This window comes from Galleria mellonella, unplaced genomic scaffold, assembly GCF_026898425.1.
Source record: "Galleria mellonella isolate WM207_F2 unplaced genomic scaffold, CSIRO_AGI_GalMel_v1 utg184, whole genome shotgun sequence".
Lineage (NCBI taxonomy): Eukaryota > Metazoa > Arthropoda > Insecta > Lepidoptera > Pyralidae > Galleria > Galleria mellonella.
In genome coordinates this window covers 11,028,325-11,163,274 of record NW_026442025.1, presented here as the reverse complement: position 1 = coordinate 11,163,274, position 134,950 = coordinate 11,028,325, and the positions used below count along the sequence as shown (strand labels likewise).

The 134,950-nt window shown below is 35.5% G+C and overlaps 6 protein-coding genes and 1 long non-coding RNA gene across 9 annotated transcripts; 4 read left to right on the top strand and 3 right to left on the bottom strand.

The window, feature by feature from the left end:
* Positions 1-11,020: 11,020 nt before the first annotated feature.
* LOC113515799 (centrosomal protein of 97 kDa) lies at positions 11,021-37,913 on the bottom strand. Its single transcript, XM_052893763.1, has 14 exons — positions 37,779-37,913; positions 37,555-37,712; positions 36,487-36,631; positions 35,867-35,982; positions 27,503-27,702; positions 24,343-24,426; positions 21,249-21,405; positions 20,276-20,354; positions 19,567-19,779; positions 18,493-19,051; positions 18,050-18,171; positions 17,512-17,717; positions 16,422-16,531; positions 11,021-15,108 (listed from the first exon to the last, which is right to left on the bottom strand). The coding sequence occupies exons 1-14, from the start codon at positions 37,780-37,782 to the stop codon at positions 14,994-14,996; spliced, it is 2,268 nt and encodes a 755-aa protein (XP_052749723.1). The 5' UTR covers positions 37,783-37,913; the 3' UTR covers positions 11,021-14,993.
* A 427-nt stretch (positions 37,914-38,340) lies between these two features.
* LOC113515800 (GPI mannosyltransferase 3) lies at positions 38,341-56,260 on the top strand. Of its 2 annotated transcripts, none has more exons than XM_052893711.1 (10): positions 38,341-38,392; positions 38,751-39,022; positions 39,330-39,552; positions 41,414-41,561; positions 41,909-42,037; positions 42,650-42,802; positions 43,616-43,717; positions 44,617-44,796; positions 45,693-45,924; positions 51,773-56,260. In XM_052893711.1, exons 2-10 carry the CDS (start codon positions 38,759-38,761, stop codon positions 51,857-51,859), a joined length of 1,518 nt encoding a protein of 505 aa, XP_052749671.1. In that variant the 5' UTR covers positions 38,341-38,392; positions 38,751-38,758; the 3' UTR covers positions 51,860-56,260. The 2 variants fall into 2 exon arrangements, with proteins under 2 accessions (XP_052749671.1, XP_052749672.1); XM_052893712.1 differs by having other exon boundaries at positions 38,370-38,499.
* A 3,105-nt stretch (positions 56,261-59,365) lies between these two features.
* LOC113509455 (hemicentin-1-like) lies at positions 59,366-109,240 on the top strand. 2 transcript variants are annotated; one of them, XM_052893709.1, is made up of 46 exons: positions 59,366-59,687; positions 61,443-61,672; positions 62,592-62,714; positions 63,657-63,746; positions 65,322-65,462; positions 66,288-66,453; positions 67,203-67,387; positions 68,694-68,766; positions 69,167-69,195; positions 69,567-69,682; positions 70,115-70,236; positions 70,827-70,970; positions 72,152-72,262; positions 73,261-73,530; positions 74,466-74,638; positions 75,636-75,804; positions 76,733-76,981; positions 78,229-78,301; positions 78,952-79,166; positions 80,079-80,244; positions 81,385-81,509; positions 81,840-82,017; positions 82,459-82,553; positions 82,650-82,803; positions 83,409-83,530; positions 84,032-84,175; positions 85,237-85,371; positions 86,763-86,890; positions 88,549-88,782; positions 90,271-90,424; positions 91,667-91,784; positions 92,498-92,708; positions 93,854-94,073; positions 95,643-95,856; positions 96,950-97,041; positions 98,716-98,894; positions 100,110-100,337; positions 101,238-101,397; positions 101,937-102,053; positions 102,894-102,988; positions 103,495-103,623; positions 104,418-104,510; positions 105,582-105,675; positions 105,936-106,049; positions 106,756-106,884; positions 108,224-109,240. In XM_052893709.1, the coding sequence occupies exons 1-46, from the start codon at positions 59,420-59,422 to the stop codon at positions 108,355-108,357; spliced, it is 6,909 nt and encodes a 2,302-aa protein (XP_052749669.1). In that variant the 5' UTR covers positions 59,366-59,419; the 3' UTR covers positions 108,358-109,240. The 2 variants fall into 2 exon arrangements, with proteins under 2 accessions (XP_052749669.1, XP_052749670.1); XM_052893710.1 differs by lacking the exons at positions 59,366-59,687; positions 61,443-61,672; positions 62,592-62,714; positions 63,657-63,746 and adding an exon at positions 64,184-64,219.
* A 27-nt stretch (positions 109,241-109,267) lies between these two features.
* Positions 109,268-114,806, top strand: LOC128200392 (uncharacterized). The gene is made up of 2 exons (XR_008252715.1): positions 109,268-109,406; positions 114,701-114,806. It is a non-coding gene; the product is annotated as an uncharacterized LOC128200392 (long non-coding RNA).
* Positions 112,772-114,639, bottom strand: LOC128200391 (uncharacterized). The gene has a single exon (XM_052893713.1). It carries the CDS (start codon positions 114,103-114,105, stop codon positions 113,005-113,007), a length of 1,101 nt encoding a protein of 366 aa, XP_052749673.1. The 5' UTR covers positions 114,106-114,639; the 3' UTR covers positions 112,772-113,004.
* On the bottom strand, positions 114,732-118,819 carry LOC113509560 (uncharacterized). Its single transcript, XM_026892901.3, has 6 exons — positions 118,696-118,819; positions 118,333-118,544; positions 118,172-118,224; positions 117,217-117,315; positions 116,978-117,078; positions 114,732-116,062 (listed from the first exon to the last, which is right to left on the bottom strand). The coding sequence occupies exons 1-6, from the start codon at positions 118,752-118,754 to the stop codon at positions 115,963-115,965; spliced, it is 624 nt and encodes a 207-aa protein (XP_026748702.1). The 5' UTR covers positions 118,755-118,819; the 3' UTR covers positions 114,732-115,962.
* Positions 118,820-119,114: 295 nt separating this feature from the next.
* On the top strand, positions 119,115-132,154 carry LOC113509466 (uncharacterized). The gene is made up of 5 exons (XM_031909060.2): positions 119,115-120,746; positions 120,882-121,085; positions 122,228-122,496; positions 123,572-123,724; positions 129,600-132,154. The coding sequence occupies exons 1-5, from the start codon at positions 119,243-119,245 to the stop codon at positions 131,841-131,843; spliced, it is 4,374 nt and encodes a 1,457-aa protein (XP_031764920.1). The 5' UTR covers positions 119,115-119,242; the 3' UTR covers positions 131,844-132,154.
* The last annotated feature ends 2,796 nt before the right edge of the window (positions 132,155-134,950 follow it).

Below are 134,950 nucleotides of genomic sequence, written 5' to 3'. Positions count from 1 at the left end.
TTCGTCACTATCAAAGTCCATTTTTAGTGGATAAAAATCATTAATTTGTGATGTTTATTTTTGTAATCGGAAGAGCTTATTTTCGTAGTGATCTCTAATTATGTCCAAATTTTTTTTTCCGTTCTCATAAAAGACCACAGATAAAAGTACCACAAAATCGTCACTGCATTTATAGTGGTGATCATACCTTACAGGGAAAGACAAATTGATGAAAAAAAATAAGGATTTTCTAATTATTTTTTTTTTTAGATATCATAGACTTTTTTTGTAATACCAGCAGATAGTAGAACGTTCTATATCAGAAATACTGTCAGATACCAGTAGTATCTGCGCCGTTTGTGACGGCCTTAACACCGTTTATGATATTATTCCTTTTGGCCATTATCATTAGTGGAATAAAAAAATATACATATAGTATATTTGTAGGTACTAGGCATATTTAACACTAAACCTACCGACATTTCATATATACCTAATCCTACCATGAGCTCATGTGGGGGGGGGAAGGGATTGTTAGTAATGGGGTCAAATAACCCCATTACTGGGTCTAATGAACCCATTGCTAGCAATATACTATCAGGTCGACCTCCACGTGGTTCCCCTTGGAAAGCATTGTGAACAATTCTTGTTGAATTCGTCACAATGAGCTAACTGACCTGCTTCATCCTCACCTATCATCCTTCACTGGTGCCCCGCCGGTGTATACCGATAGCGCGGGCGGGGTTGCCATTCCATTATCACCCATTAAAAAAAATAGCCCCATTACTAGCAATATACCTTGTCAAGTCGACCTCCACGTGATTCCCCCTGGAAACCATCGTGGCTTATTCTAGTTGAATTTGTCAGGATGGACTAACTGACCTGTTTCATCTTCATCTATTATCCTTCACTGGTGCCCTGCTGGTGTATACCGATAGCGCGGGTGGGGTTACTATTCCATTATCACCCATAAAAAAATCCTACCATGAGCGGTCAATGACCGCTTTAAAATAAAGTATGTATCTTAATACAGAAAGAGATTTTAGCCAATTGGATAGTGAACAAGTAAATAATATTAAGTTGTAAATATTGAAAAATGAGTTGTATGTATGTATATTATAGGAAAAGTCAATAAGTTACATGGTGTTACAGTAACGTTATACATGAAAATTTTTAAACTAAATTTCAATAACGGTCATTTAACTGCGCTTGGTAAGTTTAGTGTTAAATAAAGCGACATCTATTATATGCAATTAGTATACTGTTTAGTCACATTGTTTATACATATATACCAAGAGCGTTTATTACATTGTCATATTTATAGGATCATAACATCATATAATATTGCTCATGTATACACCAGAGGGAGACTTTGTACAAAAGTCGTTTGCTTGGGTACCTCTGTCCCATTCGTGTTTCTACTGTGAAGCAGTTGTGTTTGCATGGCTGTGTTTCGGTTTGAAGGGTGGGATACGGCGTGAATTTACTGGGTACGGAGGAATAACACCTGAGTTCTCAGGAATGCCAACGCATGGGGGGTATCATGAGTGAAACAGTATACTCTGTTATGTCCATGGTACTGCTCATGTCTATAGGCGACGGTTACCACTTTGCATCAGGTGGACCGTCAGCTTGTTTGCCATTCTAAGTTGTATAAAAAAAAATTTACATGTCTGTATCATGGTGGTGTAATTTTAACAGTGAATTTACAGAGTACATAGGAATAACATCCGAGTCTTCATTAATGACGACGCATGAGGGGTATCATGGGCGAAACAGTATACTCTGTTATGTCCATGGTACTGCTCATGTCTATAGGCGACGGCTACAATTTTCCATGAGGTTGGCCGTCAGCTTATTTGCCATTTCTAAGTTGCAATAAAAAACTTATGACTCATTGACACATGATTCATCATTGACTTTTTTAATGGGATAAGCGATATGATTCTATATACATATGATGGTGTAATTACGCCCTAATGTAATCCATGTTGTAAAGCTGCTGTTAGTAGGTAATTAATAGAACAATAACCATCCTATTTAGTTACTAGTTTTAGGTATGTACTACGTAAAGAAATTAGCTTAATTCTTATATTAAATTAATTGCGTTGGATACATTGTTGATCAGGAATTATACTAGTTAACGATATTAAGTTAATGTATCTTGTAATTCTAAAAGGGTTATACTACATTATAAAATATATAGGATTGTGTTTAAATTAATCAGTTTTTTTTATGTGCTTTTAGCAATATCTTATTATACTTTAAGAATAAATCAATGAGATAATTTATTGTCTCCAAAAATGATCCTACATATTGGATAGTGTAATATATCTCTAATATTATTAGGCGGTATCCCCATACTATGGTATACACTCCTAAAATAATGAAACTAATTTGGAGGATGGTTACACAGGATTAAGTATAATTTGTCAAGAGATAAATCAATCGTTATCAGCATTCATTGGGAACTAGATCGACTGCGCAGGTCATAAATTGTTCGTGAATATTAGTCTAAATTTTGGATATTTGATTTTTGTATATAATTTTGTAACTTAGCTTCTTTGATCTCTTCTCGATTGTTACTGTTATTTTTATAAAAAAAAAAAATATGAGCCAATCATTGTTTTTATTATTTGAAAAAAGTGTTTTTTATTTCACGGGCAATGTACTAGGTATTTTCAGATTCAATGGAATCTAGTAATAATTCCGGGCTTTATAGTCCGGGAATAAGTGTTCAAATGTATAATAAATAATTATTATTAATTAAATTATTAAGTGACGTCATTTATAATACCGAAACGATTTAATAATTCTAAATTAAAATATATGCCAAATCCGAAAATTTTACATTGTTCAATTACTTTTATCAATTGATTTTGTACGGAATGTAATGAAAATGTAGTTATCATTCGAAACTCATTAGCAGTATTCATGATTTAAAATCGAACTTTCCCCAAAGAATACAGTTTCACATATAAAAAAAATTTTTTGAAACACATGACTACGCGTTTTATAAAGCTCAAAATAAGGACACGTTTTTGAAAATAATAATTTGGTGTTCTTTAAGGGAAGTTCTTCAGTTTCATGAATATTATCACTGAATTTCGGCTTAATGTACCCATAACTTTATAAAATGTAACTGTAATGTAATAGTAGGTATCTGTATGTTTAAATAATAGCTTTAACGGGTTCAAAGATAGGAATTAATATGTAGTCATTGTTATATATGCATAAACGACCCAGGTAATAAATTTTGATATTAACGCACGGCGCCGCATTTGGGCTCTGTTGGCACCTAGGTTACATCTGTGGTGACCCCCATTTTACTTATCAAATAGATTATTTTTTTTATTACAAAATTTAAACTTAGAATTTTATTTTTTTTTTATTATTAAATTTTTAATCACATTACCAGGTACTTATCATCATCATCTTCCTACCCTTAACTTAGTTGTTATTTGAGGTTGGCGTAATATGGTAGGTACCAGGTACCCATACAGTATTTAAAATTCAATTGAATTGATGGAATGAAAATAGAATTTTTCATGTATTTAATATTGTCTTTTTTTCATTTTACAATAGAATGAACTGAAATCTGAATGATGAAATGAAGTGAAATCCATAGATATGGCAACAATGTTGCCAGTAATTAAATTTCAGCACACATTAGTAGAAAATTAAGGTTCCACTTTTCCAGTTACCTAATTTTCTAACCAATTCTGTTCATTTGTGGTGGGGTCTCTTAGGCTATAGCCTATGTTTATGATAACTGCATATACTATAAATATATTTTTTATAATCTTACCTTTAATTATAAACCATTATAAGAATATTTAGTAGCTAACAAGGGGAAATTAATTATAAGTATTTTTGAATAGTTATTTTTTATAATTCATACGCCCATTGGGAATGCAGTTTTGAGCTGAGAACAAGCAAGAAACTCTACTATTGCTTTTGAATATGTAAAACCTTTAATATGTACAGATTTGTATTTAGTAACTATATAAAATGTTACATTTTTTTTTTCACAAGCTTACTATTACTCTGGGTCGTTTGTGATAACTTTAATACGTCGAACCATAAATACAGTCGTGTCAATATTACGTTTATTATAGTACTTATTTAGTACAAATGCATTGTCACATTAAATCATGGAACTGACTGATTTTAGTGTTTTATACGTGAATATATAAAAATAATATACGTCAATTTTGATAACATAGTTTTTTCTTTGTAATCCCCTAATCCCCCCCTTTCCCCTTCCTTGCAAAGTATAAACAAATCCATTAATAGAATCATTATCGCTATCGAGTCCCTGTGGTAGAATGAGATAAGGTAGGGCATTGAGTGGCGATGCCCTACCTTAAAAGGTTGAATGCTCTGCCTTAAAACGAAAAGCCCCAAGAAAATTAGTTGTTTTTCCGAAGTCACTAAATTATAACTTCTACCTACCAAAAAGTTTTTTTAGCCCTACTTTAAACTTGGGTCTAGCTACGGGCCTGAGATAGCGACGTGCGCTTTGTTAATGATTACGTCAATAGATTCATTTGTACATTGGCTTCGAGTACCTAAGAATTTAGCTTCTTACGGCTACATTCCGGATCCATTTTTATCGGGATAAAAACATATCCCTTAATTTGGAGAAAATACACATTTGCAAATTCAAATCACCTTTATTCAAATAGAACTTATTTTTTTAATCTACTGCAAGGTTCAGAAAGTTATTATCTGTTGAGAAGAACCCGTAAGAATCTTAACAGTTACTCTTTTAAATCTCTGTTAACATATATGTATGTATATATATATATATATATATATATATATATATATATATATCACATATATTTATTTAAGTAAAAGAGTAACAAACAAACATCCATCCTTACAAACTTTCGCCTTTTTAATATTAATATGATTTTTCTCAGTTATAACCAGAATTTTCATAAGACTGCATAAATAAAGACATAAATTACAATCTATATGGTTAGTAACCAGAAAGTAGAACCATAGACTGCAAATAGGAAATAAAACAACAATTATTTTAAAATTCGTTTTATAAAACATAATAAATACAGGCTATAACATAATATACAACAAATAAGGTGGGTACGCGATGAAATTTGTGTCGAGGACGGCAAGTGTCTTTAAAACGTCATGATGACTGTACCGTAGCACGCTTTCAAACAATAGGTAGTCTCATAACGTACAAAATAAAGTAACTTTCGAATTTAGAGAGAGAGAGAAAGAATATGCTGAATTACTATTTAGTTTATTTTTGAGCATTTAAAATGGTAACCCTACTTGAGCTATCAATATTTCTGCTGGAGTAGTGAAGGGGTAAAGATCTCTCGCTGCTTTCTGGAAACTATGAGGTTATTTCCTTGTAAATTTGTCATAATGGATTAATTAACCTGCCTTCATTCTCACTTATCATTCTTCACTGGTACCCCGGCATGCTTATACTGGTAGCTTAAGTCTGGTAGAGACAATAAAATTTTACTTCTAATAAAATATTGGAGAGAGCTACAATACAGTCACCATTGAATTATTTATTATAATATAATATTACACATCTAGCTGTACTTTACACTCAATCTTCTTGCTTTTTCACACAGAAGTTAAAAAAAAAAAAAAAATAATGCCCGTGCTAAAATTGATAAATTTTACACATAACAATTTCTAAATAGCATAATTCTAAAAATTGAGGTCTGTAGACGGTCAAGCGGCCTATGCGTTACTGTGGGATATCATGAGATGGAAACATTGATAGATGTGATAATAAAGGTAACAATTATGTATTGATTATGAACAGTAGTCTGTTAATACGTTAATTATTTAATGTTACATCACGGATTAAGAAAAAAGAATTCCATTAAATAGGTTTTGTGAACAATGTTGCCCGCTTCAACACTCAATTGATTTAGGGCTCTTACAAGAAAATACTTCAACGAGTAGATCCCTATAGTGAGTTAAGTATTTACTGAGGTCAATTGTGAGAAACCGTTTCACATTTGATAGTTTCACGAAAGTACTATTTTACGGATCATTATAAACTAACTCCCTTATTCATAAAAATGACAAATTTCTTAGAAATCTATTAAAGCTCTTGAACTGTTTTGTCTCTTTCTTTTACACAAAATTCTTAATTTTTTTTACAACACAGGGGCAAACGAGCATGCGGCTCACCTGATGGTAAATGACTACCGCCGCCCATGGTCACCCACAACACCAGCGGTATTGCAGGTGTGCTGCCGGCCTTTTAAAAAGGAATATACTCTTTTCTTGAAGATTATGTTGTCGTATCGGTTCGGAAATACTGCTGCTGAAAGTTGATTCCAAAGAATGGTTGTGCGTGGAAGAAAGTGGCTTGACAAACACACGGTGGACGACCGCCACTTGTCCAGATAATTGAGGAGGTACGACAAACGGCGTCTTTTTTGCGGTGAACGTCGAAAACAGTGTAATAGTTAAAGTAGATTTATATAAGGTTTTAGTTTTTATGAATAAGAGGGTAAGTTTATAATAATTTTGTCAAATCTATTAGAAATCTAGTCTATATTAATCCTTTAAATAAAAACTTCGCTGTGATTTCGAATTGAATTATTTTAATTTTAGACGATTTCAATTTTAAAGAATGACGTTTCAGAATTGACTTCAATAGCTATTAATGCCACTAACTAGATTGGCATGATAGTGCTTACTGTGGATGTTAGTAAGTGAACCCCTGAAAACTTTATGGTGTGAATTCTTTTTTCCCCTTCGTAATTCACATTAGATAATCATATATTGAAAATAATTATAAAATTTGAAATATGTATATGAATGATAATAAATAATGTAACTGCCATATAAAATTAAACACGTAAAGACTACTTTAACCCATAAATACCTGAAGTTTCAAATTTGATACTGAGGTTATAAATCGCATTGGGCGCCTACAATCGATTTTATTTTAATATTTGGCTGTTTACATGTTACCAAATGTTTTTTTCAAAATAAATATATAAAAAAATCGTTTTGATTTTTTTTACTATTTTCCCCCATTAGTAAACACAGTAAAGTATTTTTTTAATTTGATTTAAAAAATCAGGCTTTTAAGGGTTAAAGCCACTACCATAATATTAGAAAATAATAAAATAAAATACTGAAAGGGTATACTGCTTTAAATCCAGTGACTGGCGCTGGCATAGTCACCTAGGTGTACTGAAATATTAACAAAAACTAGAATAAAAAAAAAAATACAGTGATTGGTAAAGTAATTGAAGAAATCAAATTAGGATTTTACGAATATTTTATGAATTCAAATTTCGTCAAGGAAAATTATTGTCATATCTCGGACTACGTTCCTTAGGGAACTTAGTATTCAATAAATAATATAACAGGATTTCGGATTAATATGGGTATACCCTTTCAGAATATTAATTCTTGGGAGTAGTAAGAGAACAGTTGGAAATAAATGTATTTCGTAAACTGCTCTTAACGGACACAAAGTTTTACTAAACTGTATTTTAATTTAATATAAACACTGACAACAAAAAAAAAAACAATTTTAGCAATTGTCTCTTACGTTTACATTGTTAGCACAATTTAAAAACGACCTTAATAAATAGTAGATGAAGTAAAAAATATAATAAACTCACATCAATATTGAGGTCTTAGATTATTAAAAATTAAAGCGAATTATATTTGTGACAATAGTAAAGGAAAGCTAAATTTGAATTGACTGACGATAGATAATTAAAATGACTAGTACATAGCTGTTATTATATTAGATTCCCTTTACAACCATTAGTGTTAAAATTATAATTTTACGAACACGAACCTTTGATGGTAGAGATAAAGCGTTCAAAATATCTGACAATAAAATTGATGTACATTGGACTTTAAACTAGATATATAACCTTAAGATGGAGTATCGTGTATGAAAAACAGATCAAAATTTAGTAAGCTAAACATCATTTTGACTGGCTGTAATCATTTGAAGAAATCGATAAAGATAAGCATTATTATGCTCCATTTACCATGTTCTTTCAAACAAACCTATTCGTAAGAATTTCATAATGTTATTTTATCGATCTTATTATACAAATCTTGCCTAAATATAGAGTAATAACTGTACATTCTAATAGTCCTATTCACGCACACGTGAATAAAAATTGGTTTATTTCTGGCAACCCAGGTAGCAAAATAACGTCTTCGATTCAAATAAGACGTCAGTTTTAAATCATTTTAGGGTCGGTGACTGAAAACCGACGCCAATATGATAAATAATTGCTTAAATAATTGCGAAAGTGTTTTTATTAAGACACTCCATCTACTGGTATGTAGTCTAAGTTTAAACTCTTTACGCCCAGATTCCCAACACCCTGGCTTATTATATCAAGGAATAAATTGTAAATAATATAAAAATGTATTATAATAACTATAGAAGCGTAATCAGAGATTCGTGTACACATCCAACATACATAACTATAATAAAAAATTGTGATAAAAAGCAATTCGTAAAACTTGCAAATCCTTACACTAAGATAAAACTTAAAATAATTTATATTAAATTTTAAAAAAGAAATGTACTTAAATATTAAACAATATTTTCTTGGTCAATATCTTTTTATTACACTCGTGAGATCTGATTATTTTGAATTGTTGGTTTATTTAAGAAATTAAAACATTAACTTCGAACAATGCGGGACGATTTGCACAGTACTCAGACAGTAAAAATTAAAAAAAAATTTTAACAGCATTACAAAGAAAAACAATTGACTAATAAATGAGAATAGACTATAATTGGATAAATGTTTTGTATGCATTAATTTTGAGAACTTTGCATATTATTTAAAATATTGAAAATAGACAATTTCGTAGTCTAAATTAACAATCAGACGCCTTTAAAATTATCCATGTTTTTTTTTTAAATACATTCCGAATCATGCTTCTTAATACTTTTGGTTCCTGTGTCGATATATTATTTTTACAATGAAAATAGTGAAACACTTTTTTGGTATTAATTTTAGAATTACTCTAAATACTTTGTAGATTCATGTAGGTACTTAACACTAATTGAATGCGTTGTTTTTTTAATCAAAGTTACATTTAACAATTAATTCCCTTTCTACAAGGAATGTAGGGTTGCCACACTGAAAACATTTATAAATGGTAATTAATTATTTATTCTCAACAATATATAAATACCGAATCTTACTTACTAACGCCCTTAAACTAAGTAAAATTCGAATTTGAACCGTAGAACTTTCAAAGATTTAATTTCATCAAATCTTTGAACAATAAGTTTCTGAGTGGCAACCCTAATGATAGCAACATTTAACATGTATGTCACATAAATATTATCTATGGTAGACAAACATACAATAATATGGGTAGATAATAAAATGGCAGTGAGTTTTGTGAAACTATATCAGACATAATCTATTAGAAAGATAAACCGTACCATAAATTATTATATTTATTTTTCACCTGATTTTTGCCATAAGAAGACAGACTAATAGTTTTTGTCTAAGATTATGAAAATCAAATGACTATTCCAAGAGAAGCTTGTGAGGTGACATTGAAACTTTTATAGTATGAACAAAAATGTTATTCATTCCATTTTATGATTTTTGAGTAGTGAGTAGAGTAGGTACACTCAAATTATTTGAGTGTAAATTAAAAAACAATAACTTACTTGGTTTACCTTCCTACTAGATTTTGTACTTTATAAGGCATAAGGCAAAAATATAAGAATTGGAATGTTTCTCACATTTCTCGTTTGTCATTTATTAGTATTTATGTTCAATAAGGCCCAGATTATATTAATGTATGAACACGGTCTTTGTACACTAAAGGAATGAAACATTTTAAAATGACAGATCTGAGTACGATATAAAACGAAATTGAACATTTAAGTATTGAGATTAAAAATACTGGCGTGAATAAGTCGAATACAGTTCTAGTTTTTCGAGTCTACGAGTCAGAAAATCTCGTTTTTTGAAGTCGACAAAAACAATTATAAGGGAATTAAAATTGTGTGAAAATAGGAAAATTATATTAAAAAATAACTTTTATTTTTATATCTCCAACCGTATGTAACTTAAAATGGTTAAAATTAGTCCTCTTTTCATTATTTCAGTTGGCTATTGTATTATTATCACCCATTATATATATATAAAAAATCTAAACCAAAATTCTACAAATTTCTAACATTTTACAGCGAACCCGGTGCATTTCAGCATTCAATATACATATCGTCTACCACTAGGCGAGCCGTACGTTTGTCCCCGTCGCAATGGGATATAAAAATGCAAGTTTGTTGCTGACATTTCAAAGAAATCGTTCTTGAAAACTATTTGAGGTTTTTGGTATGATGCAATTATTGACTCTTTGGTAATTTTAGTGCCACTTGATCTTTACAAGGTTTATATTTTTTTTTATTCTTAATAGTATAACTAACATGAAGAAATTTTTAAATCCACTGAATCCTATAGTGCTACGGCATCAAAAATCGTGAAGACATTCGTGTGACAAATATATAATAACATGTAACAATATAGCTATATATTTTAGTTATAATATCTATATATACTGGTACAATAACGAATACGTTAAAAGCCTGTTATTCCAAGAATAATAATACATACTTTTAACATATACCTAAATAGATATCCGACCGATACGGGCGATATCGAAATGAGTGATGACCTTTTTCCGCCATCAATATCTAGACGAACCCAGTATATAGATATCGTATCGGTATCCATATTATCCAATACTTAGTAGCAAAACTTCTTCCGAGCCAACACCATATGTACACGGCTATAATCGTGTATTAAGTGAAAAAGATTAACGAGTGATCTGTAATAAACGTTGGTGCCGACTTGCACTACAAAATGCTGCAAAAAATGTGAGGTGACCACTCATATAGTAATTTCTGACATAACAGAGTGTCATTTAGTCAGTCTCAAGTGTATATCTAGAATCAAACCTCGAACGGTCTAATGCTTGGTTTACATTAATGACTTGCCTTATACTCCAAGCATTTACAAAATCCTTGGCCAATACTTCAAATATAACTGTAATTGTTTACAAAAGTCATTTATTTCTATTTCACATATAGCATGTGTAATATCATAAGACATGCAAAATCATACGTCACTGCTGTTACATTGCTTTATATACTTTAGCTACAAATAGCTATAAATGAAATCACAGATTGTCGCTACTTCCACTTTTATTTGTAAGTCATAGGTTGTACTCAGTAGTGCAATGAAATCATAGTAGACGGCCGATTGGACCGTAAATAACGAGTGAATACAGTTTAGCACACTGTCTTAATTAGACTGCTCTTTTAAAATTAAAAAAATCTTATTCCACTTTCAAAAGCAACTAGTAGTGAGTTCGATATTTTTTTTTTAATGGATGATAATGGAATGGTAACCCCACCCGCGCTATCGGTATACACCGGCGGGGCACCAGCGAAGGATGATAGGTGAGGATGAAGTAGGTCAATTAGCCCATCGTGACGAATTCAACAAGAATTATTCATGATGGTTTCCAAGGGGAACCAAGTGGAGGTCGACCTAATAAGGCACATTGCTAGCAATGGGATTGTCAAACTCCATTGCTAACAATCCCTTTCCCCCCTGAGTTCGATATTAGGTCATTACATGTGTGAATATCACTCATAACATTTGTCACATGTTACATCACAGTGATAATTAAAAATACATTTTCTTTAAATTATAAATTCTCTAAAGAAAACACTACGTGTCATGTCGTATAGGGAGGTCAAAGATATAGTCTGGAAAAGAGGTGGCTGGAAGGGAATGTACGTATTAGTTGCCTCAATAAGAGGAAACTCTTAAATAAAAAAAAAAAGAATTAAATGAAGCAATAATTTCCATGCCTGCTTTGCAACATAGAAAAATATGTTATCATTTATTGTAACTCGCGTTAAAAAAATATGAGTGAGTGAATACGATGATTGTTTTTCAGACATTATTTAACATAGATGGTGACATCGAATTGTTGGATGTGCGGGAGTTAACTGATAGCGTAGCGAAAGTGGCTTTTAACTTCTTTCTATGGGGGAAAAGGGATTGTTAATAATGGGATCTAAAAGCCCCATAGCTAGTAATATACCATCGTGGTTAATTCTTGTCGAATTCTTCACGATGGGCCAACTGACCTGCCTTCATTATTACCTATCATCTATCACTGGTGCCCTACCAGTGTATACCGATAGCGCAGACGGGGTTACCATTTCATTTTCACCCATAAAAAAAAATCTATTTAAGTGACCAAGTTTTCGTAATGATGTGTCCACACACCGGGGGGTCCACCATGAAATGAAATTTCGAATTTTCGGACTCAATTGTGTGTTTTTGTTCATACCGAAATCGACCCAGTAAATGTGAGCTTAACATTTCGTTTGTCATAAATCCTATCATAAAAGTCCAAAGGAACGATACTTTAGCATTTTTAATATTTTTAAACGGTATGTATCATGTAATTTTAACATTAAATTTGTGTTTCGTTCGGACCCGAAATTTCGGAAAACATTTCATGGTAGGCCTTCAGGATGCCTTCACGATGTGTGAAGCCGTAGCATATCCTGTACAGCCTCCAAATTTCCATATTCCAATAAGGATTATAAACAATAAATAACTTATCATCTAATGTCATGTACTTATGTTTAATGTGAGGGCAAATAAATATGCCAAGCTCAGGCAAACACGCTCGCTTTGATCATATTATACTGCTCTAAGGGCATATTACATTATCAAATATATAGGATCATACATATTACGTCGTACATTAACGTCGTACTAGTTGAAAATTACTTTCAAATGCTTAAGATTTGAAACCATTTTTCGCCACGGAGGGACTATGAAATTTAAAAATTATGTAGATTAACCGTTTCCCGCGGTGTTGCCCGCTTCTATGTATTTCCTGTAAATAATTCCCATTGGAACTCTCCATGAATCCGGTCTTATATTGTATTATATACTTAAATGATAATTACGTACCTAATACATTTATAAAGTTTCAGCCAATTTAACTAACCGGTTATTTTATAGTATTTTATATGTGACTATTTAGATTGATATAACTTATTTATGAACTGATTTTTTTATACAACTTAGAATGGCAAACAAGCTGACGGCCCACCTGATGGAAAGTGATAACCGTCGCCTATAGACATGAGCAGTACCATGGACATAACACAGTATATTGTTTCGCCCATGATACCCCTCATGCGTTGCCATTCCTGAGGACTCAGGTGTTATTCCTCTGTACCCAGTAAATTCACGCCATATCCCACCCTTCAAACCGAAACACAGCTATGCAAACACAGCTGCTTCACGGTTGAAACACGAATGGGACAGAAGTACCCAAGCAATCGACTTTTGTACAAAGTCTCCCTCTTTGAAACAAAATAAACTCTAAATGTTAAGTGGACCAATATGAACAATCGATTATCCAATATGTAATATTGAAAAGAAGACCCCGCTCGTAATGAATGTAGTTATCCGACTAGTATGGGCGATACCGCAATGGGTGGCTATCAATGTATAGAAAAACTCAATTAATTATTAATAAAATTAATTAAACTATAGATATCGGATATTACACATCACTACATTTTAACAATATCGAAGCCAGTACTAGCTTACTTAATTGACGAAATTGGTAAAATCGTTGGAAAGATAAAAATAGACTAGATATGATCCTATATATTTAATAGTGCAATTATGGTGTCCCAATTACATAAACATTCATTGCCACCCTTTTATAAAATAGTCTACTATATTTCGAAAAGCCAAGCTCAATCAATGTTTTTAATTTAAAATATAGTATATTTACACACAATGAATTATTTTATACAATTTCAAAACGTCTTGCAGACGTCATTTTTCTAAGGGGCATATTACAATATCATATATAGGATCATATGTATATGTTGAAGTGACAAATAATGCTAAAAACTAAGTGATGATTCCTAAAGTTGCACAGCACACTGTAACTTTTTATGCTGTTATTAAAAGTGCATCAATATTAAACATAGATATAGACAATGATCCTATATATTTGATAGTCTATTACGCCCCTAACACAAATATTTTACCGTATCTTTGTAATAAATAATTATAGAATTGAATTTTGTATAAACAGACCTAATATAATGGTAGGAGTGTTTTCAAACGCGGCTCGACAATACTTAAAACGTCCCAACATTTTAATCTAATATGCTGTTATTAAATATTAAAAATAAACAATGGTACAATTCAGTCGCCTTTAGGGGCATATTACACTATCAAATATATAGGCTCATATGTATGTACATACATCGCGTATTATCAGAATAATACTTGTAGATATTATAAAACATTATTTTTGCTACAATAAACCTTTTCCATGTCGCAAACAATATTTTGTGATTTTTTTTGGTAGAATAATCGTAAAACAGTGAATAAAAACAAAAAGTGATCTTACTAGTTCATTCCTAATTCATACAAATCATATAATTTAGCAATTACTGGCGAACCCCTCTTAAGGGGAGGCTATGTTCAGCAGTGGACAGTTAACAGCTGATACAAAAAAATATTATTGTTCGTTATTCGTCATTGAACTTAAAAAGTAAAATTGTGTTTTTGATTTCCACGCATTGTTTGAGAAAAGTACTATACAAGCCTTGGCCACAATTAGGCATTGATGGACTCACGTATATGTACCTCGGCTATGCCTCGGCCCACATTTGCACGTTCGTCCATTTATGCCTCAGTTGCTGGCCGCCGCAGTAATGTACTATTATTTATTCTAAAAATGTTTCATTATCTTTTTATACTTAATCAATCTATATATGATCCTATACAGTTGATAGTGTAATATGGCCTTAAACTTTTAACATGTTACAAAATAATACCCGATGACTAAACAAATTCTATCACTTACCTGACCAAGCCGATTCAAGCTTTGAACCTTAATAACAATACAACAGGGTGGAGTGTCCATTATCAGTCGGTGAGGATGCTTTGGTGTCGTTCGAGTTCTTCTATGCTGTCTGCCTTCTCCTCTATCACGGATTCGGTACGCTCTATGTCTAGAGCGTCCATCTCGTTTGGTTTTTCGCTGTGAACACAATATTACAGGTTTTTTGTGTGTAAATTATTAATTACATTATAAAATAGCTATATATTTAAATATATTTGTTTTGTATAATTGGTACCGGTGATGTGGTTGTGTCAATGTGTGATAAATGTAATTTAAAAAATAGATATAATGGTCAGTCGGCACTTCTCGGCTGTATTTACATGTTTGTATACTTTTCTTCTTTATATAGTAATCTCTAGATAACGTTGTTGGTAGTAAATTTCAACATATTCAATGTAAACTTATTATATAATAATTATATATTGTATTACTGTATGTTAATATTAATAAATTAAAAAAAAAAAAACATAGACTAATACACATAATGGAATGATAATAAATTTAAGAATTTATTTAACAAAAAGAAAACAGCGACTTGCGACAGCATGAATATGCTGTGTGGCAGTCACATTCATTTGTGTAAATAATTTAAATATAGTCGCATGTGGGTTCGATTCCTGGACAATTCAAACGTTTGTATCAATGTGTACATATGTTTTTTTTTGTTTTACATTTATTTATTTAAACTTTAATGCACATTCTATGTACCAGTAAACCGTTGGACAAACCGAGAAATTGTTGAGAATAGATTATTGAGAAATGTTTGTTTGTTTGTAACACTTTACTGTACAGTAAAGTCTTAAATACTAGGGATACAGAGTTCTTAAGAAAATAATGAGTGCAATGGCTTATCCCATAAAAGGAATTTATTTTTTATTTATTCTTTATTGCACAATAAAACTTTGTACAAATGGCGAGCTTAATGCCATATGGTATTCTCTACCCGCTAACCATTGGGTAAAAACAGAAAGCGTATGAAGGGCAGATGTGGAATTCTATATGTATTTACAAAAATAAAATTTATCTCAGCTAATTAGTAACTTGTACTGTGACAAGTTTTGTTTAGTCTGAGAGTAGATGACGTCACGTAATATATTCAAAGGTATTTATTTAAAGCACCTTAGATGCCATTGTGTCATGGGGTTCGTCAGATTACTCAGCAACTTAAGTGGTAGGGGGGGAAAGGTATTGTTAGCAATGCAGTTTGACAGCCCCATTGCTAGCATAATTCCCTACCAGGTTGACCTCCTCGCGGTTCCCCCTGGAAACTATCATGATTAATTCCTGTGTGATGAATGATGAGTGTTAGCCTATCATGATGAATTCATCATGATGGGCTAACTGGCCTGTTTTCATTCTCATCTATCACTCTTCACTGGTGCCCCGCTAGCGTATCCTGTTAGCGCAGGAGGGGTTACCATACCATTTTCATCTATAAAAAAAAAACTTACGTGGTAGCAGCGGGCGCGGGCGGGGCTGGCGGGGCGGATGCTGCGGGCGGGGCGTTGGGTCCCGACAGCTGTAGCGATTGTGGCCGCCGCAGCCATCCGCATCGCTCCTCCTAACGCATATATGAATTCATTCAATTGTTACCCAAAAAGAAACCGCCTTCAATTATTTCCTTTCACATAAAAAAAAAAATCCAAATCAATTAACAACTGATGAAATTATAAGGTACCAATCACAAAAAATAAAACTGAATTGTTTTATTTTTAATTGGTTAATAAATGCAAAATAAAAATGCTGACTGTTCACTGTTGCCTATGTAGTAAACGTAACGTTTGATTCAGTGAAATAAAGAGAACGTTTCGCCAAGGAAAAAAATAAAAAAAAGACCGCTGTCCAACTTCCGTTATTCGCATCCCCGCCGTGCATGCAGGCACTGCAATTCACCTACTTTTTTTTATGATGAACAGTGGTAACCGTCGCCTACAGACATGAACAGTATCATGGACACAACATAGAATACCGTCTTACCCATAATACTCTTCATGCGTTGCCATTTTTGAAGGCTAAGGTGTTCTGCCGTGTGGTCCCGGCATAGAATGGGCCACCTTTACCTATTCCGTGAATGTCGTGTGACTGGGAATTTAACGGTCGAGGGTTGGGCAGTAGTGTCCCGGGCGCGGTGACGGCGTGCAGCAGGCGGCGCATGCAGGCGTGCAGGTCGGCCACCTGCGCCTGCAGTCAGCAGCTGATATGATGATGATGGCTCACCTGCGGCGTGACGACGGCGCAGATGTCGGTCTGCGTGGCGGCGGTGTTGGCGGCGGCGGCGGCGGCGGGCGCGGTGACGGCGTGCAGTAGGCGGCGCATGCAGGCGTGCAGGTCGGCCACCTGCGCCTGCAGTCAGCAGCTGATATGATGATGATGGCTCACCTGCGGCGTGACGACGGCGCAGATGTCGGTCTGCGTGGCGGCGGTGTTGGCGGCGGCGGCGGCGGCGGGCGCGGTGACGGCGTGCAGTAGGCGGCGCATGCAGGCGTGCAGGTCGGCCACCTGCGCCTGCAGTCAGCAGCTGATATGATGATGATGGCTCACCTGCGGCGTGACGACGGCGCAGATGTCGGTCTGCGTGGCGGCGGTGTTGGCGGCGGCGGCGGCGGCGGGCGCGGTGACGGCGTGCAGTAGGCGGCGCATGCAGGCGTGCAGGTCGGCCACCTGCGCCTGCAGCCGCGCGCACGCCTCGCTCACGTGCCGCAGCGTCTCCGCTCTCTCCACGCTCTCCGCGCACGGCTGCCGGCTCTCTGGAACACCATAAACAATGGTAAAGGGGAGTGTTGGAGAATAAAGGGAAAGATATAGTACATTACTGCAGCGGCCAGCGACTGAGGCATTGATGGACGAACGTGCAAATGTGGGCCGAGGCCTAGCCGAGGCACACATACGTGAGTCCATCAATGCCTAGTTGTGGCCAAGGCTTGTATAGTACTTTTTCCAAACAATGCGAGGAAATCAAAAACAATTTTACACATTATCTTTTACTAAAAGAAAAAACATTACTTAGTGGAATGACACGTTAACACATCCCATAACATAATATTAGTTGTGGAGACATCTTTATAATTTCATAACATACCAGCAGTTTGGAGAGTAGAGACCTTCTTCCAAAGAGCATTGATCGCCTGCATTTGCAATTGTTGGATCTTACGTTCACTCTCTAACGCCGCTTTTGTTGCCTCCATATCGCACGTCAGCCTCCTAGAAATATTTAAAAGGAGGTAACCGTCAATAGTATACATAATTCTAGATTATTGATTGAATAGCTAGCAAGTACATTTTTGAATTTATTTAATAGACCTGACCAAAAAGCAATGTTATTTCAGTTTCGTAAGCATACATTAGATTTTAATGTAAAAACTATTAGTTTAACTTACATGTAATTAGATGGAGGAAGCTCGACTAGTTCAGTCTCAAGCTCGCGTCACAGCCGCTCATGATTAAGAATCACGAAATGATCCCAAAACTAGTCGAGCGTTCTCAATCTAATTACACATAAGAAAAGCAATGTGTTAAACTCACTGTATATGTTGTCTCGCTCTAGCTGCCTGAATAGCGTGCAAGATCCTCAAGGTGTCTTTGTTCAAATTCCTGCTTCGGTAGCCCCTCCACATTTTCTGTATTGTAACAGCTGCCATCGACTCCGCTGTCATCTTCTGCCGCCGCTGATTCGAGGCTAACTTTATTATTTCCAGTTTTTCAGGATCTATCTGATCATCTTTTACGCCGTTCATTTTACCCTCGTCATGTTTAACGCTCGACAAACTGCCCTTCCGTTGTTCCATTTTGGACTTGAGTTTTGGTGATGAAGCAGCACTTTTCGTTAACTTAGGGGAACCTCTTAAATTCTTGTTCATACTCGACCTCTGTGGTTTCTCTTCTTGTATACTGCTGTTGCTCGACTGTGATGAAGTATTGGAGATGCTATTTACTGAATTGTTGGTCGGTTTTGGTATGGTTCGCTGTATATCGTAGATTGGATCTTGGTAGTCGGGGCTCATCAGTGATTCGGGAACTGGTACCATTTTAGAAGCTGCTTCGAGAGAATGGTTCGCCACTTTAACAGCTGCCGGGGGTTGTTCTAAAACAATAAGACATTACAATATAAGAGCGTGAATAACATACGATAGATCTATCGTATCCATTCTATTTTACTAATATTATAACAGTAATATATATAATTTCCTAAGGTTATATCTTTGTGAATTCTTAACATCGTTCACCATCGATAGAGAATTTACCTCACACGATTGAACCTAAACGGTCGCGTGCAGTACAGTTACTGAAGATTTCTCTCCCGTGAACGCTCAGGCTATGGAATAAGCTCCCTGCCGAGGTTTTTCCTAGAGACTACAGTATTGGGTTCTTCAAAAAAGGTATATTAGGGTTTCTTCAGGGTCAGCATAACGCAAGTAACTCTCTTAGTGTTGCAGGCGTCCATAGGCTACTGTGACCATCAGACGGGCTGTATGCTTGTTTGCCACTTTTGTGGTATAATAAAAAAAAAAACAGTCTTAGTAGCTAAAAGCCTTCGAAATTCAATATCAAAAATAAAATTAGGTAATATATTAAAATAAATCTATTATTTACACTGACCTTGCGTCTTCTCTTTCTCCTTCTCTCTGTCCCGTGCGTCCTTCTTGTCCATGGCGTACATGAGTCCGGGCGAGTCGAAGCTCTGGCTCATGGCTGCGGGGATGTCTGAGGCCGCAGCTGGCTGGTGCGAGGGAGAATTCCTGGAGAGCGCCGCGTGGTAACTCGACGTCAACCGATCCGGCGACCGGCCCATGTGCCGGGACGCTATCCGAGCTACACCAGACAATATTTTTAAGCCACTTCCAAAAGAACTTTTTTAAATAAATGATTTTTATGCGTCTATGTTACAGACAGAATTAATTTTAAGCTAACATTATGAGGCCTAATCCGTGTAGTCTCGGCACAGAATAGGTCACCCTTTCCTTTCCCGTAGGTGTCGTAAGAGGCGACTAAGGGAGGGCTAGGTATGGGCAGCAGCGTACCTCTTAAAACATCTGCAAAGTCTAGCGGTTGCTAATCCTCCTGCCAAGTGTGGCAACTACTGGTAAAACCCCCCAAGCGGAAGCATATGTTCAGAAATGGACAGTTTAAGGCTGATATGACGATGATTATGAGGCCTTGCAGTCGACTGAAAATGCGCGACGGAGTTTCAATATGGTTGCTACGTTCGACGATGGAAGATCCGTTGAATACGGCGCTAACCTGTTAGCTTCCCTCCCAGTGCAGTTCTACTACCTATTCCTTATGAAACAAATACAAATGTACTTACATTGCATTCTCGGTGATTGCAGTTTAGGTTTCAGAGGACTGTGATTTTGGTCTTTCAACTGTTGTTGATGATGTTGTGCCTGTTACAATTTTAAAATTAATTGTATGAAATTAATTCTCAAATGTTGTTTTTCAGTGTTTTTGAGTTATTTGGAAGTTCAAGAAATTATAATTATATTATACATATACAAATTATACATTATAGTAACTTAAATATTGTTTAAAAAAAAAACCGACTTCGATTGTGCTAAAACCAGTTACTTTTATTTCAAAACTGAACAAATAAAATGATTTTGATAAAATGTCTATAGGACCAATCTGTGAGCGTGTCCTTTCAGATAAAAAAAAAAAAAGAATTTTCTGAATCTTAAAAAAATATATATACAACCGAACTGAGTACCTCCTTTTTGAAGTAGGAAAAACAAAATATAGTTTTCTACATTGAAAATTATATAAAATTTACAAACATTTTTAAATTACTATTTGCTTTATAACATTATTATCATCATATGATGATTTGGCTATGGATGGCTCAGGACCATTTCGTGTGGCAGTCTATGGGGGAGGCCTATGTTCAGCCGTGGACAGATAATGGCTGAGATGATGATGACGATGATGACGCCAACAGCCACACTATATAGGATATTCTTTATTCTTTATTGTACACAAAATATAATGTTAAGCACAATTCATTTTAAACATAATGTACAAAGGCGAGCTTATCTCTAATAAGAGATTTCTTCCAGCAAACCTTTTCACGTAAATTGGATGTTATTTTAAAAAATAAAAATAGGCAGTCACACGGTCTGCGTACATTGTATAAACATATTGTTATTATATTGTTCCAGAAGTAGGTAAATACAGGAATAACAAACAATATCCTGGTGGTTTACCATTTATTTAAAACGACAGGATGGGAAACATTCTTAGTGCTAGATCATTTTGTGAATAAAGAATACCAATTTTAATCGTACCTTGCTGAGAATAAGGCGCAGTTTCCTTTGATCCTCAGTCTCCAACGCATCGGCAGTCAGCGGGCATGTAGACGCAAGGTACTCGCATAGTTCCTGATGCTGGCCGGCGTGGAAGTGCCGCCCCTTGCCTTGACTGTACAACCATTCTGCTTTTAAGCTGTAACATAATTTTATTTAATATTAATAAAAGTTATGGGCGATATCGAAATGGGTGATGACCTGTTTTCTCGCCATCAATGTACAAAGTAACCCAATATATAGATATCGGATCGGTATCCATATTACTCACGTCTAGGCACAACGCACAACATCCAGACCTGAGCCAATTCAGTAAAGTTTCTTTCTTAAATTCAGGCCGGGAATCGAACTCAAGACCTTATTTGCGCAAAGCAACGTGTCTCACCACTGAGCCAGGGAGTGTGTGAACATAGTCATAAAACCGAATATTTTTTTAACTAAACAATTTCATTGTAGATATTTAATTATAGATTTCTTTTTATATTAAATCGATAATTTACACACGCGTTTTGTATAAAATGTCCTAAATTTGGAGTTAAATTTCATTCATGCTTTTGAAGATTTTTTTTTAACTTTTACTAATTATGTGAAACATTTTATTTTCCATATCCATGGAAATTTAGGCAAATCTTAATGCTTTCATGGAAAATTTTAAGCTTTTAAGGTCAAGAAGGCAATGTATGCGTTGATATGTCAGTCGATGAGTTTTTTTTTGATGGGTGAAAATGATATGGTAATCCCGCCTGCGCTAATGGGATACACTGCAGGGGCACCAGTAAGAGGTGATAGATGAGAATGAAAACAGGCCAGTTAGCCCATCATGATGAATTCATCAGGAATTAACCATGATAGTTTCCAGGGAGAACCGCGAGGAGATCGACCTGGTTAGGTATATTGCTAGCAATGGGATTCTCAGTCTCCATTACTAACAATTCTTTTCCCTCCAGTCGATCAGTTATACTATACCACACTCAATGCTAAGGTTAGGATTCCCCATAAGGGAGAGTGCGGGAATAGGGTATCTATAGTTACCACGCATGGCAGGCAGATTGGCAACCGCAGTTAGGCTTTAGTTATGTTTTAAGAGGGACGCTGCTGCCCATCCCTTGACCATTAAGTTCTCTTATTCATCTCTTCTCTTATACGACACCCACGGGAAAGGAAGCGATCGGTTAAGATATTGCTAAATGTACAGTTTCCATGTAGTGATTCTTTCAGAAAATGTATTCAGAACGAAAGTGTGAAAGTTTGCTTTTGCATATTCATGTTTCGCATACATTGCATACGCATAGCATGGTGATACTGCTTATATAATTGCATATTGACAGTATAAATTATGAAAATATCTTCTTTAGTAACAGAAGTCATAAAAAAATGGACATGGAACATGCCTTAGATGGCCTGATGACTGAAGTTTGGATCTATATGGAAGGAGACTGTACAAAAGTCGTTTGCTTGGGCAAACCTCATTCGTACTTCTACCGTGAAGCATTTGTGTTTGCATGGCTGTGTTTCGGTTTGAAGGGTGGGATATGGCAGTGAATTTACAGGGTACAGAGGATTAACACCCGAGTCCTCAGGAATGGCAACGCACGGGGGGTATCATGGGCGAAACAGTATACTCTGTTATGTCCATAGTACTGCTCATGTCTATAGGTGATGGTTACCACTTTCCATGAGGTGGGCTGTCAGAGTAACTCTGTCAGTTGTAAACCTACAGATTGGCCCCATAGAAATTCTATTAAAATCAGTTCAGTAATTTATACTATAAGACCAATTTGTATATATACTTTCAAATAAAAAAAGAAGGAATTTTCCAAATTATAGGTAACTGACGGGTACTTCTTTTTTTTTATACAGACAGTCCACCTGCTGGAGGGGGGAAGGGATTGTTAGTAATGGGGACTAAGCATCCCATTGCTAGCAATATACCCAACCAGGTCGACCTACTCGCGGTTCCCCCTGGAAACTATCACGATTAATTCCTGATGAATTCATCATGATGGGCTTACTGGCCTGTTTTCATCCTCATCGATCACCCTTCACTGGTACCCCGCCAGCGTATCCCATTAGCGCAGGCGGGGATACCACTCCATTTTCATCCAATAAAAAAAAAGTCCACCTGCTGGAAAGTGGTAACAAACATGAAAAAATAAAGTTGATTCTAAATAGTAACCGTCGTTTATAGACATGAACGCGGTACAAATATTTGTAACGTTTAACGATTCGTAAACATGTGAATACGCTCGTAGGAGTTAATGGCCGCTTGAAAGATTAAAAACGATTTATATTAATTTACGACCCAGATAAATTGATTTGGATATGTATAAATGGGTGAGCGCCTGGGGACGTCGAGGTCCAATGGGGACACAGGCGCCACGCATCAGTAATGGGTCGCATCTAATTCGACATTGCTACTCTTGATTGAACAATTTTGGCGTATAGATATGTCTTATGCACTCTAAGGCACCTTAACGTTGTCAGATTTTCAGAAATATCCGTTTTAAAAGCAGTAATTGTTATATTTATTTATTTAACTCTTTATTGCACCATAAACAAAAATATACAATGGCAAGTGAATAATTCAATTGAAATACAGTAACATAAATACAGATTGAAATACACATAAAGGTACAAAAGGCGGTCTTATCGCTAGGGAAATCTTTTACAGACAACCTTAAAGGTCAATTAAGCATTTATCCTTGTTAATGCACTCGGCACCTCAGAGTCCATAATATTTTTACCAGAGGAAGATTTTGTACAAAAAGTCGTTTGCTTGAGCACCTCTGTCTCATTCGTGTTTCTACCGTGAAGCAGTTGTGTTTGCATGGCTGTTTCGGTTTGAAGGGTGGGATATGGCAGTGAATTTACAGGCTACAGAGGAATAACACCCGAGTCCTCAGGAATAGTAACGCATGGATGGTATCATGGGCGAAACAGTATACTCTGTTATGTCCATGGTACTGCTCATGTCTATAGGCGTCGGTTACCACTTTCCATCAGATGGGCCGTCAGCTTGTTTGCCATTCTAAGTTGTATAAAAGAAATTAAATAGATATATAATTTAATCACTTACCTCTCTATAGCGCTGACCACGAATCCGTCTATAGATTTGACGCTCAAAATCCAATTGAGAACGAATGGTCGGTAGTCAAAGCCTCTGGAGTTCATGTTAAGACATTATATATGAAAAATTATTTAATCAACTCTCAGACTTTCAGAAATGTCCGTTTCTAAAGCAGCTGATTTTACATTTTTATTATTATTATTATTTCAGTAGTTAACTGTTTACTACCGAACATAATTTTTCCCTATAAGGGGAGTTTAGCCAGTAGTTGCCACGCTTGGGAGGCCGGATGGCAACCACAGTTAGATTTTTAGAGACGTTTTAAGAGGGATGCTGCTGCCCATTCCTCACTCATGTTACATACAGAGGATCAATTAAGCATAATTGCTTCCTAACCTGGGCTAAAGGTGTGGCGTCGCGAGATCCTAACACCAGTGCTCTTAAAAAGAAGTATAACTCTGCCTCTAGGTCTTTCAAAAGAGTTATAGCCACAGCGAAGTCAGAGCATATTAGTAGAATTGGCAAGAGACTGGATAGTTTGCCCTCTGGGACTCGAGCTTTCTGGTCTCTTGCCAAAGCTGCACAAGGGAATTTCTGTAATTCATCTTTTCCACCTTTGCGCAGGGAGGATGACTCGTTGGCCCAGAACGCTAAAGAAAAGGCCGATCTTCTTGGATCCATCTTTGCGTCAAACTCGACATTGGATGACGGGGAGAAACCACCACCGACCATCACGTGTTGTAGGAGCTCTATGCCTGACATTAAATTCACGCATAGCTCAGTGCGTAGAGCACTTTTCTCCCTCGAAATCCATAAGTCGACTGGGCCTGATGGTATTCCTCCAATTGTGCTTAGGACGTGCGCACCAGAGTTGGCTCCGGTTCTTACGCGTCTTTTTCGGCTTAGCTACTCATCGGGCATAGTCCCAAAGTTTTGGAAGACTGCTCTGGTGCATCCGATCCCTAAAAAGGGAGATCGCTCAGATCCAGCTAACTATAGGCCCATAGCTATCACTTCCTTATTCTCGAAGGTTATGGAATCCATCATTAACCGTCAACTGCTCCGGTACCTAGAAGAGCACCGGCTGATCTGTGATCGCCAGTATGGCTTTCGACAGGGACGTTCGGCCGGTGATCTTTTAGCTTACTTAACACACCGATGGGCAGTGGCAATCGAGAGTAAGGGAGAGGCCTTAGCAGTTAGTCTGGATATTGCGAAGGCCTTTGATCGGGTGTGGCATAGAGCGCTGCTTTCAAAGCTACCTTCATTTGGGTTGCCTGCGAGACTGTGCATTTGGGTCGCCAGTTTTCTCAAGGAACGTAGCATTAAGGTCGTAGTCGACGGTGCATGCTCTGATTTAAAACCTTTGAATGCTGGTGTCCCGCAAGGCTGTGTACTATCTCCGACTCTGTTTCTTCTGCATATCAATGATATGTTACAGATAAGTAATATTCATTGCTATGCGGATGACAGTACAGGAGATACATTATATACCGGTCATGCAAAGATCTCGCGGGCACATACCGATGAGTGCCGGAATAGACTTGTGTCTGAAATCGAAACTTCACTCCATCAAGTTTCGATCTGGGGTGAACAAAATCTTGTCCAATTTAACCCCAAAAAGACACAAGTCTGCGCGTTTACCGCAAAAAAGACGCCGTTTGTCGTATCTCCTCACTTTCAGGGCACTTCCCTTGATAAAAAGTCGAGTCTAGGAATTCTGGGCGTTGATATATCTTGCGACGTCCAGTTTTGCGGTCATCTGGAGGAGAAGGCTAAGATAGCTTCCAAAAAGTTAGGAGTGCTCAATAGGGTGAGACGATATTTCATGCCAGAACACCGCCTGAAATTATATAAAGCCCAAGTCAGGCCGCATATGGAATACTGTTCTCACCTGTGGGCAGGAGCGCCACAGTACCAACTCCTTCCGTTAGACCGCATTCAAAGTCGGGCGGCTCGAATTATCGATAGTCAACGCCTTACTATCCGACTTGACCCATTGAAACTGCGCAGAGATGTTGCGTCTCTGTGCATCTTCTACCGAATTTATCATGGGGAGTGTTCTGAGGAATTGTTCGGATTGATACCTGCTGCTGATTTTCACCACCGTACAACCCGCCACAAACTAAAGTTTCATCCCAATCATCTGGACGAGTGGCGGTCTTCCACCGTGCGTTTTTCAAGGCACTTTCTTCCACGCACAACCATTCTTTGGAATCAACTTCCAGCAGCAGTATTTCCGAACCGATACGACAACATAACCTTCAAGAAAAGAGTATATTCCTTTTTAAAAGGCCGGCAGCACACCTGCAATGCCGCTGGTGTTGTGGGTGATCATGGGCGGCGGTAGTCACTTACCATCAGGTGAGCCGAATGCTCGTTTGCCCCCTGTGTTGTAAAAAAATAATAATAATAATTTGTCTTGTAATAGTTCGGACAAGAAAAGGGGGGACAAAACAGTTACTGATTAAATATTAATTTTATTGAATTGATTGTTATGTTACCAGAATTTATTATTATATATACACAATTTAAAGATATCAGACGTTACCAATCTTTGTAACATGAACATCTTAAGTACCCAGATTTGCAGATCGAAACACAACTAGATCAGTTCCTTGTAAGTTTCAACAAATGAGACATATATTGTTAAAAATTCTCAGTTTGCTTTTTTAAACTTAATTCCACTGTCAAATATATTGAAATGGTTACTTTTATACTTTGTTAAATAACAAATTGTACTAATGTATGTAGATAGACTCAATATCAACATGAGGATAGGAAGGGATTGTTAGTAATGCAGATTACCAGTCCCACTGTTAGCAATATACCTTATCAGGTCAACCTAAACACGGTCCTCTCTGGAAACTATTGTATCTTGCTAAATCCCTAGTGTATTCATAACGATGGGCTAACTGACCTGCCATTTCATCTCACCTATCATCCTTTACTAGTGCCCCATCTGCGCTAACGGCGTACTCCATTCCATTGTCAAATATTAAAAAAATATATTAGCATGACATAAACTGATTCAAGCTACACAGCATGTTTTATTTCGTAATATTTTTAAGACATACCCAAAAACAAAATCTTCTCAAACTTAAGCTCTCAAAAACGGTAATAAAGAATTTTGTATTAAAACAAATGATTTCTGTTTTCAAAAGGATACAACTTGTCCTTGCCCGCCATTGATATGCAAGGGTTGCCCTGTATAGTGAAGCTGTCTAACTTGGTTAGGTGCACAAGGTGACAGATCTCATTCAGGTCCTGGATGTTGTTATGACCGAGCGCCAGGTGCTCCAAGTTGGGGGGCAGGTAGCGGTCGCACTGACGTAAGTCCATTATGCGGTTCCTTTCTAAATTTAGATGCTGCGGAAAATATTGATTAACTGTAACTTTATTATCATAACAAAGTTATTTTTAAGAAAGTGATTTACTAATTGATCGTAATTATAACTAACTAACACAATGTTGAAATAGATTTTCAAGAGCTATTCCTTAAAGTCGATTGCTTGGGCACCTCTGTCCCATTCGTGTTTCTACCGTGAAGCAGTTGTGTTTGCATGGCTGTGTTTTGGTTTGAAGGGTGGAATATGGCGTGAATTTACAGGGTACAGAGGAATAACATCTGAGTCCTCAGGAATGGCAACGCGTCGTCAGCTTATTTGCCATTCTAAGTTGTATAAAAAAAAACCCAAAAAAACTCACAGTTTATACAGATTGGAATTGATAACTTCAGATATTAGTCGTCTCTAATATCCATATTTAATTATTAATTTATTTATAATTTTTGAGAATTACAGATATAATAACTTAACATGACATGACAACAATAAGCTAATTAAAAGCTACCATATATAGTTAATGAAAATTACTTACAATCTAGATAATTATTAAATGCACAAATTACTTACAATCTAGATAATTATTAAATATACAGACACAGGCTAAATGTTGTTAAAACCATGGAATGAATAATTTGTAATAGTTTTTTTATATAACAGCTGCTACTATTAAATATACATACATCATTGAAAATAGTAGAAGCTCGTATTATGAAACAATTGCTTCATAATATAATTTTATATGTAAAATATAGTATTATATTTTACATATAAAATTATATATATTGTTTAATTTATCTGCAATATTTTTACTTCGCGGCACCACACTTTCACAATTCTACAACACACACACACACACACACACACATATAAATATATATTGTCCCTGTAAATTAGTCATTACGGGGATATATGGAAACGCCTGCCCTCTGGTGTGAGTGCCGTGCAACAACGCCTGTGTGTCAACTTTTACGCGGGAACAACCATCGACCTCCACGGCAGTGATTAAAAATATTAATAATCTTCGGTTATTTGGGGTGAGTTTAGGTTATTATTTGTTATTATTATTGTTTTTATATGCATACACATAAATCGAGGAAAAAATAGACACCGATAACACGAATTACGGGAGCCCTGAACCAGCACCTAAGTGTGAGATGAAGTAGGTGATGAAAGTCAATATTCCACCGAAATTCCTCTATATAACATTTGATCGCTTCGAGACGGATTTATAACCCGTTATCGTTGTCTATTTTAAATCATTTATACAAAGAAAACACTTAAAATCGCGGATACACGTAGGTCATATGCTTCCACCTACGTTGTAAAAATTATTAAAGTAGTAATCGGAAACTTATACACTGTACACATATTTTGCGGTAATATTTATGTTTCAGTGTTAGGTATTTATATATATGATTTTGATTGACCCCCCATATAATTACACTTTCATATTCACATTCAATTTACATAAAAAAAAAAAACTTCATTTCACCGTACACACTAGGTATTTTGTTTTTCTTTTCTAAATCTTGCAGCTAGATTATCATCCTCTGATTGTTTTTGTGGAATAATTGTTTTTAAATAATAAAGTAAATATACGGTCTTATTTATTAGCGGTAATAATAAATGATAAAGTTTGCACCTGGTTTAGTAGCGGATAGTGTTTAGTAATTTCACACTATTTTTCATTCATATATTGGGGAAACTTTGCGGGCGGCGGATTGCGATTTGGAGGTCGGTGTTTCAAATCTGGATGCGATTCTTTCTTTTTGCGTTTTTATTTTTGTCACTTTTATATTTAAGGGGATTTTTTCTAATTACTTGGATACTTTTTCGACATAAAAGTATAATTAATTTTTTTTTGCGGTTTTAGATACTTTTGTATTTGTTGATTTTAAGGTTGTTCTATTATTAATAAGTGTTATTTCTTTCTTGCGGTCTTGTAATATAACATATTTATTTAAGGCTTATATCGGTAAATAAGCATTGTTAATTTTATTAGTTTTACAATATTTTATTTTAAATAAGCGGATACAATAAAAGGAGAATAATCCTTTTATGTGGTTATTAGTTTGGTAAATCACATAGTTTCCATTTGTTTAGTTATTTATTTTGTATATACTTGTAGATTTATAAGATAGGAAATCTATAAGTACCTATATATTTTTGTTATTTTAAATTATTGTAGGATAAATCTAATTGTTTGAATATTCAAGTCGTTATACTTTTTGAAGTTATTTTCTGTTTGTTATTGTTTATATTTTACGATTAACTTATAATTAAAATAAATATTTTCTTAAAAATGGCTGCGGTTAAAAGAATACAAATGAAGTACGATATGGTAGTTCAGAATATCGATCTTATATACGATCTTGTGCGGACAGACCAACTAACAGTAGAACAAAAGAATGAGTTTCGAGTTAGATATACCGATTTAGACACTCATTACCAAGAATTTGTTTCTATGCATTTTGAAATGCAACTTAAGGCGGATGACTCGGATTTAGATAAACTTAAAGCCGTATACGAAACTTATAACAAAAGGTATTACTTTATTAAGAGACGTCATCTCGAGTTGTTTAGTGAAACAAAACATGATTGCGGTAGTGATAATCAAAATACTGATTCCACTGCTAAGTTTAAGGCAATTCTTCCTCGGTTGACACTCCCTACGTTTTCTGGAAAGTTAGAGGAGTTTAATTCCTTTATAGAACTTTTCCATTCATTAGTCGGTCAAGATTTAACTTTATCGAATACGGAAAAATTATATTATTTGTCAGGTTCATTAGTAGGGGAGCCCAAAACGTTAATTCAACACCTATCTGTTACTGGTGATAATTATTCGATCGCAATTGACTTGCTTAAAGCGCGGTATAGTAACAAGCGGTTACTGGCGGATAAGTTGTTGCACAATTTATTGAGTGCGCCACCAGTAAATTCTAGGAATTTAAGTGGTCTTAAATTATTTGTAAATACTTTATTAGAAAATACAAAGGCGTTAGAAAAGATGAATTTTCCAGTAGATTCGTGGTCATATATTTTATATTATATTAATTTTCAAAAATTGGATAACAACTTAAAAAAAGATTTTGAAAACAAGATTGAGGAAAAGGAACTACCTACTTTTTCGGATTTATTAAAATTTTTGGAATGTGAAATACGAAAGTTGGAGTCCAGTGCGGTTCCTGACTCCAACACTTCTATGCGGCGTAGAATGCCAGCTCCAGCAGCGGTACGAGCTGCCCATGCGGTAATACAAAATCATTCTACCACATCTTGTAAATATTGCGGGACAGCGGGTCACTTCATTGTCAAGTGCGAGAAATTTTTGGGTTTAACGCCTACTATTAGAAAGCGTCACGTGATATCGAATAATTTATGCTTTCGATGTCTTAATAGTCACAATATTGCACAATGTCAATATAATAGAAATTGTTACAAATGCAACTCGCCAAAGCATCATTCATTATTACATTTTGACCTCCCTGCGGGGGCGCGGGAGCGGCAACAGCGATCACCATCCAATCACATCATGAGTAATACGAATGCTCCGGACCATGTACCTCAGGTGACGGTCCCTGCGGCCACGGTTCAATCGACGAGTACAAGTGTTAATAACGTGTTTGGAGGAATGTCATCGCAAGCAATACCCTGTGGGACCTACCAACATACAGTTTTGCTAGCAACTGCTATGGTTCGGGTATTAGATTCACACGGATATTATCTAGAGGCACGTGCTCTGCTTGATGGCGGCAGTCAGAGTACGTTTATTTCTGAAAATTGTGCTAATAAGTTAGGATTAAAGCGGTTTAAATCTAACGTAGTAACAGTCACGGGGCTAAGCGATATTCCTGTAAGCGGTTGTAAAGAGGTTGTTAACTTGACTATTATACCCAAGTATGCGGATTTACCTGTTCTCTTTACAACGGCTACAGTTTTGAATAAAATCACTCGTAATTTGCCAGGATTCTCCTTATCACCTCGATTAGAGGATAATTATAGAGGATTAGTTCTTGCGGATGAACAATTTTTTATAAGTCGAGAAATTGATATTTTGATTGGCGCGGATCTTATTGGGGACATTTATTTAGGCGGCGGTACTATCAAGGTACACGACCACTTACCTCGTGCGATGAATACGGTGTTCGGGCATGTGTTGACTGGTCCTGTCACATTTATGGCTACAGATCCATGTCCTCGGGCTACTCATTCTTCTCATACATTTTATTCTAACATTTCTACGGATGATATTTTGAAACGATTTTGGGAAATTGAAGACCTTCCTCACGCGGTTAAAAACCCTATGGACATGGAGTGCGAGTCTATTTTTGTAAGCACTCATCAGCGGGATAAGGGCGGTAGGTATGTTGTACATTTGCCTTTTTTATCCAACAAACCTTTGCTTGGAGATTCAGTCCCATTAGCTAAGAAGCGGTTCTTGGCAATGGAAAAACGGCTTCAGCGTAATGACTCGTTGCGTAAAAAATATGTAGATTTCATGAGAGACTATGCGGAAAAGGGACATATGTCACTCTGCGTCGGTAAACCAGAAGACTATGTTTCCGGTTGTTTTTATATTATATGCCACCACGGAATTTTTAAAGTAGGTTCGGAAAATATAAGGGTCGTATTTGATGCTAGTGGTAGCACTAGTAACGGAGTTAGTCTTAATGATTGTTTGCATGCGGGGCCCAAGCTTCAGCGCGACATAATGGAGATTATTTGTAGATTTAGATTACATAAATATGTATTTACAACGGACATCCGAATGATGTTCCGTCAAATTTTGATTAACCCAAAAGATCGGCCATATCAACTCATCTTCTGGAGAGAGTCCCCAGATATGCCTCTTCAACTTTATCAATTGAATACCGTCACTTACGGGATGAAGTCGAGTCCCTATCTCGCGATACGGACCTTAAGACAGTTGGCTGAGGACGAAGAATCACGGTTTCCGGCGGCGGCGCGTCTTCTTCGTACTTCCGTGTACATGGATGACATTTTGGGTGGTGCGGATACGCTAGAAGAAGCACAAAATCTTAAGCGGGATCTGACCGGTTTATTAAAATTGGGCGGATTTGATCTCAGTAAATGGACCTCTAACACCGCGGAGTTATTGAGAGACATATCTGAGGAAGATTTAGAAAAACCTCGTATCTTTGTAGATAATGCGGACGGGCCTAGCTTCATTAAAATATTAGGCATCCAATGGGATCCCAGTAATGATAGTTTTTCTTATCATACCAAGCTAAATGATAATGTAATATGTACAAAGCGTTTCATCTTGTCGACGGTAGCTCGAACTTTTGACCCATTGGGCTGGATTTCTCCAATCATTTTACAAGGTAAGATTCTGATGCAACGGCTTTGGCTATTAAAGTTGTCATGGGATGACAAACCACCTGCGGATATTGTTGCGGATTGGCAAGGCATTTTAAAGGATTTGCCTGTAATTGAAAGTTTTAATCTGAAGCGGTTTGCCCTAGGAGATTCTAAGATTTGCTCTATTCATGGATTTGCTGATGCGTCTGAACTCGGCTATGGCGCAGCTGTTTATTTGAGAGCGGTCAATAACTGTGGTGAGGTTACTGTAACTTTAATGATGGCCAAGTCAAGAGTTTCACCAGTAAAGTCCAAACTTACCATTCCCAAACTAGAGCTTTGTGGCGCGACATTATTGGTACGGCTTACCAAATATGTCGTGGACTCTATTCAGAATGAGGTGGATATTGAAGATATTGTTTGTTGGTCAGACAGCACTATCGTACTTTCATGGCTGCGGATCTCACCTCATCTTTTGCAGACCTTTGAAGGAAATAGAGTGTCACAGATTGTCAATAGCGGTGTAGATATAAAGTGGCGGCACTTACCATCGGAAATGAACCCTGCAGACGTTGCAAGTCGTGGTTGTCGCGCGTCGGAATTGCTCGAACACACATTGTGGTGGGGTCCGTCTTGGCTTAAAGGTCAGGCTGATACCTGGCCTCAGAATATAATGAAAAAGGCAGAAGGCGATTTGCCTGGTCTTCGCAAGACGATGGTAAAAGTTCATATGGTACAGACGGAAGCGAATCCCATCTTTACGCGGTTTAGTTCATTAACTGTACTGCTAGCGGTAGTGGCTTATTGTTTTCGGTTTATTAATAATTCTAAAAATCCAAATCATAAAGTTACCGGTGTTTTGACAGCAAAGGAAAGGCAATTTGCCTTACTGCGGTTAATAAAATTGGTTCAAACTACAGCGTTTGCTAATGATTTGGATTGTATTAATCGAAAGAGTCTTTGTTCTTTAGGGTTGCGGCGGCTTATGCCTTTCGTTAGTGAGGATGGTCTATTACGTGTAGGAGGAAGATTGAATTATTCCGATTTGTCTTTTAATAGGAAACATCCTCTTCTTCTGCCAAAAGATCATCCATTAACGGTTTTAATAATTGATCATTATCACAAAATGCATTGCCATATAGGTTCAACGGCATTGCAGGCTATTTTACAAAGTCAATTTTGGATTATTTCGGCACGTCAAGTTATACGTAGCCGAATTTTTAAATGTATTTCATGCTTTCGGACAAGGGCTAAACCCGCGGAACCCTTGATGTCTTCGTTACCTACCGATAGAGTGATTGCTACGGGAGTTTTTCATACTGTGCAAACGGATTTTGCCGGACCCTTTATTATAAAGCATTCACGTTTGCGAAATGCAAAAACTTTGAAGGCGTATCTGTGCGTTTTCATTTGTTCAGCTACTAAGTGCATTCATCTTGAATGTGTTACGGACTTATCTACTTATAGTTTTCTGGCAGCTTTGACCAGGTTTACATCTCGACGAGGTCTCCCGAGTGTAATTCGGTCGGATAATGGCACCAATTATGTAGGCACAAACCGACATTTGGATGAAGTACAGCGGTATTTAGCTTCTCGGGAAGTACAAGCGGAGCTTAGTGGTACTGCTGCTAAACAAAATATTAATTGGCGTTTTAATGCGCCAGCAGCGCCACATTTTGGAGGTCTTTTTGAAGCTACGGTAAAGGCAGCCAAAACGTTATTACGGAGGGTCATCGGTGACCAGGTATTAACTTTTGAGGAGCTAGTAACGGTATTTACTAGAGTAGAAGCGGTTCTTAATTGCCGGCCCTTGTGTCCTTTGACACAAGATCCTCAAGATTTTGAAGTCTTAACACCGGCACATTTTTTAATCGGTCGATCTTTGTTATCAGTGCCCGAATATAATTTTGAGGATATTCCTAACTCGCGGTTAAATCGGTATAATCTTATTCAGGCACTGTCACAGCGTTTCTGGAGAAAGTGGAGTGAGCGGTACCTCCATACTCTTCAAATGCGGAATAAATGGATGTCTCCTACAGACCCTCCCAAGGTGGATGATTTAGTTCTAATTAAAGATGAAAATTTACCACCATTAAAGTGGAGATTAGGCAGGATTTTAGAGTTGTTGCCTGGTAAAGACAGTGTAGTACGAGTTGTGAAACTTAAGACTGCAACTGGCACTATAACGCGTCCAGTTGTCAAGATTTGCAGACTTCCCTCTAATTAGTTGCAACCTTGTTATTTATTATGTATTAGTTTAGCTTTTTTAATTTATTAGTATTATTTTTGTTGCGGTTTCATAAGTGGGTTCTGTATAAGTGCGGTCTATACAGTTTCCAATATTTATTTATTTTAAGCGGTTTTGTTTGATAAAGGCATTCAGCCTTTCTCGGGCGGGGGGATGTTTAATTTATCTGCAATATTTTTACTTCGCGGCACCACACTTTCACAATTCTACAACACACACACACACACATATAAATATATATTGTCCCTGTAAATTAGTCATTACGGGGATATATGGAAACGCCTGCCCTCTGGTGTGAGTGCCGTGCAACAACGCCTGTGTGTCAACTTTTACGCGGGAACAACCATCGACCTCCACGGCAGTGATTAAAAATATTAATAATCTTCGGTTATTTGGGGTGAGTTTAGGTTATTATTTGTTATTATTATTGTTTTTATATGCATACACATAAATCGAGGAAAAAATAGACACCGATAACACGAATTACGGGAGCCCTGAACCAGCACCTAAGTGTGAGATGAAGTAGGTGATGAAAGTCAATATTCCACCGAAATTCCTCTATATAACATATATAATGTTATTATATTCTACTCTGTTATACTATTTCTAATCTTACCTTTAAATTTTTTAAATAGGAAATGTCTGCTATAAATGATATTTGATTGTTGGACAAATCTAGATGCTCCAAATGCATGTTGTGATTCAAGTGTTCAATTGATTTAATGTTATTACCTGTAAACAAAGATATATTTGGATATAATCGAATTATACTCTTCTATTACTAATGACAATTATTATAATTATACAGATATGAGATCTCATGAGTTTGTCTCACACACATGAGTGGAATATGTTAATTGACTGGGAATAATAATCCTCATATATACATATTTCTGTCTCCCATAATAAATAGCCATCCTTCACCAATATTATGTGTATACCAAATTTCATTAAAACTGTTTAAACTACTAAGTTACTGATTACTATCATTTTATTCATTTACCACTTGTCAAAGTGTTGGGGTGAATGACATTATTCAAAGAATATTTTATATTTTTATTTATATTTGAGATTAGTTTATTTATTTATTCTTTATTGACTATATTACAAAAAAAAAAAGTCTGGTACAAAATAATTATTTACATTCTATATACTTTCTATATCTTTCCTTTTTGCACTCTCAATTTTAAAGGATTGTCTTCAAGTAAATCATCAATAACAATAACGGATACTTACCAGCCAGTTTTAATACTTTAAGGTATATCAAATCTTTCAAACCCTCAATTTGGAGGATACCATTGTTGGTCAACGCCAGAATGCGGAGGTTTGTTAATCTGGATACACCGTGCATCCGAAGCAAAAAGTTATTGCATATGGACAACTGTAACAGAAAATAAAACAATTTTCAGACTATTGTATTCTACAAGGATATGACAGAGTATAAAATGATTATTGGTTGGATTATTTTGTCATTATCATATCAATTTTTAAATATCCACTGCTGAACATAAGCATCTTCCTTAGGGAGGTTTTACTAGTAGTTGCCATGTTTGATAGGTGAATTCACAACTACAGTTAGGCTTTGGTGTTTTATGAGTCCCTTTGTCACTTCTTACAACACCCACGGGAATGGAAGGGGTGGCCTATTCTATGCCAGGATCATACAGCAACTATATTATACTCATGTTTGTAATGTTATGATTGAATAATATTAAATTTGGAAATTCCTACACAAACTAAGTACAAAAATTATTATGCTTTGGGATGGACAATAAAGTGCAAATATGGTACTCATTTATTAAAAAGATAATAAAATATGTATTGTGCCTCCTGTACTAACACTACTATAATAAAGTACTGTGCCAATCAGATACATACACTGTTCTTGCCTATTTCTGATATAGAGCAGTTTACTGAGTGCATTGAGTATAAACTGACAAAAGTTTCACTATTTGTATTTTATAATAACTATATGTGCTTTTGTTATATATATTTGTGAAAAAAAATTATACGAACATTGATATGGCTAAAAAGGTAATATTTAGGCAACTGCTCCTCACCTGCTTTTATTTAGCTGACTCCTAAATAAGAGCAGATGAGTTTCCAATTTTCGAACTATTTAATATATAAAGGATATTTTTTTTATAATGGGTACCTTTAGGGGCGATTTAATTTTTTGTGTAATAAACAGAATAGATAGACCACGTCTATTTAAGCTTACTAGCTCTTTTTAACAATCATATTTCGGCAGTATTAGTTAAATGATGTTTTACAAATCTTTACATTTGGAAAATTTGTACGTACACTTTCGATGCGATTATAAGTGTCAATATTATCCAGTCGCTGGAGCTCATTCTGATCAAGAATCAGATTAATAATTGTCTTGGAATCTTCAGCGGGCGCTTTCTCTATTTTCTTTAGCCCACGCCTCGAGAGATCCAGTGTGGTATTACTTGCTTCATCTGAAGACAAATCATATATTAGAGGAATACATTATGTGATATATATTATTAAAAAATATTACCTACCCATTTTAAAGTTATTACAGCATTTCTTATTTATTTAGCGAATCTAGAAATATGATGTAGTTTTCTAAATCAACATTGAACATTCGTAATTTCGTAAATGAACGTTCAGAACTTACGCGGCACAATGGACACGATTTATCAATGAATATTACTATTATTATAAAAAGATGTTAAAAATTTGTATATATACATTATAATTTTATTGTAAGTAACATGAATATTAATAAAATTTTGTCAATATTGTGTTAATAAAAATTGCACTTTAATAAATTAATTTAACTGACATATATTTTCCGTAGTTCAGAACGGAACTACTTAATTTTTTTTTTTACAGTTGACAGACTAGTGTTGCCTATTCATTTAAAGATGCTATTGCCGGTAAATTTGTAAACTTTATCGATTTATTATATTATATTCCAATTCTCTTTATTATATAGTTACTTAAAATCATTAAATTAAAGAGTTTAGTAAAAATTATTCCTAAAAACATTAATGAACACAATCAATATAATATACCAAACATAAAATAATAGTCAAAGTTATGAATATAATAAATCGGCAACGATAACCGACAACACTACTTCGCGGTGGCGGCGGGTTTTGTAGTGTTTGAGGTTAGACAATTTATTATGAAAATATTGATATTTTGTTTATAGACGAAAGAATTTGTAGTCATAATAATATTATTTTAATTCCTATAATAATATTGAATCACAGTGTAGTAAGTAAATGGATCCATTCATTCATATTTAGCGTTAATTAGAAGGACGCTTTAGTTGACATTTTTTTCGTCAAACTTTATATCGCTTCAGAAACTCTTCTACTCTTTAAAATCTTATAAGAAAATATTGTTTAATGTTAAGAAGATAATAAATAAAATTTCAAGTCATATACTGTTTGATTACATACAAATTATGAGCACGTTATAGGTATCTATTTATAGCCTAGATACAAGTAACCTCTTTCATTTAGGCGGGAGAATGGCATTGGCAAAGGCGCTGAGACCACGCGAAGTGGTCTTGGTGATACTGTTTGTGAGGATCCTGTCGGTATTCCTGGTGCAAACGTGGTATGTACCAGATGAGTACTGGCAAACCTTGGAGGTAGCCCATAAACATGCGTTTGGATATGGAGCCCTAACTTGGGAATGGCAGAGAGGTATAAGAAACTATTTATATCCAAGTGTAGTAGCTGCTCTATACACATTACTGAAGTTGACTGGATTGGATCATCCCCAAGCTGTGGTATGTTTATTTATATTGATAACAAACTTTGAGATATTTTTTTAATTTACTCCTGAAGTTCATCATATTATTTATTAATATATTTATGAGTATTAGAAATTAACAGTCAATATGAATTTATTATCTTTTATAATACTTAATGTTATTTCTGTATAATTGCTAATCATAATTTAAATACTTAATATATTTTAATAAATTAAATGTCATTACATCTTTATAATGACATTTATTTATTATTATTTTATAATTAATTACATTAGTATTTATTATTATTTGAATTTGACAATATTTATTATTATTATTCTAGATTATCCTGCCTAGAATTCTTCAAGCCATTATCAGTACAGCTGCTGATTACAGCTTTTATAAATGGACTGGGCGCAAATGGGGACTCTTTCTTATCTTAACATCATGGTTCTGGTTCTACACTTCTGGAAGGACACTACTTCAGACCCTGGAGACTGCCTTTGTGGCTGTAGGCCTCTCTCTATTCCCATTTAAAGCGGGCAAAATGGGATATTATGAAAAAGGTATATAAGAATATAAGAATTTTTTTATATTATGAAATTTCATTTATAGGCAGTTATTTAAGGAGAATTGTGAAAAATGAGATATTTTAAAAAAAGGAATTCATATTACTTGTCATCCCTATATAATGGAAGTGTGAATATAATTCTGATCCAATATAGCATTTGTGATGACAAATGTCTGTATATAAAATTATTCCTGATATTTTTTTTTTTAATGGATGATAATGGAATGGTAACCCCACCCTCACTATTGGTATACACTGGAGGGGCACCAGTGAAGGATGATAGGTGAGGATGAAGCAGGTCAGTTAGCCCATTGTGACGAATTCAACAAGAATTGTTCGGTGGTTTCCAGGGGGAACCACGTGGAGGTTGACCTGATTGGGTATTTCTAGCAATGGGGCTGTCAAATTCCATTACTAACAATCCCTTTCCCCCTTATTCCTGATGATTGACTTCATGAAGTGGAATAAATTATACCTTTGTGTGGATTATTCTTAATAAATTCTTCACTCATTGATAGCATAAGAATATCTTAATGGATAATAATGGAATAGTGACTCCGTCTGCGCTATTGATATACACTTGTACACTGGCAGGGTACCAGTGAAAGATGATAGGTGAGGACCAAGCTGGTCAGTCGGCCCATCATGACAAATTTAAGAATAAATTAATCACAATGGTTTCCAGGGGGAACTGCATGGAGGTCGACCTAATTGGGTATATTGCTAGCAATTGGTTTGCTTGTTTAATTTTTTAAGAGATGTAGATTTTTGTATTAAATAAATAATTATAGCAGAGTTAAATTGTTGTAACATTTTGTATGGAGAAGAACATAGATTATTTTTGGATAACTAATACGAGGTTTGTCCGGAAAGTACGTATAAAAGTTTTTTAAAAATTTTATTTTACAATTATTCAGGTAAATCAATTTTATCCCCTTCAAAGTACTCCCCCTGTGACATAATGCACTTGTGCCAACGCCGTTTCCACTGTGAGAAGGCTCCTTGAAAGTCCTCTGGTTGTAGGTTTCTCAGCTGCCCCGTCGTAGCTTTTTTTATCTCATTTATGTCCCCCAAATGCCGCCCCCGAAGTACCAATTTGGTTTTTGGGAACAAGAAGAAGTCACACGGGGCCAAATCCGGCGAATAGGGGGGGTGTTCGGTCACCGTAATGGAATTTTTACTCAAAAACTCACGGAACGATCTTGGCGCAAATTTTTTTCATTTGAAGTTCGTTTCTTAGAATTTCGTGGACCACGGTTTTGCCCAAATTAAGCTCTTCAGCCACCTGTCTGACCGTTAAACGACGGTCCCCATTAACACAAGTTCGAATTCTTTCCACGTTTTCGTCGGAATGTGAAGTGGAAGGACGTCCTGAACGTGGGTCATCTTGAACGCTTTCTCGGCCCTCTCTGAATCTTTTTAGCCACTTGTGGACGGTTGGTTCCTTCACAGCATCATCCCCATAAACTGTTCTGAGATCGGCAAAAATTTCACGGCCATTCTTGCCGAGTTTCGAGAGAAACTTGATTACGACGCGCTGCTCTTCAACGGAAGCGGGCTCCATGCCGACGGGGTTTCGTTAAGAGGTAACTTCACAGATGGCGTGACAAGCCAGTTCGCACCGCACGGCGGTCAGACCAGAACTGAAGCATTGTTAGGGACATAAGGAAGGGGTCCTGCGCTTACCTGGCCTCCCCACTCCTCTTTCTCGCATTCCAGAACACTTTTATACGAACTTTCCGGACAGACCTCGTACTTATATAATTATTCTGAATAAATTTAGTGATTTTGCAAATAGGAGACTTTTGGAGGCAGTAAATAAATGTATAAAGTAATGAAAGTGTCTTGTTGAACAGAGAATAACAAGTGGGTGTGGTTTGCGTGCATATCGGTATTTGTACGGCCGACTTCGGCACCACTGTGGTTCGTCTTAGGCATCTACAACGTGGTGACCACCAACCAGGGTCGTCTCAAGCTACTCCTGCGCACCTATCTGCCTATTGCGTAAGATTTTTTTTACAATAAAATTTAAATGTATAAAAAGAACCATCTAAATTGGTTTACAATTGACAAAAAAAGTTTTTTTCAATTGTACATTTTAGAGACCCCATTCGTCTCAAATATCTTGGAATTTGAGAGAAATCTTTGGGACTCTAGTCTCACTACCTAAAACTTCATGGTATTCCATCTCATAATAATGCCAGTATTTTTACTTTTACATTCAAACATGATGTATACTATTTTGTCATGATCGTATCAATTGCTTCAGAAGCATTCTTACATTATTATATTTAAATATGTAATTCAATAAATAATTCATTTAAATAAATAAGTTATATTTTCTTCAACAGTTTAATAAGTGGCGGAGCCCTAGTAGCACTGGACTCCTACTTCTATGGTAGACTCGTTGTGACGCCATGGGAATTCTTCAGATTCAACGTATTGTATGACGTGGCTTCCTTCTATGGACAACATCCTTGGTAATTATTATAATACATTGTATGACAAGTTGATGATCCAAAAATATCCAGACTAACTCACAATCTCTACGATTGTGAGTTAGTCTGGATATTTTTGGATGTTTAGATATTTTTGTTACATCATTTTTAAACAATTGTGTTAAAAATGTATATATGTCAAGTATGGTATTTTCCTTTCAAACACATGATACGAAAATAACAAAACCCTAATTAAGTGATTTAAAAATATAACAAGAAAGCTTACAATGAAAATAAAAATTATAATACAGAAAAAATAATAAAATTAATAACTATACAGTAATTTTTGTGTCGATTTTTGAGTAAAATTTTGAAGAAGGCTTGAATTTACTGCATCTAATATTGATATATATATATATATATATATATATATATATATATATATATATATATATATATAATAAAATAGTAACTATTGAGTTTCTTGCGGGCTCTTCTCAGCACATAACAACTTACCAAACTTTGCAGTAGATTGGACACAAAAAAAGACCATTTAAATGTGCTTGATAACAAGTATATTTGAATAAAGATGATTCGAATTTGAATTAGTATTATTGCATATATTAAAGTTCAAATGTATTTTTCGTATTGCAGGCACTGGTACATCACACAAGGGCTACCAGCCGTGCTGGGAGTGAACGTGCTGCCAGTTCTCGCCTCGATGTACGCGATACTCCGCCGCCCTAAAGAACACAAGATTGGTCTACTATTGTTGGTTGCGGCCACTTTGTATGTGGCGCTTTATAGGTGGGTTTGTTTTTGCAAATTTATTTATTCCTTATTGACCATATTAAAAAAAATGTCTAGTAAAAAAGGCGGACTTAATACTATATATAGCATTCTCTCCCAGTAAACGTTTGGCAAAACCGAAATGTAATTATGCAGTGAAAAAATTGAAAATTGATTTAGATAAATAATTACATGTACATATCGATATTGACTTACAAATCACAACACATACAATGGAGAACTACTGCACATTATGATTATAAAAATATACATACATAAATATTCTTTTTATTTACTTTTTTTATATTTAATACTTGCAAGTATATGTCGCTTTGCTGTGTTTTTGGTCACAAAAAATGGGTCAATAAGTAACCTCATCAACAATAAACTTTACTAATAGTAACCTTATCAGCAATAAGAACTGTTAAAATCGATTTTATTATTTCAGCCGTTAACTGTCCACTGCTGGACATAAGCCTTTCCCATAAGGGGAGTCTTGCCAGTAGATGCCACGCTTGGCAGGCGGGTTAGCAACCGCAGTTAGGTTTTTAGAGATGTTTCAAGAGAGACGCTCCTGCCCATCCCTCGTCCTCCCTTAATTGCCTCTTACGTCACCCACGGGAAAGGTAGGGGCGGCCCATTCTATGCCGGGGCACACACAAAATTGATTTAGACATGCTGAAATAATACATAACATACACAAAATAAAGTACAGGCAAATTGGGTACTTCTTCCTTTTAGATCAAATAAAAATCAGTTTTCATTTTGTAGGTACTTTATATTCACACATAGCAATATAGTTATTAACTTTAGAATGATATTTCTTTTCAGTTTCATATCACACAAAGAGTTTCGGTTCATGCTACCCCTACTGCCGATTCTGTTGTACCTGGCACAAGATGTTATTGCCCCATGGAGCCGGAAAGCGAAAAAGTAAGTTAAACGCAATTCCTTTGTCTAAGAAGTCTGTATTGTCATTGTCGAAAAGGTAAATGTGTATCTGTAAAAAGAAGTGTCTGTTTTAATTGTTTACTCTGTGAACTATTACAAAAATGAAGGAATGTCTGTATTGAGATTGCTGTGCTGTTCCTTGTATATATATTTTGAAACAATGAATATTCATTTAATTAATAGTGTTGATAAAAAGTCTATAAAGCATATGTTACTATACTATACATTTATATAACAGCATATTTGTAAACCATATGGGCACATTTATTTTTAATCTTCGTTCAAACATAGACTTCTCCTTAACCCTTAAAAGCCTGATTTTTTGAATGAAATTAAAAAATATATAAGTGTACTCTTTACTGTGTTTACTAATAGGGAAAAATAGTAAAAAAATCAAAACGATATTTTTATATATTTATTTTGAAAAAAACATTTGGTAACATATAAACAGCCAAATATTAAAATAAAATCGATTGTAGGCGCCCAATGCGATTTATAACCCCGGTATCAAATTTGAAACTTCAGGTATTTAAGGGTTAATGGGGGGTTTTGCTAACAGTTGCCACGTTTGGCAGTCGGACAGGCAACCGCAGTTAGATTTTGGTGATGTTTAAAGAGGGACGTTGCTACTCATTCTTCCATTCTCTTAGTCAACTCTTATAAATCCCACGAGTAACAGGTGGCTTATTCTGTGCCGGGACCTTATGGGGAAGGTCTATGTTCAGCAGTGGACCGTTAATGGCTCATATAATAATATAGCTACATTGTCAGCTTGTAACATAGCCTATATTTTCGAAATTTCTGTCTAACCCGTGCAGAGCCGGGGCGGCTTGCTAGTTTATAATATATAACTTATAGTAACCTAAAATTATATTTGACAGATGGCAACTATACATAGTGGCGGGTGTAATCCTGGTAGGCAACGCTGTGCCCGCGCTCTACTTCGGCTACGTACACCAGGCCGCCACAGTGAAAGTGGTGCCGCTCCTGCGGGACGCTGTTCCTCACAACAGATCCTCCATCGCCTTCCTGATGCCTTGCCACTCGACGCCGCTCTACAGGTCGTTACATCAATTAATGAATTCCATATTGTTCAACCCTCCTGGTAGGGGGAGAAGGATTGTTAATAATGGAGACTAAGTGCCCCATTGCTAGAAATATATCCAACCAGGTCGACCTCCATGTGGTCCCCCCCTGAAAACCATCGTGCTGAATTCCAAGTGTGATTCTTAATCACGATAAGCTAGTATTAATATAGCCCTCATTGGTGCTGTAACCAATACTGTTAGCGTAGGTCGGGTTACCATTTCATCATCACCCATTGAAACAAAAAACCTTCTGGTAAAAGTACATGTCTATTAGTGATGTAACTAAAGTGCAAGATGTATGGGATTAAAGTAATTTATAGTTTTTTTTGATGGGTGAAAGTGGTATTTACCATTCTCCCAGTCGCCAATGTGATTGTGATCGATTTACATTAAATTTTAGTCTTGACATTTAATAAAAAATATTATTAAATCTAACGTTATATACACAAAAATTTATAATTGATTCGAAAATTATGATGTACCCCTACTGTTTATAATAATTTATATGCTTTTAAATATTTGTACGTTGTAAACAGCAGAATATAATGGGATTTTATTTACTACTGTCATCTTGTTTCTACCATATTGTAACAAATAAATAAATAATTATTATTATAAAAACAAATAATGCTATATGCTAACACTAACTTTAGCTTTATTTAATTAACACTGTTTTATTTATTATACTGGAACGCTAATGCCTCTGCCTTGAGGAGGTGGGCATTGACAGTCACGATACAGTGATTTTAACTAACGTAGCTGTTATCGTACACTACACTACACAACTTTTATAATGTGTAACAAAGTTTTTGTGGTTCCAATAAATAAATGTCATTATTATTATGTAATAATTGTTTACGATTGTACAGCCACCTCCACATAAACGTGACGACCCGCTACCTGAACTGCGACCCGCCGATCGACAAAGTGGGCGAGACGCACGAATCGGAGGCGTTCTTCAACAACCCGCTGCGGTGGTGGCGCGCCGAGTACTCGACGCGGGCCACGCCCACGCTGCTGGTGATGTTCGACCGGCTGCGCGGCCGGCTCGACGCGCCGCTGGCTGCCTACACGCTGCTGCATCAGCTCCCGCACACGCAGGTCACTTGCTCTATTCATTCGTCATCATCAACTTCCTACCCTTATCCTAATTATTATTTGGAGTCGGCGTAATATGTTTTCATCCATATTACAAAAAGATTTGGCTTATAGTTTTACGACCGGCCACCTGTCTGACGACAACCCTCTTTGGGAAGTTTACTTATTCATACGACGCCATTTTTTTTTATTATATTATTTTCAGGAAGAGATTGCTTAGCGATAAGGCCGCCTTTTATATCACTTCTCATTTAACTGTATTTACTATTTTATAAATGGTGCTATAAAGTGTAAAATAAATAAATTAATACATCAGCCCTTAACTGTCCGCTGGAAATAGGCCTCCCTCATACGCTTTTATATATATATATGGTACTGCTCATGTCAATAGGCGACGGTTACCACTTTTCATCAGTTAGGCCGTCAGCTTGTTTGCCATTCTAAGTTGTATAAAAAAGATGCTTAGTTCCACACATATAGTTGTTTTTGACTTATAACAGTGTTATTTAGTCAGTTTAAACTGTAAATCTAGAATCAGATCCAGAATGATGTAATGCTGGGTTTATTATTTTGAGTCATAAACTTGCCTTATAATCATCTATCTAAAAATGCTTGGTAAATACTAGAAGTCATACGATCATTAGGGGTATCATAAGCCTTAAACTGTATTCAGTAATGTCAACTTAATAGCCGTGGATTGTTTATTGTATTGTATAAATTCTAACTAAATTCATTCGAGATTAGAAGGATAACATCAGCAAATAAAACTATCTTATATTCGTATATGGGGTCAGCTAAGCTGTTGCACGTCAACCCATTGAGATCTTTTGTGCTTCCCCCTGCCTTATACCATCATTTCATAGATCCTTTGTGTTACCTTGACGATATCCCGCGGTTTAAGATATCTGTAGTCCCCTGGTTCTGGATAAGCCGTTCCCAGTAGACTCATACGCATACTTGCCAACGAATCGCAGTTGCATATCAAGTGTTCAAAAAATAAAACTATACTTACAGTTTACCAACACGTTATATGTATTTTAAATTCATCAACAAATTTAAGTCGTTATCGATAACAAAACTTTACTCCGCTATGAAGCGTACAATATGACTGACTGGCGCCATTATATCATCTGCCACTTTTTAAAATATCTTTATTTTTTTTATACAACTTAGAATGGCAAACAAGCTGACGGCCCAGCTGATGGAAAGCGGTAACCGTCGCCTATAGACATTAGCAGTACCATGGACATAACAGAGAATACTGTTTATAGTACACTTCTTAATTAAAGAAACTAAATTTAACAATGTAACCAGGTGAAGAGTTATTATTAAATGTACAATAATATATTATTTATTATGAATGTTGACAGTAATATTTACGGCTATTAGTGACGGTCACTGAAAAAGAAATAGTTCTTAATTAGAATATAGTTCTTCTATTGTTTTGCAGTTGTCTAAAATTTGTATCGAATATACGTTGATACGGAAGTAATTTTTTATTGTATTATTTCGTAAAATCACAGGTTATGGGCTAGTTTTTGCGTTTCTGCGCGTAAAATAAATAAAATTGGTAAGAAATAAAATATATATTAAAAAAAGTAAAAGTAAAAAAAGAAAAATTTCGATCTGAAAATGGCCGTTGAAACAGCAGAAGAAATCCACCGAGTCACTATTTTAGATGATGTAACATCATTTCAGTTATGGAAATTCGAATTTAGGATTCTGCTGGAAGCGAAAGGATTGATACAATATATAGACAACGTAAATATAAAACTAGAAAGCGAACAATCGAATAAAGATGCTTTGACTAAGCACATCATCCTTCAAACAGTATCAAAAAAATATAAAACACAACTATTTGATTGTACGACTGCTTATGAAATGTATAAAGTACTAAGCGATTTATTCGAAGGATCGGAAGAACGAAAAAAGATGAGTTTGTTACAAGATTTCTATAATTATAAATTTGAAAATGATATGACAATGGATGAAAATTTCTCAAGATTTGAAAATTTGGTTCATAGATTAAAACAACTAAAAATGCCCTTTGATGATGCGTTAGTAGAATCCAAAATATTAAACATATTTTCGAATATTGACTCATACCAACCGTTTGTAACTGCGTGGGAAAGTACTCCTAAAGAAGAAAGAACATTAAAAAATTTAAGATTGAGATTAGTAAAAGAAGAAGAAAGGAAGAAGGAGAGTGTGCAATCAGTGGCCTTAGTTGCTGGAAATAAAGGTAGAATGCTGAAAAAAGAAGGTAATAATAGACAGACAATAACCTCGCATTCTTCTAATAGGTGTTTTAAATGTAATAAGTTCGGTCATATAGCAAAATTTTGTAGAAATTCTTTATACTGTAAAATTTGTAAGAAAACTAACCACAAAGAGATTGTTTTTTTAAAAAAAATAAGTACGATAATAATGTTGCTTTTTTATCCTCTAGCCGTAATACAATTAAAATGTCAGAAAGTTTTGTTCTCGACTCTGGTTGTACTGTACATATGGTCAATGACAAAACTTTACTTTCTAATATCAAACCTAAGACTATTGATGTTGGTATAGCTAAGAAAGATGTTAGTATGAAGTCACAATATGTAGGTGATTTTATTGGAACTAAATGTGATGTAACAAATGTATTATGTGTGCCGGATCTTTCGCGTAATTTATTATCTGTTCCAGAGATTGTTAGGAATGGTGGTTCCGTTCTATTTAATAAACATGGTGTAGAGATTCGCAGCAATGGTAAAGTAATAACTGGTAAGAAAGAAGACTCAGGTTTATTTGTAGTTAAATTAGAAAAAGAAGTAAAAATGGAAGAACAAGTATATTTATTAAAGGAAAATGATAATTCTGCAGAAAATTGGCATAGAAAATTAGGACATCCAGGTGAGAATATTTTAAAAATTTTACCTAATGTAGCGGATGGTGTAAAAATAGAAAATGAGGAAGGTATGAAGGCAAGTTGTGAAGTATGTATAAAAGCTAAACAAACTAGATTGCCTTTCAATACCGTAAGAACTAGAGCCAGCAGAAAACTAGAAATATTACATACAGATGTTTGTGGTCCTTTTGAGATGGAAACGTGGAATGGTAATAGATATTTCTTAACTGTTTTGGATGACTATATCCATTACACTAAGGTTTTTCTACTAAAATTTAAAAGCGAGGTTCCTACTTGTTTAAAGAATTTTATTGCAGAAGCAGAACGTGAAACCAACTTGAAAGTTGTGACAGTTCGTTGTGACAATGGTGGCGAGTACACTTCAAATAATTTTAGAATGTATTGTAAGGAAAAAGGAATAAAACTAGATTACTCAATACCATATTATCCTCAATTAAACGGTAAAGCCGAACGTTTAAATAGAACCTTAAATGAAAAAATCCGTTCATTGCTGTTTATGGCTGAAATGGAAAAAGAAATGTGGGGTGAAGCTCTTTATTGTAGCGTATACTTACTCAATAGACTACCAAGTGAGTCTATAAATAATAAAACTCCTTTCGAACTATGGAATGGAAAGATACCAAATCTTTCGTATATTCGTGAATTTGGGTGTGATGCCTTCGCTAAAAAATTGCCATCAAGTAAAAAATTGGAAACCAGAGCAATAAAATATAGGATGATCGGATATACAAATAACGGATACAGACTTTGGGACGAAGTTATTAGAAAAGTTATAGTTGCGAGAGATATCACATTCGTAAAAAGAAATAGTAAAAATATAAACACCGAAATAATTACAAAACCAGAAACTATTAATGTAAAAGTCTATTCAAATAACCAAGATAATCAAATTAAAGAAGTAATACCACAAGAAGAAAAAGAGGCAGAGAAAAGAATTTCAGAAGAAACGGGACAAAAAGAGGCTGAAGAAATAATAATAACATCAAAAAGAACTAAAAAATTACCAGAAAAATACAAGGATTATGTTTTGCTTACTTACGAAGAAGCGTTGAAAAGTTCTGAAAAAGAACAATGGGAAAAGGCTATAGAAAGTGAACTGAATTCTTTACAAGAAAATAATGTTTGGAAAATAGTAGATAAAACAGAGACGATAGGACATAAAATACTTTCTAATAAATGGGTGTTCAGAATTAAAGAAAACGGAAAACATAAAGCCAGACTAGTAGTTAGAGGAAATGAACAACAAGAGGTAGATTATGATGATATATTTAGTCCAGTTGCATCTCAAAATGCTATTAAAACTTTGTTTGCTATAGCCGCAGCCAAGAACTACAAATTAATGACGTTCGATGTAAAAACAGCGTTTCTTAATGGAAATTTAAGGGAAGACGAGCAAGTTTTCATGAAAATTCCTAAGGGAGTACAATATGATTCAAAAAATAAAGTTTGTAAGTTATTGAAGTCATTATACGGACTTAGACAGTCTCCTAAAAGATGGTATGAAAAGTTCAATGAAAAAATAAAAGAATTAGGATTTGACCAATTAAAAAATGAGCCATGTATATATAAAAACCAAGATGCGTCAATTTTATTAGCTATTTATGTTGATGATGGAGTAGTAATTGGTAAAACAGAAGAATTAACGCAATTGCTACGTAAATTGAATGAGAAATTTGAGATTACGTCTTATAATGAACCCTCTTTGTATTTAGGTATGGAGTTAAAAGTAAATGAAGTAGGTTGGCATTTGACTCAAACTGAATATACAAAAACACTTTTAAAAAAGTTTAATATGGATAAATGTAAACCAGTTCCCACACCCGTAGGAGAGGGTAAAATAGAGTCAGATGGAGAAATAGAGTACTATGGAGAAGAAAAATCAAATTATCCTTATAGAGAAGCCGTAGGAAGTCTCTTGTATTTATCGACCAGAACTCGGCCAGATATAGCATTTGCTGTTAGTAAAGCTAGTAGGTGTATGGAGAATCCTGAAAAGAAGGATATAATTGCCATAAAAAGAATTTTTAGATATCTTTCTGGTACTTTAGAAGAAGGTTTGTGCTACAAATTCGGTTCAGATCTAAAACTTACCGCTTTCTGTGATTCAGATTATGCGAGCGATCTTAAAACAAGGCGTAGTACAACGGGCTATGTTTTAATGATGTCAGGTGGTCCTATTTCATGGTGCTCTAGACGACAGCCAATTGTATCGTTATCTTCTACAGAAGCAGAATTTATATCTGCAGCTGAATGTTGTAAGGAGGCTATGTTTATAAAATCTCTTCTTAAAGATCTGAATATTGATATAAAACTTTCATTTCATATTGACAATCAGAGCGCTATTGCATTAATTAAAAATGGTGTGTTTAATAAGAGGTCCAAGCACATAGACGTTCGTTATCATTATATACACGAGTTGTATCAACATAATGAATTTAGCATTACCTATTGTCCAACAGAAATACAAATTGCAGATATATTTACAAAAGCATTGAATAAAATAAAATTTAACAAACATAAAAGTTTATTGATCTCAAGTATTTGCTAAGTTTGTTATTTAATATTGTTTTTGTCATTATAGTAATGTAACTTCTTAAATATATTAATTATACTTGTATTAAGTTGTGCTAATTCGTAAAAAGTTAAACTGTCATGTGAAAAGTGTGACATTTATTGTAATAGTAAAATGTATGTTTATCTGTTATAATTTTCACGTAAACGTAAAAATTAGGAGAGGGTGAAAAAGAAATAGTTCTTAATTAGAATATAGTTCTTCTATTGTTTTGCAGTTGTCTAAAATTTGTATCGAATATACGTTGATACGGAAGTAATTTTTTATTGTATTATTTCGTAAAATCACAGTCACCATAAACTATTAACTGGAGAGTCAACTTGTTTGTCATTTTATGTAGTATAAATTTTTTTTGTATGTTTTGTTCACAGTTCCCAGAAGGAGAGGTGGGTGAAAATGTACTCGTGTACCGGAAAGTGGAGTCTCAACCAAAGCTGCGCGCCGACGAGGTGGTCTAACGAACAAACGAGCATAGAACTGTTAGTAAAATCTGTGCCCTTAGTATCTAGAGTTGCATATTGACAATATAAGCAATAAGACGAAACTCAATAGGGTTCGATACGTAAAACGGACTTTTAGTCTTGTCTCTTTCTCACTTATACGATTTCACCCGTGGATCGAAAGAGAACGACCCGAATATTCGCGTTACGCGTTCACAATCGACTTATTTAAAGTATAAATCATATTCGGTGGCATCAGATGTTCCGCGTGTGGTAGAGTGAGAGGTAAGTACTATAAGCTGTTTTTTATCTCATTCTTTATCCCAGTACAATATTTGCTAATATATCCAGATACAAAAGACTCCAAATTTAAATTGCACAATAAAAATAGAGAAATAATTAATATTTTCTATTAAAATGTGTTTATTAAATTTTTCTCGTCATGATTAGTGATTGACTATCGAGTAATGGATATATCATATTACAATTTATTGATAGTATGGCTAAAGATAAAGTTTCGTTATACCTACTTATAAAAAAGGACAAGAAAAAAGTGTTCTTTTTTGTTGTCTTTTGTAGAACCGAACCGGAATTTACCGGTTTATGACATGTATCGGTTCTTCTTAAAAATTTTGTAGATTGCAGCCACATATAAATAAAAATTGTTACATTTTTTATATTAAAAGATTAATAGGATAACAAATTTTGATATAAAAAAGACATTTAATATATTATCATTTAGCCCACATAATTTTTTTTTTTTTCTTTTTTACATATTGTAGATACTAATAACATGTTCCGAATTTAAAATTGAATGAAATTTAAGCTTTATGAACATGATAAACTCTACTATTCGTAATATGACCAGTGTTATTGTGCAATTTAAAACGATATTTAACTTTTTTTATTTACATACGACTTATCTAATTAATTAGATATTATTATAAGTTTGACTAAATGGGAATATGGCCCCATTTGTTCATGTGTTCGAATAATATATTTACATTTTTATAGAATGTATATAAAATAATTGAAATTTTTGTGTGTAAGAGTTGTACTATATTATAAGGAGTGGGCGTTACGAATCATACATACATACATGTAACCACAAAATAAATAAATGATAATTAAAACAGTCTATTATACAAAGTGTAAGGGGCAGGTTAAAAAAAACTGAAACAGTCAAATTCTTTTCGGAAAATATCTAATTTTTATTCTTTTAAAATCATGTAATCTTATGATATTATATCATAAAATATAGGAATAATAATAATTATAGTGAAATACTATAGAATAAATATAAAAATCCTACCGCAATGTACGGAATTCGTTGTGTAAGGTCAACACCGCAAGCGTAAGAAAAACTACCTACGAAGAAGCGCCGTTGATCGCGCGACGTAGATATACCACGTCACGTAGAGTACAGTACATTGTAAAATTTCAAATACATTGCGCGGCGTCAAATCTAAGAATCGTTAATTATACGCATGGGAGGTATCATGGGCGAAACAGTATACTCTGTTATGTCTATGGTACTGCTCATGTGTATAGGCGACGTCAGCTTATTTGCCATTCTAAGTTGTATAAAAAAAAAGCTTAGAATATAAATTTAATAGCAACTGCGTACATTTTTTAATACGATTTTGTGGTTATTGTGTAAGTATGCTTATGAATATAATTAGATTTTATTAGAATGATTTACTAAGGTAATTGATTATTACTGCCACATCTAGGTTTTCTTAGTGTAATAAAAAAAAAATAACGGACTGCGTTTTTCAAGATGGACCACCATCCTTTTATATGTTTTTTTAATTTAAATGTAATATAAATGTTATGTCAGCAATTATAATAGCATTATTAACAAAATATGAAGTGCCACTTTGGCATCACAGTATATACTGTGATGTCCTAATAATTGTTCAATTCTATTAGCGCCATTGTCTCTTAAACTTAATAGAAAGTTAATAGTCCTAGATAAATACAAATCATGGCCGTAGCGAGGGTCAGGGGGGTATTGAGGGGCAATGCCCTAGCTTAAAATGAAAGGCTCCAAGAAAATTAGACAGATTCGCTTTTTCGAAGTCAATTATGGCTTTTGCCTTACTAAAAAGTTTTTTCCCTACCATAAATTTGGATTTAGCCACGGCCCTGGTACAAATCTATTGGTATCTCGATTTATTCATAGCTATCGTTCATATCTTTCAAGGCAAGAATGAACAGACGTTATAATAAACTTTTATTTATAATAATTCTATCCATAAATTCGTTTGTCATTTATCTAGGGAGATACTTAATTTTTCCTGGTAGAAAATTATCAATGTCGACATAGTATTGACCATATCGTATGGCATATATACGTCGATGACTTCTATTTAATAAAAAAATAATTTTAATTTGTGTGTATGTGTGTGTGTGTGTATAAAAATATTTTCATACTTGTCTGCCGTTGTTGTTCTTGTATCCATGACTGAGATTCCCTTGTTCGAGTACAATATATTTTATACATACATAATATATATATATATATATATATATATATATATATATATATATATATATATATATATATATATATATATATATATTTGATTAGTTTATGACCTTGCCAAAGTTAGTACTTCCTATATTTACTAACAATTGCGTAGTTTGAATAGTTTATATTATATTACAATTTTTATATTGAATGGAATAAACAAGATATTTCGTTTGTGATACTACCACCGAAAATTAAATTGTGCTGTCTTGTCTACATTTATTTTATAAACTGTTTCTGAATTTCAAAGATCAATTATGGCAGTATACAGTATATGTTCTTTGATTATGTATTAGTGATTATAAAAAAAAATATTGTTTATTGAAATATTAAAATAAACCGTCGTGAAATGGGTAAAATGGTTAATTTTTTTTTTATTTTCACATTAAATATATCAATATATCCCTTCTTTGCATGATTTTTTTTATTGGTGAAATAAATCAAGGTGATATAATTCATGTTCAGAATTAAAGGAAATATGGAAAAAAAAATTTGACAGGTAAGGTTTTTTTTTTCTGCAATGGACATTAAAAAGGTATTCAGACACGATCAACTTAAAGTGAAATTGTTCTTTTATGTAATTTTTGGGCATTCAATGTTATGATGGAAATTTCCACTATTATGCAAGGAAGGGATATAAGCGGTAACATTATATGAAGTAGATTCACTATTATAATTTTGTAAGTTATAAACAAAACAATGGAATCCAAAGTAGAATATAATTATTTATAATTAATTAATGTATATGCAATAATTTTTTGATTTCTTATTTTATAGTGTATTTTATTTTTCATAAATTTAGATTATTGTGTATACTATTGCCTTGCTCAAATATAAAGACAAAGTATATTTAAGATCTCCTAGTAAATTGTCTTTAATAGTAAATAACAACATGCAATAAATAATACATGTTTGTGAGTGTTGATTGACACCTATTGCACTGTCATTATTTCTGATGATTGTTGCATTTACATACATCAATGTGATGTGCCAGTGATCATTACGACATATCAGTGCCACGGTCATGTATACCTTGCTGTAGAAATACAAACAAATCTAATGCCTGCCGCTCTAATTCTACGCAGGGCAATATCCAACCGCTTCCCGAATGGCAAATCTATCGATAGAATCGTTATCACGAGCGAGTCGTGTGATGGAATAATGAGATGGCTATATTTGCTGTCTTGTTCTTTTTCATGTAAGCGCTGATTGAAACGGTTCTCTCTATAGATTCGTTTATCTTGCATCTAGAGGGGTAGACTATGTAATCCGTAAATAGTTTGCGATTGCTAACAATTGCTTCATATTTGCTACCATTCTATATTTCTGAAATGTTTTATATGACTTACAAGCGATTAGCGAGTGAATGTTGGTGCTGCCTCTGTAGGATGATTTAGGAACTAAAATTATTAATATAGATTAGTGTCTATTGTTTCTCCAAAAGTTGTATTTGCCTTAATCAAATTAAGATGTGTTTTGATATTAATGTGTTTTACAATAAAAGGTATTTTCATACGTCCTGTCTGCTAATGGAGTAAGCAGAAATAATAGAACGCTTACCGTCTTACCACAAAATATTTTAAAACGCTGCTTTTCTTATTGTAATAAATTTTAAATGTTTTATTTAAAAAAATATATTTTTCGTTTATATACAACCAGATGCTAGACTTGTTTTTGCTGTAAAACATCTAAACAAGAATCGTTTATGACAAGTTTAACTATTTTGTAGTAAGACGGCTTTATTCAATCTCGCTAGACAGAAATACATTAAGTATGAATCGTGTCCGTGGTACTCGTAAATATTGATAGTGCAATGGGTTCTTTAGATGTTTTGATATCTGGAACTAATGAAATACATTTAAGGATTCTTACATACTAGCAACACTACTTTCGGCGCTGCTGTCGCCGGGTTGAAGTGTTGCTTGTCTGTTAATCTTAAATAATATATATTTTTAAAATCTCTATTATGAGACCTCTTACCTACTAATGGTATTCTATCAGTAGAGGTAGTGAAGGAATGCTCGTTTGTGAGAGTCCTAAGTTCTTTAATTTGTCTGATTATGTATGAATAAGCAAAAGTATTTTTAAATTTGACCTTTTAGATGCTCTTAAACAAATGCATTTACACGGATGTATTTATTTTATGTAATTTACATAATATTATAATTAATTCTTTAACTTTACTATTGCATATTGATTTATTTGTCTTAACTCACAAACAGTATGTATTGTTACATTTTGAGCTATCAAATAGGTAAATAGTGTTGTTTTCTAGTAAGTTAATTACAAATTGTCTACTATAGAGATGTCGAGTGTGACTTTTAATAAAGATTTTATTTTTAATACAAAGTTTTTTTTTTATTACCTCTTTTCTATTGGAAAATGTATTGTGAATTCTGTTAGAAATAGGTTTATTTTCATACAGCTATAACAAGTGCCAAACAACCATACGAATAGTCTGATTCTCGAACTAAATTATCCTGTATTCTCCTCCCTTTACGTGAGGTTTTCGTGAGATGTAAGTCGTAAATCGCTTGGAGCCGAAAGGCGTCCGTTTAATCGAATTAGAAAACTGGAATCATTAAAATCGCTTCACTGTAAGCGATGTATCGGATGATAGATAAATGAAAAATATGCAGATAGGTTGCAAATTCCCTTTTCGAAATCCGTTAAACAATTATATATTTAAATTAAGAACTGTACCTACGACCTGTTTTTTTTTCAAGCAAAAAAGAAGCAGAAGACCGAGAATTAAAATTATTATTATAAAAAAAAAACTACAGTATAAAACTAGGTGTCTTTTTTTTTAAATGATAATGGAATGGTAACCCCGCTTGCGCTAACAGTATACACAAGCGGGGCACCAGTGAGGGACGTTAAGTGAGAATGAAAAGGCAGGCTAGATACCTCATCATAATGAATACACCTGGAATTCAGCACGATGGTGTCCAGGGAGACCACGGAGAGGTCGTTCTGTTAGGGTATATTGATAGCAATGGGGACTAACTTTCCCATTACTAACATAACCTTCCCTCCAACACTAGGTGTCATGTCGTATAGGGAGGTCAAAGATATGGCCTAGAATAGAACTGGCTGGAAGAGAATGCATAAATTAGTTGCCACGACAAGAGATTCTTAAAAATAACCTACGACCTTTAAAATATAATATTTGTAGTCGTTTATTGTAACAGCCAATTATTATAATAATACAACTATAATACTAACTACATGGGACAGATAAAGGAAACACTAGGCGTCATGTCGTATAGGGAGATAAAGGATATGGCCTGGGATAGAGCTGGCTGGAGGAAGATGCATGAATTAGTTGCACCGACAAGAGGAAACTCTTAAATGAAAAGAAAGAAGACAACTATAATAAACGCTCTATATAAGCAACTTATTTGAACCAATTTCAATAAAAAAGTTTCTTATTGGGAAAAGTTGCTTATAGGGAAAAAAGGAGTATAAAAATACTGTACCGTCTGGAAAATATTTTTACTTATTTCTTTCACTAACTAAACTGAGTAGAATAAATAAAATATAAAGAATGTTGCTTATAGAGAGGTTGCTTTTATAGATCGTTCACTGTACTATTGTATAATACTTTAATATAGGGGGGAAAGGGATTGTTAGTAATGAAGTCAAATAGCCCCATTGCTAGCAATATACCCTGTCAGGTCGACCTCCACGTGGTTCCCCAAGGACATCATCGTGGCTAATTCTAGTTGAGTTCGTCAGGATGGGCTAACTGACCTGCTTTCATCCTCATTAATCATCTATCACTGGTGCCCCGCCATTGTATACCGATAGCGCAGACGGGGTTACCATACCATTATCACCCATTAAAATACTTTAATACATATCTAACGTTTAGCAATAATGTAAATATGTTTATAAAGTATCGAAGATTCATGGAGACGTCCTTACTCTGATATAATAATAATCCTTATCGGGTATCAGTCATTTCCTACATAGGCATTTGTTTATCTGACTGTTACTAGCGATAAGCGAAGCGAGTTGTCAATACTCGTACATTAACACGGTTTCTTCTCAGATTGCCATTAAACGACAAAAAAGCCGGTCATGTACGAGTCGTACTCGTGTAACGAGGGTTCCTTACAAAATATGCCATTCTTGAGGACACGAGAATATAAACGGCCGTATCTTAAGAGTGCATTGATTTAAAAGCTTCACTTTTTCACTGCTTCAAGAGATTATAGACCTGAGTGTATGATATTAATTTCAACTTGATACCTTCACGCGTTCCTAAGAAAAAGGGTCATAACAGACGGACGGACGGACGGATAAGTAATGATCCTATAAGGGTTCCGTTTTTTCCTTTGTAGGTACGGAACCCTAAAAAAGATTTAACGATCAAAATGACATAGTTTTTTAATAAATACAGACAACAGCAAAAATTAAACATTAAACCTGCAGCATACTTATAGAACATCATCATCTCGGCCATTATTTGTTCACTGCTGAGCGTAGGCCTCCTCCATAGATTGTCATGAAAAACGGGGCCATTCCTTATGGCAGTTTACCATTGGGAGGATTTTGCTAATATATATAGTTTGGCTTTGGTGATGTTTTAAGAGGGACGCTGCTGCCCATCCCTCGACCACTAAGTTCCCTTAGTTGCCTCTTACGTCAACTACTCAAGGGCCACGCATTCCTTTCCCTGTATAACTGAGACCACACGGCATTATATTATAATGATTATGTTTAAGAAATTCATTACAACAAGACTCAAAAAATAACCAATTACAAAATTTCGGTTCACACATACCAACATGTAATCCAAATTGCATAATATTAACATATTTTTTCACAACGTTACAAAAACGCACTCTACACGTGCGTACGTAATCCAGATATATGACGTTGACTTAATTAATATAAACTGTACATCCTATCAATTAGCTTATATATCTCTATTCGCTGTCGGTTAAACGGCAGGCTTATCAGTCAGAGGTTACCCCCGATAACTGATATAAACGCAGTCTCAATACTCTGCCAAACCTAATTACATAGACACTGCTAAAATGTCGATCATATTAAAGTGTTCTTTATTATTTCTTCTAATAAACTGCACAGGCAGTGAGCCACTGGCCGGCCATGCTTCTAAATCCCGGAAAGCTAAACGCACTGTTGACGATGATAAAAGCAGTTTGGTGTTTGTGTTTGATACCACCGGCTCCATGATGAACGATTTGAAGCAGCTACGTGAAGGTGCTGAGATGATACTCAACACGGCGCTGAAGGAGAGCAATATTATTGGTGACTTTGTCTTCGTGCCCTTCCATGATCCAGGTAGGTGCTTAATAAATGAAAGGAGTTAATAAATGGATGATAATGGAGTGGTAACTACACCTGCGCTATCGGTATACACCAATGAGAGATGATAGGTGAGAATGAAGCAGGTCAGTTTGCCCATCGTGACGAATTCAACAATTCAATCACAATGATTTCCGGGGGATACCGCTTGAAGGTCGACCTGATAGGGTATATTGCTAGCAATGAGGTTGCTAATCCCCATTACTAACAGTCTCCTTTCGTCTTCAGGTAGGTGGTTAATAAATGAAAAGTTTATGTATTTATATGTATATAATTGAAATGAGTGATATTGGATAGCCACGCCTACGCTATCGGTGCACGCTGGAGGGGCATCAAAGAGAGATGATAGGTGAAGATGAAAGCAGGTCAGTAGGCACATTGTAACAAATTTAACAATAATTGACCACGATGCTTTTTACCAGAGGGAGACTTTGTACAAAAGTCGATTGGTTGGGTACCTCAGTCCCATTCGTGTTTCAACCGTGAAGCAGTTGTGTTTGCATGGTTGTGTTTCGTTTTGAAGGGTGGGATATGGCGTGAATTTACAGGGTACAGCGGAATAACATCTGAGACCTCAGGAATGGCAACGCATGGGGGGTATCATGGGCGAGACAGTATACTCTGTTATGTCCATGGTATTGCTCATGTCTATAGGTGACGGTTACCACTTTCCATCAGGTGGACCGTCAGCTTGTTTGCCATTCTAAGTTGTATTAAAAAAAATAGGAGGAACCACGTGGAGGTCAACCTGATAGGGTATATTGCTAGCAATGGGGCTAATAGATCCCATTTCTAACAATCAGTTTCTCTTCTATATTTATATATTTAGACAATGAGAATGTATTGTACTTACTATGTATGTTGTTTCCGAGAATTGTTTTGGCTTCATCCAGAAGTCTTTTTCGGGGCGAGCACGGTATATTCATCGCAATCCAGACACTTTTTATGCAACTTGTGATAGTAAACAAGCTGACGACCTGCCTGATGGGAAGTGATAATCATTACTTGCTGATATAAACAGCAGCATATGGTCATTGGATAACATAAAATATAGGTGATGCCAATGGTACATGTATGGTACATTTACTGTTCCTAAGGAGTTAGGTGTTATGGCATCGTAACTTGTTTCTTTGATAATTTTTATTAAAAAAAATATATTATTATGAATTATGTATAAAAATGATGAATGCCAAACTGGCTGAATGCACAAGCTACTTATTATTATTTTATCCTATGTATTATATTTGAAGATAATATTTGAATGGTATGTTGCAATGAGAACGTTCTGTTTGTGAAGCTTCCTAAAAATAAGGCGTTCCACAAACACGCCGTAAATTTAAGAAAAAAGGAAATGTAAAAATTAAACGTTTGTCTATGGACAGATTTTTTTTCTTTATTGTCGTTTATTTTAACTGTAATGATTAAAAAGAAAAGCCAAAAGAAGAAAAAAAAAACCGGTAATTATTGTTGTTGGTAATAAAAGATCTATCTATTTATGTATCTATCTAATAAAATTATGATAACCATCTGTCGTTCGATGTTGTTGAATGGTTTTCTAAAAAAATCTTCTACTTTTCGCGTAGGTATAATGCTTTCTTACATTCTTCCAATTCTTTAACAAACGAACTAGTATATTATGTGACTACCATACAAATACAATAATATACTTATTAAGCTATCGTTGAAAATTTTGAATTTGGAATTTGACAAAAAAGAGGTTTTTCCCTACAGCGGTAGGACCAGCCACTGTCACTCGCAACAAGCATGTCTTCAAAAATGCATTGAATATTGTCCGGGTGTACGGCGGCGGTGATTGTCCCGAGAAATCGCTGAGTGGTATACAACTCGCGCTGAACGTCAGCAGGCCAAGGTCCTTCCTTTACGTGTTCACCGACGCTACTGCGGGGGACCACAGGCTGGTGGGAAAGGTGTTGGATGAGGTGCAAAGGAAACAAAGTCAGGTAAGGATTTTTTATAACACTCTTACAGCTTATTTCAATGGTAGTATTCTAAAAAAAAAAACAAAATTCAATTTAATGACGACCATAAAGGTAGTAAACAGACGAATTAAGACAGCTATTATAATTAGCCCAACCATCTGGACGAGTGGCGGTCCTCCACCGTGCTTTTTTCAAGGCACTTTCTTTCACACACAACCACTCTTTGGAATCAACTTCCAGCAGCAGTATTTGCGAACCGCTACAGCATCATAACATAACAAAACAGAAAAGAGCATATTCCTTTTTAAAAGGACAGCAGCACAGCTGCAATGCCCCTGTTGTTGCGGGTGATCATGGGCAGCAGTGGTCACTTATCATCAGGTGAACCGCAGGCTCGTTAGCCCCTGTATTATAAAAAAAGCCAGAAATGAATAAATGCGAAAAATGGATGATCGCACTTGGACGAAGGTCACCAGGGCATCACTCGCTATCTACATTTCTTAGTATCCCAAATATTTCTGTGAATGCAATAAGTACCGGTTTAACTTCTCAGCCTGACTAAGTCTCAGTCAAATTCAAGCTCGTGTCACAGTCTCTCATGACTAAGGATCACGAATTGATTCCGAAACTAGTCGTACATTTTCGATCTAATTACACGTAAATTAAACCGATAGTTTTTACATTAAAATATAATGTACGCTTAGGAAACTTTTAACAATAAAATTTCTGTGAATGTTTCAAATTTCCATCTCGGATGCAGTCAACTGTTTTTGTTGTTTTTAAAGTAAACGTAACACTGATGTTCACATTTTGCTGTGTATCAAACATAGGGAGTCTATCTACATATGTACCGATTTCTCGTGGGTTTGTTTTTCCATCGCTGCAAATTAAATGAAATTGGATTGAATAAATAACATACGGTAACTAATGTGTTTGCCAGGTTGTTTTCGTGCTCACTGGACACTGCAATGACCTGCAGAAGCCGTCCTACAAAGTGTACCATCAGATCGCCGCTGCCAGTTCTGGACAAGTGTTCAATTTGAATAAAACTAACGTCCATAAGGTATTGTTAAATGTAATTAATATTGGAGAGTTTGAGAACTAAGATGTTTCGCTTCTGTATTTTGTAATTTCACCGACATATAGCATCATGGGGGATTTTGCCAGTAGTTGCCACGCTTGGCAGACGGATCGACAACCGCAGTTAGGTTTTGGAGATATTTTAAGAGGAACGCTGCTGCCGCCCTTTGCCCTCCCTTAGTTGACTCTTACGACACTCACGGGAAAGGTAGGAGTGGCCTATACTATGCTAATATCACACGGCGAAAAATGTTCATATGAAATTAAAAGACAGTTATGTAAGCACAGTTTTTTTTTTTTGGATAATTGTGAAATGGTAACCCCATCTGCTCTATCGATATACATTGGCGGGGGATCAGTGAGGATGAAAAAGGACGAGTAAAGATGAAAAACCAGGTCAGATAGCCCATCGCGACGAATTCAACGATAAATTAGTTTTCCAGAGGGAACCGCGTGGAGGTCGACCTGATAGGGTATATTGATAGTAATGAGGACTAACTTCTCCATTACTAACAATCCCTTCCTCCCATGTAAGCACAGCTGCTTCATGGCAGGAACACGTGTGGATAAAGAGGTGTCCATCCAGACGATTATTGTACGAAGTCTCTTGTCCAGTAATCTTAGAAAAATAATAAAATTGTAACTAAACAATGCCTGTACATTAAAGTTAGTTAAAAAAATTATTCAAAGGGTCTTGATAACACGATGCCAAAACAATTACTTTTAGAAATTTTATCTGCTTCACATTTTTTCACAAGTTTTCACATTTGTGTCCCTGAAGGTCAAACTTAAAATCTTTTATATATTTTATCTTGTTGCTATACCTCGTCTAATCATATTTCATTAGTTTTCTACTTCAAAAATCCAGTCGTATGAAATAGTGGGAAAAAGCTGAACATTATATAAATCTTTTAATATTTGTCAGGTTCTAGACTTCGTGCGAAGCTCAATAATGGGTAGAAGTGTAAATCTTGGCTCAGTTATCAAGCCTGGCGGACAAAATTATACACATGAGGTAAGGATTGAAATTTTTTAATGTAATAACTACCGGTTTTAACTTACGTGCATTTTAAAGTACCTAAGTTTAAAGTAAAAGATATGGCCTAGGATAGAGCTGGCTGGAGGAAGATGCATGAATTAGTTGCATCGACAAGAGGAAACTCTTAAATGAAAAGAACTTTAAAGTAGTTAAGAAAATTTAGTTTAGAAACCGTTCGAGACCCTTAGTCATGAGTTCCAAATCTAGTCGAACTTTTTCCATTAAAATATTAAAACTAGTTATGTAGTAACTACATATATTAAAATATAACTTGCAATACTTTAACAGTAAGAATTGCAATGTTCATAAAATACTCTTATCTTTTGTTTACATAATTCGTTATCTTGCGCATATAAATATTTTTGTGTCAATGAAATAACTATATTGAGTTAAAATCGCTAGAGTAAAATAAAGCAGACATCCAAATCGATTGACTGCTTTAAATCAAGGTCAGACAAGTTTTTTTAACTTATAGACTTTCGCGCTGCATGTTATATTTTGTTCTAGAAACAAGAATTAACTCGATCGTTTAAGTAAACTATGGTAACTATTAGTTTTTTGCTTTCATAATCATGATATATATGAAAGAAGAATTACGAAAGAGATTTATCGAGCAAGAATGAATGGAGATGTCGGTAGGGGCCACCCTAGACGGACATATGTCGACCAAGTAGGCGACGTGCTGAAGAAGGGTCAAATTAAAAGTACCCGCAACCGGCGAGCGTGTATGAAAAGATTGATGAATGTGGAAGAAGCGAAAGAGGTTTGTTTGAATCGAAGCGTTTAGTGTTCCATTGTTTATGCTTATGCTAATGGGAGAAAGGTGTGACAGATATGTATGTACCAATTTTATATTATAGGATCCTTACTAATATTATAAATGCAAAAGTGAGTTTGTTTGTTATTTTATGGCGCCTTTAAATCTTAACAAATCACTATGAAATTTGGTAAATACTTATTCTATGGGATGGGGAAGAATATAGGCCATTTTTTATCCCAATCACTAAACACTCGCAGGTAACTCTCTGTTTAGCGTAACGGTTAACTGGGAGAGAATACCGTTAAGCATAAAGTTTGCCTTGTAGATATAAATACGTATAAAAAAATCGTAACTGATCGATGTCTGTACATTGAAGATATTTAAGAAAAACTATTATAGGGGAGCTTTATGAACGCAACAGAACCCAAAAGAATGAATTTATAATTTTTGTCTGTTTATCTGTACGCTTGTGCACGCTAATCTCAGAAACAGCTTAATCGATTTGTATGTGGTTTTCATTAATGCGTTGCAGTTTGCTCCACTTAACATTTAGTGTTTGTTTTATTTCTATAGGTTCATAAATAAAAAAGTTACATCAATCTAAAGAATCCCATATAAAAAGCTATAAAGTAACCGATCAGTCAAATTGGCTGAAATTTTTTTTATTGTATGTATTGATTTTCGAAAATTTTGTCTATTCGTGCGAAGCCGGGTCGGATCCCTAGTATTTAATATGTGCAAAAGAATAAACAAAAAAATACTAGTTATACATAAATGGTGTCTGTATTCAGTTACCAGTGGACAGTACGTTATCAGAAGTAACAGTATCGGTGTCTGGAGCTAAGCCCAAGATCAAGGTCGTGAACCCGAGCGGCGAAGAGTTGAAGGGACCACCGCAACTGGTCACCACTTTGGACTTATCTGAAATCATGGTGAGTATACTTATTACGCATGCTCAGCTTAGTTTACTGATGATGATGATGACAATAGAATGATACGTGGTCTGTGTTACGGGATTATACTGGTAAGGAATCAGTGTGGGCTCGAATGATGTTGAAATGAGGTCAGTTAGTTACTTCACCAGGAATTATCGAAGGTATTTTTTTAAGGAATAGATTAATATTGGCATATACAATTTCTTAAATATTATTACTAATTAAAAGTAATCTCCCAACGCACCACACCGAGGCAGCGTACCCATGATACTGGCAGCATTACCTCTTTGGATTGCTAAACCTATCTTTTTTTAAGGGAATAGCAACCTCCTGCTGCTATCGAATTACGCTGGCGGGGCTCCAATGGAAGATGATAGGTAAGAATGAAGTCAGCGCGCAGAAATCACGATCTGAATTCATCCTCACTTGGAAATTATCATCGCTGGTGAGGAAGACAGGGATTGTGATGGGATCTAACGGTCTCATTGCTAATACTTGGTATAATATTTGGTCTACTTCCAAGTGGATCGCCTGGAAGCCATCGTGATTAATAACTGTTAAATTTAACACGACAAGCTGACTTTATCCTCATCTATCATCTCTCACTGGTACCCTGCCATCGTATATCGATAGCGTATACGAGGTTACCATGCTATTTTCATCCCATAAAAGAGCATAAGGTGTGTCATGGCATCACAGTATATTCTGTGAATTCCTTGACGCTGTTTGTATCTATAAATAGTCGTTACCCGTATCCTTCAACTACTCTGCCAAAATCCAAATACACAACTTATGCTTATTGTAAATGGAAATTCCATTCAGGTGGTGAAGGTACTGCAGCTAGAGCCTGGGAACTGGACCATAACAGTAGGTAGCGAGGACGACTATTCCGTGAAAGTGGTGGGCCTCTCCAACTTGACCTTCACCCACGGATTCTCAGTGCAGAAGCCGCACACCGTCGTGGAGACCAGCTATAGACCGCTCAAAGGTTTGACATTTTTAACAGAGTTTTAAAAGAAGGATTTCCATTTTTTTTTATATCACGAAGGTGCCAAACAAACATACAGCTCGTCTGATGGTAAACGGTTACTATAGCCAATAGACGCTTGTAACACTAGGAATGTCACGTGCGCGTTGCCGACCCTGAAGAAACCTTAATATACTCTTTATGAAAAACCCCATACTGCAGCCTCTAGGAAAAACCTTGGTACCACAGCTTAAGCGTTCGCGGGAATTTTTTTAAAACCGCACTGTAGGTACGTGACCATTTAGGGTCAAGCGTGTGAGGATAAATTCCCTGTCGATGGTGAGCGGTACGATGATAAAAGGTTCTTTTTTGTGTCTTTTTATACAACTTAGAATGGTAAACAAGCTGACGGCCCACCTGATGGAAAGTGGTAACCGTCACCTATAGACATAAGCAGTACCATGGACATAACAGACTATACTGTTTTGCCCATGATACCCTATGGAATAATTAATACCCATGATACTTAGGAATGGCAACGCATGGGTTGCCATTTCTGAGGACTCAGGTGTTATTCCTCTGTATCCTGTAAATTTACTGCTATAAACCACCCTTCAAACCGAAACACAGGCATGCAAATACAACTGCTTCATGGTAGAAACACGAATGGGACAGAGGTGTACAAGTAAACGACTTTTGTACAAAGCCTTCCTCTAGTGTGTGTATGCGCTTTTACACTTTTTTTAGGTGACTTCCACCTTTACTTCCAGGCACATACAATCACATGTTGATATCGCTGTCCCGAGCGGACGCGCCGGTTGATCTAAACTACGTCGAAATACAAACGTTAGACGGCAAGGTATTGTTTGAAGTGCCTCTAAAGTACTTCGACAAACGAAATAAGGTGTATATAGCTGATGCCTTCTTGCCTCCTGACGATTTCTTCTATATTGCAGTAAGTATTTGTTAAATCTATATTTACCTGTACACATCAGATTTCATACAGTGTACGTCGGTGTTTTCCAACGTGGGGCCCACGCCCCACAGGGGGGCAATTTGATAGTTAAGGGGGGGCAATTAAAAAATGGATTCGAAGCGATTTTAACCCTCTTGCTCCGAGCCATTTAAATGCTACGAGTATATATCGGTCCTAAATTTACCAAAAAAAAAAGTAAATAAAAAAAAACTGTAAATATTTATTAGGTATAATTTTGTTTGACGTTACCAAAATATCAACTGGGGGATTAGAGCCGTCAAGTAAACTTCGTCGAGAAAAATTATGTATGGGGGCATAAAAATTTTAGAAATTTTAGAAGTGGGACATGGCACAAAAAATGTTGGGTAACACTGGTGTAGGTAGATATAATTTCATGATACTGTCAAGAAAATAATTGTTTCGTTGGGTCAAATGGCCCCATTGCTAGCAATATACTCTGTCAGGTCAATCTCTACGCGATTATTTTTAGAAACCTTTCTAGGTTAATTCCACATGAGTTCACGATGGGCTGATCTGCTTTCGTCCTCACCTATCATCTCTCACTGGTGCCCCGTCAGCTTTTACCAATAGCACAGGCGAGGTCACCGTTATCACCTATTAAATGAAATAAAAATACTCTAAAACTGATTGATTTACACTAATATACTTGTAAATATAGTAACTATGTATGCCTCGGCATAGAATAGGTCACCCCTTCCTTTCCCGTGGACGTTGTAAGAGGCGACTAAGGGAACTTATGGTCGAAGGATGGGCAGCAGAGTCTACTAGCAATGATGACTACTAGCAAAACCTCCCCTTATGGGGATGGCTATGTTCAGCAGTGGACAGTTAACGGCTGATCCAACAACAACTATCTAATTGTAATAGAATCGCTAATGCTGATGTATCCATGTGATAGAATGAGATAGCGATATCCAATTTCTTAGTCTTTCTCATGCGACCGTTAACTGAAACGATTCTATTGATAGATTCGTTTATTTGTCTACTAAATGGCTGTGTTTTATGCAATATGGAATAGCAAATAATTTTATTACCCTCCCGATGTAAAGTAGTAAACGTTGTCTATTAACATGAACAACATTGACGTCAACCGAAATCATCAGTGTTTTGCTCTTTTAAGAGCAAAGCAACTGAGTTGTAACTATTTTGTGTTACTATGGTACACGCACGAAAGGAAAAAATATTGAATTGGGAAATGTTATAGAATTGGGAAACTTCTTGTTCTTGAAGTCGGTTGATTATGGAGTTTTCATTTGTTTACCAGATCAAAGGCACTGCACAAGACGACCAAGAAATAAGGAGGGTCGGTACGACTGCTGTGCAACCAAAAGATCCGGGTAAATTATTGTTTTATAATTATATATCACCAATTAATCCGACAGAGGTCGCGTTTCTCAAATTCAATTTATTTTCTTTCCTTAATAATCTTTATTGGATTACTTAATCGGTCCAGTGTATAGGAGGGAAAGGGTTGTTAGTAATGGGGTCTAACAATCCTATTGCTAATAATATGCCCTATCAAGCCGACCTCCACTCGGTTACCTCTGGAAATCATCGTGGTTAATTCAAGTCGGTTTCTTCACGGTGGGCCAATCGACCTGATTTCATCCTCACCTATCATCTATCATTGGTAAGGATATACTTTACTTCGTGGATTCGTCATGAGATTGTACTGATTTTTTATTTTATGTATTTTCAAAATACCTAAATACATAATATGTATTTTATTATTTACAGATGTACCTTACCTAACAACAATTCGAAAGGTATGATTCGATTTGTTTTAAATACATATACCCTTTATTATACTTTATACTAGACTAGTAATCCACTCTGGTTTCGCATGGCTAGATAGATAGGTATTTTCAACAGTTTTAACAAGCAAATTTATGTTACCTTGTGTTACATTATTGCAATTCTCGTAGGAATCTTATTTTTTTTTTAAATATAATATATATTATTCCCTTATAATGTAGCTTTCTACAGGTGAAAGAATTTTTAAAATCTGTTGAGTAATTTTTGAGTTTATCTATTAAAAAACAAACAAATATACAAAAAAACAATTCTTTTCTCTTTATAACATTAATATAGACATAGATTGGGCAGTCCAGTATAAAATGTAATCTTAAATGTACAGGTGGAAGCTCGCGCCAACCAGCGCGTGGTACTCAAGTGTCACGTGGAGAGTCTGGTGCCCGTCACCGCTGCGTGGACCTGGAACAATGAGAAGATACAGCCGCAGGTTTCTAGTTTGTGAGTCTTTTTTTTCGTGCATAACTTTTATAAAATAGATTACTTGAGTAATTTACTTACGTAAGGTACTTATTGAACTTAGATGGAAAATTAGAGTAAATAAATAATAATAAACTGTTTATCGTGCACACAAAAGATGTATAGAAGCAGTATTTATTCAGAATGTGCATATCCAAAAGACGGCCTGATAGCTAAAAGCCTGTAAGCCTGTAAGCGCAATCTCTTACAGACAATTAATTAGAAATTATGCGACCGAAATGGTCACCATTCAGCTAAGTGTTTATTTATGGCATTCATAGATAACGCCTGGTTGATGGTGTTATTATATATGTATGTATGTATGTATATATATATATATATATATATATATATATATATATTTTTTAGGTTGCCCTCTTCAAAGTGAACTCCTAGGGTAATTTTAAATTCCAGACAGAGCACAATAGTGGAGTACATAATCGATAGAATGACAGAAGATAAGTCAGGCACGTATAGGTGCGTCGCGAAGAACGCGGCCGGCGTTAGCAAAAGTGTCACGGAAGTCAAGCTTGCAGGTAAACACCATCCTCACTATAATTTGTAACTTATAGTACGCATATGGCCCGCTAGTAATTAATGTTCCTTTCCACTCAGGATTTGCTGGAAGAGAACTATTACAGAATTAAGCTCGTCTCTTGTATATCTTCATTTAACTATGTAAATTTTGTGTACAATAAAGTATAAATAAATATATTTGAATTAAGAATTCACTGCGGTTGCCAATCCGCCTGAAACGTGGCTACTACTGGCAAAACCCAGAGGCGAGTGGAGGCTTATGTAGCAGTAGACAGTTAAGGGCTGAGAGATTAATCTTTGTTTATTTTTTAATTGCCATAATTATTAGTAGAAATATACAAAAAAAAAAAACTATTATAGATGTATAGATAGCTATCAAGAATTGTAATTTAATATGTATTTGTTATTTTGAATAATTTATTAATTTAAATAAGTGTACTTTAATTGCCTGCAATGCTTCATTCCTCTTTTAATCATGATTCAATCCAAACACACTTATAGTGTTAGCTATTTATGATTGAATTAAAAAAAAAACTATTTTCTGGAAATAATGTATATGGCAAAACAACATAATGTGTGCCTCTTGCAGTTGATCCACCACAAGTGACAATCAGTCCTGAAAACAGGACGGTGGAGGTCGGCGACGAGATCACTATATCGTGCACGGTCTACACCGAAGTGTTACTGCAAAAATTCCAGGTCGTCTACAACGGAACTAGCGGACAGAGATATTGTATGTTGCTAATTGGAATTCTTTATAAGAAACCCACTTGTTTTAAGAGAAGGAATCTTTACGTCCTAAAATATCACGACTGCTGAATTTGTCGACTCTGTACTGAGACGACGAGCTTCCTTTCAAACTCTACCGCTAGCTTACTTTATCATTTAAGAGACTGTGATTACAGTATGCAAAGAAAAATTTAAAGAAATTCAATTATTTCATTATTTAAACCGTCATCGAGTACCTCTGTACATCCTAAAGATTGACGAGTAGGGAATGCGTATAGCATTAAGTCCATGTTTTGTATCACATTTTGTTGATCAATAAAGTTTACTTAAAAATAATTATAATTAAACAAAACCATAGACAAATAATATTTAAATCCCATACATAACGACTTAACTGACGTAACAATGGCGAGGATTTTTTTTTGATGGGTGAAAATGGAATGGTAACTCCGCCTGCGCCAACGGGATACGCTGGCGGAGCACCAGTGAAGGTTGATAGATGAGAATGAAAACAGGCCAGTTAGACCATCATGATGAATTCATCAGGAATTAACCATGATAGTTTCCAGGGGGAACCGCGAGGAGGTCGACCTGGTTGGGTATATTGCTAGCAGTGGGATTCTCAGTCTCCATTATTAACAATCCCATTCTACTCAGATGGCGAGGGTTTAGACCGGCCCCCCGCCACGACCGGGTAACCGTGTAGTGTGGGACTCCCCAAACCATAGACAATATTTATTATCTCAGAAGACTATCTATCAGTATATCCCAGTAGTAGAATTATCGAATAGATACGATATTAAAACCTTCAAGAAAAGAAAGCAGTTGTGTTTGCATGGCTGTGTTTCGGTTTGAAGGGTGGGATATGGCGTGAATTTACTGGGTACGGAGAAATAACAAGTTAATCCTCAGGAATGGCAATGCATGGGGGGTATCATGGGCGAAACAGTATACTCTGTTATGTCCATGGTACTGCTCATGTCTATAGGCGACGGTTACCACTTTCCATCAGGTGGGCCGTCAGCTTGTTTGCCATTCTAAGTTGTATAAAAAAAAAGATTGTATTCCTTCCTAAAAGGCCAGCAGCACGCCTGCATTTTTTTATGTTGTCTATGGCATATTCGTTTGCCTCCTATGTTATCAAAAAACATAGCTGTAGTAGTTAACAAAAGTTATTATTTTCAGATAAAATCCAGTTGGAGCCGAGTATAGATGGCGTGTACAATTTCAACACCACCATGAAACATGTGAAGGAAACTGATGCTGGGGTATACTCCTGTGTTGCCGCTAATAGAGGTGATTTGTTTGACAAATTAATACATATATATATTTTTAATTAATTATTTATTATTAAATAAATTAGATCTACGTATTACTTACTACATAAAGAAAGATTCTTGAGTGGCAACCTCGTACAGGCAAAGGTAGTATAGTACAACCCCCCCTTACTGGAGGGGAAAGGGATTGTTAGTAATGGAGACTGAGAATCCCATTGCTAGCAATATCATAGCACCCAACCAGGCCGACCTCCTTACGGTTCTCCCTGGAAACTATCATGGTTAATCCCTGATGAATTCATCATGATTGGCTAACTGGCCTGTTTTCATTCTCATCTATCACCCTTCACTGGTGCTCCGCCAGCGTATCCCGTTAGCGCAGGCACCCCACTTGCGTCCGCCCCGGTTTTTGGATGGATAGACAGAAAGATAGTGTTTTATATTAATTTTAATAGACAAATTATTGATACTTTGGTTTACATTATTGTAATTTTTGGAGGGGTCTCTAGTTTTTTGAAAATAATACATAACTATGCCACTCGCTGATAATGTATCTTTCTATAGATGGAAGAATTTAAATGATCGTTTGAGTAATTTTTGAGTTTATCTATTACAAACATACAAACAAAGGGGGGAAAGGGATTGTTAGCAATGGAGTTTGACAGCCCCATTGCTAGCAGTATGCCTTATTAGGTCGACCTCCACGTGGTTCCCCCTGGAAACCATCGTGAACAATTCTTGTTGAATTCGTCACGATGGGCTAACTGACCTGCTTCATCCTCACCTATCATCCTTCACTGGTGCCCCACCGGTGTATACCGATAGCGCGGGTAGGGTTACCATTCCATTATCATCAATTAAAAAAAAACATACATACAAAAAATATAATCTTTCCTCTTTCTAATATTAGTATAAGTATAAATATATATAGATGTAAATGTACTAAAACGGACCCTTATATGTGGATTATGTGGGTGAAAATCAGGTATAATAATCTATTATTTACATTTCAAATAGGTGGTGAAACAACCCAGTCGACGTCCATAACTGTTCGAGCCCCGCCCACAGCTCAATTACTCGGTCCTCACATCATAAAGAAAGCAATACACACAGAGCTACAATTAGTTTGTCACGTGGAAAACGCCGATACCTTACAGTGGATCGCGCCCAATCATACAGTTGTATCAGAAATGGCCGTGAATGGTTCATATAATGCTGTTTTCGATATTAAAAATGTAACAGAAGAGGGTTTCTGGAAATGTGTCGCGCTAAGAAGAGATAATAGAGGTAAGTGTCCGGCTCGAAGGACTACATATTCATTTTCTCCTTGAACATTTATGATTTACTCTGTATAATCATTGTACATCAATCAATCAATACATATAATAAATTCGTAACTGGTCGCTGTCTGTACATGGAAGATATATAAGAAAAACGATTATAGGGGAGCTTTATGAACGAAAAGAACCCAAAACAATATTTTTTTGATTTTTTGTCTGTTTGTAGGTTTGTGCATGCTATTTTAAAAAAATGGCTTAACCGATTTAAATGCGGTTTTCACTAATGCGTTGCGGTTGGCTTCGCTTAACATTTAGTGTTTGTTTTATTTCAATCGATTTTAGTAAACTTTTATAGGTTCAGGCAATGAAAAATAAAACGTGAGATATGTTTATGTGATTTTTAGTTAGAGTCACATGACTGTAACTAGAGGGGAGGGGGGGGGGGGCATTGCCCTACCTTAATAGGCCCAATGCCCTACCTTAAAATGAAAGGCCTTAAATTTTTTTTTAATGGATGATAATGGAATGGTTACCCCGCCTGTGCTATCGGTATACACTAGCGGGGTACCAGTGATGGATGATAAATGAGGGTGAAGCAGGTCAGTTAGCCCATCGTGACGAATTCAACAAGAATTGTTCACGATGGTTTCCAGGGGGAACCACGTGGAGATCGACGTAATAGGGCATATTGCTAGCAATGGGACTGTCAAACTCCATTACTAACAATCCCTTTCCCCCCGGCCTTAAAAATTAGACAGATTCGCTTTTTTGAAGTCACTAAATTATGACTTCTGCCCTACCAAAAAGTTCTTTTGGCCTACCTTAAACTTGGGTCTAGCTACGGCCCTGCAGAGTCATATTATACTATTCATATAGTATAATATGACTATATAGTCATATGATATATATAGTCATTGTAATAAGTAAGTTTTATTTTAACAGCCGATGACAAAGTGGAGTTAAAAATCACCATCAGGCCTGCCGCTAGCATCGTGGGCGAGAGGAATATAACGATACTGAACGGGACGGTATACAACATCTCTTGCACTGTGGTCGCCACGCCGCAGCCCAGGATCATATGGCACAGGGAGACGGAGGAGTTCCTCAACCATACAGTTAGTATCTTATATTTATTTCTTGGAATATATAGACGGAGTGTCTCCATACAAATGCTTTGAAAAAAGCGAGTCAAATTTTTTTATACAATTTTGCGTATTAATATAATATTTTCCCTTTCTGAGCCTTCCCTTTTCCATAAGGGGAGTTTTGCCAATAGTTACCACGCTTGGTAAGCGGGTTGGCAACCACACTAAGGCTTTTGGAGATGTTTTCAGAGGGATGCTACTGCCCATCCCTCGTTTTCCCTTAGACGGCTCTTGCGACAAATACGAGAAAGAAAGGGGTAGAACTTTCTATGCCGGGACTTCACGGCAATTTTAAGTTAGATATGCATACCTAAAATTCCATTAAAATCAATTCCGGAGAGCACTATAAAATAACATTTTGCTCCGCAAAACTTGCTACAGCAGTCGTGAATGATAGAAGACTGGGTGTACTGTAGACGCTCATTCAAAATATTTGAATTTAGAATGCGCAATCGTGTGTCTAATAACAGATTTATCTCTGCAACGAGCAGTTTTTCACTTCGTAAAGTAAATGTCAAATTCAAGCATTTAAAAATAATATAGAACCAACACGGAAGTAAATCGGCAACGCGTAATGCCCCTGATATTGTAGCCGTTTATGGGCTACGGTAACCGCTTACCATCAGGTGGGCCGTATGATAGATAGGTAAATAAATAATTTATTTGCATTACTTACAGCACACAAACAACATGAGCAGTACCATGGACATAACAGAGTATACTGTTTCACCCATGATACCCCCCATACGTTACCATTCCAGCTTCAGTTACCGTTCCATTACTCAGCTGTTATTCCTCTGTACCCTGTAAATTCATGCCATATCCAACCCTTCAAACTGAAACACAGCCATGCAAACATTGCTTTACGGTTGATACACGAATGGGACAGAGGTATTCAAGCAAACGACTTTTGTACAAAGTCTCCCTCTGGTGAATATAGTAAATTTGTGTCATATCTTGATTTCAGGTGACACTTGTAAAGCCGGGTGTTTACAGAAGTGTTCTCACACTGAACAGCTCTAAAGAAAATGTCGTTGGCATGTACTTCTGCTATGGAGAGAACTCTGAAGGGATTGGGTATGACAACGCGACCGTCAGGGTCAGGAGAAAAATGACCTTAATAGAACCATTTTCAAGTTAGTTTTATTATTTTTTATTTAATTTGATGCATTTCATTGGATTGGATGACAAGCTGGAGAGTGGGAATCGTCGCCTATAGACATGACTGTTCATGTCCATGGTACTGTTTTTTTAATGAATGATAATGGAATGGTAACCCCCCTGCGCTTTCGATATACACTGACAGGCCACCAGTGAGGGATGATAGGTGAGGATGAAGCAAGTCAGTTGGCCCATCGTGACGAATTCAACAATAAATTAATCATAATGGTTTCCAGGGGAAACCGCGTGGAGATCGACCTGACAAGGTATATTACTAGCAATATATTATAGCGATTTGTAATCTCCATTACTAATAAGTCTTCCCCCCACCCCATGGTATCATTATCATGGACGTCATGGAATACATGGCGAAACCAATGGTAATCCTTATTAGTTCACATTGCTGAAGACTAAATTATTATGAACAAATGTTATTAAACAGATATGTATCTTGTTAATAAAAATGAGAGAAGGAGACGGCACTATCCGGTACACTACCGGATAGTGCCGTCCGGATAGTGTGACTAACATAAAAAATGCAATCGAATTGAGTACTTCCCGTTTTTGAAATGCTTTTTCTTTCTTTATCTGTTTATACTTTCAGATAAAGAAATAATTTTCCAAATCGGTTTACAACCGATGGAGTTATGAGGTTACAAAAATAAAAATAAAATACAACCGAATTGAGTGCTTCCTTTTTTGAATTTCTTTTTCTTTCTCTGTCTATTTATACTTTCAGATAAAGAAATAAATTTCCAAATCGGTTTACAACTAACGGACTTTTGAGGTTACAAACATGAAAAATACACCCGAATTAAAGACTTCCCTTTTTTTGAAAGCCAGTTCAAAATCTTAAATTATAAATGTAAACTTGGTCAATAGAGATTAAATAAATAATTTCAGATAAGTCAGTGGAGTTATACTCCCAAGTCGAGTTTCGCTGCAAAGTCGATAGTTATCCAGAAGCGACTGTAATTTGGCGTCACAACGGTACAGTGGTGACGAGTAATAACAATGTACTTACCTCCGAGGGTAACACTGAACTCGCCATACTGAAAATGGACTTTAATGATCTGGGTGTTTACTCATGTGAAGCCAATAACGGATTTGAGACGCTCATTGTAAATTCTACTTTAAGTGTCACAGGTTTAGGTAAGTGTTTGCATGCTGGTATTTATTGAAAAATACAATGTGCGTTTTTTTTTTAATGGATAATGGCGGAGCACCAGTGAGTAATGATAGCTGAGGATGAAAACAGGTCAGTTAGCCCATCGTGATAAATATACCTAAAATTGAACACTATGATTTCCAAGGAGGCTGTGTGGAGGCCGACCTGACAGGGTATAATGCTAGAAATGGGACTGGTAGTTTGCACTACTAACAATCCCTCCTCCTCCCCCCTCCCCCATAGTGTGTGTTTAAGTACTAGCACTTCGTTTAATTAATTATTTAATATTTTTTCATTGTAATAATATATATTATTTATAGGTAATGAGATTAACCTCTCTAGAGAAGTGGCAGACGAATCGATAGAAACGTGTCTGTTAGCGCTCGCATGAGAATGAACAAGACACCTGACGTCGCTATGTTATTTTATCTCGTAAACTCGCTAGCAATAACAATTCTACACATTTGATTAGCATTATTTTGTTTTATTCCGCTACCATTAGTATGTGTGTGACTGCCAACACTCGAAGATTGACTAACACTAAAATGGCAGTCGGAAATTGATAGCTAATACGCAAGTTTGTGAAACTTCTGGTAGTGATAGTGGTGGTCAATCTTCGAGTGTTGGCAGTCACACACATACTAATGGTAGCGGAATTGAATAAAATAATTCTAATCAAATAAACAGTGATATGGACTTCCGCAAGATAACACCTAGTTCAGTAAAATAATAACGATTCTGTCGATAGATTCGTTTGTTAGGGGCTAGAAGGTTAAATTTTTTTGTTGAGTTTCATTGTCATCTCACGTTGAAGGTGTAATATTAAGACAGTAGTTCAGATCTATTAGTTGGGTTATAAGATATGATTCGTATTATGATTCTAAGTCAGCGGCTATTTTAATACCTAAAATGTTTATGGCATTTTTCAAAAAAAGAAATTTATGCAAATAACTGAAATACACAATACGGGCTAGCATGCCTAGTGTGTAATTCATAGAATTAATTATCGATGTAATTTTTTTTTTAAATATAATCTATAAAACATTTTTTCTTTTCAATTGTCATTTTGTTAATGTTATTTTTAAACGAACTTCTTATAATGTTAATATTCTTACTGTGAAATATAAATATTTGTCCCATTGGAATATTATTTCTTAATAATAATGCCATAAAAATTTGATATAAGAATTTAAATTGAAATTAATATTAAATATTAGGTTTTTACTTTCAGAAAGTCCACAAATTATGAAAGAGCATAAAGCAACTACAGTGCAGAGCGGACATCCTACTATAATAACATGTAGGTGAGATTTATCAGAAATTGATTTTATAACATACCTACATATAATACAATAACATATTCATTTTACTGGCTGTTTGATTAGAATTATTTTGTTTAATTCCGCTACCATTAGTATGTATGTGACTACCAACACTTGAAGTTTGCAAAATGAACAAAATAGCAGTCAAAGATTGATGTTTAATATGGAAGGTTTTGGAACTTCTGGTAGTAATAGCGGTGGTCAACCTTCGAATGTTGGCAGTCACACACATACTTATGGTAGCGGAATTAAACAAAATAATTCTAAACAAATAACCAGTACGTCGATATTCTTTGATAAGCATTAATATTAATGTTGTTTCCTACTTTTCAAACTGACATACAGCCATACAAGCACAGCTGCTTCACGGTAGAAATACAAATGGTCTTTTTTATTGGATGAAAGTGGAATGGTAACCCCGTCTGTGCTATCGGTATACGCTGACGGAGCACTATTGAGCAATGATAGGTGAAGATGAAAGTAAATCAGTTGGTACATCGTGATGAAATCAACATTAATTAACCACGATGGTTTCCAGGGAGAACCACGTGGAGGTCGACCTTATATGGGTACCCAAGCAAACGACATTTGTTCAATGTCCTTTAGTAAAGTTTTGTATTGTTATATTACAGAGTTATATATGGGAAACCAGAACCGATAATATCATGGCAATACAGAAAAAATACATCTGAATCGTTCCACGAGTTACCACACGATATTTTACCAAATCATAATCAATCACAACTCATTATATTGAACGTTACAATCGATCATGGCGGTGTGTATCGATGCATCGCTGAAAATTTATTGGGAAGAGATGAATTCATTACTTCTTTAATCGTACAATGTAAGTAAGATTATAAATTGTAGTGAATACATAATATTGTGAAAATTTATGAACAATGAAGAAAAATATTGTTATACTTATCTACTAATTTTATTGTCAATATTTTATTAGAACTTGATATTTTAAATTAGTAGATTTTTTTTCTATTTTGCTAAAAGAACATATGTACCTACTGACTGATATAATTTTGGTATCGAACGTATTTGGCGACTACTTTGTCCAGAATGACCTAAAATTGAAGGCTGCTGGAAGGTTAAAAAGATCGGTTAATATTAATTTTTGTCTGGAGCGAAAAAATTGTTAAAACGGGCATTGTATTTCTGTAGATACTTTTTTAATTAAATATCTGCGTAATATGTAACAAAAACATTTATTACATACAATGGTAGAGAATACCATATGATATTAAACTCGATACTTATATAATTTTTTATTGTGCAATAGAGAATAAATAAATACTGGATATATATTTTATACATCTATAGTGGTAAACATATGGCCTGTCTGATGGTAAACATGGTTACCGCAGCCTATGGATGCCGTTAACACAGATGTCACGCGCGTGTTGCCGACTCTTAAGAAACTAATACGCTGTTTTTGAAGAACCCCATGCTGTAGTCTCTAGGGAAAGCCTCAATAGGAAAATCATTCCACAACCTGAGTGTTCGTAGGAGGAAGCTCCTCTAAAACCGCACTGTACGTAACCATTCTGGTTCTATGGTGTGAGGATGTATTCCCTGCCGATGGCGAGCGGTACTATGGTGAAAGGTTGCTATAGGCATCATATTGAAGAATTCTTCTGAACACAATTCGTTATACAGGCGGTAGAAGATGCAAGATATTGTAGTATAGTAAGACTAGTGTAGTATTTTATAATCCGTGCTGTTACTAAAGCATAACTTTTATCTTTAGATCCTCCACAACTAGTTATAAAAAAAGAAGAATTGAAAAAAATGGAACAGCCTATAGAAGTAGAAGTTGGCAAGAGTATAGAATTCTCCTGCGAAGCTTATGGCAATCCACTACCTATAGTAGTTTGGACTAAGGACTACCGCCCGGTAGTATATTCGAAGAACATGTAAGAATGTTTATTTACTTTGCGCATATTATAAATTAAAACTAAAAAATACCTATCATAGTTATACATGGTATTTTTTTTTCTTATGCAATTTGGAATGGCAAAGAAGCTAACGACCTGATGGAGAATAGTAACTCAGGGACACCATGCACCAGGTAGGAAAAAACTGCTTGGTGATAGAAACTACTCTACAGACGTTCTGAGTGTAACGCATTTGTTTTGCAAGAATACGCCAGGTATTAGTCAAGAATATGCATAGAATCAGGTAGACAAGTACGAATCACATATTTTCGCCACATCTGCCCATCATACGCTTTCTGTTTTTACCTAACGGTTAGATGGTAGAGAAAGCCATAATATGGCATTAAGCTCGCCACTTGTATAAAGTTTTATTGTGCAATAAAGAATAAATAAATAAATAAATCGTGGCCTCAGCGTCGGCCTTAGTTTACCTGTCTCTCTTGGATAATGTTTAACCACGCCTTCTAGATGAGGAAAAATGAGATCACCGCGCCGATCAATATTTTACTGAACTAGGTGTAATTTCGAAAAAATTCATATCACTGATATTTGATTAGAATTATTTTGTTTAATTCCGCTACTGTTAGTGTTGTGTATTACACGCATACTAATGATGGCGGAATTAAACAAAATAATTTTCATCAAAAAAACACTAACAGACACGGTCTGTTGGCGGATAGACACGCTGTTCAATCAAAATTATCAATATTGAATTTGATCTCCGACTTTTTTTATACAACTTAGAATGGCAAACAAGGTGACGACCTACCTGATGAAAAGCGGTAACAGTCGCCTATAGACATGAGCAGTACCATGGACATTAACAGAAAATGCTGTTTCGCCCATGATACCCCCCATGCGTTGCCATTCCTGAGGACTCAGGTGTTATTCCTCTGTACCCTGTAAACTTACGCCATATCCCACCCTTCAAACCGAAACACAGCCATGCAAACACAACTGCTTTACGGTTGAAACACGAATGGGACAGAGGTACCCGAGCAAACGAATTTTTATTGGTGCGAAACTACTTCCCTAAACCCAGTACGTGTTTTATTTTATTTTATCGTATTCCAATTATAAATAGTTTCATATCAATCACAAAATGTATTTGGTTTTCAGATATTTGGGTGACAGCAACGAGTTAAAAATAAAAGAAGTAACCCCATATGACTCTGGATTGTATACGTGTAACGCTTCGAGTGTTATGGGATCGTCGCTACGAAACTTCACTTTGGTTGTCTATGGTAAAATTATAATACTATACAGTTTTCGCTGAAGGGTTATAAAGAAGTCCCCGAGTGTTAAAGAGCTCTAGTATACAATGTAACTAAGTATACGCTTAGAAAATCCTTACTAATATTATAAATGTAAAAGTGAGTTTGTTTGTTACCTTCTAGCGCCTTAACGGTACCAATCACTATTAAATTTGGTATATACGTACTATATGGAATGGAGAACGATATAAGATACTGTTTATCCCGGTTATTAAACATATCCTGATCACGCGAACGAAGTCGCGGGTAAAAGTTAGTATACATGTAAATCCTACAGAGCTCTACGCTGTACTATTTCAGCTCCTCCTCGGATGGTGGATGTGAAGTCGACGGAGCCTATAGAAGTGGAGGTGGTGGAAGGCCAGGTGGCGACACTGGCGTGCGCAGCGGACGGCTGGCCAGCTCCAAGCATTCGCTGGCTGCGAGCTGGCCATGACCTCGTAGACCCCAGGAAACATGTCGACCGATTTGGTTTACGGTAAGCTCATTATAAGTTATGTTACATGTTTTCTATAAGTTAGTCGTAACATGTATCATACTGTTGTACATATTACGTATAAGATACAAAACATGTGTTAAGACATGTTTTGTATATATTGATTTAAAACATGGTTTTATATATGTAGAAAGAACTCATATATATGTAAATATAGATCATTTATTTATAATTTATAAAATTATATGTAGATGATTATAATCTTGATGTAAACAAAATTATTACCAAAGTGTGACTTTGTGTAAAAGCTGGTTAGCACTAGATGGCGCTTTGTAATTTGTCCTTTGATCTTTATTACTATTATTAGGAGCGATACTGAGCCACCTGAACTACATGTTTTAATTAAAAATGAATAACTCAAATAATGACCGTTTTTAATAAGTAAAAGTCTGTTTTTATTCATATTATATTTTTATTTTGCAGGTTTGTAGCCAACTTAACCGACTTTGGAGAATACACTTGCATCGCCAGTAATGAGTTTGGTAATGCATCAGTATCGTACACGCTTTACGTTTGGGGTAAATATTATTTTATAATAATATGTATAATAAATACATCTATACATGAAAAGTGTATTTGAACTCTAAGTTGTTATTTTAAGGCGTGTTTTCCAGTGCCACCGTCCATTGATCCACCATTAGTGATGAATAAGGACGTAGTTATAGGAAGTAATATTAGTTTGCAATGCGATGCCGTTGGCTTCCCTGTACCGTCAATATTTTGGGAATTGGAGGATGAAATATTGACTGAAAACACCACGGATCTGAGGTAACATCATTGAGGTAGTATAAGTACATATGTATGACATTTTACTGAGTAACAAATTTATTTGTTGGTACATAAATTAACGTACGTATAAGATAGAATAAGACAGCAATATCCAGCGTCCATTTCTATTTCTTGTATGCAGTAACAAAAATGTGTCTTTGTGTGAAAATTTTGAATGTATGAACTTTTTGTCCTACCTTGGTTTAATAATAATAATTTATTTCAAATATACATTCATAATTTTGTTAGTAACAAATTGGTTATTTGGAAACTCTTGTTAGCAGATCATTAGATAATTTTATATGTTGTTACTCGTGTATAAAATTTCTGGTTGTTGATACATTTAAATACACTGTCGGGACTTAACGCGATGAAAAATTGCAGGTAAATAATAGTTACATACCTGTTTCTTTATTGCCGATATTTCCAGCAATTTTTATTACCTTAAACCTTGATATTTTTAAAATATGTTCATATTTTGTTTATTGACTTTTTATATTTTTTTTATACCACTAAAGTGGCAAACAAGCCCCGTCTAATGGTAAATGATCACTGTAGTTTATGGATACCTGCAACTCAAATAATTTAATTTTTATATATTTCAGTTTCAATGAATATGGTAGTTTACACATAAATAACGCAACTTCTAAACGAGAAGGCTTGTATGTATGCGTGGCGGAAAATATAGCCGGCATTGTCAAGAAGACTATACAACTTCGTGTAAATGGTAAAATGTTAAACATATTTATCAATTGAGATCGATATCTGCCTAATACATCATCGAATATCAACTAATTAGATTTAAGATTACAATTTACATGTACACTTTAGGATAGGTGGTTGTTATTAATAACACTATTTTTTTTTTAAACTATAGTTTTTTTTTAAATTATTTCATACAAATTTTGTTAAACTAAGGTAATAACCTAAAAATACCAAGATGTATATTAGGTAACTTCATCATCATCATATCAGCCGTTACGGGAACGGGAAAGAAGGTGTGGCCTATTCTATGCTTGGACCACACGACCCCATATTAGGTACCAGCTATTGTGTAAATAGATTTCAATTTAGTATAGCAATGACTCGAAAATAATCATGACGGGCTGATTGACCGAACTTTTTCCACATCTACTAGTATGTATATAGCGCATTTCTTATTAGAAAAAAATCTCTTTTACATTTAAAAAGTAATGGATTTTCTTTATATTTTTTTTTTATATTTCAGAGCCTCCAAGTATAGTAGCAGACGATTTTCCCGGCCCATATATTGCTACTAACATGGATGACGAGTTATTGGTAACTTGTAAAGTCACAGGCAAACCTACACCTTATATTTTATGGTCGAAGGATGATTATTATCTGGACATAGGTTAGCGTTCCATACTTATAGTTATTTACATTATTTTGTAAAATATTAATTACATGAAAATAAATATGCTCGCTACTGTAATCTTTAATAGGGCAGTTAGAGACTATTCTTCTGAAACCAAGCATTATATACTAAACTTAATAGCATCCATTTAAAGGAGTATCCTAACAATAAAACGGATTATTTTTTTAATAAAACATGTGTCTAAAACCAACAATAAATTTAAAATACTTAATGGCACGTTTTTCAAAAGTAAACATAGTAAAAAATATAACGTTAAAAATATTTTTTTAGTGTATACAAATAAATATATAGAACATGTTTCCTACATGTGCGAATAACATATGTAGAAAACATGTTCTAGATGTATTAAATCACATGTAAAATGTTGTCAGAAACATGTTTTTGTAAACATGTGTGAATTTGGTGTAGTGTAAAAATAAACTTTATTAGTTATATAATCGAACATGTAGACTATATGTTTATTGTATACTTTGATACAAACGTAGTGTTAAATTAAAAATTTAACCTCTTATTCATAAAAATCGTCAAACATCTAATCAATCTATTCTAGACGTTGAAGTGTTTTGTCCATAGAAAGAGAATACCGCCATATTATCTTTAACTGTTTTATACAACTTAGAATGGCAAACAAGCTGACGGCCACCTGATGGAAAGCAGTAACCGTCGCCTATAGACATGAGCAGTACCATGGACATAACAGAGTATACTGTTTCGCCCATGATACCTCTCATGCGTTGCCATTCCTGAGGACTCAGGTGTTATTCCTCTGTACTCAGTAAATTCACGCCATATCCCACCCTTCAAACCGAAACACAGTCATGCAAACACAACTGCTTCATGATTGAAACACGAATGGGACAGAGGTACCCAAGCAATCGACTTTTGTACAAAGTCTCCCTCTGGTATCATTAAGTTATGTATGTTTTGTCTTTTTTGCGATAAATTCTAAATTGGAAAGAAAATGATAAAACACTCAGATAAAATAAAACTTTTAATTTTTAAGAATAAGAGAAATACAATCAGATCTAAAATTCCAGATTCACGTTACGTGATCGAGCCCGACGGTAGTATAATTATAAAACGACCGTCCGAAGAACTGAGCGGATTGTACACTTGCATCGCAAACAATACCGTCGGTGTTGTGAACAAGACTGTCTCCGTTGAAATATATTGTACGTATTTGAGGGTAGTTTTACAAAGACTAATTTTTAGAAATTTTATCTGTATTATATCTATGTTTGTTCTGACATTACGCAAAAACTACTGCACCAATTGAGATGCGCTTTTTACTTTTTTTACTCTTATAAAATTCTTTAAAAATTAGATTGTTTTTTTTTTATGTTTGTTACCTCATAACTCTGTCAGTCGTAAACAGATTTGGAAAATTCTTTTTTTATTTAAAAGGCTATTGTCACAGATTGGTTCCATAGAAATTTTATCAAAATCAGTTTAGTAGTTTAGTTTTTAGATAAAATAACTGGTGTAGTCACAAATGAAGTCGGCTTTTTATTGTGGGACACAATCTTTAATTATCACAATTGTATTCTTAAACGAGTAATTTAAATTTAGCGGGTCTTTTTTATTTTTTTAAGCAACTTAGAATGGCAAACAAGCTGACGGTCCACCTGATGGAAAGTTGTAACCATCGCTTATAGACATAAGCAGTACCATGGACATAACAGAATATATTTTGTTTCGCCCATGTTGCCATTCCTGAGGACTCAGGTGTTCTTTCTCTGTACTCTGTAAATTTACCGTCATATCCCACCCTTTAAACCGAAACACAGCCATGCAAACACAACTGCTTCACGGTTGAAACACAAATGGGACAGAGGTGCCCAAGCAAAGCACTTTTGTACAAAGTCTCCCTCTGGTCTAGGTCTACTCTTGAATTTAATATTGATATCAATACAATCTATTGCCAATAACAATTTTGTACTGCACTCATGAAATAACAATTATAAATTAGGTAAGAATTTAAATCGATTTCCAATAGTTTGTATTGGCAAATTACTCTAATATGCACCTATCAGAACAATATAGAATTATTAAGTCGCTGATATGGAAATTTAAGAGTGCGAAACATCTCAATTCCATATCGATCAATTGGAATTTATTTCAAGAGTAGTCTCACTGATGTGTTTTATCTTAAAGTGATTTCTTTTCATTGGTTTTTCCCATTTCTGAAATCCATGCATATGATTATAATATAAATAAGTGAGTGGCATTTTGTCGAGTGGTAAGTTGCAAAAACTTCCCGATTTCGGCATTTTAATCTCGAATGAACAAAATTAGCAACACTAAAATATAGAAATAAAGAAAATCAATTGTAAAAAAAATGTAAAATAAGACATAGTTTTCTTGAGTCAGCGGAAAATTTCCAATTTGTATATATATATATATATATATATATATATATATATATATATATATATATATATATATATATATATATATATAAGGTCGCAAAGACCTACCGCCCGAAGCTTCGCAATGGGTAAGGCCGCCGCTGCGTATGAAGTAAAGGCCAAAAAGCTATTTATGACAGTATAATTATTTGCAGCGTTGCCGACGCATTCGCAAGTGCAATCAGACGAGTCGCGGTCGACGGTCACCGTCGTGGAGGGGAGCGACGTCACCATCGACTGTCCCATACGGGCCGCCTACAGAGATGTTGTTAAATGGTATAAGGTTCGATATGGGTCATTGAAATAATCATATAATTACTTAAAATCTCTTCGTTCAGAAATCAATAGGATATGATTGTATAATTCACTAATATAAAATGAAATATTTATTTGCTTTAAACAGACATTTGACACAACAAAAGTCATGTGACAGAAATTTTTGGCATCTGATTAATTGCATAGAAATTGTAAACATGCAAATTTAATGTATTAATTAGTGTCCGACCGAAACAGGTTTTACAGCCGAAACCGAAATTTACTGAAACATATTTAAAATTTTTCTTCTACACTGAAATCTGGTGTATTATTTACACAAACACACAGATAGTTAAAGGCTAATAATAAACACTAATTATAGTATGTAACAAATATGTCATATATATTTATAAGTAAAACATGTTAAAATTATGACTTACTATTGGAAGTAAATTAAAAAAAAACACACACACAAAAAGTTTCGGCGCGGCGGAAAGTTTCGGTTAATTTTTGGCCGAAACCGAAACTAAGGCCGAAAGTAGAATTTCTGGCCGAAACTAGCCGAAACTGCAATCGAAACCGAAAGTTCGGTCGGACACTAGTATTAATTAAATAAGGATATAGCATTAATGTTGATGGTCATTAAGATATTTTTTTAATGGATGATAATGGAATGGTAACCCCAGCCGCACTATAGGTACACACCGGCGGGGCACCAGTGAAGAATGATAGGTGAGGATGAAGCAGGTCAGTTGGCCCATCGCGACGAATTCAACAAGAATTGTTCACGATGGTTTCCAGGGGGAACCACGTGGAGGTCGACCTAATAAGGCATATTGCTAGCAATGGGGCTGTCAACCTCCATTGCTAACAATCCCTTTCCCCCCGATTATTAAGATTAAAGAAACAAATTTAAATTAAACATGTGATGTAAAAATACTAGTCCGTTAGTTATAAATTAATGCATAAATTTGGCGGATTATACAAATCCTATAGTGGTTCGTGTAAGATGGACTTTTCAACGTCCTAAACTTGTCTCTCTGTTATTATATAGTACGGCGGATAAGTCGCTAAAACCATAGAAATATGTTTTTAGAGTCGATTCAGTCAATTCTGAATATGGAGGCATTATCTGCACGAATAATAACTTAAGGGGTACCATAGGCTTCACATCATCATCATCATATTGGCCGTTGACTGTCCACTGCTGAACATACCGCCCCCCCAATATTGGAGGTATGCTAGTAGCTGGCTTTGGTGATATTTTAAGAGGGACGCTGCTGCCTATCCCTCTATCATTTAAGTTTCCTTAGCGCCTTTTACAATACTTAAGGGAAAAGAAGGGGTGGCCTATTGTATGCTGGGACCACACGGGGAATATGTGTATTATGTAAGATTTAAAATGTTGTTCAGGTCTATAGGCGACCGTTGTCACTTTTCATAAGGCAGCCTTGTTTGCCATTCCAAATTTCAATCTGGAATTTAATACAGTTTTTTTTTAATTTAAATTCTACTTATTAACTTTGAAAATAGAACAGACTTTTTTCAAAAATGAAGTCGTGAATAACAATGATATATTTAGTAACAAAACAACGAAAGAATGCACGAGCATACTTTTATTTTTAATTTCCAATGCAATAAGCAAAAGAATATAATAAGTATCTATACTTATTGTAATATTTATAGGATGCAGTCCTAGTAACCGAAGGCCAGCAACTATCGCTTCACAATGTGTCCCGCAGCGGTGGCGCGACCTACGCGTGCGTGGTGTCAAACGCGGCCACTTCTGTCGCTGCTACCGTAGTATTACGCCCCGAGTGGCCACCAGCCTTCCTGAACGAACCGACGGGAGATGTGGAGGTTGTGAGGGGAGACGATTGGTATTTCGACTGTGAGGTGGACGCGAAGCCAGAGGCTAAGGTAATATTTTAACCAGCTTCGAAAGGAGGAAGTTTTCAATTGGGCAGCTTTTTTTCTAATGTGATAAGTGTTGATGACTAAACTTTTCATTGCGTGATCAGTTTTGACGCTATAAAGGTATTATAAACACACCTTTGACACTCACCTTTTTCTGTATACTCCACAAAGTAACGATTAACGATTATATTAGAAATAAAAATAGAAATGTATTTATTGGAACCATAAAAAATTACAATTACAATTGTAGGGTAGTGTACGAAGTATCCATCATAAAGAGAGATAAATTAATATATAATATTTATATATCTTTGTATACATGTCCCACGTTGGGCGCCAATATAACCTTTGTTTAAAAAAAATATAACATGTGTTTAAAAATGATCATTGTTTAACGGGCATTTCATTCATTTCCTACAATCCCGTGTAAAATAAATAGTAATAAATGTAGTATAAAAATAAAAAATACAAAAACGAGAAAAAATATTTGTTCTCCACACTATTTAACATCTTGATGTGCCATATTAGTGTGAGACGGTCGAAATATTTATTTGTCTTTGTTGTATGCTTCTTTCTTATTAAAAATATTTACATTCATTGGTAAAACAATATCTTAAATTGTTGATGATTTAGATTACTATTATTTTAAATTTAAAAATTTATCAAAATTTGGGGTCAAGATTCAAAGAATTTTTATCGAACGATCGCAGCACGCCTCATCAAGGTTACTGGTGACCCGAGAGCTATTACTTTGCGCAAAAGATAAGTTTAGCAATCCAAAGAGGTAATGCTGCCAGTATCATGGGTACACTGCCTCGGTGTGTTGCGTTGGGAGATTATTCATAATTAATAACAGTATTTAAGAAATTGTATATTAACTTTAATTTATTGATTTAATTAAATTAATTATCCTTAAATTTAAATTTTATTAATATTAGATTTAGGGTCTGGTCTCTTCAAGAATACTGTGATTGATTGTAGCTTGGTAGCCTTTTTTTCTTTCTTTTATCAATACGAAGTTTGTGATAATCATTTTCTCTATTCATAATTTTTTATTGTAAACTTAACTTTCATTGAAAAAGCAACAGCTGTGTTTCTTGCCAGTTCTTCTCAATTGAAATTCCATTTCGAACTGGGCTGTAGTTTGTTAAAAATATTACTACCCAAAAATGCTTATTATTAACCCTTAAATACCTGAAGTTTCAAATTTGATACCGGGGTTATAAATCTCATTGGGCGCCTACAATCGATTTTATTTTAATATTTGGCTGTTTACATGCTACCAAATGTTTTTTTTCAAAACAAATATATAAAAATATCGTTTTGATTTTTTTTTACTATTATTCTCCATTAGCGTACATTTATATATTTATAATTTGATTTAAAAAATCAGGCTTTTAAGGGTTAAGTTTATTTGAATAAAAAAAAATATTTATTACTATTATTATTTCACCCTTGATTGAATCGGTTGCTACCTTACGTTTCTTTTAGACAAAATGGCTATTCAACTCCCGAGTGTTGTTATTCGAAGACAAGCCGCGATTGAAGTTAATCAACACACAAGTACATAACACGGGCACATACAAATGCATCGTGAACAATCAACACGGGACTGTGTCTAGACGCTTCACCCTGGATGTTTTAGGTCAGTATGAGTTAGCTGCGGGATCCCGGCATAGAATAAGCCACCCCTTCCTTTCCCGTGGGTGTCGTAAGAGTCCACTAACGGAGGCTTTTTTTTTAATTGGTGATAATGGAATGGTAAACCCGCCCGCGCTATCGGTATACACCGGCGGGGCACCAGTACAAGATGATAGGTGAGAATGAATGCAGGTCAATTGGCCCACCATGATGAATTCGATAAAAACGGTTATTAGACCCCATTACTAACAATTTCTTTCCCCCCACTAAGGGAGGCCTGTTGATAACTACTGGCAAAACCCCCTAAAGGGGAGGCTTATGTTCAACAGTGGATATTTAAAGTCTGCTATGATGATGAATGTGTTAATTCATACTAAAAATTCTACTAAAAAACAAAAGATTTCTCTAAATTTAACTTTAAAATTGAAATTCCGATTTGATGTGAAATCTTTATTGTAAGGACCAATAGGAATTATTTTTCTAACAGTTTTATGCTAAATTATAATAAATTTAGTTTATGATAATCCATATAATAGTAATTGCGCGAAATAATCGAATTAAAATATTGAATTAAGAGAAAGGTTCAGAGCAGGGTTTCTTTAAGTGGGTCCACAGACCCGTAGGGGGTCCGTAGCGTGTTTATCAGGGTATCAGAGGATAGCAGTAAGTCAGTTAATATTTATTAGAAAATTGTATAATAAATTCGACGAGACGCGTCGTCGTCGTCAGGCGGCGAATTCAGTAGAATCTATTGAATTCGCCAAATAGCCGCCTTCTCATTAAATAAGTAGTAAGTGTAATGAAGCTATCAATAAAAGTTTTTTTTTTGTTTTAATATAAAAGAACGGCTTTTTTTCTTATTTCTTAAATTTTACGACCATTCGTTTAAATGTTTAAATGGTCCATGACTGCCAATACTTTGAGAAACCCTTGTTTAGTGAAATGGCACTTTGGAATCGAGCTCAATATTTGTCTTGTATATATACATAGATAAGATATATGATTTTCCATCTCAAATATATTATTTGGGATGAAGAAAGGCATAGGTTACAAAGTTCAAAGAAAGTAGTTATGAAAATTTTAATTTTTCATTTTTTTTTTTATTTTAGTTGTTTTCCAAAGTTCATAGATATTGGTGGCGTCGTTAAACAAAAAAAAAAACAGCTAAAATTTTACTTTAGTATTGTCCAATTTTATATTCTTCTGTTTAAAGTTGTAAAATTTTTTGTTGTAAATAAATTTTCAGTGCCACCTTTTATTTCGGAGTTTGATCTACTGGACGTCCAACTCAAAGATGGATCGAATGCGACACTGAGCTGCGATGCGAAGGGTTCGCCCATACCCGATATCAAATGGACTTTTACGTAAGCATACATTATATTAATAATTATTATTGTTTATTAAATTACTAGCTGTTTACCACTTTGTTTGCGAGTTTACTATTGAGTTTACCAAATATACTTACTTTTTTTTATACAACTTAGAATGGCAAACAAGCTGACGGCCCACCTGATGTAAAGTGGTAACCGTCGCCTATAGACATGAGCAGTACCATGGACATAACAGAGTATACTGTTTCGCCCAAGACACCCCCCATGCGTTGCCATTCCTAAGAACTCGGGTGTTATTCCCCTGTACCACGTAAATTCACTACCATATCCCACCCTTCAAACCGAAAGACGGCCATGCAAACACAACTGTTTCACGGTAGAAACACGAATGGGACAGAGGTGCTCAAGCAAACGACTTTTCTACAAAGTTTCCCTATGGTGAATATACTTACTAAAATTTTGCTATGTAGTCCCGGCATAGAATGGGTCACCCCTTCCTTTCCCGTAGGTGTCTAAGGGAACTTAATAACTAAGGGCTGGGCAGCAGCGGTCCTTTTAAAATGTCCCAAAAGCCTAACTGCATTTGCCAAACAAATTACTGTCAACCTCCCAAAAGGGGAAAGCCTATCTTCAGCAGTGAACATTTAACGGCTGATGTGATGATGATGATGAATTGATTTAGGTTCTCAATGCATATTACATATTCCGTACCAAATGTCACACACATTTGTCATTAACCCTAAAAGGAATTCAAAATGGCGCGTGGAGAACACAACGCTTGTAGGAACTAACGTGTCGAGCGATTCAGAAGGACTGTACCGATGCGATGCGACGAACAAAGCTGGGGTGGCCCACCTAGTGTACAGGGTGGAGGTCGTGTCGGCGCCGCTGGTGCAGGAGCTGGTGACCTTCGTCGGTGGTCCCGGGGTGACTTCTAATGGCACGGTTGAAGTTGCGGTGAGTTTGGTATACATTATATTTACTAGGAATGCCCTCTCAAGAACGCTCAAGCTGTGCAATGAGCTCCCTTGCGAGGTTTTACCAAAAGACTAAAGTATAGGATTCTACAAAAAGTGTGTATTAAGGTTTCTTCAGCGTCGGCAAAGCGCACGAGATATCCTCGGTGTTGCAGGCGTCCATAGGCTACAGTAATTGTTTACGTTACGGGCCGTATGCTCATTTTCCACCTTCGTGGTAAAAAAAAAATATTGTAGTTATTGACTTTTTAAACCAATTTAAAAAAGAGGTAGGATTCAATGAGTTTTTCTAATTATGTTATTTATATGTAAAATCTTATGTAAATTTTACCCGAAATTGATGCTCTCTTCCACTGGGAAAGAGAAATATTGTTAGTAATGCGGATTAACGGTCGCACGATATATCGACGATGATCGATCTCCACGTAGTCTCCCCTAGAACCCATCGTACTGAATTCCAGAGGTATTCATCACGATGGTCTAATTGATCTGCCTTTTCATCCTAACCTATCATTCCTCACTGGGGCCCCGCCAATGTATACCGTTAGCGCAAGCAAGATTACTATTTCATTATCGATCATTAAAAAAACAGTTTTTGGGATGGGTACAGCCCATACCTTTTTATACAACTTAGAATGGCAAACAAGCTGACGGCCCACCTGATGGAAAGTGGTAACCGTCGCCTATAGACATGAGCAGTACCATGGACATAACAGAGTATACTGTTTCACCCATGATACCCCTCATGCGTTGCCATTCCTGAGGACTCAGATGTTATTCCTCTGTACCCTGTAAATTCACGCCATATTCCACCCTTCAAACCGAAACACAGCCATGCACACAACTGCTTTACGGTTAAAACACGAATGGGACAGAGATACCAAATCAAACGACTTTTGTACAAAGGCTCCCTCTGGTACCTTTAAATACTCCTATGATTATACCGTAGGATTTTTATATAACGGTTTTGTAAAAATGAAACTAGTTTTTTCTTGGCCTATTTAACTATTACAGCATGTCGTCTCTTTCTTTCGAGCTAAATTGCTTGTTGAACATAAATTGAAGACAAAAGTTCACGTATTGTTAATAAATATTTATGTTTGCATTGTATAATGTAACTTCCAGCTCGGCACACATACTAGGATATCATGCAAGGCGTCCGGCAATCCAGTGCCCAATATACAGTGGATACGAAACGGAGTGGTTTTAAGCGAGAACTCTCCGGATATTGGGTACGCTGACCTCACACTAGAGAGGGTCCAGGTCTCACAGGCGGGTGTCTATTCGTGTATCGTCAGTAATGAAGCAGGCGTCGACGAGAGGAGGATTAAGCTTGAAGTTTTAGGTATGCCTTTTACGAGGTCTGTCCGGAAAGTTCGTATAAAAGTGTTCTGGAATGCGAGAAAGAGGAGTGGGGAGGCCAGGTAAGCGCAGGACCCCTTCCTTATGTCCCTAACAATGCTTCAGTTCTGGTCTGACCGCCGTGCGGTGCGAACTGGCTTGTCACGCCATCTGTGAAGTTACCTCTTAACGAAACCCCGTCGGCATGGAGCCCGCTTCCGTTGAAGAGCAGCGCGTCGTAATCAAGTTTCTCTCGAAACTCGGCAAGAATGGCCGTGAAATTTTTGCCGATCTCAGAACAGTTTATGGGGATGATGCTGTGAAGGAACCAACCGTCCACAAGTGGCTAAAAAGATTCAGAGAGGGCCGAGAAAGAGTTCGATGTTCGGGGGATTGTCCATCAAGAATTCGTCCCTCCAGGCCAGACAGTTGATGGAAAATTCTACGTCGATGTGCTCAGACGCCTCAAAGCTCGTGTGGCACGAGTTCGTCCAGAATTGGCGCGAGAGGGGCGTTGGATTCTTCACCACGACAATGCCCCTGCCCACACCTCTCTTGTTGTCCGTGAGTTTTTGAGTAAAAATTCCATTACGGTGACCGAACACCCCCCCTATTCGCCGGATTTGGCCCCGTGTGACTTCTTCTTGTTCCCAAAAACCAAATTGGTACTTCGGGGGCGGCATTTGGGGGACATAAATGAGATAAAAAAAGCTACGACGGGGCAGCTGAGAAACCTACAACCAGAGGACTTTCAAGGAGCCTTCTCACAGTGGAAACGGCGTTGGCACAAGTGCATTATGTCACAGGGGGAGTACTTTGAAGGGGATAAAATTGATTTACCTGAATAATTGTAAAATAAAATTTTTAAAAAACTTTTATACGTACTTTCCGGACAAACCTCGTATATTACTGGCCATCATAATCCGTCTTTTATATTTTTGTCCTGTTTTCCTATTGTCTTATGTTTTACAATCCTATCATATGTAGTCTTTACGTTTTCCAACTGATGAAATCGAGATAAAGAGATAATATAAAGCAATTTTATTGTCAACCCGTTTCTCTTAAGGTTCGTGCTACAAATATTTTAGCGCAAAGCTACCTATGCGGGACGATTTTGCGTAGGTACTTTTGTCCCACCAGTGTTTCTGTCTTGAAGCAGTTGTGCTTGTATGGCTTATTTTTTTTTTACACAACTTAGAATGGCAAACAAGCTGACGGCCCACCTGATGGAAAGTGGTAACCGTCGCCTATACACGTGAGCTGTACCATGGATATAACAGAGTATACTGTTTCGCCCTTGATACCCCCCATCCGTTGCCATTCCTGAGGACTCAGGTGTTATTCCTCTGTACCCTGTAAATTCACGTCATATCCCACCCTTCAAACCGAAACACAGCCATGCAAATATAACTGTTTCACGGTTGGAATACGAATGGGACAGAGGTGCCCAAGCAAACGACTTTTGTACAAAGTCTCCCTCTTTTGTATTTTACATTTTATTAGTCAATAAAGTTTAAATAAAAATAAAGGAAATGTTTCATACGATAACAATGAGGAATTAACAAATTTTCAGAACCGCCGAAAATTTTCCAAACTCTCTTCCAAGATGATAACCAGACCAGTGGCGTGGTACATATGGAGGTGGTGTCTGGACAGTCGTTCTACCTGCACTGCCACCCGTACGGCAACCCCACGCCTGAGGTCTACTGGTTCAAGGACGACCTCCCGCTCACCTTGTACGATGACACCATGGTGACGGCGGACTATGGGGAAGTTATTACCTCTAGGTAAGATATATTTCTTCATACTTTTTACATTGAACTTAGGACTTAGAACTGAGTCCTCAGGAATAGCAACGCATGGGAGGTATCATGGGCGAAACAGTATACTTTGTTATGTCCATGGTACTGCTCATGTCTATAGGCGACGGTTACCACTTTCCATCAGATGGGCCGTCAGCTTGTTTGCCATTCTAAGTTGTAAAAAAAAATTAAGCAAATAAGCTGACGGCTTACCTGATGTAAAGCGGTAACCAACGCCTATATAGAATACCATTGCAAATGTTCCTACGACTTCGGTCTCTGGTGTCGCGTATGATTTTTAATGGATAAGTATTCTACGCACTCCGTCCTGTTCTCCTATCCTGGGGGCCTACCATGAAATGAAATTCTGAAGTTTCGGACTCAATTTCGTGTTTTCGTTTATACATAAATCGGCCCAGCAAATGGAGCTTAACATTTCGTCATAAATCCTACCATAAAAGTCCAATGGTATAATATTTTAATATTTTTAATGTTTTTAAACGGTAAGTATTATGTAATTTTAACATCAAATTTGTGTTTCGTTCGGCTCCGAAATTTCGGAAAACATATCATGGTAGAACCTCTGTTTTATTGAAGATTTTTCACACGTCGAAGACAGGTAAAATATTTTTCCAGACTGTAACATTTGTTTTCCCCGAAAAGTACTCTGTATTTTGATGTAGAAAATGGTGTACCTATATGTATGCAAAATTTCATTCATATTCACACAATCGCTTAAATCGTTGATCTTCAATTATCCATTGCCTATAAGCGTGAACGTCACAGAATATACTGTGACACTACTGGTTGCAATTCAAAAGGATTATCATCATTATATCAGCCATTATTCTTCTACTGTTGAACATAGGTCCCCCCCCCCTATAGATTGCCATAAGTAACGGTCCCGAGCCACCTGCATCCACTGACTCCCTGCAATGCATTTGATATCGTCACTCCATCTAATGAAGAGCGTCTTACACTGCGTTTGGATTATGATGCTTCTTATTTCATTAAACTCTGGGTGGACAGCACTAAAAAGATAAAATTATTGTTATTGTTTTTTTTTTTTTTTATACAGGAACGCACTGTACGAACAATCGGGTAACTACACGTGCGTCGCCATAAATAAAGTGGGAAATGCCAGCGTTTCGTATTTGGTAGACGTGTTAGGTAAGTTTTTCGCTTTATTTTTAAACGACTTTAAAAAGAACGTTTTTAATTCGATTGTATTTTTTTTATGTACCTATGCTACCTCGTATCTCCGTCAGTTGAAAACCGATTCGCAAAATATCTGAAAGGATATACTCACAGATTGGTCTCGTAGAAATTTTATCAAAATCAGATTTTGCCACAATGAAGTCATTTTTATGCATATACAAGCACAGCACAGCTGTGGCAGAAACACAAGTGTAAAAGTGTAATTTTAACTGTCACTTAGTATACACAGTAGGAGAGAAAGAGATTATTAGGAATGAGAGCTTATAATGGGGCAGCCATTGCTTGCAAAATATCTTATTAGATCGACCTCAACGTGGTTCCCCTTGGAAACCATTGCCCTTGGAATTTGTCATGGTGGACCAACTTTTTTTTTTCAATGGATGATTATAAAATGGTAACCCTGCCCGGGCTATCAGTATACACTGGCAGGGCACCAGTGAGGGATGATTGGTGAGGAAGAAAGACAGGTCAGTTATCCCATCGTAATAATTCCACTAAAATTAACCACGATGGTTTCCAGGGGAAACCATGTGGAGGTCGACCTGTTTGAGTATATTGCTAGCAATGGGGCAGTTAAAACCGATTACTAACAATCCCTTTCCCCCCTGGTGGACCAACTGTTTGCTACATCCTATCCCTCACTGGTGCCTCGCCAGTCTATATATATATACGGATAGTGAAGGAGGATAGTATTTCATTTTCACCCCTTTTACAATTAACAAATAATTAATCAGGTCATCATACCCTCTGGGGGAGGATTGGTATGAAGCTCTTCCCCTTAAAAAAAGTATTCATAGTAAATAGTATATCACTAGATGGCGCTTTATAAAGTATGAATGAAAATTTATTTCAATAATCCACACACACTTTCATATACTTAGATTGCAAGTAATAACAACATTTTGTAAACAAAGTTTACATTTATATATAAAGTCTAGTTGAAGTCGATCATTGTTATGGAAATAAAAAAGTTTGCCTTAAAGTCAGCTTAAAGTTCCTGCAAAAGCAGAAACGTTGATTTTAAATTTATTATTTTAGTCGTTAACTGTCCACTGCTGAACATAAGCCTTCCCCACGCTTGGCACGCGGGTTAGCAACCGCAGTTAGGCTTTAGAGATGTTTTAAGAGGGACGCTACTGCTCATCCCTCGCGCTCCCTTAATCGACTCTTACGACACCAACGGGAAAGGAAGGGGTGGCCTATTTTATGGCGGGACTGCACGGCGATTTTAATTGGCACCTCAAATCAAATCAAATCATATTTATTCGCTTGCTACATGGTACAATAAGAAGTTACATATACAGACACATAACATGCAGCACCCCGCAGAGGCGTGAATTTACTGGGTACGGAGGAATAACACCTGAGTCCTCAGGAATGGCAACGCATGGGGGGTATCATGGGCGAAATAGTATACTCTGTTATGTCCATAATTCTGCTCATGTCTATAGGCGACGGTTACCACTTTCCATCAGGTGGGCCGTCAGCTTGTTTGCCATTCTAAGTTGTATAAAAAAAAAAAGGTATGCAAATGTTAAACTGTATTTAGTCTACATTATATTACAATTATAAGGTCCAAACATTTTCCAAATTATAATCCTCTAAAATAATTATTCTTTTTTCCAGTTCCCCCGCCGACACCAAAGGAAAGTTTGAAACCCACGTTCGTCCGTATAGGCAGGCCTCTGAACCTAACGTGTCCAGTGGAAGGCAGCCCATTACCTTACGTCATGTGGCTCAAATATCCGTACGTCGAAATCGGAGGCAACTCCAGGGTCGCTTTACTGAATGACAACTTTACTTTGGTAAGTTCTTAATTGCACTAGCTTTTTGTTTTCAAAAGTATATTTTTCTATATCCCAAAGGTGGCAATCAAGCATACAGCCCGTCTTATGGTAAACAGTCACTGTAGTCTATGGACGCTTGCAACACTACGACTGTTACGTGCACGTTGCCGACCTTGAAGAAATTTTAATATAGTCTTTTTGAAAAACCCCATACTTTCTCTTTCTAGAGAAAATATATATACATTCATCTTAACACGCGAAGCGGTCTGTTTCATTGGTTTTCCAACGTCTAAAATCTACATGTAAAAATTGGGCAAAAGCTAGTTACTTTTCGTAATAATTCTTTCCCCACCCAAAGGAATTTAATTTTTTTTTATACTACTTAGAATGGCAAACAAGCTGACGGCCCACCTGATGGAAAGTGATAATCGTCGCTTATAGACATGAGCAGTACCCAATATGATACCCCCCATGCGTTGCATTCCTGAGGACTCAGGTGTTATTCCTCCATACCCAGTAAATTGACGCCATATCCCACCCTTCAAACCGAAACACAGCCATGCAAACACAACTGCTTCACGGTAGAAATGGAATGGGACAGAGGACAGACTTTTGTACAAAGTTATCATTTATTATATATTAGCAAATAAAGTTATCATTCATTAAAGATTTTATTCATTCTTTTATTATCAACTTCAAAATAGCAAGATACGATGTTTTAGACTGTATTTAAAATACGTTCGTATCTTTAGCAAATCTTAATTAACCTTTAACTGTCCACTAGTGAACTAAGGTCTCCTCTTGGGGGTTTTGTAACTAGTTGCCACGCTTGGTAAGCGGATTGGCAACCGCAGTTAGGCTTTAGAGATGTTTTAAGAGGGACGCTGCTGCCCATGCCTAGCCCTCCTTAGTCACCTCTCTTTTTTTAAATGGGTGCTAATGAAATGGTAACCCTACCCGCGCTATCGATATACACCGGCGGGGCACCAGTGAAGGATGATAGGTGAGGATGAAGCAGGTCAGTTAGCCCATCGTGACGCGTTCAACAAGAATTGTTCACGATGGTTTCCAGGGGGAACCACGTGGAGGTCGATCTAATAGGGCATATTGTTGGCAATGGGGCTGTCAAAATCAGACTGTCAGGGGTGGTTGAATCTTAAGAAATAATAGAACACAGTTTATCTGATCATTACAGTTTTGACATTGATTTTAAGAAATAACTTTTTTTTTTAGTTAATAAACAGCACCGAAATATCGGACAGTGGGAAGTATTCTTGCATAATGACAAACAAAGTGGGCACCACTGAAGTGGTATTCGATGTGACCGTGGAGAAGCCGCCTACCATCGTGGCGAATGTGGGGAACAATAATGTGGAACACCACGTGGTGCCGCTGAGGGGGAGCATCGTGTTGAGCTGCCAAGCGGACGGCCACCCTCCACCGAAGATTACTTGGTTGAAGGTACTTTATTTTAAATACTCTGTCTGGATTATGCTTTTTTTCTTTAATGGGTGATAATGGAGTGGTAACCCCGCCCGCGCTGGGGGGGGGAGGGATTGTGAATAATGGAGTCTAAGGACCCCATTGGTAGCAATATACTCAAACAGGTCGACCTCCACGTGGTCCCCCCTGGAAACCATCGTGCTGAATTCCAAGTGTATTCATCACGATGGGCTAACTAACCTGTCTTTTCATTCTCACCTATCATCTCTCACTGGTGCCCCGCCAGCGTATACCGATAGCGCAGGTGGGGTTACTATTTCATCATCACCTATTAAAAATAAGTCCCGCCTACGCTATCGGTATACACCGGCGGGGCACCAGTAGAAGATGATAGGTGAGAATGAATTCAGGTCAGTTGGCCCACCATGATGAATTCGACAAGAAATAACCATGATGGATTCCAGGGGGAACCGCGTAGTGATCGATCTGAGAGGGTATATTGGTAGCAATGGTGCTATTATACCTCATTACTAACGATCCCTTTCCCCCCATCTAAAGCATGTTATGAAAAATTTTTTGCAAGTACACATAGATAGGATTTGGGGGAAAGGGATTGTTACCAATGGAGTTTGACAGCCCCATTGCTAGCAAAATGCTCTATTAGGTCGACCTCCACGTGGTTTCCCCTGGAAACCATCGTGAACAATTCTTGTTGAATTCGTCACGATGGGCTAACTGACCTGCTTCATCTTCACCTATCACTGGTGTCCCGCAAGTGTACACCGATAGCGCGGGTGAGGTTACCATTCCATTATCACCCACTAAAAAAAAATAGGATTGATAGCAATGGAGACTAACCTCCACATTATTAACAAGTTCTTCCCCCCCCCCCCCCCCCCCCCCATTTGCTGTTGTCAGGACACGCAGCAGCTGCACAGCGCGAATAACGTGCAAAGCATCCCGGGCGGCAGCATGGTGGTAGTATGGGCGGCGAGCGTGCGGGACGCGGCGCAGTACGTGTGCGTGGCCGACAACCGCGCCGGCACCCGCCACCGCCGACACCACCTCGCCGTCAGAGGTCAGCACACTCGCACTCTAAAACAACTATGTCTATGCTTTTTTATCACATTTGGAATTTTATTCTTTTGTGTATTGTTCATTTATGTTTTTTTTTTCATTACAATGTTATTTATAACGACTGTAACAGTTCTATTTATGCTAAATATTATACAGATAGACAGAGGGAGACTTTGTACAAAAGTCGATTGCTTGGGTACCTCTGTCCCATTCGTGTTTCAACCGTGAAGCAGTTGTGTTTGCATGGCTGTGTTTCAGTTTGAAGGGTGACATATGGCGTGAATTTACAGGATACAGAGGAATAACACCTGAGTCCTCAGGAATGGCAACGCATGGGGGGTATCATGGGCGAAACAGTATACTCTGTTATGTCCATGATGCTGCTCATGTCTATAGGCGACGGTTACCACTTTCCATCAGATGGGCCGTCAGCTTGTTTGCCATTCTAAGTTGTATAATAAAAAAAAAGAAGCGGGCAACGCCGCGGGTGACAGCTAGTAGTAAATAAATATACAAAGAACCTGTTGTTTTACTAACCAGTACCAGGCAAGTGGAGCGCGTGGACTCCGTGGAATTTGTGCAACTCGACTTGCGGACTCGGACATCAGACTCGCACCAGAGTCTGTCAGTACATCGACGAATACAATGTACCATTTGGTGAGTATAGATAATTCATTGAAAAACTAACTCGATGTATTTTATTAAATTTTTAAATTAATAAGTTTTAATGATGATTAGCGATCTATTAATTTGCCCGAAGATGGCACGTTTTAGACGTGGACCACGTGTCGCAACATGTGCGTAGACTGAATAACGGTTGGAGATTGATGACTGATAGTTCCTTATAATAGGTCGTAGAATTTCTACTAATAAGTAATAGTAGTCGATTCTTAAATGTTGACAGTCGCACACATACTAATAGTAGCAGAATTAAACAAAACAATTTTAATCGACTAGCCCGTGATATGGAATTTTGCAAAATAATATCTAGTTATGCTTAATAGAAGTTTCAATATTGTTACTGTGGCATACGCATGAAAGAAACAATTGTTACTTGTTATACATATATACATATGTATATATGTATATATATATGCATTTTATCTATTTTTATTATGTATGTCTGTTGTTATTTGTGTGCTGTAAGTAATGCAAATCACTACATAGTATAAAACAAAGTCGCTGTCGCTATCTGTCCGTCCCTATGTATGCTTAAATCTTTAAAACAACGCAACGGATTTTGAAACGGTTTTTTTTAATAGATAGAGTGATTCAAGAGGAAGGTTTATATGTATAATACATGCATAATATTGTAGAGAAACACTGATAATAAAAAATATCAGTGTAAAATAAATTTAGAGGTTTCTAATGTGATGTCGTAAATAAACATATTTTGTATCAGCATTGCACCTGTGCGAAGCCGGGGCCGGGTGCTAGTAACTTATATATCTATCTATTAAAGAAACTTTTGTTAAAAAAAATTGTTATTGATCGTAGATAAAAACACTCGGCCAGACAGGGTGATTGTGGACGAGTCAGCGTGCAGAGGGACCGCCACAGAGACGAGGAGATGCCACATGCCACCGTGCGAGGTTTGTACATGCTTATTAATACCATATTATGAGTTTGTTTTTTTTTAATAGATATTGGAAGGGTCATCACTACCCAAATTGTCCTCAATCCAAAGATTGTCTGGAAGAGATTGCTAATCGATAAAGCCGCCTTTTGTATCACTTCTCATTAATATTTACTGTATTTTTTTTATTTGGTGCAGTAAAGTGTAAAATAAATAACCCCGCCTGCGCTAACGGTATGCGCTGGCGAGGCACCAGTGAGGGATGATAGGTGAGGATAAAAAGGCAGGTCAGTTAGCTCATGATGAATACACGTGGAATTCAGCACGATGGTTGCCATGGGGGACCATTTGGAGGTCGACTTGACAGAGTATATTGTTAGCAATAGGCGTGGTAGTCCATTACTAACAATCCCTTGAGTTTGTTTGTTACCTTATAACGCCATAATCTTTTGTACAGCCCTTTTTCTATATAGTTTATTTAAATTTTATGTACTTGTAACGCCTACCAAATTATTTTCATAGGAGCAAACACAGTCACGCTGGTCGAAATGGTCAAAATGGTCACCGTGTACCGCCGAGTGCGGTGTCGGGACACAGTCGCGCAGCCGCCGCTGCAGAACTACTACGCCATGCTACGGAGATCATATAGAGGTAAGTCACATTGGACATATGATTAAATGGGATCGACTCAACTCAAGAATGGAAGGCTTAGTACAAACGTCGTTTGTTTGGGTATGCCTGTCCCATTCGTGTTTCTCTTTTTAATGGAGGATGATTGAATCATGCCCTTGTTTATATTGGATATTTGATTATTTATTTATTTATACAAGATACACTAACAAAATGTTCATAATAATTGAACAGAATATGTACAATGTTGTAAGTAAGTAAGTAATGAAAAATTGCTATTTAAAAATGCTTAAATCTAAGTTTACTTGAACAAAAATATTTCTTTCTTTCTCTATAAGCTTAAGGCATGTTTATTTCCGCTTTATATTAAAAATTTCAATAAAAACTGATAAATATATTATTAAAAGACATTTATTATATTTTAAATGTATTATAGTAACTGTCTGTTTAATTTACGCGTAATTTGGTCGAGAATGATCGACTAGTTTTGAGACTGTTCGGAACCCTTAATCTTGAGCAGCTGTGACATGAGTGCAAGCTGTAGTTGTTTGTCTCTTGACCAAATTACAAGTAAGTTAAACCAGTAATTTAAAAATATAATGTGTGCTTAAAAATGGCAACGCATGGGGGGCATATCATGGGCGAAACAGTATACTCTGTTATGTCCATGGTACTGCTCATGTCTATAAGCGACGGTTACCACTTTCCATCAGGTGGGCCGTCAGCTTGTTTGCCATTCTAAGTCGTATAAAAAAATAAATAAAAAAAAAACTTTTAACAATATAAATAATTAATTCATAATATTTTGTTGCTAGATAAGAAAGTGTCCAAATCTACCGAAATGCAGTTCCAGTCACGATGCATCAGAAAATGAAGTTTATAGTAGTAGAGAAGAAAATACCTCGAATGTAAGTACCGTTACTTCATACAGCTATGGCAGCTCTTATTGAGACAGTGGGACCGATTCTGATGCGTCATTTCTCTAAACTTATCTTTTAATCTAATGTTGTAATTAATAATTTCGCAAACGAATTGTTTTATGGACCAATATAAACTTAAATTATAATAACTTAAATTTGGGGGGAAAGGAATTGTTAGTAATGGAGACTGAGAATCCCATTGCTAGCAATATGCCCAACCAGGTCGACCTCCTCGCGGTTCTCCCTGGAAACTATCATGGTTAATTCCTGATGAATTCATCATGATGGGTTAACTGGCCTGTTTTCATTCTCATCTATCACCCTTCACTGGTGCTCCGCCGGCGTATCCCGTTAGCGCAGGCGGGGTTACCATACCACTTTCACCCATAAAATAAAGTGTTATAAATTAAAGTTATTGAGTAAGTTAAGTCAATGAATTCAAATTGATCCTTACAAGAAAGATGTCGCTGCAATATCCAATTGAAACTTTATCAAGTTTCGAAAAATGGCATCTCAATATCGGCCCCATTTTAACGAAAAAAACGCATTTTAAAAAAATTACAACAATAAACAGTCGAGAAGTCCAAACAATTTGCATGTATTATGCTTGTATGAGTGAAGAACTTCAATTAAGGAAAATATTAGGCACGTGCCTACTACAGTCTTTCTCCATAAAGTCGAATAATTTTTAATTTACCAGAGGGAGCCTTTGTAGAAAAGTTGTTTGCTTGAATACCATTGCCCCATTCGTGTTTCAACCGTGAACTAGTTGTGTTTGCATGGCTGTGTTTCAGTTTGAAGGGTGGGATGTAACAGTGAATTTACAGAGTACAGAGGCATAACACCTTATTCCTCAGGAATGGCAACGCGTGGGGGGTATCAAGGGTGAAACAGTATACTCTGTCAAGTCCATGGTACAGCTCATGTCTATAGGCGACGGTTACCAATTTTCATTAGATGAGCCGTCAGCTTGTTTGTCATTCTAGGTTGTTTAAAAAAAATTCTAATTTTTAATATTATTATTATTATTTTGCTACACTTATTTCATGATCCCTACAGAATCATTTCGCGGCAGAAGCTACTTACGAATTCCAACCTGAGGTACTGGATCTTCAATATGCAACCAATGTTGAAGAAATATATAATAAACCAGGTAAAATAATTGTAGCAATATGTAAGTACTCTCGGACATTTAGTACTAAACAAAGTTTGCACTATGAATATTTAGCAACAGATAAATACTTATTCACTCAAAGACATTATTATTTTCTAACAAATCACTTGAACTCATAATATCCGGCTCGAAGGATTACAGTCCTTCGCGCCGGATATTGTATTAAAATTTTTTGCTATTAATTTTATTTTATTGAAAGTTTTTTTTATTATCAAATACTTTCTTATTTATTAATACAGATTCAGTATCTTCGTTATACTATGATGTGAACGTAACGTCGAATTTGGATAACAGTGAAAGAGGACCGTGTGACCCTGGATATACTTATAATGCTGTAACCAATTTATGCGACGGTAAGTTTCTTAAGATCTCAGTTATTACATTAACTCTAACATATAATGCACTTTTGTGTATGGGTAATGAGATGTCTCACAACATATATAATATAAAACTGTTCAATTATTATTCAATTATTTAGAATTTCCAAATATGGGGTTCAACATTTCAAAAAATTTTCAAAAATTTTCGGTTTAAAATCGATGTCATTGACAATACCCAGTTCCCACTAGACTCATACGCGTATTTGCTTACGAAGTACAGTTTTACATATCTAATCTTCCATGGATTTCGATTCCTCACTGCACAATTTGCACAGTGTGTCCGAAGATAGACCCGTCTTTTATAGTACATGCCTTACTGGCCTTATTTGTCCAATTAAAACACCCATTATGAGTCTTGCCTGTAGTGTGCTGCCAATGTAGATGAGTATATCCCATGCTTCAGTCTTGTCGTTTAAAAACTTTTTAGAATGCCTAAGATCTTTCAGTTGTCTTCATTCTTTTTGTCGTTTTATTTTCGCATACTCTTCAAAGGCATAGTTAACGACACTTGATGAAAGTGTGACATATGTTTTAGGACCTGTCATTTTTTAGTCTAATCCCCGTCTACCCAACTTGTCGGCCTTTTTATTACGTTTAATTACACCTTAACTGGTGGGCATGGTCCCCACATGTGGACGATGGTAGATGTGCCCTAACATTCCGCTGTTGGTGGGTGCAGACGTGGACGAGTGCACGGTGCGTAGCAACGCCTGCCACGCCAGCCAGCGCTGCGCCAACACGCCGGGCGGCTACCGCTGCGGCTGCGCACCCGGCTACCACGCACTCGCCGCCGGCGCACGCTGCCTCGGTACGAACACATGTTGTGTCTCAAAAAGAACCTACTTCAATAGTGGCAAAGCAGATTTTGATCTAAAAATTAAAGTACTAAACCGATTTAGATAAAATTTCTACGAGACTAATCTGTAAGTATTACCTTTTAAATAAAAGAAGTATTTTAAATCGGTTTAGATCTGACGGAGTTATAAGGTAACATTCATTTTCATTTAAGAGTTTCCTCTTGTCGGTGCAACCAATCCATGCATCTTCCTCCAGCCAGCTCTATCCCAGGCCATATCCTTTATCTCCCTATACGACGTGACGCCTAGTGTTTCCTTTATCTGTCCCATGTAGTTAATCCTCGGTCTTCCTCTTCCTCTTTTGCCCTCTATCTTTCCTTCTATTATGCTCTTAAAAAAATCGTCATTTCGTATAAGGTGGCCCAGCATTTTGCCTCTTCTACTCTTTATTATTTCAATCAACGCTCTCCTCTCGTTTACTTTTTTCAGGTATAAGGTAACAAATATAAAAAAAAGAAAATCGAATTTAGAACCAAGTTTTTTTTTAAGTCTATCGACTTAGGCATGTTGGAGTATTATAAAAATTATTTTACTACGTATAGTGGTGCAAACTTGAACATAGTCTCTGTATCTATAGAGCATCTTCTGTCCTCATAAACTTATTATATCTATGTATGTATATGTACGTACTTATATTTTATGTCTATGTACATATATGTATATGTATTATTGTATATAGATATGTATTTATTTTGATTTTAATTGTATGAGTTACTTCTATATGTCAATATATTTATTATTTTTTAATAGAAACATCTATAATGTTTCTCTCTATTATTGTACGCACACTGCCCGCTAGTAATTAATGCTCCTTTCCACTCAAGGTTTGCTGGAAGAGAACTCTTACAGAGTTAAGCTCGCCTCTTGTACATATATTTTATATCTTCTATTATATAAAATTCTCGTGTCACGGTGTTTGTTACCAAACTCCTCCGAAACGGCTTTACCGATATTTATGAAATTATGTGTGCATATTGGATAGGTCTGAGAATCGGCCAACATCTATTTTTCATACCCGTCAATGATAAGGGTGACCTACCCCAAATTTATTTTTTTGACAATTTTTTTTATTTCTATTTTATTATGTATGTATTTTTCAATGCTAAATTAGCATTGAAAAATACATACAACTTTAAATTTTCATCGTTTTACGATCAACCCCTGTATTTTAATTGCGATTTTTATATTTCGCAATAAGTGGTAAAACAACGTTTACGGGATCAGCTAGTATATTATATGTTGTATTTTTTTTGTGTACAATAAAGAATAAATAAAAAATGTGCGGTGCAGACGTGAACGAGTGCGCGGTGGGCACGCACGCGTGCGAGTTCGCGTGCGTGAACGTGTCGGGCGGCTACGTGTGCGGCTGCCCGCCGCGACACCGCCTGCACGCCGACCGCCGCCGCTGCCTGCCGCACTACTAGCCAACACTACCACTACACTTTGAAAATTTCACATATAACAAGTGGAATAGCTTACTGCTACGTGAAATCATTTGTCACTCCAGCTACATAATATTGACTGTTACTAAATTACTCTAAATGAAAACGTAAATAATTGCCGAGTTCGGATTTCTTCGTCAGTCATCGACTAGTCTCGGTTAGCATTGAAGTAAAATAAGGGAAATCACAGTAAACGGCCACTGGACCGTACAGGGTGAGAATAAAGACTTTGTCACACCAGACCAGAGGGAGATTTTGTACAAAAGTCGTTTACTTGGGTCCCATTCGTATTTCAATCGTGAAGCAGTTATGTTTGCATGGCTGTGTTTCGGTTTGAAGGGTGGTATATGGCGTGAATTTACAGGGTACAGAAGAATAACACCTGAGTCCTCAGGAATGGCAACGCATGGGGGGTATCATGGGCAAAACAGTATACTCTGTTATTTCTACGGTACTGCTCATGTCTATAGGCGACGGTACTTTCCATCAGGTGGACCATCAGCTTGTTTGCTATTCTAAATAGTATAAAAAAAACACATAACATAGATAAATTTTTGTTTTAACTATCTTGTGGCAATCCTTACACATTTGTCGGCATATCAAAAGAGGTTTCCTTCTGGGTATATTCTGTAGTACTAAGTTACACGAGTGACGATTTCAAGTCGAATTAAAAATATTAAAAATGTTCATTTCTTAGATTAATGTTTATTTTATACAATTAAAAATACAATTTCGTCCGCATCTGTTTATTGTATTATAATGTAAACATAGGTATTTAAGCTTTATACAATAAGTAATTATACAATAGTGTACCTTCTAGATAATTAATTAATATATTTTATTCGTGCTTAAAAAGGTTTTTTATTTATGTTATCTAGAACTAATATAATAGATTTTTTTCTTTCAATATTACGATTCTTTGGTTTATGGCCCCGATATATTATTTTGACTTGTAAATGTGAGAAACTAACAAATACCAAGACGTTTGTATACCAATTTTGCAAATAAAGTCCGCCATTTACACTATCTAGGTAATAATAATAATAATCTTTATTTCAAACAGTAGATTACATAATTGATTAACAACGGTCCCCATATGGGTCGAGCCTGTATCTGGGGAACCTATTAACTAATATGGATAAATATAATTTTAATATAAATATATATAATAATTTGTAATAGTTTGTGTGTGTAGTTGTGTGTGGGTGTCTGTGTGCGTGTGTGTGCGTGTGTGTGCGTGCGTGCGTGTGTGTGTGTGTGTGTGTGTGTGCGTGCGTGCGTGCGTGCGTGCGCGTGTGCGTGTGCGTGTGCGTGTACGTGTGCGTGTGTGTTGTGCGCTTGCATTTCATTAAATATTTTAGAAAACAGGTCTTATCAGATCCTCTGTATGCACATAAGTTAGAGATTGCAGCCAATTACGTATTTTTAATTTTGCTTCTTTCACTGAACATCGGATAATTTTACATTTTTTTAATATTATATTATAAACATAGGGAAACATGAATAGTGGTAAACGGGAAGCGAAGTAGGACTTCACACAGGTTTGGTGTACAGTAGGGTTTCTTTTTTCCATCAGCCTGGGATAATGCGGACTGTTAATTGTGGAGCGATGCATTACTAAGGACACCCTAAGGATGTAAAGTTGTCGCACACTCAGAACGTTGGATTCCTTATATAGAGCAGTCGTAGAGTATCTGAAGGATTTCTTTAACATCACCTTTAGCACTGATCGTTGGGCTCTCTCGAGTTCTATTAATGCTGTTACTCCCATGCCACCCCATATCAAAATACAGTAACATATTATTGATTCGCATAGCGTAAGATACACTAATCGGAGAGTGCGTTTATCAGCCGAGTCACGTAGGAGTCTCATTACATAAGTAGTTTTTCTAACTCGCTTTGCAGTGTTGATGATGTGAGATTTAAAAGATAAATTTTCATCGATATCAATACCCAAATATTTTATTGTTCTTTGTCTTGTAATACTTTCACAAGTACAAAGATGACCAATGCATGTTACCTTGTGGATTTTTAAAAATTTTAACTGTTTTGGTTCCGAGGTACGAGATTTGTGAAAGCATAAAATTTTGGTTTTTTCAATATTTAACGTTAGAAGATTATTATCGAGCCAGCTACGTATGTTACTAACACCTATTTCAGCATTTTTTACTGTGGATTCCCAATTGTGATCACTAAAAATTACTGCTGTATCATCGGCATAACAAATGATATCTGCAGAAGGCAAGATTACATTGTGTATGTCATTCATATACAGAATAAAAAGCGTCGGACCAAGTACACTTCCCTGTGGAATGCCGAAATTGATGGATAGTTCTTCGCTCACAGATTCCCCAACTCTCAAACACTGACATCTATCGCTTAGGTAGCTATGAAACCATTCCAGAGCCATACCTCTAACACCGCAGCTTTCAAGTTTCTTCAAGAGAATAGGCACTGACACAGTATCAAAAGCCTTGGCGAGGTCCAAAAATACCCCAACACATTTTTTTCCGTTATCAAGTTGCTTAGAAATAAGATCTGTAAGCAATTTAACTGCATCTTCTGTTGACTTACTACGTCTAAATCCAAATTGTCTTTCACTGATTATTTTATTAATTTCAAAAAAGTCCATTAACCTTTTATTTACAATTTTTTCAAGTATTTTAGAGTACATAGTCAACAACGATATAGGTCTGTAGTTTTCTGGACAATCTTTGGGACCGTTTTTGTGTATCGGAATTACCAGAGCTTTTTTCCATTGTCTTGGAAAAATTCCATTTGATAGACTGAGATTGATGATATGAGTCAGTGGAACCACTATTTCTTTTCTAATTGCCTTAAGTAAGGTGGGCCTTAACCCATCTGGGCCAGGAGCACTGTCATTCTTAAGCTGACATATGTATTTATCTACTTCATGAACGTCTGTTGGTTGCATATAAAAAGAGTGATTAGCGAAATTATTTATTTTAATATTTTTCACCAACGTGTCTTGATTTTTATTGTTTTTCATAAGTGAGTCTTTTGCCAATTTCTTCCCAATATTCGAAAAATATTCATTGCAAAAATTTAAAGACTCTTCTACGGTGGTTTTAATTTTTGTTAATTCAGTTGGAATAGTTTTGTTTGGAAATTCGGCTATTGTTTTAATTGATTTCCAGAGTCTCTTAGCATCATTTTTATTATTTTCTAACAGTTTTCTATTGTAATCCTTTTTTAATTTGTGTAAAATTTCAGAAAGGTAGTTCCTATATCGCTTATAAATGTGTTGACGTACTAAATCCTGTGGGTGTCTTTTTAGGTCATTGTGAAGTTGATCACGATGCCTCATACATCTAATGAGTCCTTGTGTAATCCAAGGCTTTAGTATAAACTTCGATCTACCAATTTGTTTACGTTTAGTGTGTTTGTCTATCACTTTGGAAATATTTTTTAAGAATGTGGCAACGGCTTTATCTACATCTGTTTCATTGTTAACTGAAGACCAGTCAACATCACGCAATTCTTTTGAGATACCAGTGTAGTCAGTACTAAGCAAAAATCTATTAGGGTCCTTTGTACGATTAATAGTTGAGCAGAGACCTAACATTGCAAAATCATGGTCTGTAACATCAGTTCTGCAAACCAAACCGAGAGCGATCAAGTTTCTAGACTTAATAAATATGTGGTCTAAACATGCATCGTTACGTGTTGATTTGGTAATAACTGGTATAAAATTTTGTTCAGTTAGTAAAGAAATGTAATCAGAATTACACTGATCAGACAGAATATTTATATTTATGTCTCCAGCCATTATTATTGTCGAAGTTTTCTTATAATTTTCAATTATATCACTCAGTGATGTAATAAAATTATCAATTATTCTGAAAGATGGAGAACGGTACAAACCAAGAACAACAATGGAGTTAGGCAATTCGATTGCAAGACACTCTGCTTCTGTAAACGATGGCTCTCGCACTGTGATACTCCAAGTGGTAAGTACGTAAGCTACAACGCCCCCATTCTTATTTAAATTATTTTTAGTTTTGTACGCAGTATAACCCTGAATTTGCCCCACTGGTTGATCTTCAGCAAGCCAACATTCGGTAAGTATAATAATGTCAAAAGTTATGTTTAGTCTAGCCAAAGCCACCAAGAATGAATCAAAATTATGATAAATACTACGAATATTAAAAGTTAACAATTTGAAGTTGTAAGCATTAGTCAATATATTACTACTATTTTCCAGTATTTCGCATTCGTGACATTTTATGCTAAATGTATCACAGATATCTGTTACTGTTTGTAATTTTGTTTCAGTCATTGTGAATGAGATAAGGGATAATTACATTTATTGAGTTTATTAAAATATTTATATATTAAGATAAACTGTATTTTACAACTAAAATATAACGCCAAGTATATTTCTGTATATATTTAGTATTCATGAAGTGATTATGTAGGTGGATGTGTAAGTGTGAGATTGATGAAAAATTAATGATCTGTATTGTATACATAATAAGAATTAATGAATATTGTATAAAAACAAAAGACTCAATCAACAATGTAGGAGTCAATATAAATCGATATACAAGTTTTCCAAAAAATATTACCCTTACAAAATGGGAGCGAACACAACAACACACCATACCATTATTTTAGTTTCGATTCAGTGTATTGCACCTGCATTCCCGATGTTTCCATTCGCAGGTCGAGGTCTTCAAAACATCTGATATGGATAGCCGGCGCTCCGTTTGCTTTACGAATGAATATCGATCCATCACGTATCCAACAATATTGAAAGCCGCAGCACTGCGCGCGTGATCTGGCTTGGCGAAATAACTGACGATTACTATAAGTTAGGCGTTCATTGATATAAATTGTTTTCGGTGGTCCATCTACAATATTTTCAGTCGTAGTGTTTCGCCTAGCTTTTGCTGCTTTTAAAAGTTCCATACGTTTCCGTCGTCTCAACAGCTTTACAACAATAGGACGCGAAATTTTGTTTTTTGCTGCCGTTGAAGAAGCATCCAGGCGACGGTAACCAGCGCGGAATACGTGATCGAGGTCGGTGTCTGATATCTCAACACCAAACTTACGCATTGTGGTTATGGTGATATGCTGTAAATTTTCATTATCGTTTTCAGGAATTCCAACAATTTCAATATCGTTAATGATATTGTTTTGCTCTTGAACTGCAAGCTTTTGTTGCACTTCTGTAAGGGATGCTTTCAGGTGAGACATTTCTAAATCATTAGCTTCCAATTTTTTATTATATTCCGTTAGTTTTGATGTAATGTTCATAGACATTGCTGACAGTTCAGCCTTCAAATCTTTGACATCCTGATGAAGCTGCATAATGCTTAGATTTTGATCCTTTAAGTCAAGGACTTCTTTCCTTAGACAGCGTATTTCTTTTAAAAGAGTAGATATATTGCAGTCGCCTGCTGGACTAATATCGTTTTTAGTTTTTAAACGATTACCACGCGAAAAGGTAATATTTTCAGTAGTTGCACAAGCATTGTACGAGTTAGTAGTACTACAACGAACAGGAGTACTAGTATTATCTCCTTTAGGTATTGAGCAGACGCATGAAGGGCAGACCCATTTATTTTTAAACTCTTGGCTCAATCCAAGAAAATTTTCAGGTGTTAGATTTAAACATTGAAGATCATATAATTCTTTGCATGTGCAGCATTCCATATAATCTATTGTAAGTATATTTGAACCACAAGCGCCACATTTGATTGACATATTTAGTGTAAAAAATTACTTACGATGTATGCAGCTCGAATTTAAGCAATTCAATTACGTTATTTAGCAATTCAGGAACTGAGCATAGTTTGTTCATCCACAAAAAAGATAGATGGATGTCTGGATAATAATTTCTCCTGGAGGTGCAGAATGAGTTCCCTGCCTTTATGTGTAAATTTTCTCAGGTGATGACAAATGCCAATTTCTTTATAAAAAACTTAACAACAAGATCCGAATTCCGATCACAATGCAGTTGTACATTATGAGTTCGCGGGAAAAGGGTCGTAAGCGCCGTGCACAACGCGTCGCTTATGCGTTTCTATAAAACACTCCACAATTGTTTCAATGACGGTATTTTTACTTTATAGGTTCCAATTTTTCGTAGAAATATCTGTTTAAATGCACTTGTAAGTCAAAAATAGATATCACATAACACAGTTTATAGAATACACTTATAATTTATCGAAAGTTTGAGGTGAATGTAGTTAGTAGTTAATAATAAATGAATATTAAGACGCTGTAACTCGAACGTGATGTTTAATCGACCAACTTCGAAAACGAACTCTCAATGTTTTCAAGTTTATGTATGTGTAAGGTGTATTCAAGTTTAATAAATAAATAATACCTAAATTTTATCTTTTAATCATCTCACAAATAACAACAGATATTGGTACATATCTACTCAAAAAAAGAAAACAAAACATATACAAAAAAAAAAAAAACAAAAGGAAAGTACTTAAAAGAAGTAACATAAATTTTCGTGGCTAACTATATCTACCTTTTCTATTTAAGAGCTGCGCTCTAGTCAGTGGAGCTCTTGCCACTCACTACGATGTTCAGCGAGTCTCTTCACCTCTTGATACGACACGACACCAACTCCTTCCTTGATCTGCCTGATGTAACTATGCCTTGGTCTCCCCCTTCCCCTCCTTCCTTCTATCTTACCTTCTATTATAATGTTCATAAGTTCGTCGTGTCGTATCAAGTGTCCCAACATTTTTTCTCTTCTCACCTCAATACACTAACTATTAAGAATGTTTTTATTTAGGAATTTCTTTTCCAACCATTTGTCTATACGTTTCACTACTGATATGTCTTGTGATGTATCTACATATAATACTAATGTTATGTCTGTTTACATATACAGATAAATTACATGTGTATATATCTACCTATGGTCAACTTTCGAATTATGGTCCTTTACTAACGGCAAACTGTCACAGTTTTGGAAGTTAAAACTGTCATTTTACATTAATTTATTTATACTAATATTATAAAGAAGAAAAAAATTTATGTTTTATATGTTTATTTGTAATGAATAAACTCAAGAACTACTCAACCAACTTTAAAAATTCTTTCATCTATAGAAAACTGTTGTAAATAGCAGGATGCAGTAGTAAAACATATATGTATTTGAGATATAAAATAATAAGTTTAGTAAAAAAAAATACAAGATATGTCTTATAAAAATCTGACATAGAACAAACTTAAAATAATACATTGTTCTAAAAAACCTCAGTGTCAACAGCCAGTATTAAAACTCCAACAAAAGCTATATTTATCAGCGAATAATATAGACTATTGGACAGATAACGGCTTTAATGATGATGATGATGATTAATGTAGGCTATATATATATTAAAAAAAAAAAATTCCTATGAAAATTATAGAAATACAAACCACTTTCGGTTCAAAAACTTTGCTTGTTAGTAACGTTTTCGTATAACCCGACCGATGGAGCTGTACTATTGTGTTAATAGAAAGTCCTCGGTGCGGTATGCCTATTCAATTCAATGAATTATGATTTATGTAAAGTGACATTTTTTAACTTCTAGGTTTTTTTTTCCTTGTACATTGTTATGTAGCTATGGGCGGGAGGCGTTCGTTGCCAAAGCTCCTCTTTATAGGGCCTCGCTTTGGGTCCAGGATTCTCTCGTCGTTCTTGCGCGGGACATGTCTGGAATATAATACCGTTAGCAGAAAAAAACGATTTCAAATTATTTTGTATTCTATTTCTCGCGTGGGGAACTGAAACAAGATGCACTGCTAACTCGTTCTATCTCATGTAACTAAAACATATCTACATGTAGATGTAGATATGTAAGACATATCTACACGTTTACTACTTGTTTTGGGGACGGAGCCACTTGGCTGAAATATAAATGCAGTCCCTAACCTGGAAGGGCAAGTAATTTAACGTTAATCAACAGATCTCGACTTCTATCGGAATAGAAAGATAGATACTCTTTATTGTTTCCTCCATAAGATTACAATAGTAGACTTATTATAGATACAAACAATTACAAGAAAGTATTATATATATATATATATATATATATATATATATATATATATATATATATATATATATATATATATATATATATATATATATATATATATATATATATATATATATATATATATATTATATATATATATATATATATATATATATAAATGCATTCTGTACTTTAAAAGATAAATATGACTTAGTTACCACGACCTGTTAACAGTTGTGATGTATTCTTAAATCTTATTAATATAATAACATTATCATTAGACGACATTATATATAAGAGAAAAAAATACAAGGGGTTTTAACAAGACCAATACATGCCATAACAATATTTTTTAGAAATTTTGTCTCTCCGTCTGTCTGTGTTTGTTCTGGCATCATGCAAAATCAACTTCATCAATATGGATGCAGTTTTCACAGTTTAGCATCTGAAGATCTAACTTCAAATCTGGAGTACCTATGTTTAATCTTGAAGTACGATCTAGAAGTAAGCTATTTCATTCACATTCCTAATTCTAATATTCACGTGTACGAAGTACATAGTAGGCAAAATGTGTTAAAATAAATACTTACTGCCAATAAGAGCCATTCTTCTGCAAACGCATTATATTGTTTTGACATATCATAAGCTCGTTTTGTAAGTATGTACGTTGGTCGTTCACTCTGACGAAAAGCTAAAATAAAATATTAACATGAGTATAAATAAATAATAAAATATAATAAAGTATTAACCATTTCACAAATTACTATTAAAAATAGCTTGGTCCTTCGAGCCGGATAATTTTATTAGTTAATGTCTACATTAAACTCACCTTAGATTCTGAATCTAAACGCCACTCTTTGCTACGCAATGTGCTTATTAAATCTGTCTTCAGCCTCTCAAATCTTTTTACTGTACGGAGCAATTCGGCCTAAAATAAAGTAAAAACAATTTAAAAATTAAGTGTAGTTTAGTTTTTTCTAAGTGTGTCAAATAGCTAGCTTGCTACTGTAGTAGCTCTATAATTAAGTAGCTTATGTTTTATTATTCTATTATTGTTGATTGACAATACAGTTGCGTAATTATAGCATATCCGCTTTATTTGAAGTTATATCATTTTAATTAAAACCTCAATATAGAAGTTGAATACTTATATATACCATAAATATGACTATTTGTGAATAAAATTTACGCGTAGTTTAAAAATTACAATGCAATTAGCATTGCAATTTTATGTACAATTAAAAGTACAAGGAATCCAGTCCTCCTTGAGAAGTATGACATAAATTGTTCGGTAGATACGTTGTCTTTTGTATATGCACAAGAAAGAACAACACTATCGACTATTTCATGTACGCACTAACGATAACGTTTCTATCGACAGACAGACAACCCCAATCCCATTGATTAATTATTTTCATATTCAGATTCGCAATGATCACTATTTCAATTTTATATTCTTTTTTTTTATATTAATACCCGCCCACTATGTGCTTTTTATTATAACACATTGTGATTTGTTAATCTTTGTCGGGTGCCCACGATACAGGTTCGCCTAGTGCGGGGTCCATTGTATCTTGTGTTTGTAATTTTGTGTTTTTGTCAAATAATAAATTTCTATTACTATACATCTGTTTTCTTCTCTTTCTAACTCTTAGTCCAAGCACTATCTGGAGTCGCGTCTTTCTTTTTATATAGCGGTGTCAAGACACTGCCCTGGGTTGTCATGGGAGTTAAGTTCATATATTTGACTGCTACTTTTTTAATTTAAATAAATATCAACTTACCGGAGTCAGCAAGTCCAAATTAATATTAAGATCATCGTGTTTGAGCTTGCAATCTACGAGAAACAAAAAAATTATTATTATTTTAGTAAAAAGTTACGTCTAGTTACGCACGTTTAAATTTTAATTACGTAAAAAATATAGCCACCAGATGGCGCACTCACCAGGCCCGCAAGTTTTAGCATTCTTTATCTTCTCTTTTAATACAGGTAACTGTTCTCTCATAGTCTCTATAGCGTCAAGCAGCTGTTTGTGGCGATTGCTTTCTTTCTGTAGGTCGTTGTCGTGGTCCCAAATATAGTCGCTGTGACGCAGCTCTTCTTGCATCGAAACTATTTGTTTTTCCAGTTCTCCATTTTGCCATGCTGCTGCTTCTCTTTAGGGAAAGGAAAAAATTAAACGAAGGCTTGGAGAGAAATATAATTGAACTAATAGTTCTAGGTAGGGAAAAGGGACTGCTAGCAATATACCTTACCAGGTCGACGTACGCATCTATCATATTTCTAAAAAGTATTGAACTCACTGACCTGCATGTTTTTTCATGTTCTAGTTCAGCTTTTAAACTTTCGATTTCATTATCGTTCATTTTGTACAATAATATAACTATTGATAAATATAAATTTAAGTAGTTATTTACAATGGAATTAAACTTGTGAAGATCAACGTTTAATGATTTAATATGTCTTGGTAACCAAGTACCGATTTACATATTTCGTAACTAAGTAGACTGTAGTTCATTACATAATATTTACATATTTATTGTTATTTGCTATGATTTATGGTAATAAAAAAATAATTTAATAACCTTTATATATAAAACTTTTTTCTAACTACCGAATTTTAAATTGAGTATAAAACTAATAACTTTTTAAATTGTGCTATAATAAAACGCAAATTCCCTGCACATGATGTTGTCAATGTCAGTATCATTTGACTGTCATAACATTTATACTGCAGGTAACTGTCAGTTTTAAATTTAAATTTTGAATTTATTATCATAAAGTTTGTTCTAACTGATGTAAAACTTTGTTTTTGTTATAATATTAAAAGTATAACTTATATAATAACTTTAATATGAATTTATTAAGTGCTGTGTTACAAGAAGTGGACAAGGCAAGTACTGATGAGCTAAAAAAACGTCAAGATTTGCTCATTCCCAAAATAAAAGACCTTATTGAAAGGGTGCAATTATTGACTTTTTCCTTACAACAGAATTTCATTGATACCTATATTAATTTTACGCCGACCAAAAGTTTAGAACAACTTAATTATAAAAACAGAAAGACCAATATTGATAGCGATTACGCAAACTTAAACAAAGAGGTGGAATCTTTACGAAAAGATTATGATCATAGTAACGACGAGTTTAGTAAATATTTTGATAAAATGTGCAAATCATACGAAATGTTAAATGATTTGTGTGTCGCAGTTGAAGGGAAGAAGATATTGGAGCAAGCTAATCATGAGTTCGATAGATATAATTACAGTGATGCAATGTTGGGAATTATGGATTTAAAAAAGCAATTAAGGAATTTGAAACTCGCTAGTAATTTGGATAAAGCACTCGCCAACCTAAACGAGCAGGCAGAGAATCAATTGGCACTTTACACAGCAAATGTGAGTGTTGAATGGGAAGACATTTTTACTTGGTCTGAACAAAGGGGTGTCTACTATTTGAAATATTCTTTATCTGTACAACAAAGTGATCCAATACTTATACAGAGAGTATTAAAGACGCTTCATGTAACTGAGAGGTTGAACGCTGAGCTCGGTTTATTTTCTAACTTTTTTATAGAGAAATTGCTTCATAATGTTATAAAACACAACTGTGATATATTTACAGACGATCACATTGGTGCTGTGGTATTCAATATCAAGATAGACTTGAATGACAATAAGAAACCAAATTACCAAACAATATTTAATAATTTAACAGCTGTTTTTGAGTTCCTACAGTCCACTCTTGGTTCTCATTTAATTGATAGCGATCAGACATTCATTGAAATTTTTGCAGAGTCTATAAGGAAAAAGTTTTTTGATAAAATTATAGAGGATTGCATAAAGAACAACTTACCAACTTGTGATAGCACTTATCAGAATTATAAAAATATTGTTATCGAATTGGATTCTTTTAATAAATTCTTAATCGAGTTGAAATTTGTCAAAGCTGATGAGTCACCTCTCAACAAGTATATAAATGATACTGAATGTGTATTGTATAACAAGAAATGTGATAAATTACTATCAGATGTCCGTTCATATTTGTTTGAAAGTCTCTCATATGCCACAAGCGTTGTTGGCTCTGAAAGTGTAGTTCCCAATGATTCTATATTGGATGTTGCAGTCAAGGAAGATTTGTGGAATCATGATAAACCATTGTTCCTGCCTAAATGTATCGTATCTCAAAATGTTAAAAAAATTATGGCATTAATAGTAGAACATTTAGAAGAGAGTGTGAAGTTGCCTGAGAGATATAGTCAACAGCTTGTGGTATACATAAAAGATGTAGCTGTAATGTATCAATGTGTGGTACCTAAGAAGTTTAAGATCAATTTAGAGTGCTGCCCTCTAGATATTGGTATGTGGAAATTTACTTCTTTTTTTCAAATAATCACAGGTTTTTAAGCTTGGTTTTTTGTAAGAAACAACAGTGTATTAATCATTAATGTGCTAATAATTAGTCATATACTATTATGTTTTTTTATATTTTCAGCATTATTTTTCAACAACTGTTTCTACTTAGCTCATAGTCTACTGGGTCCACCTTGGAAGGTAACCCTCCCCAGCAACTTGTCTGACCAGCTGATGACAGTACTCCTGGAGTCCATTCAAAATCTGAGGGTATTGGGATTAGAGAAGATGTCTCTTTATTTGCAAAATCAAAAGAATATCATTACTCAAAAAATTGAAACTGAAGGTAATTTTTTTTATTATAATCTAGTTATGTCCGATGGATTAGTTCCTAGAAATACAATAAAAAATATCCTATGTGTCATCATCATATCAGTCCTTAACTGTCCACTGCTGAACAATGTCTCCTTTAGAGGGTTTTGCCAGTAGTTGTCACTCTTGGCAAGTGGATTGGCAACTGCAGTTAGACTTTAGAGATGTTCTAAGAGGGATGCTGCTGCCCGTCCCTCACCCACCTTTAGTCGCCTCTCACAACATCCATGGGAAAATAAAGGATGGCCTATTCTATGCCAGGACTACACAGCAAATTCTAAGTAAATGAAAATAATAACAAAGCCTCTTCTTCTTTATTGTCATGTCCATACAATAGTTTTAATTTGTATTAATTACATTATGGTTAGTACTAGAAATATTATTATCTATGTTAGTTTATTTGTTATATAGTATTTTGGGTATGAGCCCCATATTGGGTATTGGTCTCCTACCTCTGTTTCCATATCTCTTTTATTTTTACTGTATTCTATGTATTTGTACTTTTTCTGTGTAAATGATATCAAATTTTATTAAAATCTGTTCAGCCATTTATATTATATCATTACTCTATAGATCATACAGAGTAATAATATGGGAGTGTATATAGTAATAAATACTATATCATTTTACAAACTTTCACACTTATACAGAATTTGTAAAAAAAAAAAAACTAACAACTAGCTGACGTTACAAAAACAAAATAAAAATTACCCTATTTCTCATGTTGAATGTATTCTATTATCATTTAGAAAATTATATTAAAATCCATGAAAAGATGGTTTCAGAGATTAGTGTGCCATTATGCCTCCCCCATAGACTGCAATAAGGAATGATCTTGACTCCTGCATCTACTAACTCTCTGCAATGCATTTGAGGTCTTCACTCAGGGGGGGGGGGTCCTACATTTTATTTTAATGTATGGGCTTGCCACACAAGAACCGTTCTTCCCCATTGGTTGTCGGTTTTTTGAGTTGTGACCAGCTCATTGCCACTTCAGCTTGCTTATCCTTAATATTCCTAATTTCTGTATATTAAGAAACATTTAATAAAGATGATAAAAAAACAACTTGTCTGTTTTATATATTTAATTAATAAATATTCGATTATATTTTTTAGAACCAACTGAATGGACACATGAAAGCTACGATCTGTTTGATAATGCAGTTAATAGTACTATGACTTTACTGAAGGAACTGAAAACCAGTTGGTTCAACGTACTGCCAGCTAGCATGTATGAGATGTCTATCTGCACACTGATCCAGGCGCTCTGTCAATCGATATTACACAGAGTATTTGCAGACAGTAGGCAAATAAATGAAGAACTGGTATATATGTTGGCTGTGCGATTGGAAGATGTCACGTCGGAGTTCTTGACTTTGTTTGAGGTAAGATATATGTATATATGTTTTCGTATGCGCGACTAGGATATATAGATTGGTCGGGATAAAGAGTAGCTCATGAGCGCTTTTTAACCGACTTCATAAAAAGAAGTAGGTTCTCGATTTAATTATATTTTTATCATCTTAAACCTCCGTCATTTATAAAGCTATGGGGGAAATAATTTCTATCTACTATCTAAAGGATATACTTTTAGATGGAAATTTCGTTAAAACCTGTTTAATAGTTTATTTTTACATTTTAACTAGGTTTTTTTTTTAAACAAATATCTCAAATAAATGTTGTTAAAAAAAAACCAATTACATAATTTACCGTAACACAGCACGACGTCACGATGTGATAGAAGAGCAAAAGATGCTTCCAAATTTCAATTAACGTTCACAATATCGTCACGGGATATTCATAACGTCCCCTTATATTAGCATAAATTATTATTTATAATTTATGTAAATATTTAAATTTCTGTCTTGCACTACTACTGCCCACTCACTACTTCCTATGCCACTGCGTTAGGTTGACTGGAAGAAATCTCTTTTAGAGATAAGTTCGCCTTTGCTAACATTGTTATTAACTTATTGTTGTTACTGTATGTTTTTGTGCAATAAAGAATATATATATAAATTAAGCTCTTATTATGTCGTGAAGGAAAAATCTTATGGTATCGTGCTATATTGTAACAGTGGCCTATGTTTTACTTTATCTTAAATTATGATGGTAATTGATAAAGTTTTACCACTAATATGTACATAATAGAGAAATAGTCACTGTTAAGTCAAGTTACATATAGCTAAAGGCGTGCTTGATGGAAAGTGTTAACCGACGCCTATAGGAATGTATAAGCAGATAAGGTGTTTTGTCTCCATACCTCATAATTTTAATATTTTCTATATAGCAATAATTTACTAAAAATATGCCAACTATTATACTACTACTATATATATATACTAAAACAAATGCATATTTTTATATTTCAAATAGATATATCTGAAAGGACCATTCTGTCCTGCATTGACAAAATATCTCTCATGTAATAAAGGCTTTACAATTATATATTTTTTCTAGGAGCCCATACAATTTGAGAATAAAATAAATGTGTGGAACAAATTCACAATGCTGCCACAACTGTTGAAAGCTCAACTCTTGGAGACGGCTGACCTGTGGAACAGGAACAAGGAGTTCTCCCAGTGTTACACGTGCGAAGAGATACGGCAAATTGTGAAGATGCGGTTCCCCGATAATAACTACAGGCTTAAAATATTAAAAGAAATACAGTGAATAAAATAGCTCAAAAATAAATCATAAAATTTATTTATTTCCTAAAAGTAAAATTGGTTAGACAGAGAACATAGTCTATGTTTACCTGATTTAGATGTAACTATTATATGTTATTTCATGTCATAAAGATCGTTTCTACTTAAAATCAAATAAAAGACGGTAAAAAATTATTTCACATAAAAAAGAGTCATTAAAATCAGTTCAGAATGAAATCAAATCTGTTCAAAATTAAAATCAGCAATAATAAAAATAAATAATAGCCACTTCACAAATAGTTTAAATTAAGGTTGCAAATTGTTTTAAATAAGTATATCATTTTTGCTTGACAAAATATTATATATAAGATACTCTGTGGTCCCGGCATAGAACGGACCACCCCTTTCCTTTCCATTGGGTGTCGTAACAGGCAACTAAGGGTACTTAAGGTTGAGGGATGGGCAACAGAGTCCCTCTTTAAACATCAAATCTAAGCTGCGGTTTTTTTTTTTGATGGATGAAAATGGTATGGTAACTCCACCTGCGCTAACGGGATACGCTGGCGGAGCACCAGTGAAGGGTGATAGAGGAGAATGAAAACAGGCCAGTTAGCCCATCATGATGAATTCATTAGGAATTAACCATGATAGTTTCGAGGAGGTCGACCTGGTTCTCTAGGAGTCTCTATTACTAACCATCCCTTTCCCCCTATCTAAGCTGCGGTTGCCAACCCGTCTGTCAAGTGTGAAGACAATTGGCAAAACCCCCCTTATAGGAGAGGCCTATGTTCAGCAGTGGACAGTTAAAGGCTAAATAATGATGAAGAAAGCAGGTATAAGTAATTAATGATTTTTGTAACCCGTAATTAAATATTCTACACTAAGGAAATACAACCTATTGTAAATACCTAAATAGGTATAACTATACAGCATTGCAGTAGTCGCGTGTTTTATTTACATAAGTCTACGAGGAACGTCCGGAAGAACGGAAATGGGGAAATGAATCTAATTATATTTGCGGTGCATTTTCAATAAACGCATTGGATAAGTGTTAAATGTAGCATAGATGGTTGGTATGTACCAACCGTCAGTACCGGCCTTAGGGACCCGTCCGGTCTTAATAAATGAAGTGGGTTTTTTTACGGGTGGTAATGGTACGGTATATCCAAATGCGCCATCGGTGGGGGGAAAGGGATTGTTAGTAATGGAGACTGAGAATCCCATTGCTAGCAATATACCCAACCAGGTCGACCTCCTTGCGATTCTCCCTGGAAGCTATCATGGTTGATTCCTGATGAATTCATTATGATGAGCTAACTGGTCTGTTTTCATTCTCATCTATCATCCTTCACTTGTGCTCCGCCAGCGTATCCCGTTAGCGCAGACGGGGTTACCGTACCATTTTCGCCCATCAAAAAAAAAAATGCCATCAGTATACGCTGACGGAGCACTAGTGAGGGATGATAGGTGAAAATGAAAACAGGTCAGTTCAGTGAGTCAGTTTGTTCATCATAACGAAGTCTATAAGAATTAGCCAAGGTGATTACCAGGGTAGACTGCGTGGAAGTTTACCTTTGAGCAATATATGGTATATTAGGGATTAGCCGGAGTCTAAGAGCATATAAGGGAGCAATAGCATTAGTAAATAGATCATATTCGACTTTGGTTAGAGTGAACAATGCAGATCTCCAAAAACCTTTTTTTTTTTGACGCTGTTATTCGAGGAGGCACGGAGCACTGACAACATAAGAAGTTCAAGAACATTTCAGTAAAAGCCTTCTTTTTTTTCTTGACGTCAAGTGGAGAGCCGTTAAAAATTTATCCAAGGGTACTTTTTTTGTAATGGATGACAATGAAGTGGTAGCCCTGCCTGCGCTAACGGTATACGCTGGCGAGGCACCAGTTAATTATGATAGGTGAGAATGAAAACGCAGGTCAGTTAGTCCATCATGATGAATACACCAGGAATTCAACACGATGGTTTCCAGGGGGGACCACGTGGAGGTCGACCTGACAGGGTACAGTGCTAGTAATGGGATTGTTAGTCCGCTGTTTGGGGTACTAGGTACACTAAGGCCGGCCCTGATAGCCGTATAAAAATTACCAACATTGTTGACTAATTGTGCCGATACAGCAGAACAGAGTAATTTAGTCTCACTAAGCGTTCCCGTATTGCGTTGATCGTGACTGCTTACCATCAGGCAGACTGTATGTTTGATTGTCAACATCGATGTAAGTATAGTATGAAATTAAAGGTATTTCAATATGAATATTAAAGGATATGGTACAACCTACCGTCACTACTACCAACATAATAGAACGACCAATCCGGGCAACTCGCGGGCATCCACCCGCTCGTTATAGGTAATAGATATTGGCGCCCTCTAGTCTTACGCCGACTCTGCTTACTATAAGGAGTAATTTCTAGTGTTGAGAGGAAGGGAATGTTAATAAAGTAAATGCTAGTCACCATTGATACTAATATTCTTTGTTAAGTCGACTTGGTTGTCCCATAAAAAGCATCAAGGACAATTTCTGATGATCCATCATGATAGACTAGATGACTTAACTTCATCATCCCTCAATAGTATCTCGCTAGCGTAAATCAATTCATTCATATTCATTCAGAGTATACTATTCATAGCATATTTTAATTTGTTAAAAAAAAATCGATGTTCAAAAAACTTTTCGCCAGAGGCCGAATTTTGTCAAATCCTGGATTTGTTTATCAAAGCATCTCTGTCTTATTTAGATTGTGTTTGACTTTTACCACCAAGCATCAGTATTATGAATATTTTTTTGTATTGTGTTTCAGTTTGAAAAATGCTATATTGCAATGTAATTACTGGTTACAAAATTTTTATATTATCTCAAGGAACATCATCGCGTGAATTCTAACATTTATGTTAACGTTGATGTGGGCTTTGATGGCTATTACACCATTAATCTAACTGATATACCCTGATATTGACACATTCATAATTGTGCAGAAACATTCTTAACTGGTAAGAATTGTTTATCGAATAATAAATTTGTCATGTATACTTACAGTAGGTAGGTATCCATATTTATAAGGACATCTTTAGGGCTAGAAAATCCATAGATTTAGTTCCAATGTTGGCCTTGGCAGCGAAAGTTATTGTCCCGAAACTCAACCACCCATTACGTGAATGCTATATAAGTGAGTGGCGCTTCCTTAGGCCCATCATTACGTATATGATAGCAAACGGCCGCTGGCACTGCAATATGCAATACTTATCGGTAGGTAATAGCAAAAACAAAACGCACATTTTTTTTACCGCGAAATTTTTGGCGCGAATTTAAAAATTTTTTAATAAGTGAATTTAGTGTGTGCCATCTTGTGGTGATTTTACAGTTTCATAAAAATAATGGTGTATTTCACATGTATATTTATACAACCAGTGATTGTGTATGTGTGTCGTTTACTAAATGTTCAGAGTGAGAATATACTGAAAATATATTTTGAAAAAGATTTACAGTGATAAAAATCAATAATGTTTTTGTTACTGGAATACTATTTGAGTATCAACGAACGATATTGACTTTTTAGAAATTATTATTATATTTTTATTAATTAATTATATATTATTCATATTAAATTGTTGAAAATATATTTTTGTACATATGAAGCAAAATTTGTTGATTTCATGATAAAATCTTTAAAATTATTATACGCAAAGTATTAACGTTAATTTATGACCAATATACTTTTCTTTCAATTTATATACAATATAGTGTGAATAACATGCATTAAAGAACGTGTTAATAATATATAAACAGATTTGTCTTAATTTTTATCCGACTAATGTTTGTTATATTTTATATATATTTTTTAAGAATCTAATGGCTAACCCGATTGAAAGTGGTAACAGCCGTCCATCTACCTTAATTTTAATGGTCAGATTTTGGATTTTTATTCAAGTCTCAGCAACAATTTTTTTTAGTGACATTTACCCTAATATCGGGTATTAGGATATTTTTTCTTAAAACCAAAACGGGAAAACGACAGTAATAATAAAAATACCTATCTTTAGCGAATTTGGAAAGGGCTTATCCTTAGATTAGATCCAGTATGTTTTTATATGTCATAATATGTGTATATTTTTACAAAGATAATCACATTTTTCAAATTTTTAATCTCCATTCCAATATATTACTGTGTCAATTTAACAATTAAGAACAACCATAGAAATACGTAATGATATAAATTAAGAAAACAGTAGCTAAGTGCGAGTCGAGTCCAATCACTGATCTTCTCACTATCTTATCATATCTTACAAAACATACTTTTTGATAATGTCATGCACGGCTAAAGAAGTGTCAAAAATAGTAAATTCAAAACGATCGTAGTAAACTAAAAAAAAAAAAAAAAATAAGAATATAAAGAAACAAAATGTGCGTGGTTTTTATTGAAGCTTATAAAAATAATATAGTAAAAATTGCTATAATTTCTCTGTAAAGTAGGGATAAAACTATAATCCAAAAGAGTATTTATTTATTTTACACTTTATTGCACCAAGTAAAAAATAAACAACAAATACAGTAAATATTAATAAGAAATGATATAAAAGACGGCCTTGTCGCTAAGCAATTTATTCCTGACAACCTTTGGGTAGACCACAATGAGAAAAAAATAATATTTAAAATTTTAAAAACCGTTCCCGCCAATAATTTTTTTTTTATTTTTATATGTAATTATTCTAAATTAAGAGATTTGTATTTCAGTGTCTTTTATGGGGAAAACAAAGTCTGCCGGGTTAGCTAATTTATGATAAATATTGAATTAAATATTTAAATGTATATCTACATTTAAATACATAACATTTCTCCTATATTTTTTATTTTCAAATCTTTATGATTGATATATTGTTGTTTCCCAAGGTCTAAGGTATTTAAATATTTTTTATCTTGAAGTTATTTTTTTTATTTATTATACTTACGTAGTTGTTGTATCAGCCGTTAACGGTCCACTGCTGAACATAACCTCCCCTATAAGAGAGATTTGCCAATAGTTGCCACGCTTGGCAGGCGGGTTGGCAATCGCAGTTTAGCTTTTGATGATGTTTTAAGAGAGACGCTGCTGCCCATTCCTTCACCATAAGCTCTTTTAGTCACATCTTACACCTACGGGAAAGGAAGAGCTGATCTATTCTATACCTATTATATACTTACGTAAATTGGATAATTATAACCAATTTACTACCTTAGAATGACAAAGCAAAAACACACCAGTTCATTCCTGCTATCACTTTTCTTTTGGTTACGTTCTTACGGAAAAATATAAGGAAATACCTGGAATTTATTCCCACCGATTTATGATCAAACAATGCGTTTATGTAACCCAATATAGAACACGGAAGGGGATCGCGTGAGGAAACCACTCACGCATTATGTACTCAACTGTTTTTATAGCAAAAAAACGTAATGTAATATTGAACAGTTTGTCGAGATTTTTATAAGACTTCATTACCAATTACTTGAATGTTTACTAACAAAAGATTGAAATACATTGAGGTAATTGAGTGGAACCTGTTAGACGATATATTTTACATTGTTTTATAATTATCTAAAATTTTTTAGACATGTTTTGGAGCACGAAGGTTATTAGATCTTCATTAGTACCTATAAGTTGTAATTATCTTGTAAAAACGACTTGACTTTAATTTGTGCATTCACAAACGTTGTTTTCTTGATAAAACTTCGAGTCTTAGTGATAGCCTATAGTAATTATTCATTATCATGGAGGCTGTATACTAGTTTAGTTATATAAAATACTTTTAAAAATAATTTATTAACTACAGCAAATATTTTCCTTTCAGACGGCATTCGTGATCATCGCGTTAGTGATCGTCGTCAATCAAGGACGAGATGTAACAGCAGAGGGTAATGTCAAAGTGGATCAAATAGCGGAGGAAGCAAAGAACATCGCCTTGACAATCATAGACAATCCAAAGTACGTAGTGCTAAATGACACGAACCAACAACCGTTAAGATCAAGTGGTCAAAATCGTCAACCTGAACACAGACCACCGAGTAAACCACCTCTCAACCCTGATAAACCAACACAACAGAATTATGGGGAATTGCAACGGCTGCACTACAGCTCAATACAGAAAGTGCCGCTCCAACGGCATTACTACCCTCAAACGCCACACCATTTATATTACTCAGCAAATTCAGTATACAAATTCCCAAAAGTGATACCATTACCACCACACAAAAACGCGTATTACATAAAGAAACAACAAAAACCACTAGCATTCGCGTCTTCAACAAATAAACCCATAGTTTTGAAAAGTCCAAAATTCAGTTTACCGGTTCAGACGATCACTGGGGTTCGAAAAGATATAGTTAAACCACCACCGTATTTTAACACTACTACAACAACCACAACTGTTGGTACGACTACAAAACGACCCTTGAGGGTAAAGCGAATATGGCCAAAAAAAATTTTAGAAAAAATGAACGCCACTCTACATAATACAACAGCAAGCAATGATACGAAATCTACGAACACAAGTATCAACCAAATAGATTATGAGACCTCAGAAACTGCATATAGAATCAAATATGTACACAAAAATTCAACTGAGACCACCACTGAGCCAACAAAAAAACGCCAATATCGACCAGTAACTCGTTTACCAAAAATACGATCCACAACTACTCCAACAGTAAACTTAACTGAAATCGAACCAAACGATTGGATACCTCTGGTACCCTCTCATTATAGCCAATCAAGAAGACCAGTTTTAACACGAATTACTAAAAGATCAGATACATTTCCCAGCGGCGAAGAGCCGGCAGTTCCTCATAAACGCATGTTATATTTACATTCGTTTGGATTAATACCTGTGGATCGTTTGCAACATCCTATATCCGCATCAGATAGAAAAAAAATGACATTTTTTAGAAAAAGAAAGCGACAATTGAACCCTTACTCTGGTTACAGTCCGAAACCTGTGATTGCGTCAACACCACACTACTTTCTCGGTGATCTCCAAGCTGAAGGAAGCCAACATCATCCAAAAGTTGTGACAAAAATCAAACATCACCACCATCATCACCATCACAGATATATCAAAACAGTTGAAAAACCAGTGAAAATTCCTTACAAAGTTGAAGTGCCGAAACCATATCCCGTTCCAGTAGAAAAGAAGGTAGCTGTACCGGTTGAGAAACTGAGAATAGTGGAAAAGCCTGTGCCCTACCCTGTGACAGTGGAGAAAAAAGTGCCTTATCCCGTTGGGATTAAGGTTCCTCATCCAGTGCCTGTGAAAGTCATTGAAAAAGAGTATGTTCCAAAACCATACCCAATAGTTCATCACGTCCCTGTGTTAAAACAGGTCGAAGTGAAAGTGCCTCAACCTGTACCTGTGCACGTAGAGAAGAAAGTACCATATCCAGTGGAGGTGCATGTGCCTGTCGATAGACCTGTTCCTGTGCCCGTCACAGTAGAAAAAAGAGTGCCTTATGCTGTCCCTGTCAAAGTGTTAGTACCTCAACCATATCCAGTTGAGACTAAAGTACCATACCCAGTCCAAGTTAAAGTCAAAGAGCCATTTGAAGTGATAAAACATGTTCCAATAAGAGTACCGGTCCCCCAACCATTCGCAGTTAAAGTACCACAACCAGTTCCTGTGCCGGTTGAGAAGAAAGTACCATATCCTGTGGAAGTTGAGAAGAAAGTTCCAGTGCCTTTCGAAGTAATTGTACCACAAAAGGTAGAAGTCGAGAAAAAGGTTCCAATATACATACCCAAACCTTACCCGGTGGAGAAAAAAGTCCCTGTTCCAGTGAAAGTGCCTTATCCGGTAAAAGTACCCGTAAAAGTGCCAGTACAAGTGCCCATCGAAGTTCCAGTATATATCCACGATCCATACGTTGTGTACAGTGACGAGTATTACGGGCCGGGAGCTGCAACGGCTACTGAAAATGCGGTGACCCACGACCCCACACATAGTGTAACAGTGCATGGAAATACGGGATTCACTGGTTTCAAATCGCGTTCTGATACCGAGGACAGTGTGTCTACCACGGTGACCTCTACATCTAACTCTTGAAGGATAATTTATATCTCAACATGCGTTGTAAATAATTTATGCATCTGAACTTTTCGCCGATCAATAAAAACGTTCTCGATCTGCATAAAGCCAAGGTGTTAAGTACCTTTATAAATTATGTAAGTTATTGATGTTTGTCGAATGCTTGTTGCCTGTTGTTGATCCGATTTTGAGTAAATGAATGCCGCTGTGATACATTTGTATTGTTATTAAATATAGTTTCATAATACTTAGAAATATTTTATATCAGTCAATCATATCAGAATCAACAGGCTAGAACAGTTAAAAGTATTTCTTCAGTAGACCGGCATTTTGTATTTTCAGACTACTGAAATAAATACATTCCTGATTAAGACCTGGCTTGCTAATTATTTTTATTTCAGTTATCCTGTTAAGGAAAAGTTCTCTTGTTCTTGATTTAAAGATACCCCAAGTCGATTAAGTGTGAGCAAAGTACTTACAGGAATTCATTAAAATGGTATTCTTTATAAATAGGCATATGTTTAAACACAGCTAAGATTATTAGATAATCTATATTATTATTATTATTTCAGCTGATAATTGTCCAGTGCTGAACATAATATCCTGTCAAAATTCCCTATAATGGGAGTTTTACCAGTAATTGCCACGCTTGGCAGACGAGTTGGCAACCGTAGTTAGGCTTTTAGAGATGTTTTAAGAGGGCTATGCTGCCCATAATATTATAAAAAGTAAATATTTATTTGTTTATAATAGATAAACTGAAAAACCATTTAACCTATTTTAAATATTCTCTCATCTATAGGTACATAGTACATTACATTATAGGTACATAGTAATTACTATGTCACTCTGTATATTATTTTCGAATATTTTATCTATCCGTGCGAAGCCAGGTTAAATTGCTAGTGCATAAATATAAATAAATAAGAATAAACAAATATCTATATTTAAATATGTTAATAAATTTTCATCACAAATATTTATAACTTTCAATGTTACAACACGAATATTGTCAGTTTTTTTTTTAATTACTACATGTAAGTACAAAGGCATAAGTGCTTACTTATGTCGATTATGCCAAGTAAAAATATAACTGCTATTGATCAAGTTCACTGGCAACTAGCAAGTAACATGGGCGTGCCTAGCGGAAAATTGTGCATTGACAACATGTCAGTCACCTTTTTACTCCGTTGGTGACTGCGGTCGGTAATTAGACTGCAGTCATGCCTGTTGCGAATTCGTAATAGTTTTTTCTTTTTTTTTTTAATAAAAATAATCCATAATTCATGATCTATAAATGAATTTCTACAATTGATAGCTGAAACTGAACTAAGCAGCGCGGACAATAATTCTACTCCTAACAAACTATAAATCTATCTTTTGTATTTAAGAGCTGCGCTCTTGTCGGTGGAGCTCTTGCCACTCACTACGATTTTCAGCGAGTCTCTTCACCTCTTGATACGACACGACACCAACTCCTACCTTGATCTGCCTGATGTAACTATGTCTCGGTCTCCCTCTTCCCCTTCTTCCTTCTATCTTACTTTCTATTATAATGTTCATAAGTTCGTCGTGTCGTATCAAGTGTCCCAACATTTTTTCTTTTCTATCCTCAATAAATAGATAGGTAAATCAAACAATAAATAGGTAGATAATTTCATGTCTTGGTTTTCCCCTTCGTTTTTCTAACAGAAGTTGGTGTAGACTTATTAAAATTATAAAAGATCTATAGAGATTCGGACGCTAATAGCAAATTGTCTTAGGCATTTTAAAAAATTTATTCGATTTTTTTTTATGTAAAAGGGCGACGAGCGTACGGTTCATCTGATGGTAAGTGATTACTGCAACCCACGGGCACCAGAGAAGCCGGCATTGCATTGCCACTTTGCTAGTGACTTTGCTTTGTTACTGTGTAGGGAAGAGATTGGCGGTGCGCAGCCAACATACACCGTTAGCGCAGATGGGGTTACCATTCTATGATCATCCATAAAAAACCTTTTACTGTCAGACCGACCACCACGCAGGGCTGATGTTAATTGTTAATTCGCCATGATGGTTCAACTGATCTGACGATGAGGATGTTCCTCATCATTCCATCCACCACTAATGCACCAGTTGTTTTGTGTGTGATTGTTTAACATAAGAATAATGATATGTCTATTACTAATAGTACCTACTATCCCATTAAAGAATTTACAGTCGTGAGTATATATTGTTTTAATTATTTTAAATGGTACTCAGACAAGCAGCCAAACACCTACTGTTGGGGGGAAAAGGGATTGTTAGTAATGGGGTCAAATAGTAGCAATATACCCTGTCAGGTTGACCTTCACGTGGTTCCCCCTGGAAACCATCGTGGCTAATTCTAGTTGAATTCGTCAGGATGGGCTAACTGACCTGCTTTCATCCTCTTTAGTCATCTATCACTGGTGCCCCGCCATTGTATACCGATAGCGCAGACGGGGTTACCATACCATTATTACCCATTTGAAAAAAACCACCTACCGTTCATTAACGACTATTAAGACGGAATAGGAAGTATCGAACATTGAAAGTGAAGTCACAGTCGAGTTGGCGCCGCGAAATCGTTATATCGCTTCATTCAGTCGGACGTCAAATGAGAATTTAATTTTTGTTATTCCATAATTAAATTGTATAACGGAATTTTTTATGATTAGTAAAAAAACGGATTTCAATTTAGAGAAAAAGAAAAATACTCGTATATGGAACCAACATGAGAATAACTCCTATTTATTTTATTTAAATTGCAAAAAATCTCACACACACATACACACACGCACACATACACACACACACACTCACACAAACACACACACACACACACACACACACACACACACACACACACACACATATATATATATCTTTTTTTAATTAGAAACCTAAACCATAAAAATATCTAGATAGATAAATATAACATATGTCATATGGTGATAAGTCCGCCATTTACAATATCGAGGTGTATTAGTTTAGTAAATAAAATATCAAAGAATTTATTTTTATTGAACCGTATTAATTCACAATTCTTAAAAGCAGTAATATGATTTTCAATTGACTTTAAAAAGATAAGGATCTTTTTAAAGTAAAATTTTTGGTTGATTCTC

Excerpts from the sequence above, each read along its gene's own strand:
- LOC128200391 (XM_052893713.1), bottom strand. The coding sequence starts at position 114,105 with ATGTCAATCAAATGTGGCGCTTGTGGTTCAAATATACTTACAATAGAT.
- LOC113509466 (XM_031909060.2), top strand. The coding sequence starts at position 119,243 with ATGAATTTATTAAGTGCTGTGTTACAAGAAGTGGACAAGGCAAGTACT. Across the intron at positions 121,086-122,227 it reads TCAAAAAATTGAAACTGAAG|AACCAACTGAATGGACACAT; the intron begins GTAATTTTTTTT and ends TATATTTTTTAG. Across the intron at positions 123,725-129,599 it reads GCGAAGAGATACGGCAAATT|ACGGCATTCGTGATCATCGC; the intron begins GTGAAGATGCGG and ends TTTTCCTTTCAG.
- LOC113509560 (XM_026892901.3), bottom strand. The coding sequence starts at position 118,754 with ATGAACGATAATGAAATCGAAAGTTTAAAAGCTGAACTAGAACATGAA. Across the intron at positions 118,225-118,332 it reads TGCTAAAACTTGCGGGCCTG|ATTGCAAGCTCAAACACGAT; the intron begins GTGAGTGCGCCA and ends TGTTTCTCGTAG. Across the intron at positions 116,063-116,977 it reads AAGAATGGCTCTTATTGGCA|ACATGTCCCGCGCAAGAACG; the intron begins GTAAGTATTTAT and ends ATTATATTCCAG.
- LOC113515799 (XM_052893763.1), bottom strand. Across the intron at positions 35,983-36,486 it reads TAAAGTATTAAAACTGGCTG|GTAATAACATTAAATCAATT; the intron begins GTAAGTATCCGT and ends CTTTGTTTACAG. Across the intron at positions 19,052-19,566 it reads GGAGAAAGAGAAGACGCAAG|AACAACCCCCGGCAGCTGTT; the intron begins GTCAGTGTAAAT and ends TTATTGTTTTAG.
- LOC113515800 (XM_052893711.1), top strand. The coding sequence starts at position 38,759 with ATGGCATTGGCAAAGGCGCTGAGACCACGCGAAGTGGTCTTGGTGATA. Across the intron at positions 39,023-39,329 it reads TGGATCATCCCCAAGCTGTG|ATTATCCTGCCTAGAATTCT; the intron begins GTATGTTTATTT and ends TTATTATTCTAG. Across the intron at positions 43,718-44,616 it reads TGGAGCCGGAAAGCGAAAAA|ATGGCAACTATACATAGTGG; the intron begins GTAAGTTAAACG and ends TATATTTGACAG.
- LOC113509455 (XM_052893709.1), top strand. The coding sequence starts at position 59,420 with ATGTCGATCATATTAAAGTGTTCTTTATTATTTCTTCTAATAAACTGC. Across the intron at positions 85,372-86,762 it reads TGTCTCCGTTGAAATATATT|CGTTGCCGACGCATTCGCAA; the intron begins GTACGTATTTGA and ends AATTATTTGCAG. Across the intron at positions 104,511-105,581 it reads GAGAAGAAAATACCTCGAAT|AATCATTTCGCGGCAGAAGC; the intron begins GTAAGTACCGTT and ends TGATCCCTACAG.